Source organism: Apium graveolens, chromosome 9 (assembly GCF_009905375.1).
Source record: "Apium graveolens cultivar Ventura chromosome 9, ASM990537v1, whole genome shotgun sequence".
Classification (NCBI taxonomy): domain Eukaryota; kingdom Viridiplantae; phylum Streptophyta; class Magnoliopsida; order Apiales; family Apiaceae; genus Apium; species Apium graveolens.
The window spans coordinates 76,503,187-76,647,365 of NC_133655.1; the positions used below are offsets into that span (position 1 = coordinate 76,503,187).

Consider the following 144,179-nt stretch of genomic DNA (forward strand, 5'->3'; position numbering starts at 1 on the left):
ATAAACCAGCTGAAGTTAACATAGGCTTAATGACGAAGAAGCAGCTTATGTACAAGCTGAAAGAGATTAAGAATATAAACAAGGTAAAGCCACCTAGGAAAAATAGGAATGGAAAGGAAGGTGTGAATAAAAGCAATAATTATATGCCTGTTCCTAATGCTCCTAGAAAGAAATGCTATAACTGTGGAAATTCTAACCATCTGGCTTCTTTTTGCAGGAAGAATAAGAATATAAACTCCTTACCTTCTAAGTCAGGAGTTAAGAGTCAGTCTGTTATGTTTATGCCACAAAATCCTTGTTTTCATTATGGTAGTTTATGGCATTCCATTTATACTTGTAAGGAATATCATAGTTTGTACTATGATTATTATCAAATAAAACCTTTTTTAAAGAAAGTTAACATTATTCCTTTTAGTGTAAGTTCTGATGCAAAGTCTAATACTGTAAATTCTGATAAGAAAAATGTTAATATAAACTCTGATGTTAAATCTGATGCAAATGTTAACAAACTTAATAAGGCCAAAGGATCCAAGCAAATCTGGGTCCTTAAAACTAATCATTAGTGGTCTTTGTGATTGCAGGGTAACATGAAAAACATCCTAGTTATGGACAGTGGATGTTCAGGACATATGACCGGAAATAAAGCCCTGCTATCAGACTTTATGGAGAAAGCTGGACCAGGAGTTTCTTATGGAGATGACAACATGGGAAAAACTCTGGGATATGGCAATATCAATCTTGGGAATGTCATCATTGAAAAAGTAGCTCTAGTCTCAGGACTTAAACATAATCGGCTAAGTGTTAGTCAAATCTGTGACAGAGGTTATCATGTGGATATCTTTGAAGAACATTAAATCTAGAGGCAAAGTTGTTCTGAAGGGATACAGGCATGGTAACATTTATGAAGCCAAGCTTTCAACAAGTTCTGATGGTTCTGCAATCTATCTGTTAAGTAGAGCATCAATTGAAGAAAGCTGGGATTGACACAAGAAACTCTCTTATTTAAATTTTAACAATATAAATGAACTAGTCAAGAAAGATCTTGTGAGAGGACTGCCAAAATTAGTATTTGCTCCTGATGGCCTTTGTGATTCATGTCAAAAGGCAAAACAAAGAAAATCTTCATTCAAGTGCAAGACTGAATCTACAATTCTTGAGCCTTATCACCTACTACATGTTGATCTATTTGGTCGAGTGAATGTCATGTCTATTGCAAAGAAAAAATATGCTATGGTCATAGTAGACGAGTTTACCAGATACACATGGGTGTATTTCTTGCACACAAAAAGTGAAACTGCATCTATCTTGATTGAGCATGTCAAACAACTGGATAAATTGGTCAAAGACTCTATGAAAATAATAAGAAGTGATAATGGCACTGAGTTCAAGAATTTGATTATGGAAGAGTTCTGCGAAGACCATGGAATAAAGCAGGAATTCTATGCTCATGGAACTCCACAACAAAATGGAGTTGGTGAAAGAAAGAATAGAACTCTTATTGAAGTTGCACGAACTATGCTTGATGAAGCAAAGTTACCAACCTACTTTTGGGCTGAAGCTGTGCAGACTCCTTGTTTTACTCAGAATGCAACACTTATCAACAAGCATGGAAAGACACCATATGAGATGGTGAAGAAAAAGAAGCCAAATTTAAAGTACTTTCATGTATTTGGATGCAAGTTTTTTTTTCTTAAGACTCATCCTGAACAGCTATCCAAATTTGATCTAAAAGCTTATGAAGGAATTTTTGTTGGATATCCACTTTCCACTAAAGCCTTCAGAGTCTACAATTTAAGAACAAGGGTTGTCATGGAATCTATCAATGTCTCTTTTGATGATAAGAAGATTACTGGACTTGAAGATTTCAATGATCATGATCAGCTGAGATTTGAGAATGAAGCTTTAAATTCTGATTCTGTAAATTCTGATAGTCTAAATCCTGATACTGCAAACTCTGATGGGTTAAACTCTGATGTTATTGAAATTGTGGTGACTACGCCAAAGGAAAATGCACCTGTGCAGAGGGAGCATATTGAAGATCAAACCACATCTCAAGAAGCATCAGAACCTAGAACAGGCTCTTCAAGTTCTGATTCATCAAGTTCTGATGGGCCAAGTTCTGATAATTCTGGAAACTCAAATTCTGATTCATCAAGTTCTGATGGGCCAAGTTCTGATAATTCTGGAAACTCAAATTCTGAAGGATCCAACACAGAGAGCATGATTTCAGGGGGAGCATCAGAAAATGTTGATAGAGACAGCATGGATCATATGGGGGAGTATCCAGTTCTAGAGATAATCTTCCATCTGCAAGGAAGTGGACTAAAGCACATCAGCATTAGGTACCATTTCATAAGGAAACATGTGATGGAAGGTACAGTGGAATTGCATTTTGTTCCAACAGATCAACAACTAGCAGATCTCTTCACAAAACCACTGTGTGAAGCTACTTTTACAAGATTGGTAAATGAACTTGGAATGGTTTCAGGTTCTTTCTCTAAATCTGTTTAGTTTATGTTCTGATACATCAGACTTTATGATCAATATTTACAGATATTACTCTTTTTATGTAATCTATGCTTTAATTGAAATTTACCTAAGTGCTGATTGTTGTCTGATGTGAATTTCTAAACTCTGAAAGTGATATGAATGTTTCTATGACTATTCAATCCAATGAGGATAACTGTGCTAGATGCTGACCTAGTAGTCTCTAATATACTAAAGATCCCATGTTTGAAGTAATTGTTTATGTGGAAATCTTTTAACACAAGCAAATTCTGATATTGAGCTTTGTTAGGTTTACTTTGTGTATCTTATTACTAAGTCAAAAACTAGAATCATGCTTCTTATCTGTTAAGTTCTGATGTTGGTAAATCTCATGGATGTACTAAGTGCTGATAAGCCTCACTTATCAAAAGAAAATGTAAAGAAAAGAAATAAATATCAGGTACTCCTTTGAGATCTAGAGAAAAATGTATGTGGAAGGGAAGACCCAAGTGCATTGTTGGTATTAAGTAATATGCATTAGAAAAGCAAAATAAAATTTTCTTGGTGACTTTTCACATTCTCTGATTACTGGAGAAATACTCTGATAATAGCATAAATTCTGATAAGCAGTCGTGACTCACATACACTGAGAAGCCACTGTAAAAAGGAATTTCAAAAGATGCATAAAATGAGCACAAAACAGTTGAGGTGGACTCATGCATGAACTCATTCTATAGTAGACTTCAGACAAATGACAGATTTTGAGCAAAGTTCTTAGTTATGCCTTATTTCTAAGATGTACTGAAGTGAATCAGACTTTACTCTTTGTTTGATATTTAGCTTAATGCACACACTTACACTCCATATAAATGATGAAAATTACTGTGGTGATCAATGTTATTTTAGATGAACAGTTTAAGTGTCAGTTGCATAAATTCTGAGGACAAGTTCCGATGGAAATTCTGATGATTAAGTTCTGTTGAAACCATATCAGTATTTGTGTGAAGAATTACAAAAATAAACATTCACTTTTTGAGTAAAGGAGCCATATTCTGATGACTTTTAAATTCTGATAATAATCAAGTCCTGATGCTGACGTGGCATTATTTATTTCCTTGATTTATTTTAGATCAATACTTTAACGGTTATATTTTATCAGAATATTGGTTTAAGTGAGATAAAGACAGTAATAATCATTTGTTTAGTGGGAACAATTTTTTTTTGAAAAACTGCATGTGCATAGTAATCATTACTTATTTCCCGTGCCTATTAACTTTTATCTTAACTGCTGCATGGCTGACAGGTGTAACGTCTGTTCCACTTCTCAATAACTGCTGTCAAGTGGAGTGTATAAGTAAAAGAGATAAAAGATTTTAAAATCTTTTATTTACATTTCTTTCTAACCTCTCTCTCTTTTCTTTTAGTCTCTCTCTGACGGTTTTCTATACAGACATTTTATCAAACACCTTTCAGGCACTCTTCTTTCTCACTTATTTCTCAATGGCACCCAAGGATATAATCTTTAATGGAGCAAAGTTCGTCCCCAACAACTATGCTGCCATTCTCACTAAGAGTGAAGCTCCTTCGGAACTTCATTTTATACAGGATTTCTTATCTCATAGTGAAATTGGGTTCGCTTTGACACAACCATCCTATTTATCTGGAACTCAAGTTCTGAAGTTTTGGCGTACAGGATTTTATGATGATGGTGGTAAGAATGGAACACCAAGCATTGTGTTTACAGTAGGGGAGGTTGAGTACGTTGTTACTCCATCGACAGTTCGAAAAGCGTTACATCTACCTGAAAAATGCGAGTTTAGTTCTGCTGTTGAAGAGCCTCTACTACAACAAATGATGGCTAATCTTGGGTATGAACAGAGTTTGGCTAAGTTGGGTCAACTCAAACGTCCATATATTCGAAATGAATGGAGCTTCTTCTTCGATTGCATCACGAAGACGTTTGCCAACAAGTGCTCAAATTTTGATGCCATTCCTATTCCGACACAATAAATTGGGTATGCACTCCTAAACCTGTCTCATTTTGATTATGCAAAGACTGCGTTATGTTTTATAGGAGATAGAATGAAAGAGGACATGAATGTAGTTTACTTTGCTAGGTTCTGTTAGTTAATTTACAGCTACTGTACATCAAATGAACCACAACCAGCAAGTGAACAAATAGAACCTTTTAGGTTAGCTAAGAGGGCTTTTACTGATCTGTTAACTCTGACAACAAGAAGGGAGTTTTGAGACCCCTTAGAATTCCTTTATCAGTAAAGCAAGTTCTGGTAAATGCTGATTATGATACCTATTCATGGCTATATCCTGATGTCCAACCCACCAACACACAACAGCCATCAGAACCAACCATCACCCAAACACAACAATCACAAACATCAGCACATACCAATCAACCATCAGCACCTACAGTTAAGCCTTCTTCTTCTAGAGCAAAGAGGACAAAGACTGTACCTCAGACACAATAAAAGAGAAGGAAGATGATTCTGAGAGATGAATCTGATGATGAGGCACAGGTTCAACCATCGATACCTGTTGCTAAAGTAGCTGATGAAGTGTCTCCTCAGAAAACAAAGGAAACTGGGAGTTCTAGGCCCCTCAAAAGGCTTAGAAAGATAAATTCCGATGACAAAGCTCCTAAAGTCTCTCCACCCTTGAAGAGATTGAAGAAATAAAGAGCTAACAGGGACATAGATGAGTCAGATTCAGAGGATGTGGAAGCAGCAGCTAAGGAAGGGGATCAGGAATCTCTGATCCCAAAGGAGCCAATTGTGATTGAATCCCTTCCATTTCTACACCCAGATTTTGCTGAAGCCTCTGAATCTACACCTCCACTGTCGCCAATTCAAGTTGAAGAAACTGCTCAAGACAGAGTGCCTACATCTCCTGTGTCTCCTATTAATGATCTATTACATATAGATGCACCAGGTACAAGTGCTGAAATAGATATTAACAACTTGAATGTGCCTGAGGTTCTGTACTTGGAAGCTCCAACCATTCCTCAACATAATCCACTAACAACACCAATTTTCGATGCTGATTTCAATGCAAATATTCCAACAACACCTCTTCTGAATCTAGATGATGAAGATCAGATATTAGGTGAGCATCATAATTTGGATGTTGATCAGAATTTACTGCCAGATCAGCACTTAGAGGATGATTTTGAAACCTCTATAGCCTCACATACTATCATTTTATCAGAGGATGCTGATTCTGCAGACTCTGTAAGTTCTGATGCTGCAAATGTTGAAAATACTGGTGAAGCTGCTACAAATGTAAATGCTGATGCAGCTGGTCCTTCAGGACATGCACATTTATAAACAGTTGATAAAGCTGAATTGATTAAAAAGTTTGTGAGAGAGGATGCGCCAGTACCTTGGAGTGAAACTAATAGAGGAAGGGAATGGATCAAGGAGTGGAATAAAGTTGATTTTGTTCCTACTGCAAATATTCTTGCTGAGCACCTGGCTAAAGCTGATGAGATGCTGGTGAATGATGACTTCAAAGCACAGCTCAGAGTTACTGCATTGAGTACCAGGAACCTTCAAGGTCAACACTCAATAACCCATGCCAAGGTGAACAAAATTCAAGAAACACTGATTCAACAAGACATGAACTTTAAACTGGATAAAAATAGATTTTTTAAGCCTGCCTTTAATAGAGTTGAGGCCATTGAGAAAGCTAAGGAGAAACAGCAAGCTCAGATTGATGAAGTACTAAAGAATCAAACTTCTCAACAAGTTCAACTAAATGAAATCCAATCTTAAGTGGAATTACTTCTCTCTCTCCTATTACCTGATGATGCCAAAAAGGGGGAGAAAGTGATTAAGTCCAAATGCTCTACTGATTTAGCACTGAAGAAAAAGGATGATGGAGATGATAACCAGGGAAACTCTGAAAAGGGTAGAGGTTATGGTCAAGGCAAAGGCTCTTCATCTAGGAAAGCAGGAACTTCTACACAAAGATCAAGATCTGATGCTGATAGAAGAATAAGTTCTGATAAGCAAGTTCTGACTAAGCCTGATGTTCTGATACAGGGTGAAAGTCAAGAATCATAGAAGTTTATGCAGACGCTGAAGTTCAAGGGGAAGGAAACAACAGTCTACTATCAAGACCCCAAGTTACAGAAGTTGGATGAAGAAATTTCAAAAAGACTATTTCTTAAAGACAATTCAGGAATGGACCTTGAAAGTCTGAAGGAAGAAGAAGCCAGACTTAAAGCAGAAAATGTCAAATCCAAGTCTAAAGCTTCTATTACTGCAAAGAAACCTCCAAAGCCTAAGGGCATTATGATTAAAGAGAAGACAAACTCTGAGGCAACCAAAATTGAATCCAAAGCCAAATCACAAGTATAGGTAGATCTAAGGTTCAAGGGCAAAGCTAAAGTTGATGAACCTGTAAAGATATATATGCCAATCATGGATCTGGAAGCAAAATCTGATGAAGATACTAGTCTGATTTTGAAAAAGAAGAATATTCAAACAACCTCTGACAGAGCTCATGTTGTTCAAGATCAGGACTTAGTAAATTCTGATATTACAATGAAGCAAGCAACCTCTGACAGAGCTCAAGTTGGCTTGATATCAGAAGATAAAGGAAAGGAAACCTCTGACATTGCTCATATTAAACCTTCAAAAATTCTACTACTTGGGTTTACTAAAGCTCAACAATCTACTCAATCTTTGAAGACTACATCAAGTGGTTTTGAAGCAAGAGTTATTCGAGGGAAGGAAGCTAGAGACAAATCAAGATTGGGTAGTTCTAAAGAAAAGAGAGTAAATAATACTACCTCATATCCAACTTCTTTGAGTGAACCAGGAGTAGGAACAACTCCTGAAAGATTGAATCAACTGGAGTCTGTACAAATGGTCTACCACTCCGGTGCTAAAAGAAGATATCATGCTAAACTTCATGATAGATGGGAGGGTATTCCAGATAAGAAAGGATGCTATTCGTTTGAAGTACTTTGAAGAATTACAACATGTGCTATTTCTACTTCAAGTGAAAAATAGATCAATATGTGGTGCTGCCAGTTACTTAAAATCTGATATTCAAAGGTAGAAGAAACTTTACTCTGTAAAGTCTGACAGACCATACTATCCTAAGTACAGAGCTCACAATGGTGATATAGTTGAGATGAAGCCTAATACCGCCAAAATCACTACATTTCTTGGTATTAAGGGACTTAAATTCAATCTAGAGTCTGATAAAGCCTATGTCATCAGACTGGATCATGAGATAAGGAAAACAAAAATAAATGATCTCAGGGCTGCTATCTTTCAGACAGGGGAAGATACAGTTGAACTTAAAGATGCAAAAAGGAGGATGCAGAATGAACTTGAATATGCTGAGAGGAGTTTGTTAAAGAACTATCTCAGAACAACTCCTGACATTAGAGAGATCACACACTGAAGCCAAGTCAAGAACTACAGCTAATAAATTTTGAAGGATATACAGGTTAAAGCTGATATCAGACTTTAAGGATGGTAAAAGCTCTAAAGACTATGAGTTGTAGTTATTTAATCAAATTCTCATATGCATTTGTACTTAATGTTTTTGACATCATCAAATATCTATTGAACTTGTATATTATGTTAATTTATAAGTTGGGGGAGATTTTTAGATATATTTGTGATGTCATGTCTAATAATGATTTGTGTTTAGTTTTCAGATCTTGACTAACAGGACAAATCACGACTTAACTGGAAATCAGTACTTATACTGAAGTCAGAACTTAAGATATCAGAACTAAAGTTATCAGAACTTAAGATATCAGAAGATATTTATCAGGAGATAATATCAGGACTTAAGAAGACTTTTAGATAAGGAAGGCGGCTGATTGAAGGAAAGAAGATTAAGACAAACACAAGAAGAGATATGCATGGAGAAGAATTCTATGAAGAATAGAAGACTTGGAGAGCGTTATTCTCTGACAATCAATCCATTCCTAAAGTAACATCAAATTCTTTCAACTTAAAAGGTATTAAGTTGGCATACTAATGATGTCCTGCTATCTTAATGCCACACCTCGGACACACACGATCAACGAGAACTTGGTTCTTATTAGCTAGTTCTATCATTAACGTTTGTTCTAAAAATTCAACTTCACAATGTAGTTTATCGACAAAATATTTAGAAATAAATGATCTTGTAGCTCCAGAATTAATTAAAACTTTAGCGTCTATGGAGTTGACTGGAAGCGTACCTGCAACCACGTCGAAACTCTGAACAACATCCTTCATAGTCATATTGAATGTTCTGGCCTTCGGCTAGTTCTTAGCTGGTGATCCTTCAATCCTTGGCACACCCTGAGTTGATGGTCCTGCAATCTTTGGCACCTTTATTCCTTGAGCTTGCTCTTTACATTTGTTAGCATAATGTCCTATCTTCCCCTATCAGAAACATGTAACTTTTGGAATCTGATTACGGTACTCATATGCATGATGTCCTTTTATATTATATTTGTAACAAACATAATTAGCTTTGCAAACCCCAAAGTGCCTTATACCACAAAATTTGCAGTCTGGCATTGGTGGACGATTGGACCTCTGCTAATTTGGATTCTCAAAACGGTTTCCTTATCCTCCATTTCCTGATTCTGGTTTTCTGAATCCCACATTTTTGTTACCTTGAAACTCTGGCCTTTTGTTAAAACGACCCTGGAAATAACCCTGCTGTTAACCTCCTTCTGAGGTTTTTTATTTTCCTTTTCTTCCCGTCCCTTTCTCTTTGAGACGTGTCACTCCTACTTTCAATCACCATTGCTTTCTGAAGCACAGCCACATATGAAGTCAGTTCAAACATGGACACTCTATTCTGAATCCAAAATTTTAACCCTTGTTCAGATCTCCTTTCTCTCTTTTCATCTTTGTCAACTTGATCTGGCACAAACCTCGCCAATTCAGTAAACTTGGCCTCATATTTCGCGACAGTAAGATCACCCTGTGTCAGACTCAAGAACTTGATCTCCATTTAATTCTTCATATACCTCGGGAAGCACTTCTCCAAAAATAGCTCTTTAAACCTTTCTCAAGTCACAAACTCACCTCCTTCCAACGCTGGCTTAGATTCCCACCAATAGTTCGCCTCATCCTTCAGAAAGTAACTGGAAAACATGGTATTATGCTAAACTCCTGCTCCGACTAAGTTAAAAGCTTTCTCAATTTCTTTAAGCCATGCATCAGCTTTCACTGGGTAAGCACTTCCCTTAAACTCAGGTGGATTCACAGCTTGAAAATTCTTAAAAGTCACCGCAGGTGGAGCTGCTGGTTGTTGCTGCAGATGTTGTTGTTTTTGCTGCATAAGATGCAACACATGTTGCTGCATCAGTCCCAACATCTAGACAATCACTGATCTGTACGACTTTTAGTATGATCCTATCCTGACTTACTCTTCTTCTTTCATTCCATTATTCTGGTAAGAAAACAAGAAACTTAAATAATAATCTGTCAAGCATGGTGTCAAATATGTAGCAATCCTTTAGCATGTCAAAATTTTCATGCATGAACTTCCTTCCAAAATTATTATAAACTTGCTAGCATATTAACACATGAGAAATGATTATCACATAATCTTGTTGACTATCTCAGAGAATAATAACACAAAGAAAAATGACAAGGAATTATCAAAATCTTCCAACTCTTTTTCAACAATCTCCAATAAAAGCAACAAATGGTGGATAGGGTTGCAACACAACCTTCCAACCTCTTTCATCACTTCTTACTAACCTCGGGAACTCAATAACAACAAAACAACGACACAAAAGTTTAATGCTGAATTCCAAAACAAGAAACAAGAACAACTAAACTATAGGCCAGACCAACCCCCAATCTCAACTCGATAAGAGCTAAACCACACACGCTTATCTTATATGTTCTCCATATGACTTACTTAAGACAACACCTAGGCCTGTTTTAGTGACCATAACCTGAAGCTCTAATGCCAACCTGTAATGCCCTCAAAACCGGGGTCTAGATTTGGGATTCACTAACCGATAAACAATACTATAATATGCACATCGGAATAAAAAAATAAATATGACCCCTTGCATGCAACTGGATCGATCACAGGTTATAGTATAGAATAGGCACTACTACAAACCAAATGTTATTACAACCCATAAGTCTATTTAGTTTTACAGACTATTTAGATTTTATTACAAACTTCCAGACTAGTCGAGCGTCCCAAAACAGTCTACCTGGATAGCACACCCAAAATTATTTACAAGCACACGACTCCTGAAAAAACTTGGGACTCAGGTCTGCTCTAGCTTAGCTGAAAGATCAGAATAATAAACAAGTATGCGCGAAAAGAATGCTCAGCAAGCGGTATAAAACTTATGATTGAATAACAACAACAATATCTGAGTAAAACCAAAAGCTAATTTAAGCTTTAATATTTAAGCGACATTTTTAATAAAACGCAATTATGCACTATGTTATTCCTGATGATCAGTCACGAAATAGCACTGGTATCCCGTGGCCATGCTGTAAAAATAGGTATCTGTATCCCGCAGCCACACCGTACCTATACGATATCCAAAAAGGCATACATTCGCCTTGCAAGATATTTCACTTTCGTATAATAGCTCGCGCTAGACTGTGCCTCGACCACTTACGCTAACCATTAACCAATTCACAAAAAAATTTTGATTAAAGGAGTCGTATCAATGACATCCTTATCAAATTAACTCCCTATTTCACATGGTCCGGAGTAACCGAAACGACTGATGGCGAAATAACTAGAACAAATAGTTATTCACTAATCTCATCACAAAGTTTCACTGTATAGAGTATATCGGGATAGTATAATTATTCACTAACTATCAAGTAACATATTTGTTCTAGCAGAATGATTACTAGAATAAAAAGGATTTCAATAATCCACTGATTGTTCGTATCTAATGAACTACGAGAATATTTATAAACATTTCTAATATTTTGAATATGTACAACAATAAACTATTCTTGAATTAGAATAATATAGAGATACTTGCATCTGTTATAAGGATAAATAAAGCAATTCACTATTATGAGTTTAGAATAGGGGAGAAAACTTGCATGGTATGCTCAATACTCTTCACTATAACCTCGGATTAAAACTGATGGCTACCAACTCAGTCTAACACCTGACTTCGCTCCTTGCTACTCGATTCTATAAACAAAAGTACTATTTCAATTAATAAAATAAAACTCAATCGACGTAACTATACGTCTCGACGTGTACCCGATCATTTATATCTAATCATGGCATTTTAAAACTGTAAACAGATAGCATGCGGATCACATAGCACGTAATTATGTGATTCATATAACAAGTAAATACATAATTCATGTAACACATAAGTCACATCGTCAAAAGATAGGACTCGGTACTTCTAATATTGAAATCGGGTCAAAAATAATATTTATCGATCAATTATCGACTTGAAACGGCTTGCAAAATAAACAACCTTTCGATATAAAAGGATTTATGTCTCAAAATTATTTTTATTGAAAGCGAAATATTTTTCTGAGTCTAGATACATTCGTTTCGTATTAAATGGATGAACGGTCTATTTATTACGAATAAAATAAGAATTAATTAATTAATAATAATATTAATTAATTATTAAATACTCAAATATAATTTTTAAAAGCTCAAAAAAATAATTTTTTAGAAATTATTTGTATTATTATAAATAAATATATTTTATTTAACTATTTATAAATTAAATTAATTAATTAATCAATTAATCAATTAATTAGATTCATAAAAAAATAATTTAAATAAATTATAAATAAATAAATCAAATTTGTTTTTTTGAAAATATAAAAGAAAATAATTTTTGGAATTAAATAATTCAGTTAATAATTTAAAATAATTAACCGAATTAAATTTTGAAATAAAAGCTATTTTTTAAAATTTAAAATAGGATTTTTGATTTATTTTTTTTATAAAAATAAATCACAAACAGAATTTTGAGTTCAGTTCACAAATAATTTTGGATCAAACAGAAGGGTTGGGGAAGATCACCGGATTCTGGCCGGGACTAGACCGGAATCTGGGTTCGTTCCCAAAAATCGGCGAGTTCTCCGTCTCCGGTGACTCCCGATCGGGCTAAAACGGAACGCACAACCCCTTCAATTAACATACATAACTATAATAGCAGCCAACCAATCGACTAACTTTTCCAGCCAAAACTCCATTAAAACCGGTGGAATCGAGCTCCAACTCCGGCGAAACCCAATTATGCTCAATCCTTAACCAATCTTTGTGTTTTATACATGAAAATAAATCTCTAATTACATACACCATGTTCATGTAATCAAAATCAACACCCAACATTTCTTGTAATCAAGAAAATCGAAAATTAAAGACTATAAAACCTTTGAACTTTACTTCATCGATTTGTACACAAACAATTACATAAATTGTATAAATCAACTCCATGAGTCATTTTAAAGCCATTTATAACCTCAAAAACAATTACCAATGGCCAGAAATCAAGAAGCCAAATTCAACTCAAGAATACCAAAATTCGATTCTCTAAAATAATTACCCTCGATTGATGAAAGTGGTATCAACAAAAAGAGGACAATTCAAGCTTCAATTTGGTTACCAGAGCACCAACAACCAATTCCTAGAACTCCCAAAATCTTTGAATTTTTGTGAAGAACAAGATTTCACCCCCAAATTCTGTTTTTGTTTTTCTAAATTATTTGATAAAAATGAATAAAAAATAAGATTTTCAGGCTTTTTATATTTTTGGAAAAATATATACCTCAAAATCAATTATGGGTGTTTTAATCTCTTAATTAAAATAATTAGCCTAAAAAATAATAATAATGGAGAATAATTTTTAATCGAATAAATATAAAATTTATGCCAAAATTCCAAAAAAATTATGAATAATCCAAAAATGCCAAAATATGGATATTTAAAATACGTATGATTTTATAAAAATAAAAATATTAATTTTATGATTTTGACGTCCCGGTGGGATCCCGGTATGTGTATTTTTTAGAAACTGAAATATTTTCTAAATTAATAGAAAACCCCGAAAACATATATAATACATGCAAACGAACATAAAATAAGATAAAACGAGTACCTCGATAAAAATGCAAATAAACTTGCGTCCAGATCGCGGGTTCTTTCATATGATTGCATTTTAAACACGTAACAAATAATAGAAAAATTTTTTGGTCCTTACGGGACCACCGATATCAACTACCGCGTGTCATATCATAGCAATGAAAATTTTAAACTTTTATAAACACATAATATTCATTTATTTAACAAAAAATATTTACATAATTTTCCCAGTTATTACATAATCTCATTCATATGAGAAAATGATTGTGTTGATACCAGTACCCTAATACATTGATTACCTTTGTCATTAACCTAACCTTTCTCAGATATTGTTCATCCGAATTATTTTGACAACCTTTTTCCGTTTATAATAGCTATGCTTTCTTAAAACCCTTACATCGATAAAGCTTTGTTTTACATACATTGTTAATACTTATGCTTACCCTTGATCCCACTTTAGCTTACGTTCCTTTCTTATACCTTCACTTACCCTATTTGAATTACTGAAATTAAACTAAGAATAATTTTTGACTTGAAAGAGTCCAAAAGATTTCAAAGGTCGATAATTTTTTTAAAATAAAATTGAGTTTTAGAAATACAGTGATTTTTCCAATATAAAGGTTTCACTGGAATCCTAAAGATTGGATCGAAGCGTAAGAGGATAGCGGAGCTAGTCCAACTATACATGAGACTAGCGGGGCTAGTCCGATATTAAAGGCATATATAGTTCCTTAGGTATCTAATGATCGGAATGGAGGTCAATACGGGCTGATCACCCGTATTATGTTTAAAGGATGGATAATCCGATCAAACATTACTTATTTTATAAAAAACTAAAAAAAAATAAAGATTATATTTGTGCCTTAAGCACTATTCTATATATCATTATGAGTTGATTTTCAAAAGTGATCTTGAGATTTTTCAGATTTTGACAGAAACCTATTTATAAAAGATCTATTCAACCAAATTACTTGAGCCTCCTAGAACCATAATCTTGAACCTTTAAACCCTAAACTAGAGATTTAATTTTATCACTGTTGAGTTACTTCCAGGTTTTAATACTTAGAATTGTACTTATAGTAACTTACTGGGCATTTTAGATCACATTGTTTTGTGTTGATCTAACCTTTGCAGTTAAGAAAGAAGATTGTCAGACTTAGGCGCACTGCTCGTAAGAGTGTGTATAACGGTCCCTTCCTTACCATTAGGTTTTATGTGCCAGATCAGGTAGAAACTTGGTGTGAGAAATCGTTGGTAAATTTTGGTAATGTAAACTTTTGTGTTCAGATGTGAACATTGTAATCGTAGATGATGAAAAATGTGAACTTGATGATAAAGAAGTAATGAGAAACTAAAAATATGTACATTGTATTGAGTTTATTGAATTACAAGTATTAGTTGCAGAAAAGAGAACTATAACTATTCTTATATATACTAGAACTAGCAGCATTAGTTACAAGAGATGTAATTAGCTTATATTGACTTTCTATTTCTAATCGCTGACTTTCTATATACTATAAGTTAATCTTGACTTCACACTAAGTGATGTGATCACCAATCCCAACACCCCCTTCAAGTTGGAGGGTGAAGTAGGCACACCCAACTTGCCAAGCAAATATTAATGCTGATATCCTGGTAAAGACTTGGTACAAATATCAGCAAACTGATCTTGTGAAGGTGCTTAAGACAAGGAAATGAACCCAGAAGCTAGCTTTATGCAAACAAAATGACAATCTAGTTCTATGTGTTTTGTACACTCGTAATATACTATATTCTTAGCTATGTAGATTGCTTCTTCATTAATACATTTAACAGATATAGGAGTGATGGCAGGGACCTCAAGTTCATGTAATAATCTGGACAACCAAGCTAACTCTAAAGTTATTCTTCATAAAGATCTATATTTTGCTTCAGCAGATGATAAAGAAATGGTAGTTGCTTCTTTTATTTCCAGGATATAAGACTATAACCAAGTAAAATAACAAATCCACTCACAAACTTTGTAGAATTTCGACAAGCTACCCAGTCAGCATCACGATAAGCCTCCAAACTAAATGATGACTTCTATGTAAATAACAACCCTTGTCCTGGGTCATTTATTAGATATCTCAGTACATGAATTGTAGCATCCTAGTGAGGTGTTCTTGGTTTTCACATGAACTGACTGAGATGTTGGACACAGAAGGATAAATCAGGACGGGTGTTAGTGAAAAAATTCAATTTTCCCACTAGCTTTCGATAATGAGAAGCATCAGACAACAAATCACCATAACCAGGAAGTAATTTGACAGTGGAATCTAAAGGTGTGATAACAGGTTTAGCTTTTTGGAAATTAAATTCTTTTAATAAATCCAATATAAGCTTCCATTGAGAAATAACCATACCATTGGGAACTTTAGTGAACTCCAGACCCAGAAAATAATGAAGTTTCCCAAGGTCTTTTATCTTAAATACCGAATGCAGATAAGCCTTGATGGCAAAAATTTCCATTTTATCATTACCAACAACGGGGATATCATCAACATACATGACCAAGTAAACTACCAACTCACCATTTTTCTTATAGAAAAGAGAAGAATCATTATCAAAAATTGTATATCCTCTGGTGATTAAGGTTGCTTTTTGTTGTGCAAGACATGCATGTACATAACAAGAGTAAGTCACTTTGACAACCCTAAGAATCAGTTGTAGGGTAATATTATTATATTTTGTATTTATATTTCTTGAGTTCGTAAAAATGCTAAGGAGATTAGAATGAAAGATTTTTCTATGAATAGCCATCAAACTAAGGAATAAACTCTAGAAGAAGATCAATCTTGATCATGCCTCAGAGAGAAGTATAGAAGCTTGGAGTTGAATAATATTATTCCTGGAAAAATGTTCTAAGTCAGATATCGACAAGTCACAGATCAAGGAATTTAGAGATGTATGTCGAGAAGTCTAAAATGACTTGTAGAGAAATCCAAAGAGATATCAACAAGTCAATCTACTTGTAGAGAACTAGAGATATCGACAAGTCAAAATCTACTTATAGAGAATTGGAGATATGGATTACTCAAAATCTACTTGTAGAGAACTGGAGATATCGACAAGTCAAAAGTCTGTGTAGAGAACTGGAGATATCGACAAGTCAATCTACTTGTAGAGAATTGGAGATCTTGACAAGTCAAAAATCTATGTAGAGAACTGGAGATATCGACAAGCCAATCTACTTGTAGAGAATAGGAGATCTCGATAAGTCATAATACTTATCAAAAAATAGAGATATCGATAAGTTATTTTACTTATAAATATGTGACTTCTCTACACAGTAAAAGAGATCTCGATAGCAACTTCAAAATTCAGAATACAGACAACTTGAAGATCCAAGATTATCAGTTAACAAACAATTTTATCACTGAATTGGAAAGACTACAAATGTAGATGGAAGATTGCAAGATCAAGGGCCAAGATGAACTGGAAAAAGGAGGTTCACTGACCTAGTAGATTCTACACAGATATGCTATACTAGATATATAAATAGACAAATGAGCTTTTCAAATTGAGTTAGTCTATTTTAGTGCAAGTTCTGTAAACTGTGCATGTTGATCTATAAAACATGTCACGGGTACTTTGTTTAGATAAAACAAAATAGATATAAAAAATCTTGTATTTTCTCGAGAGAAGTAGTTGAGTTCTTATTTTCAAGAACACAAATTTATAGTTAAACAAATTTGATCTAATGCAAATCAAGTGAGTTTTTGATAAATTACTTGTATCTTTATATTTAGTCTTTTATCACTGCAAATTCAACTCTAGCTTTTAAGTTCCAAAAACCACAAACACTCTCAAATAATCAAGAAAAATAACAAAACACATTCACCCCCTCTGTGTTGCACTTCATACCTAACAAGTGGTATTAGGGCAAAATCTGAAAGTAAACATATTAGATCTTGAAAGATTCCAATAATGTGTGACAATACTAGTGCAATATCTATTGTTTCTAATCCAGTTAATCATTCTAAAACTAAGCATATTGATGTAAGGTACCATTTTATCAGAGAAAATGCTGCAAATGGTAGTATTTAGCTTGTTTGTGTTCCAACAAAAAAACAGTTAGCTGGCATTTTTACTAAACTTTTGGATGAAGTAACATTCACTAGACTTGTAAGTTAAATTGGTATGTTAAATTCTTCATCCTAAAGGTAAGAACTCAGCTAACACGTTGCAGTAGATTAATTCTTAATATATCAAAATTAATTTAATTTAATATGGAATTAACTGGAATATGATATATATATATATATTAGAATTCTCTATATATTTATTTCTCAAAAATAAATCTAACTTGGAATTTTCTAATTCTAAGAAAAACTGTCCAAATATGAGTTCACGTTATTAATATGTGAAATTGATATAAGACAAGTTCAAGAAAGAGCAAAAGTATGTAGGAAACTGAGTTCTCGATAAGTCTAAGTGACTTGGCGATAAGTCTTTAAATGACTTCTCGATAGAGTTCTAGATAAGTCTTTTTCATGACTTCTCGATAGACTCTCGATAATTCCTTTCATGACTTCTCGACAAGCATTTTAGATATCTCAATATACTTATTGATATGGAGTTCTCTACAGTTCAAATTTTAGACTACTCGAAAACTCAGAATTGAAACAATTTAATTCAATAAATTATTTTAGTAAAATACTTTTGATATAAAATCAATTCTAATTTTATGTTGAATTCTTCAATACAAATAAGAAAAATTTAGCCAAAAAGGGACAAACTGGGTATTTGTACAACATCTCGATAAGTCCATATCTAGTTCTCGATAAGAGTGAAAAGTGACATCTTACATGAGATCTCTATAATTCATGTGACTTCTCTACAAGTATTTTCAACCGTTCATTCTTCTCTTATCGATAAGTCACATCTCTACCCTATAAATACCCAGACATCTCGATATAACCCCTCTTCACACTTTCGAGATCTCAATTGACCTATACACTGTGATTTTTCACCACTCTCAAACTTTACAAGCTTTCTCTATTTCAAAAACTCTTACCCCTAAAACCCAATCTCTCTAATTCCTGCTAACAACGTAGAGCCGTCATCCCCAAGCATGGAACCAACTACCTTATATTTGTTGACCCAAATCAGGCACCATAAAACTTCAAGTATTTTGTGAAGTTTATAGCTGACTCATATCTATCAGGAGCACTAACAACCAACCCAGTGCTTTACTTGGATGTTCTTAATGATTTTTGGAACACTGCAGTCATTCATACCAACATCAATGACAATCAAACAGTTTCCATGGTGGTTAATTGCACAATAAGAGGTGTAGCTATTGAGTTCAATGCAAATGATAACAACAAGGGTCAGAGCAGCTCCTTCTTGTACTGACAATATGGTTGAAGTACCTACCATTTGGGAATTGGATGAATTTATGGATTTCATCAATTATAGTGAGAAGATTGACTTAGCCAGACTGAATAAGAAGTGTCTGAGAAGGGAGTGGTCTTTTGTCTTTGACTCCATTGTCTTGGAATTAACATGCAGAATGACTGTCTATGACAATATCTCAAGTGTAGTCCAGAAGTTGGTGTACTCAATGGCCTACAACAAGCATCTAGATGTTGGAAGCTTAATAATTGAGGAGCTAAGCACCAGGATCACCATGCCCTTGGTAAGTAGAGGTAAGGAATTTTTGTTCCCAAGGTTTATAATGTCTACTTTAAATCATAAAGTGCATGACATACACTTGCTTGAAGGCATAGATGTTAATCAAATAGGCATTTTCAAACAAGTGTCCAAAATTCTATTTGGATCACTAAATGCAAAGAATTTGGTAAAGGTAAGTCTAAGACTCACTGACTTTATATTGGAGAAATTTAGAACTTACTCTTACCCAATGACTGACATGAGAAGCAGGGCTAGAACTAGTACAGCTATGACCTCTAGTCATGTAGAAGAACCTAAACAGGATAACCCACAGGGGACTACCACAGCTGAAGCCCTTTCTTCTCAAACATTAGCAAGCAGCAAATCAACTCCTCCATCCTTTCCAAAGGGTGGAGCCATTAAAATGAAGAGAAAATAACTAACCCTAAATGTCATTTCTGAGAGTTAGGAGAGTGAAAAAATTCAAGTGAGGAAGTGAGTCACCCGGTCAATAAACCAAGGAAGCAAAAGAAGATAGAGCTGACCACTCACATGACGACCTCTGCATCTTCTCAAAAAGATGCAGTTATAAATACGATAATTAAACAGACCCTGGCGACATCTTCTCAACAAGATGCCACTATTGAATCAAGTATCCTCCCGAGTGCAATTTGTAAAGAGTCTGTACTCCCTCTTGAGCACTCTCAAGAGGTTCAAAGAAGTAATTTGGCTGGCACACACCTGAGTGAGAACACATCACTTAAAACTCCCTCTTTTAATCATGAGAGTTGCCAACACTCAACACTAATATCATGTTAGTCTCTAACAATGAAACAAGAATGACAGAAGGGGGGTTGAATGGAATTCTTGAAACTTTTTCAAAAACAGAAAGTGTTCTAACTTAAATATATATATATCAGTGTGAATTGATTTGCAGAATGCGGAATAATAACTTGAAATGAATCAAAACACAAGTAATTAAAAACACAGGTGTTTAAAAACTTTCTGGTGGATTTCATTGTATCCACCAGAGATATATAATATATATCAAGAGAACTCTGTGTAGCAATTAGCTCACAGCTGCTTACAAATTTTAACAAGTAAAATTACAGAGAAATGCTAAGAATCCAGCTTACAAATGTTTCTCTCTTGGTTGCTTAGTTAGTTGTTCTATTTGCTACTTCTTGGTTTATATATCACCAAGATTACAAAGTAATAAGACAGGATAATAAAACAAAAACTATCAAGTCTAATACTATGCTACTTCATTACTCTTTCCCAGCATCTTTGAATATCTTCATAATAGTCTGGAAATGGAAATGCTTCTTCGTTCTCTAAAACCCAGTTGAATAGGCTTCCACATTCTATTTGCATACACTCGACGCATGTGACTGTGTTGTCACTGTCAACAGATGTTTGAATTCTTTATCCGTCGGGTTCATGATCATCCGTCGAGTTTATGATCATCCATCGGGTTGTCTTGTTGATCATCCGTCGAATGGCATTGTTGTTTATCCACCGGATAACAATCTGGCACTTGACTTCATTTTATTTATGCAGAATTACAAGACATCATCTATGTACAATTAATCAACCTATTCTGCATATCTAGTTAAAGTCAACATGACTTGAGTACTACTTACAGAATCTAAACAATGTGTATGCAGAAATGTGCTACAGACTGGTTATTACATAAGCTACTCACTTGATGGATAATAAATCATCATCCGTCGAGACTATATTGAGTCATCCATCGGGACTATAATCCTTATCCGTCGAGTGCTACATTTTTCACTAAGTAAAATCTACCAAGGTGTTTTGTTAATGAAATCATCAAGTACACAACATATTCACAACAATCGCCCCCAATTTATGTCTACTGGAATTATAGCCATAAATTAAGAGAAACTTGATTATAACAAAACACCCTAAAAATACAACTTTGAAAGTAAGTAGATAAAACTGCAAAGTGCTCCATTTAACAAAATGTACAAAGTTTAGCTCACAGTCATTTTCAAGGTGCTCCTCTAGCCTGAGCAGATATATCTAGTTCCTTGAAGGTCTGGATCTCTTTCCAAGCTTTTTGTTGTTTTCTTCTATCTGATTTTGGAGCTATCTGTGGAATTCCAGTTCATCAGATTCTCAGAGATTTAGTTTTTCTTGCATCTCCAAAAGAGTCTCATTGCTAGAGATGCTCAATTGGTCTTCTAATCTGAAAAATCTCCTAACTCCTTTACCATCTATGAACTCCATCAGCCAGTAGGGCCTTAAATGCACTCTTCTCCCTGTGTAAGGAATAATTAGAGTCTTCGGGAGTGCATCTTTAGATCTAATACTGATAAGTGGCATTTTATACCACTTAGAACGTCTTATAATAGCTTAAATTAGTGTCTTGAAATCAAGTATTTTATAGTGTTTGTGCATTTCAGGGTATTAGTTGCATTTTGGGGGAGAATTCATCAATAATAAGCCTTGGCATATGTTCAGCATTGCAAGTGGGAAGGTAGGAGCAGATTACAGCGAAGAAACGGAGCAAAACAGACCATTTTTCCAGAAGGGGTCTGAGCGCCCGCTCAGCTATGCTGAGCGGCCGCGCAGGGTCATAAATTCAGAATAATTATTTTAGACTTCTATTTCTGTTTGGCTTCCAACTTCTGAGTAATCTGGGTTTTATGGGACTCCTATATAAGTAGATTTTAGAGACGTTTCACGAAGGTTGGATCGTAGTATTAATCGAAGAGCGAAGGAGATAAGGAAGAAGACCGTTTTAGCATACCGCAACGAAGAGGAAGCATATTTTCTGTGATTCTTTATTTCTTTGTAACGTTGGATGCTAGTTTTCTTTACTTTGAACCTATTTACTCTTGTGACGTACTCTGGTTTAATATAAGTAGTTTTAATTATTATTCTCTTGTGTTTATTTATCATGCTTTCATATGAACCCATGATGACGATGAGTGCTATCATGGGCTAATCGTGATCATGGGGTCGTAATGGATTTACTATGGAATTCTTTAGTTAGTTGTTTAATACCTTAGTGTGTGATGATTGTATGATATCTAGTATTGGTTGTGCTTATTCATCTTATGTGCGTCGCGGACATATAAGATAGGGTGTTAATCTCTTGTGAAGCGATGGTGGATCTTGAGATTTAGAACTTACCATGCTAGCATAGGTTCATGTACGAGTATGCATGATTAGTGGGTAACTCTAACCATTTTATTCGTCCTGTGTAATCAAAAGGAATAACTTGTTCCTTAAATCGTTATGTTGTCAATTTCTGTAGACATATAGGGACTCAACATAATTGATGCATATTCAACTTCTATCTTAATTGTGGATGTTTGGTAGAATGGTATTAGTACAATGAAAGTTGGCTTTTATCAGTTTCATGTTATTCGATTAATATCATCACTGTTGCATGCTAAGGGTAATAACAATGACTATTGAAGGAAGTAGCAATGAAGTTGTGATCTCATGAGTGTTTTAATATTGTTAATTCGAAGTGTTAATTAAGTGCTTAATTGTAGTAGTTAATTGTAGTTAATAATTAGTTAATCAATTCTAAGTGTTATTGTCTTACAATTGAGAAGTAATCATACATTGGTGAGTGAGTTTAATTGAACATAATTACTCTGAGTCTCTGTGGGAACGAACTAGAAAGTATTCTATATTACTTGCGAACGCGTATACTTGCGTGTATTATTAGCGCGTGATTTCGCCCTAACAAGTTTTTGGCGCCGTTGCCGGGGACTCGGCGTATTTGTTTAGTTTATGTACTTACCATCATTGGTCATTAGGACTCAGTGATTAAGATGTGTTACTAATTGTTTCCGGTTGTGTTTCAGGTACTTTAGCGAGCGTTTATGCAAACTCGTTCTCGTACTCGTAAGAGGACTTTAGATACAGCTGAGGAGACAGACGAAGTTCTTGATATTCCGGAGAAGATAGATTTTGAAGATTCGGATTCAGGAAGTGAGCAGAAAGAGCCAGTAATCATGGGTGATCGTATTGTTCCGGCAGATCCAGCTCTTATGGACTTTTCTCGGCCTAAAATTGATGACATTCAGTCTAGCATCATGCACCCGGCTATTGAGGCCAATAACTTTGAAATCAAGATGGGCACTATTCAGATGCTGCAGAATTCTGTTTCTTTCGGAGGTGCTGCGACTGAAGACCCCAACATGCACATAAGGAATTTTGTCGAGATCTGCAGTACTTTCAAATATAATGGTGTGACTGATGAGGCTATCAAGCTGAGGCTTTTCCCATTATCTCTGAGGGATAAAGCTAAGGACTGGTTACATTCCGAACCAGCTGGGTCCATCACTACTTGGCAAGATCTTGCGCAAAAGTTTCTGGTGAAGTTTTATCCAATGGCAAAGACTGCTGCTATGAGGAGTGCTTTTACTCAGTTTGTGCAGCAACCTACAGAATCTATGTGCGAAGCTTGGGAGCGCTACAAGGAGATGTTGAGAAAGTGTCCACATCATGGAATGCCCGATTGGATGGTGATCACTTATTTTTATAATGGTTTGGGGGCCCAATCTCGGCCCATGCTCGATGCAGCAGCTGGAGGCGCCTTGTGGGCCAAAAGCTATACTGAGGCTTATAATCTTATTGTGACTATGGCTGCAAATGAGCATCGAAACCCAACTCAAAGGATGATACCTGGGAAGGTAGCAGGTATTCTGGAAGTCGATGTAGCCACCGCTATTGCAGCGCAGCTCCAAGCGCTGTCTTTGAAGGTCGATTCTCTAGCCACCTATGGAGTCAATCAGATAGCTATGGTCTGTGAGCTCTGTGGAGGTTCTCATGCTACGAATCAGTGTTCTCTTGTTAACGAATCTGTTCAGTATGTGAATAATTATCAGCGACAACAGCAGCCTGTGCCAGCCACTTATCATCCTAACAATAGAAATCATCCAAATTTCAGCTGGAGTGATAATCAGAATGCTATTCAGCAACCATATCAGCAAGGCGTAAGTAAGCAGTTCAATCCACCTGGATTTCAGCAACCATAGCATTATGCTCAAAGGCAATCATATCCTCAACAGGGAGGTGAAGCTGCACCCACTAGTGCTGATTTTGAGGAACTTAAGCTGTTGTGCAAGAGTCAGGCGGTGTCGATCAAGACCTTGTAAAATCAAATTGGTCAAATAGCCAATGTAGTGCTCAATTGTCAACCTGGCACACTTCCCAGTGACACTGAAGTTCCAGGCAGGAAGGAAGCTAAAGAGCAAGTCAAGGCTATTACCTTAAGGTCTGGAAAAGTTGCTGATGCTGAAAAAGTAAAAGAAGGAGAAGCTGAAGTTGGAGATGAAGAAGCTAAGCAAAAGGAGAAAGTGGCGGAACCAAGGAAGATTATTGTTGAACACACTCTGCCTGAGGGTAATACAGGGGAGAAACAGCTCTATCCTCCACCACCTTTCCCTAAGAGATTGCAACAACAAAAGCTGGATAAGCTGTTCGGTAAGTTTCTGGAGGTGTTCAAGAAACTTTACATCAATATACCTTTCGTTGAGGCTCTGGAGCAAATGCCTAGTTATGTGAGGTTTATGAAGAGTATTCTTTCAAGGAAGGTGAAATTGGATGACCTTGAGACCGTTGCTCTAACGGAAGAATGCAGTGTTGTGATGCAGCAAAAGTTACCTCCAAAGCTGAAAGATCCAGGTAGCTTCACCATTCCTTGCACCATTGGCAAGTTGTCTTTTGATAAGTTCCTTTATGATTTGGGAGCAAGCATCAATCTGATGCCGTTTTCGATCTTTAAAAAGTTGGATTTGCCTTATCCAAAGCCCACATACATGTCTCTACAATTGGCTGATCGTTCTATTACTTACCCAAGAAGCATAGTGGAGGATGTGCTAGTCAAGGTGGATAAGCTCTTCTTTCCTGCAAACTTTGTTATTCTGGATTTTGAGGAAGATAAGAAGATTCCCATAATCTTGGGAAGACCTTTCTTGGCTACTGGCCGTACCTTGATAGATGTGCAGAAAGGTGAACTTACTATGAGGGTGCAGGATCAGGATGTGACATTCAATGTATTCAAAGCAATAAAATTCCCTACAGAAGATGAGGAGTGCTTAAAAGTGGATTTGATTGATTCTGCGGTTACTTCAGAACTCGATCATATGCTACTGTCTGATGCATTAGAGAAGGCCTTAGTGGGGGATTTTGACAGTGATGATGAGGATGGCAAAGAGCAATTACAATATCTTAATGCTTCTCCCTGGAGGCGAAAGCTAGACATGCCGTTTGAATCTCTCGGTACTTCTGACCTCAAAAATACAGAAGGAAAGCTCAAACCATCAATTGAGGAAGCACCTACCTTGGAGCTTAAGCCATTGCCTGAACACTTGAGGTATACTTTTTTAGGTGATGCATCTACTTTACCTGTTATTATTGCATCTGACCTTTCAGGTAGTGAGGAGGATAAGCTCTTAAGGATTTTGAGAGAATTCAAATCGGCTATCAGATGGACTATATCAAACATCAAGGGGATCAACCCTTCCTATTGCATGCATAAGATTCTGCTAGAGGAGGGTAGTAAGCCGACTGTTGAACAACAGCGCATACTTAATCCTATCATGAAAGAAGTGGTGAAGAAAGAAATTCTGAAGTGGCTGGATGCAGGAATCATTTATCCTATTTCTGACAGTTCTTGGGTCAGCCCCGTGCAATGTGTACCTAAGAAAGGAGGTATCACTGTGGTAACAAATGAGAAGAACGAGCTCATCCCCACTCGAACAGTCACAGGATGGAGAGTATGCATGGATTATCGAAATTTGAACAAGGCCACGAGGAAGGATCACTTCCCTCTTCCGTTTATTGATCAGATGTTTGACAGGTTGGCTGGTCATGAGTACTATTTTCTTCTGGATGGCTACTCGGGATATAATCAGATTTGTATTGCACCTGAGGATTAAGAAAAGACTACCTTCACTTGTCCATTTGGCACGTTTGTTTTTCGCAGAGTTTCGTTTGGGTTATGTGGCGCACCGACCACTTTTCAGAGATGTATGATGGCTATATTCTGCGACATGATTGGAAATAATGTCGAGGTGTTCATGGACGACTTCGACGTCTTTATACATTCGTATGATGAATGTTTGAATAATCTTCGTGCCGTATTCAAAAGGTGTGTGGAAACTAATTTGGTGCTCAATTGGGGAAAATGTCATTTTATGGTGCGTGAAGGCATTATTCTTGGGCATAAGGTCTCTAGCAAGGGTCTTGAGGTGGACAAAGCCAAGGTGGGAGTCATTGAAAATCTTCCACCACCTATTTCTGTGAAAGGAATCCGTAGTTTTCTTGGTCATGCGGGTTTTTATCGGCGTTTCATCAAGGACTTTTCGAAGATATCTAAGCCGTTGTGCAACTTGCTTGAGAAGGATGTGCCTTTCAAATTTGATGATGAATGTTTGACGGCATTCGAGACTCTTAAGAAGAGTTTGATCACTGCACCAGTTATTACAGCACCGGATTGGACAGAGCCTTTTGAGATGATGTGTGATGTGAGTGATTATGCGGTGGGCGCAGTTCTTGGGCAGCGTAAGAATAATCTCTTCCATGTGGTCTACTATGCTAGCAAGACCTTAAATGAGTCCCAAATGAACTACACCACTACTGAGAAGGAGCTCTTGGCTATAGTCTTCGGTTTCAAAAAATTTCGATCTTATCTGCTTGGGACAAAAGTGACAGTATTCACTGATCATGCGGCCATTCGCTATTTGGTTTCCAAGAAGGATTCGAAGCCGAGACTTATTCGTTGGGTGCTCTTGCTACATGAATTTGAGTTAGAGATCAAGGATAAAAAAGGTACTGAGAATCAAGTAGCTGACTATCTCTCTAGATTGGAGAATCCCCAGTCTACTTCACATGATAAGACATTGATCAACGAATCTTTTCCGGATGAGCAGTTGTTCGCAGTGCAGGAGGAAGAGCCATGGTTCGCAGATATTGTGAATTATCTTGTCAGCAATATAATGCCTCCTCATTTGACCACAACTCAGAAGAAGAAGTTTCTGCATGAGGTGAAGTGGTATATGTGGGATGAACCGTATCTGTTTAGATAGGGAGCTGACCAGATTATCAGGAGATGTATCCCATTCTGTGAGACGGGGGGGGGATATTACGAGACTGCCACTCTACAGTTTATGGTGGACACTATGGTGGTGAGAAGACGACAGCTCGTATTCTGCAAGCATGTTTTTTCTGGCCTACTTTGTTTAAGGATGCTCATCAGTTTGTTTTAAGGTGTGATCGTTGCCAAAGAGTGGGAAATCTTACGAGAAAGGATGAGATGCCGTTAAATGTGATGCTTGAAGTCGAGGTCTTTGATGTTTGGGAAATCGATTTCATGGGGCCTTTTGTCTCGTCTTGCAATAATCAGTACATCTTGCTGGCAGTCGATTATGTCTCAAAATGGGTAGAAGTCAAAGCTCTACCAACAAATGATGCAAAGGCAGTGTTGAATTTTCTTCATAAGCAGATTTTCACAAGGTTTGAAATGCCACGAGTAATCATAAGTGATAAAGGGTCGCATTTCTGCAACTGTAAGTTCACTTCTATGATGCAGCGTTGCAATGTGAATCATCGAGTTGCTACTGCCTATCATCCGCAAATAAATGGTCAAGCGAAAGTATCTAACAGAGAGATCAAATGCATCTTAGAGAAGGTTGTTTGTCCGTTGAGGAAGGATTGGTCTTTAAAGCTCGATGAAGCTGTTTGGGCTTACAGAACAGCATACAAAACTCCACTTGGTATTGCCCCGTTTCAACTTGTGTATGGTAAGGGATGTCATTTACCTGTGGAGCTTGAGCATAAGGCCTATTGGGCGTTGAAGAAGTTGAACCTGGATCTAGATGCAGCTGGAAAGAAGCACTACTATGGGGACACGGCAAACCGGGAAGTGGTTAGTGCCGTTTTATTGTCAACTTGAGTAAGGTACGCAACGTCAAGCTAATGACGAAAAAGAAGCGCTTCGTGGGAGGCACCCATGATTTGTTGTTACAGGAACCCTTAGAAGTTAATAACCTATCCAAAACCATAAAAAAATCAGAAAAATGGATCCTGAAAAAAAAAAATCCAGAAGCCCCCTGAGCGCCCGCTCAGGGGCCGACTGGGAGAAATTTTTTTATGTTCAATAAAAAACCAAAAAAATCAGAAAAATAAAAACACAAAACATAGCCCATAAACCCACGACCTATTTCCCCATTATCCCATGATTTTAACCCTTAACCCCACTCCTAATCAAATTCTACCCTAATCCATACCCTATATATACATACACCTATCCCATATATCTCCCATACACTTTCAACACTTAAACTCTCTCCCAAACACAAAAACACAAATCTCAAGCACTTTTACTCAGTTTCGATGGCACCCAAGAGAGCAAGGACTATCGATAGCAGCAGCACTGCCCCTACTGCTGATTCCTCGAGGGGTACTGCTGCGAGGCCTTGTTTGAATGATAGGGTTGCTGAGGAGGAGTACACTAGGCTTTTGGGGAAGCCAATTTTGAAGGAGAGGGGATTTTTGCCATCAAGGAGGGATGGTGAGTTGTTACCTATGATTGCTGAGAAGGGGTGGATAGCTTTTTGTGATTCACCTGAAGCAGTGCCGATGAGCGTGGTTTGCGAATTCTGTGCGAATGCGAAGGCCGAGAAGAATGGGTATTCTGTGGTCCGGGGGATGACGGTGGATTATAACCCTGCGGAGATACGCCGTGTGATTGGGCAGAGACAGAGGAAACCCACGGAGGAGAACTGGAACGAGAAGACTGTTGAGGATTTTGACTTGGATTTGATTTGTGCTACTCTCTGTAGGCCGGGCACAGTTTGGACCTTCAAGACTAAAATTAATGAGTATCGTCACTTTTCGGCGATCGCCATGAATAGGTATGCCCGTGCATGGAATGCTTTTATTTGTGCTAATATTTTGCCTACTTCGCATGCACATGAGGTCACAGTTGAGAGAGCGCAGTTGTTGTGGGGAATTTTGAATAAGGAGTACTATGTGGACCTTGGTGAGTTCATCTACCAAGGAATTCTGAAGTTTTTGAGGGGAGCTAAACATGAACATCCCTTATACATCTATGATTACCAAGCTTTGCCGAGCGGTGGGAGTTCAGTGGTCATCTCATGAGCAGTTGCAGTTATCGGCCGCTCCTATTGATTTCGGGACTCTGCATGCGATGCAGGAGTGGACCGGTGGTGAGCCCGAGGAATATTGGCTGGGTTATCGTCTTTCAGGAGGGCGTCCAGCATGAGGTGCTACCATGGCGAGGCCAAGGCGTGATGAGGCTGGTTCTTCTAGAGCTCAGGAGGGTGCTGGGATGGCTGATGCTCAGTATAGGAGGCTGTCACAGAGGATGGATGCTATGTACGAGACGCAGAGCAGGTTTGCTCAGGAGCTCACCCTTGCACCAGGGACTGCTTTTCGAGGCCTTGGAGCTGACATCCAGTGGCCAGTTTTTGGTGAGGACTCTGCATATCCGCCTCCTGATACACCACCCTCTGAGGGTGATGATGATGATGATCTCTCCGAGTAGGTATACCCTGTGTTCCTTTCTACTACCTTCATTGAGGACAGTGAAGATTTTAAGTTTGGGGGTGGTAGTTAAGGAATATTTTGTGTGTGTGTCATATAGCTGCATATTCATGATAGTTTAGTTTATATAATTACATAATTTATGTCATATAGTTTTCTTTTTTATTATTTATAGCTTTATTTATCTGACATGTAGCTCATGCATTTACCATGATCCCTTTTGCGCTGATTTACCAATTGATTCGTGATATTGATGCGAGTGTAGGTTGATATGCATGCTAGAAACACTTGTATTTTCAATAAGTCTTAGAGAATGCTTAAGGACTAGATTGTTGTTATGGTTTGATGGTTTTCGAGGTTAATCTATTTATTATGCTCAAAATTTTATAATAGGTTCTTAGTGATAAAAGGCATGAAAAGAAAAAATAGAGTAAAAAATGGAATTCGATGCTAATTGTGGCTAGGCGTCAATTGGCTAGTAGCCGGCTCGTATATTTATGCGAGTAGTCTAGGGTTGAGCAAGATGGAGCGAAACGCACTTGCTCAGAAATTTTGAAAAAAAAGAAAGAAAAAGAAAAAAAAAGAAAAGAAAAGAAAAAATAAAAAGTTAATGCATAATTGATCACGATTGGGCTCTTTGGTATTCGATTTATTAAGTTCTTAGGGGACTTTGTGCCTAGTGACCTAAGGCTTTTATAGTCTGGGATCCGCTAACCTAACGCTCGCTACATGGATGCCATTGTATAAGTCTTTTGTGGACCTCACTCATTGCACGGTCAAATAAGCATTGTTGTTATAAATAAAAGCATGATTCCGTAATAAGCTCCAGGAGTCTTGAAGTGTTATAAGTCACTTTGTGCCTAGAATTTTTATTCTTTGTATAATCATGCGATTGCCTTGATGATAGTTGAGTCATGATAATTAATCTAGTTCCGAAGCATATCTGTTAGGCATCTGCACACACCACATTTCTGACTGTATGTTAGTTTGTATGATTCAATTGATCTTTATTCGCCTAATTGCATTTGTTGAGATGTCGTGAGTTGGTTGGTTGGTCGTAGTAAGGGGGATCGCTGCATTTCATATAGATTGTATTCATGCATGTTTTTATTTTGTTTTTGAGTCTGTAACGCTTGAGGACAAGCATCGATTTAAGTTTGGGGGTGTGATAAGTGGCATTTTATACCACTTAGAACGTCTTATAATAGCTTAAATTGGTGTCTTGAAATCAAGTATTTTGTGTATTTGATGCGTTTTTCTAGTGTTTGTGCATTTTAGGGTATTAGTTGCATTTCGGGGGAGAATTCATCAATAATAAGCCTTGACATATGTTCAGCATTGCAAGTGGGAAGGTAAGAGCAGATTACATTGAAGAAACGGAGCAAAACAGACCATTTTTCCAGAAGGGGTCTGAGCGCCCGCTCAGCTATGCTGAGCGGCCGCGCAGGAAGCTGAGTGGCCGCTCAGCATTTCAGACTTCTATTTCTGTTTGGCTTCCAACTTCTGAGTAATTTGGGTTTTATGGGACTCCTATATAAGTAAATTTCAGAGACGTTTCACGAAGGTTGGATCGTAGTATTAATCGAAGAGCGAATGAGATAAGGAAGAAGACCGTTTTAGCACACTGCAATGAAGAGGAAGCATATTTTCTGTGATTCTTTATTTCGTTGTAACATTGGATGCTAGTTTTCTTTACTTTGAACCTATTTACTCTTGTGACGTACTCTGGTTTAATATAAATAGTTTTAATTATTATTCTCTTGTGTTTATTTATCATGCTTTCATATGAACCCATGATGACGATGAGTGCTATCATGGGCTAATCGTGATCATGGGGTCGTAACGGATTTACTATGGAATTCTTTAGTTAGTTGTTTAATACCTTAGTGTGTGATGATTGTATGATATCTAGTATTGGTTGTGCTTATTCATCTTATGTGCGTCGCGGACATATAAGATAGGGTGTTAATCTCTTGTGAAGCGATGGTGGATCTTGAGATTTAGAACTTACCATGCTAGCATAGGTTCATGTACGAGTATGCATGATTAGTGGGTAACTCTAACCATTTTATTCGCCCTGTGTAATCAAAAGGAATAACTTGTTCCTTAAATCGTTATGTTGTCAATTTCTGTAGACATATAGGGACTCAATATAATTGATGCATATTCAACTTCTATCTTAATTGTGGATGTTTGGTAGAATGGTATTAGTACAATGAAAGTTGGCTTTTATCAGTTTCATGTTATTCGATTAATATCATCACTGTTGCATGCTAAGGGTAATAACAATGACTATTGAAGGAAGTAGTAATGAAGTTGTGATCTCATGAATGTTTTAATATTGTTAATTCGAAGTATTAATTAAGTGCTTAATTGTAGTAGTTAATTGTAGTTAATAATTAGTTAATCAATTCTAAGTGTTATTGTCTTAAAATTGAGAAGTAATCATACATTGGTGAGTGAGTTTAATTGAACATAATTAGTCTGAGTCTCTGTGGGAACGAACTAGAAAGTATTCTATATTACTTGTGAACGCGTATACTTGTGTGTATTATTAGCGCGTGATTTCGCCCTAACAAATACTCCTCAATTCTTCAATCTTCTTTAGAACCAGTCTTTTTGCAGTTACATTAAACCCAAAGTTCTTCTTAAAAGATGAATAAACCTTTATCAGTACAGCTTGGCTTTCTTGAAGGATCCTGTGAAGTGGCCATTGAATCTACTTTCCTCCCTTGTACTTGAAAACTAACCTTTCAGGTAGATTTCTGTATGCATCAATCCCTCTCAGTTCTTCTAGTTCATCTAGATAGAGATTTAGATCAGAGAATTCCTTGATGTCACACAAGTACATGTAATCTCCCTTGTTGACTTTGGATTGAGATTTTACTAGAAATTTGGATTTGAGAGGTGACAACTTCACTTTCTTGACTGCTCTTGACTTTGTTCTCTTTGGCTTATTGAGGATTGGCAGATTGAAGTCAGGAATTGGTAGGCTCTCCCAATCTATTGGTTCATCCCTAGGCACAATAGGTTCACCATAAATGTTCCTGTAAGGATTCACCACCTTGATGTCTGCAAATACCATAGAGGGTTTTGATGCTTGAGTTGTAGTTGGAGTGGATTCCTTGGGAAACTAATCCTCCAATTCCTTGCCAACAAAGTTCAATTTCCTTTTGGTTCTTTTGGCCAATTCCTTGTATCTTTAAGATTTCTTCTGTTGTGGTTCAGCTTGCTTCTTTGGATCTTGAGATTCAGTGATTTCAGATGGCTGAGCAGGAATTTGTTGTGTTGGTTTCACAGCTTGTAGCTTGGCCAAGATAACAGCTTGATATTTCTTTTGTTTAGCCTTTTTAGCATCTAGAATAGCTTGCTTCTTTTCCTGCTTTAATCTTTCCTTTTCTTCTCTCTTTGCTTGAGCAAATTGAGGATGTCCAGCCACCACACAAATTTCTTTCCCATTCCTGAAAACTTTAGCAATCCTCCTTTTTAAAGCTGAATCAGCTGGATCCTTGTAGAAGGCAATTGATCTTGACAGAAGCTTCTTCTCCTCAGGCTTAGGTGTCTCATACACTGTATCCAAAGGGTTCTTTAATGATGATTTTGAATAGTTCACCCTTGGCTTCAGAATTATTTCAGCCTTGGGAGATTTGATGCAGGATGGCTGTCCCCTTTCCAAATAGTTCATGCTCATTTCATTCACAGAGATTTGTCTGACTTGAGAGTGATGAATGGCTGACTTTTCTGGCTTCTTTACTAGCCCAAACTTCTTCTGAATGTCCTCATCAATCTTCTCCCAGTTGATTGGCTTTAGTTGCTCCTTTTTAGCTGCTCTTAAATTGGTTGCTGCTTCATTGATCAGATCAATACTGTCTGTAACTGGTGGCTTGATGAAAGCAATTATAGGCACAATTACTTTACTGATTTGAATGTTAAGCTGTTTCTCCCCCTCACTTGGTCCTTTCTCCCCCTTTTTGTTATCATCAAGTTGAGTAGAGGAGGAGGTTTGAGCAACCACCAGTTTCTGAAGCAAGTCTGTATGTTGGGCTTGATGCAGATGAATGGCTGTTAGAGATGCTTCCATAGCTGACATTCTTGTATCCAAGGCATCAATCTTTGTGGTAAGATCAGAATTTTTCCTAAGTTATCTCTTGATGTCAAGCATTTTAGCTTCTGGAAGCTTAGAGTCCATCTTGTCAGAAATAGCCTTTTTCATCTCATCAATATCACCCTTGATGGTGTTGACATCTCTAGCATGTTGGAAGCCTTGAATCTGTTATAGTTGCAGAGAAGCAAGATGTGCTTGAAGGAGCTTCTTGGAGTTGGCATTTGTAGTGGTTTGAAGAGCTGAATTTATCTGATTTATGAGTTGGATCAGGGTTGTCTTAAAGTAGTGTTCATCACAATGTTTTGAAAATGCCCATGATGGCATGCCTGATCTTGAACTGGAACTTACTTCTCCCCTATGTCCAATGGTTCTTCTTCACTATCTTCACCTTCATCCCCAAAGAAATCTGCTGAACCACCAGTCTCATAATCAACATCACCAGCTGTAGAGGGAAAAGCTGTGATGGCATCCTTAGCTCTTAGTATTGACTGAGTGGTATGCACCAAATTGAGCATCCTTTCTGCATTGTCATTTCCCTGTTCAGCTAGAAGTTGATAAGCTAGAACAGGGTGAGTAAATGCCTCAGCATCAAGGGAGGTGGAGTCTATAACAGCTTGAGGTTGCTGAGATAGTCCCTCCATGTCTGCATCCTGGACATTCATTGGCTCACTAGCAATGACATCCATCCTTATAGCTCCTGTACCTGCATTTCTCTCTTGTTCTCTCTTTTGTTGCATCAGGGTCTCACCCTGGCTCCCCACCCTCACACCCTCACCTTCACCATCTAAGTTGGGACTCTTCTCACTCTCTTTTGCCAATCCTGAAGAAATGGATTGCATATTTTCACTCTTTTCCTCTCTTTTTTCCTAGGAGCAACCCAGACTCTCACTCATAACACTCTCTTCCCTCAATCCTAAGAGTGACTGTACAACCACTAAGTCTTCTGCACTAGAGATAATGGATGAAATTTGAAGTTGTGCAGAGACACCCGATGGATGAGGAATATCCATCGGGTTAGTAGTTTGACTATCCGACGGATAAATGATGTTAAGCGTATCCGTCGGGATACAATCACTACTCGATGGATGAGCAATATCCATCGAGAGAGTAGAAATGAATGAACTTGGAATTGAAACTATTGTGGACTCTGTGCTGATTGATGAGATTTTGGGCACATATGTTTCAACAGTTACTGAAAGAATTGGCAAGTGAGTCAACAAATCATCCAAAAGATGATGCTCACTTGCACTAAATTTTGGCTTCCCCAACAAAGTTAAGAAGGGGAATCAGGAATTGATGTGTTGATCATATCAACATCCAGAGAGTTTGTAGGAGAATTTGGTACTTGAGGTGCTTCTATAACTAATGATTTTGGTTGTGACCACATATTTATTAGAGCCACATCAAGCTGAATTTGTGAAGGTGCAGTGACTGTGTCTTTAGCACCAGTTTACACAGTGTGTGAGCCTTGTGCATCCCCAAGAGTTTTTGATTTCTTCTTCCTGGCATAAGTTTGGGGTGAGCTAGTGTCCCTTACCCTTTTGGCTTGTGCTCTTGGTTGAGAGCTTTGTTCAATAGTTACATACTTTTGGGAGGATGCAACTAGAAATTAGCTTTTGTCCTTATTAATCACTGCAGTTTGTTAGGAAACTGCAGTGTGGCTAGGGTGGAAACCTCTCAACTCTCCATCCTTATTCTTAGGGTTTCTTTTATGTTCACCCTGTCCCTCACCTACCTTACCCACCTTCATACTCCCCTCTTTGGTTTTGGTGGATTTTGCAACTGGCATATTTTGAGAGATACTAGAGGGGGCTTTCTTTGACTTGGATTTAGAAATTTTGGATTTGGCAGCTTGGGTAGGCAACTGTTGGGTCATTGACACAGTTGTCATAGCTACACTAGAATTCAAAGAAATTTGTGAGGTTGGAATAGTAGAGACAGATGAACTTACTTTAGTTACCTGAGGTGCTTCCATTACAAGAAAATAGAAGAGTGGCACCTCTCGATGATGATTTGCCCTGTTCAAATCTGTAATAATTCTTCTCTCTTGAACCCAACAATCTATTTTGTTGTTTGGTTTCTCAAGTATAATTTCCTCAGAGAGGTGGTTAGCTAACATCATGAAAAATCTAGCATAATAAACATTTTTACTTCTTTTATTTAACTCTCCTAATTTAAGTCCCAACTCAAACAAAACAAGATCACTAAAATTAAAAAACTTATCTGTAACTAGCTTGTAAAGCATGTTAAACATGGAAATATTGACAGAATCAAAATTACTGATTTTACCAGAAAAGACCTTGGTCACTACATCACACATGAAACTCCATTCCTTCCTAAGACCCAATCTCCTAATATCACTTAACTTAGAAGTAGAGAGAGCATAGCTCATGGAATTAAGCATAGTAACTATATCAGTGTCTGTGTGTGGTGAGGTCACAGTATTATCAGGAATCTTGAAACATGCTTTGATAACATCACTATTAATATAGAATTCCTTACCTTTAATGGTGAGTGTGATGGTCTTATCTATGAAGTTGTATGATGCAGTAGTCCACATCTCTTCAACAACCTCACAGAAGATGGTGGGTGATTCTAGCATTGCATAGCTGAGTTTGCAGTTCTTCACAAAATCCATCATTTTGTGGTAGTCACTTGAATGTTGAATGCCCTTGTTTACTAGAGCCGTGAAGTTGTTCTTCTCATAGATGTATCCAGTTTGTGACATGATTTTGACTACCGGTGCCATTGTTAGAGAGTGGAAATTGCAGAGATAGAGATGCTGATTGCTTTTTAGAAAAAGAGAATTTAGAGCAGATGATTTGAGAATGATAAAAGAAAAGCAATGAAAATGAAATATGCTTTTATACTATCTAAAAATAACTGTCAAAAATAATAAAGTAAAATAAAGTAACCAATGAAAATTGCCTAAAATAGCCGTTTAAAAATAAACTGTAAAAATTCCATCAATTATCTGTCGTGTTATTCTTACAAACTGTAAGTATACTCGATGGATACTGTTTCAAGAAATTAACGGCTAAGATTAAGACAACTCGACGGATGAGGATAAACTATTATCCGTCGAGTTATAAAATATTCCAGAAAAATAATTGATTTTTATTTACAAACAGTATCCCGACGGATGATCAAACTCGATGGATAAAGATCATTCGTCGAGATGTAAATTTTGACTTAGCCAAAATTCCATCTAAGACCAAAACAAAAATCAATTAAATTTTTGGCTGCATAACAACTTGCAAATTATCTGAAAAGATTTAAGAATAATTTAGCATACCTAACTCACTTACCAACCTTGAAAAGGTGGATTCATCCAGTGGCTTAGTAAATATATCTGCAAGCTGTTTTTCACTTGGAACAAAATGTAATTCTACAGTACCATTCATTACATGTTCCCTTATGAAGTGTTACTTGATGTCTATGTGCTTTGTTCTTGAATGTTGCAGTGGATTTTCAGTGATGGAAATTGCACTTGTGTTATCACAGAAAATGGGAATTCTTTCAACTTGCAGACCATAGTCTAGCAATTGATTTTTCATCCTCAAAATATGTGCACATCAACTACCAGCAACAATATATTCAGCTTCAGCTGTAGAAGTAGAAACTGAATTTTGCTTTTTACTGAACCAGGACACAAGCTTGTTTCCTAGAAATTGACAAGTTCCTGTGGTACTTTTTCTATCAATTCTGCAACCTGCATAATCTGCATCTGAATAACCAGTTAGATCAAAACCAGAATCTCTAGGGTACCAAATGCCAAGTTTTGGTGTTCCCTTGAGATATCTGAAAATTCTCTTAATAGCTACTAAGTGAGATTCTCTAGGATCAACCTAAAATCTAGCACACAAACATGTAGCAAACATTATATATGGCCTACTAGTTGTTAAGTATAGAAGTGAGCCAACCATGCCCCTATAACTCGAAATATCCACAGACTTTTTAGTAGTGTTTAATTCAAGCTTAGTTGCAGTGGTCATGGGGGTTTTTGCAGATGTGCAATCCATTAGATCAAACTTCTTTAAAAGATCAAAAATGTATTTAGTTTGACTAATGAATATTCCATCACTAACTTGCTTAACTTGTAAACCAAGAAAGTAAGTTAGTTCTCCCATCATATTCATTTCATACTTACTCTACATCAATTTGGCAAACTTTTTGCAAAATTTTTCATCTGTAGAGTCAAAAATAATGTCATCTACATAAATTTGAACAAGTATACTAGAGCCATTAACATTTCTAAAGAATAAAGTTTTATCTACAGTACCTCTTGTGAAGTGATTTTCCAAAAGGAACTTTGATAAAGTGTCATACCAGGCTCTAGGTGCTTGTTTCAGTCCATAAAGTGCTTTCAAAAGATAGTATGCATATTCTGGAAAATTTGGATCTTCAAAACCAGGAGGTTGACTGACATAGACTTCCTTCTCCAAATCTCCATTTATAAAGGCACTTTTGACATCCATTTTATAGACTTTGAAATTGGCATGGGCTGCATAGGCTAAGAAAATTATGATGGCTTCAAGTCTTGCAACAGGAGAAAATGTTTCATCAAAATCTATTCCTTCTTGTTGACAATAGCCCTTAGCAACCAATCTAGCTTTGTTCCTGACTACTATGCCATTTTCATCCATCTTGTTTCTGAATACCCATTTGGTGTCAATTAGATTCTTTCCTCTAGGCTTAGGCACCAGCTTCCACACCTTAATCCTCTCAAATTGGTTTAGCTCCTCCTGCATAGCTAAAATCCAATTAGGATCCAACAAAGCTTCTTCTACCTTCTTTGGTTCTTCCTTAGAAAAAAAGCTGCTGTATAGCATTCTTCTTGAGTTGCTCTCCTTATTTGAACTCTAGCAGATACATCACCAATGATGAGCTCAAAGGGGTGATCTTTTGTCCATTTTCTTTGTTGAGGTAGATTAGCTCTAGATGAAGAGGCCTCATTGTTGTCCTGATGTGTGATTAAGTTTTGATTATTAGAAACTCCCCCTGAGTTAATGGATCTTTGATTTGAGAAGGGAGAGCTTTCTATAGGTGATCTATTCTGACTTCCAGCTTCTTTTGATGACCCGACGGATGGTGAATTTTGAGCACCGACGGATGAGGCTGGTTGTCTCCCGACGGATGAGGCTGGTTGTCTCCCGACGGATAAGGCAGATTGTCTCCCGACGGATGAAGCATTTTGCAACTCGACAGATGTTGAATTTTGTGCTTCATTGGTAGTGGATTTTTCTGCATTATCCTTTGACACTGTTTCTTGATCACTTTTATCATCACTGTCATCACTAACCATCTCCACATTATCAAATTTGAGGCTCTCATGGTAATCTCCATCTTGCAGTCCTTCAATCTTTTTATCATCAAACACAACATGTATTGATTCCACAACAATGTTGGTTCTGAGATTGTAGACTCTATATACTTTACCGACAGCATATCCAACAAAAATTCCTTCATCTGCTTTAGCATCAAATTTCCCATTCTGATCAGTTTGATTTCTCAAGATATAGCATTTGCAGCCAAATACATGAAGAAAATTTAGAGTTGGCTTCTTGTTCTTGAACAATTGATAAAAAGTCATGCATCTTGCTTGATTAACCAGAGAAATATTCTGAGTGTAGCATGCAGTATTTATAACTTCAGCCCAGAAATATGTTGGTAATTTAGATTCTTCAAGCATTGTCCTTGCACTCTCAATAAGTGATCTGTTTTTCCTTTCTACTACTCCATTTTGTTGTGGAGTTCTTGCTGCTGAAAACTCATGCAAAATTCCATTTTCTTCACAAAATGCTCTCATGACAGAATTCTTGAACTCCGTTCCATTGTCACTCCTGATTCTTCTAACTTTGAAATCAGGATGATTGTTGACTTGCCTTATGTGATTGATGATAATTTCACTAGCCTCATCTTTAGACTATAGGAAATATGTCCAAGAGAACTTTGAGAAATCATTTACAATTACTAGGCAAAATATTTTCCTTGAGATGGACAACACATTGACTGATCCAAACAAATCCATGTGTAGCAGTTGCAAAGGTTCTTCAATTGTTGAATCAAGCTTCTTCCTGAATGATGCTTTGATCTGCTTTCCTTTTTGGCAAGCATCACACAATCCATCCTTAGAAAACTCCACTAGAGGAATGCCTCTAACCAGTTCTTTCTTTACTAGTTCATTCATGGTCTTGAAGTTTAGGTGGGATAGCTTCCTGTGCCATAGCCAACTTTCATCCTGACTTGCTTTGCTGAGAAGACAAGTAACAGATTCTACATTTGATGAGTTGAAGTCAGCTAGGTACATATTTCCTTTTCTCACACCAGTGAGAACCACTTTGTTGCTCCTTTTGTTAGTCACAACACAGGCTTCTAAGTTGAAGGTTACTGAGTTGCCTTTATCACAAAGCTGGCTGATACTCAACAAATTGTGCTTGAGACCATCCACTAAGGCAACCTCCTCAATGATGACATTGTCTTTTGAAATCAAGCCATATCCCACAGTATAACCCTTGCTGTCATCTCCAAATATAATACTTGAGCCAGCTCTCTCCTTGAACTCTGTGAGCAGGGTAGAATCACCAGTAATGTGTCTTGAACAACCACTATCCAAGTACCATAGATTCTTTCTGTTTCCCTACACACATCAAAATCAAATCAAGTTAATTTTGGTACCCGAGTTTCCTTGGGTCCGGCCTTGTTAGCTTTTTTTCTGTTTCTTTGGCTTTATCTCATTTGACTTAGGGATTTCAGATTCATCCTTAGTCATTTGAGTTGGGCCTTTGAAACCATTCATTGCAACAGAATTATCATGCATATTTTGATTAACAGGAAATGGCATGCTATTAGTAAACATGTTATTCCAGTAAGGCATGCTAAATGGCATTCGTGGCATACTAAATGCAGCATAATAAGGATTAGGTGCAAATGGCATATTAGCAAACTGTGCATTCATATTCTGTGTAGACATAGCATTCATAGGCATAGAAGGCATGGCATTCATGTTGGGAAAATGAGGTGACACGGATATGGAAGTAGGCATGGCAGTTTTGCAATTAACAGACAAATGATTTATACTACCACACTTGACACAGATTTTTCTAGGAGCATATTTATCAGGTGTGTAGTTGTGCTTATTAATTCCTACTTTACCATTTCTATTATTTTTCTTTTTAGCCTCTGTTTTAACCTCAATCTTTTCAAGTAAGTCCCTCAATTGCTTGATAGTCATATGACCAACATTAGCCTTCTTATCCTTCTTCACTTGACTAGATTCTCTTGGAACAAAATTCCTGAAAACTGATCCATATTTCTCATTTAACTTGACAAGCTTGGCTTTACTCACAGGCTTGGTCACAGTCGACAGATGAGGATTCATATCACTCGACGAATAATACTTTTTGTTATCCGATAGATGACCCTCATCTTCCGTCGAGTCTACATCTGTTAGCAATCTTTCCACCAAATTGGATTCCAGCTTCTCCTTGTTCTTCTTTCAGGCTGCATCACAAAAGGACTCAATCCCTTGAACTTTGGTGATTTGAGCATGAACATCTCTAGATGTTTTCCATGCCTTAATCACCTCATATTCTCGTTCAAGCTGCTTCTTCAAAATCTCTTCTTTCTTCAAGGACTCAGTTAATTCATCCTTAGCAATGTTACACTCAATTCTTAATTTTTCAAATTCAATGAACTGAGACTCTAGCAAATTATTCCTCTCACTTAAAAACATATTATTTTCTTTGATTTTAGTATTTTCCTTAGTAAGAGACTTAAGTGTAACACGCAAATGATATAATTCTATAGACATGTCATTTATTGCATCATTACAGTCAGCTTTAGACAAATGTGAAAGGTTAGTGGTGATTACCTGATTGCTTGAAGAACTTGTCTCTGTTTTATCATATTTGGCCATTAGGGCTAGATTGACATAGCTGACATCTTCATCTTCATCTAGACCATCTGCTGCCCAGTCATTTTCTTGTGTAATGAAAGCCCTTTCCATTTGTTTGAGCAACTCAAAGTTTACTATTTATAATCCATAGGCTCAAACTTCTTTTTGTTGGAATATGACTTTCTACACTCATTGGCAAAGTGCCCTGCCAAGCCACATTTGAAACACTTGAATTTTGATTTATCCACCATGTTTCTATTTGGCTTAGCTGCTCCAATGTTCTTCTTGAACTTGAGCTTGGCAAATTATTTGGAAAGAAATGCTAGATGTTCATCAATATCTTCCATGTCATCTTGGCTTAAAGAATCTTTATTTTCTGCTATCAGCCCCTTGCCCTTATTTTCACAGACCTTTGAAGTTGATTCAACAGCTTCCATCTTCATCTCCTTCTCTTTCTCCAACTCAGCAACTAGTGCAATGGACCCTCCTTTCTTCTTTTTTCTCTCCATCCTCTCATCTTGCTCTATTTCAAGCTCATAAGTCTTCAGGATGCCATACAGTCTCTCCAAAGTAAACTCCTTATAATCTTGAGAGTTTCTCAATGAGACTGTCATTGGTTTCCATTCCTTTGGAAGAGATCGAAAGAACTTCATATTGGAGTCTTTTGTCTGATAGACCCTTCCATGCAACTTCAGAGCATTTAGTAGTTTTTGAAACCTACTAAATATATCAGTGAGAGACTCACTTTCTTCACTATGAAAATGCTCATATTGCTGAATTAGTAGTTGCATCTTGTTTTCTCTAACTTGCTCAGTGCCATCACATATAATCTGTATAGTATCCCAAACATCCTTGGCAGTTTTGCAGTTGATGATGTTGTCAAACATGTCACCATCAACTCCATTGAACATGATATTCATGGCCTTCTTATCTTCTCTGACTTGTTCAATATCAGGGTCAGACCATTCATACATTGGCTTGGGAACAAATGGCTCATTTCCAGTTGCAGCTCTCATTGGAACATGAGGGCCTCTTTCTATGCAATCTACATAGGCCTCATCTTGAGAAAGTAAATGAAGATGCATCTTTACCTTCCAATGATGGTAATTATCTTTGTCCAGAAAAGGAATCTTGACTTCAACATCCTTCTTGTTCATCTTGATGTTTTGTTGTGATCTTTAAACTCTTTGTTTATCAAGAGTTTGCTCTTATACCAATTGTTAGTCCCTAACAATGCAACAAGAATTACAGAAGGGGGGTTGAATAGAATTCTTGAAACTTTTTAAAAAATAGAAAGTGTTCTAACTTAAATATATATATCAGTGTAAATTGATTTGCAGAATACGAAATAATAACTTGAAATGAATCAAAACACAAGTAATTAAAAACACGGGTCTTTAAAACCTTTCTGGTGGATTTGAATGTATCCACCAGAGATATATAATATATATCAAGAGAACTCTGTATAGCAATTAGCTCACAGCTGCTTACAAATTTTAACAACTAAGATTGCATAGAAATGCTAAGAATTCAGCTTACAAATGTTTCTCTCTTGGTTGCTTAGTTAGTTGTTCTATTTGCTACTTATTGGTTTATATATCACCAAGATTACAAAGTAATAAGACAGGATAATAAAACAAAAACTTTCAAGTCTAATACTATGCTACTTCATTACTCTTTCCCAGCATCTTTGAATATCTTCATAATAGCATGGAAATGACAATGCTTCTTTGTTCTCTAAAACCCAGTTGAATAGGCTTCCACATTCCATTTGCATACACTCGACGCATGTGACTGTGTTGTCACTATCAACAGATGTTTGAATTCTTTATCCGTCGGGTTCATGATCATCCGTCGAGTTCATGATCATCCGTCGGGTTGTCTTGTTGATCATCCGTCGAATGGCATTGTTGTTTATCCGTCGGGTAGCAATCTGGCACTTGACTTCATTTCATTTATGCAGAATTACAAGACATCATCTATGTACAATTAATTAACCTATTCTGCATATCTAGTTAAAGTCAACATGACTTGAGTACTACTTACAGAATCTAAAAAATGTGTATGCAGAAATGTGCTACAAACTTATTGTTACATAAGCAACTCACTCGATGGATAATAAATCATCATCCGTCGGGACTATATTGAGTCATCCGTCGGGACTATAATCCTTATCCGTCGAGTGCTACATTTTTCACTAAGTAAAATCTACCAAGGTGTTTTGTTAATGAAATCATCAAGTACACAACATATTCACAACATATCACAAATCTTATCTCCCACATTTCTTCTTCATACAATGAAGAGCTCGAATCCACTTCTTAAGCTCTGCCACAATTAAGTGACACAGTTATTGAAACTATGGTCACCACTCAGAATCAACCTTTAGATGGTGAGAGGCTACATGTTGAGGTAGACCTTGATGACACCATCACAAATACAGGGGTTTCATCAGTTTTACTGAAGACCCTGTGGTTCATGTTTCTAATGCACCTTCATGTGCACAACACTCTTCACAGACTGCAAGGTTTAAGGGTAGTACACTCGAAGGAATATGATTGATAAGATATGTAGCAATCATGATAGCCTCTCCCCAAAGATATTTAGGGACATGCATTGTTAGCATAAGAGACCGTGCTACCTGTTGTTAGAGACCAATTTTCCTTCCGGTCACCCCATTTTGTTGAGAGGTTTTCACACTTGTAGTTTAATGAATAGTACCCCATGTATCCAAATAAGATGTAAATGGACAATCATATTCGGTACCATTATCGCTTCAAAGGATTTTAACAGAGGCATTAAATTGTGTTTGTATCATGTGATGAAAAGATTTAAAATATTCTAATACACTTTTGTGTTTAAGAAGATAAACCCAAGTAAGTCGAGAATGACAATTAATGAAAAGAACAAACCACCTACAAAACCATCATGTGTAGGATATCGAAATAGATCCCAAACATCAGTATGAATAGTAGAAAAAGGAATAGAACTTCTTTTTATTTCTAGATGGATAATGTGACTTTTATGTTTGGCCAATTAACATGGTTCAAAGAAAAATTATTCTTTAGAACATTGCTTTGTTAAATTAGGAAATAAATGTGTTAAAATACACAAAGATGGATGACCTAACCCTCTATGACATTGATACAAAGACTCCAAAAAAATACTAGATTTGGATGACACCTAGTAAGTTGTTAAAAGAGAAGTAGGAGTTCCTTCCATGACATGGGCTCATCCACCAATTTACCACTGCCAAAAACCTTGCCTGTTTCCAGATGCCGGAAGACACAGTGAGAAGGGAAAAAAGTTACTGAACAATTAAGATTTTCAGTAATATGATGAACTGATAATAAGTTTGCAGTTAAAGAAGGAACATGCAAAACATATAATAATGGTATGATAATGAGAGACAAAGAGAAGTGCCTTGTACATGAACATGTACAAGAGCTCCATTAGCAACAAAAACATTGCATGTTTCACTGCGATATGATTCTAGGAAACTAGAATTTCCAGTCATATGTGTTGATGCTCCAGAATCAATAATCCATAATGTACGACATTTATCGGAGATTAAGTGACAAGATATACCTGCATGGCAGAATGAGTTGTAGATGGAGTGGTGTTCAGTTGAGACATCATTTGATGGAAAGCGTTTAGTTTTGAAACAGTTATTGTCCCTGTAGGAGACTCGCATTTTGTCACTGTATGATGAGCATTAAAAGGAATGCCTTTTTCCTGTGCCCCTAACCGAGCCTCTGCCAAATGAGACACCTCGATAATTTCCTCGGGTGCGTCCTCCTCATCCCCGGATTCTGAGATGAGGGTGCAAGATAAAACAGTTCTCACGAGAATGGTACATCTTGTTACAGTAGTCACATTAAGGGATAGATTTTTCACCCATTAAAGCCACTGGAACTTGTTCTAGTTTTTCTGCCTCAAGATGTTGAATACTTCCCGTTAAAAGTGCAGATCCATTAGATAAAATCGTTGGAGTCATACTTTGCTTTCGACTTTCCTCCAAACGGACACGTCCATATGCATCCTCTACGGTAGGAAAATGAATCTGTCCGATAAGTTAATTTTTAATTGAATCATGCTCATCTAGCATCCCATCAATAAATTTCATCACTCTTTCTTCTATCATCATTTTTTAATATTTTTCCTGATCTTCAGCATATTTTCAATCAAATATAGTGTAATGTCCTGACTCACTCCGTAATGATGTAAGCTATGAATAATACTGAGCCAGTGTTCGATCTCCTTATACCAATGCCCATATCTTTTGGTTCACCACGAATCACTTAGCTATATTCCCGGAGAAAGAATAAGTCCGGATGAGAGAATTTCACACCTATTCAGTTGTATCAATAAAAGTATAGCTCTTGCGAATGTGTACCTCCATAGAGTTAAACAGCCATGAACAAACCATGGCATTTTCAGAATCCCAATCATCAAAATCTGCATCGCTCTCCTTAGGTTGCTTGGTTTTACCATTAAACTATTTTATTAATTTATGGGATTTGAGTGCCATCGTGCAATTTTATGACCATTCGAGAAAAAAAATTCTGTCAAATTTAGGACTCACATAAGGAGTACTATAAAATCCAGATTTAATGCTACTTGTAGCAGTGCTCAGAATCAAGCCTTGACTTGACTAAATGACCCAAGTTAGTATATGTATATATTCATATACATACGTTAGTGATTACTTATATGTTTCTAAAAAATATTTATATATATTTTTGGTTCTCCAACACGAAAATAATAGACACAGCATATGTATATTACTCAAGCAGCTACAAGGATAAACAACAACAACGACAATATAGTAGCAGTAAGATATAGCCAGTTTTAAACCTAACATAAGGAGGATAAACTAAAATTTATCAGATTCAAGAGAAAGTACCACGAATAGATTCTGAACGAAGAGACGAGCAAGAAGCCTAGAAAGAGTATCGCCAGAAAATGAACAGGCTTTTCCCATGCGCCGGCGCGTGTTATGTAGCAGCAGCGCGTACAGAGGCGTGTGATTGTGCGTCGGAGGACTTTTCAGGCCAGAAGTGAATTGGTAAGATGCCTTTCAATAATCTTTTATATGGTGTATTTGTATTTCGGTTTTGATTTTTTTTTATTTTTCCGATTTCTCAGTAAAACGGAATTAGGTTCTCTGTTTTCTTAAAAACTTGGAGGCCCAATTGAGATTTCTGATGAACTCTCTCTTCCTAAATTAAAGCCTGCTTTGATATCATGTTAGAATGGTAGACCTGGCAATGTTTTGTGTCGTGTACAAACGTTTCGTGTACTTTCGTGTTTTTGTGTACAAAACCTTAAACCCGAATCCGACCCAGATTTGCATTCATTTACCAATTTAGTGACACTAACTCGGAACTAATATATTCATGTTTACCCGCTTTAGTACACTAAAGTACACGAATTGTATACGAAAAAAATTAATTTTTAAAAAATACAATAGTTAATTAAATGGTGAAGTTCTCACTCACGTCGTCAATGAACAATAATATATTTTTAGTATTTACAATTATATATATTCTATTTAGAATTGGTAAAATCCATATTGGTATTTAGTATATATATGTATATTATATATTTTTAAAAATTTAACTATTTATTTATTTCGTGTACTTTCGTTCCGTGTCGTGTACATATATCGAAAACCCAAATCTGACATTAATTATATTTGTGTTTTTTCGTGTTCGTGTACTTTCGTGTTCTAAGAATGGTAATATATATGTGATATTAATAGATAGTGTATGGTAGTGTATGTAAGTAGAAAGAGTAAAGAGTACAGGGAAAGGCTGTATAGATTATATGTATATATATATATATATATTATTTATTACAATGAAGGAGGCTGCTCCTTATAGGGAGTAAAACATAGTCCCCAAGTTTGTAATAATAAACCCTATCAAATGACATAAGCACGTTGACCTTGTAATGCTTACATCATCTTAACAATTTCTTTTTTTTTGAAAAAAAAATCAGAATTAATTCAATAATGAAAAACCATACGGCATCTACAAGAACAATCGAGTCGAACAAATATAAAACAGATCATATCGCTGATTAATTTAGTCTTTATGAAGACACAATCAAGCGATTTGTTGAAATTGATATATACACATGTATCGCCTTCACCAAAACCAGTTTGAGCTATCGATCGTAATTGCAATCCCGTATAAATCTTTATCACTGAATCAAACCTCTGAAAATCCGGCAGATCTAACGTCCTGGACATCGAATCACACCAAAATACACCAAAAACACACCAAGCTCTCACAAGGAGAGAATAAACAAAACCCAAATAAATTGGGAACAAATCTCACCCAACAAAGATTTTATCAAACAAAAATACAATCTTGAACGATAAAAATCCTTACCCGAGGAGGAGTATTATTGAAAAATACGAACAAAGCAAGAAAAATAGATGATTTGGGGCTTTCCACCAGTGAAAACCGATGGAAGCCCCGAACGGCGGCTAGAAAAAAGAGAGACTGAGAGAGCTTTTTTTAGGGTTTGAGGAGGCTTTAATGTAGCCTTCTTCATCTTAACAATTTCTAATCGTTGACTTTCGATATATTAAAAGTTAATATTGAATTCACACTAATTGATGCGATCATCAATCCTAATAGATACAACTAAATTATATGGCAATTTCAAGTCAGAAATTGTAATTTTTAAATTATAAAGAGGGTTGTAATAATATTTAACTTTCTAGTTGATAGTTGTAATTTTTTCTCATACTTTATATAGTATCGGTCCTTCTAACTTTTCGGGGTTATTATATTATTTATTATTCTATGATTTGATTATTATAAAATTGTCATGAGTCCTCATTTCTAACCCGAGTTTGAGGGCGTCACAGTACTATTTTGTGTTGATTTAATTTTTTGAGCAAATTAATCCAACTTGATTTGAAAATCAAAAACTATATATATTTACTTAGATTTTTGAAAAATTAAAATTAGAAAATATATTTGAAAATAATTTAAATATATACTCATAATTTTCAATAAAAAAATTAAATAATTTGGTCATTGAAAAATTAAATGAGTAAAATTGTATAAGCACATTTGCACAACGGAAAACATAACTGTGATCCTTGGTGGATAAATTACTCGAACTCTTTCAGCTCTGTGTTGGGAAATCAACTTAACTAAGTTAAACTAGGCCTATTATAGCTATATACAGATGGAGATTAATTGCACAAATAGCTCCATTAAATATTTGCTCTGTTCTATAAGTTTGGTCACGCCGCGATGCATAGGCGCCTCTTATTCAGCTATATACTCTGCTGTATGTAATTCCAGAATGTGGATCCCTATGGACATCTTGTTGGACCATGAATGACTTTTTCTATATTTAGTTTATGTTGCTTTTTTATCGATGTCAAAAAATTTATTGAGCAGGGATAGATACTGGAAAACCGATTTTTAAGTTGTCACTAAATTCAAAAAACTTACTAACGGATTACTAAATTACACTTAACTTTCAATTCAGCTATTGAACATTAAAAAATTTACACACACATTAAATCATCTTTGATTTTAACGAAATTCGTTAACTTTTTTTAGCTTTTGTTACTTTTTGGCAAAAAATTCAATTAGTTGTTTTCGTTTCTTGTTCTCAATATATCAGTTAAATTTTTTTAATTTTTTTTCCTAATGTTAATTTTTTTTCTAAATATATTCATTAGTGTTTTTTTATAAATATAGCAATTGGTTTTTATCCTAAATAAATACGTTGATTTTTTGCTTAAAATGGTTAGTTTTTTGTTAAATTAATCAATTTGTTTGCTTTTTTAAGTACTTATTTTTTTAAAAAATTACTTATAAATTTATAAAGTTTTTGAAATTATTGTTTCTATGCAATTTATAAAATTTATAAATTGTAGAATTTAAGAAATTTGAATAAACTTCCATTCATTCTGTTAGTGTATGTTAACGGCAGTTAACTAAATACAAGTTTTTATCAGTTTAATGAGTTGATAGCAAACTTTTCGAGTCTAGTTACCTAAATACATGTTTTATTAGTAGTTTAATTATATTTTAACCTATTAACCCGTTACTTGACATATATTAATTTACGCGAAAGCATATATTAATTCGCGTGAAAGCAGGTCAAATCTTATTATTAAGAAAGTTGTCGACTATACATGTTATATATAAGTATTTGAGAAAGGATTCAGGATATATAACATTTTCTGCTTTTAATTTCTGAGTGCTTAGTATTACCGAGGAAGAAGTAAAAATGTAGAGAGAGAAAAAAAATCTAATTTCAGATTATTATTTGTTTGGTTCTTGCAAAAGTTCAATCTGCATCTTAGCCAAAATTCAAATTGAACCAAAAAATTTATCGATTAAAAGTTTCCAGACAGCCAACAGTATATTAATTCCGTCTCCTCGATCCATACACTAATTATACAGCCTATAAAATGATCTTACATAAATAAAGAATTTAAGATATCTAGAAATCTGAATTGATTACTATATAAACCAATTAAACAAACCACTCAGCATGAGCATGAGGTACTGCTACAATATGAAAAATGAGAGTTTAAATAGTACTACTCCTCACACCTTCTTTTGGTTCTTGCTACTGAAAATAAACAATCATTGCAACATTTTTTTGTTGTATAATAGAAAACGAATGGGGAAAAGGCCACCAGAAAGAAAACCTACATTCACGAAGATTCTATTTCAAGATTCCTCGAAGAAGCTGGTAATAAAATAGTGCACACAATATTTCAAAACTCACTTAATTTTGTATTAAAATCAAGTTAGTGTTTTGCTACAAATCCTGGGTTCTTTGTAAGTAAAGAACTCAGTTTCTTCCTTGAGAGAGTTACTTGAAAAACTAGATCTGTTTGATACTTCTTTTAAAAGCAAAGGACCAGTGTTTACTTTATAGATTAGTAAACACAGGTTTACACAGCATGTAATAAGATTTACCAAACCCTACTATAAGTTATCTCTAAAGCTTTCCATTTCTGGCTTAGTGAATCCTTGCATATCTTGTAGATCTGTGACTTTCCTTTGTCACTTAATCTTGGCCTTTGATCTTGTACTCTTCAAGCTGCTTTTGTAGACTTTTCAATCTGAGTGATTAGATCGTTTATTGATTGATAATCTTGAATATTTAACTTGTCTGCATTTTGTACTTGAGCTTCATTTCGAGATATTCAGTTGTTGTTATAGAGAACTGACATCTCGATAAGTATAATGACTTACCGAGATCTCTTAGTTCTCTACAAGTGTTTTGACTTTTCGAGGTCTCCAAGTTCTCTATAAGTGAATTTGGCTTGTCGAGATCTCTGAGTGCTCGATAGGTAACTTTAACTTGTCGAGAGCTCTAAGTTCTCTATAAGTGAACTTTGCTTGTCGAGGTCTCCAAATCTCCTCATGTAGAAATAACTTGTCAATATCTCTAATCTTCACATCTTCATTTGCTTTGTCGATATCTCGTAGTTCTCTATCTGCAGAAATGACTTGTCGATATCTCCAATCTTCATATCTTCATTTGACTTGTCGATATTTCTGGGACTTCTCGATAGGCCAATTTGGACTTCTCGATAAGTCATTCTGGAGTTCTCGAATGACTTCTCTATATGACTTGATCTGTGACTAGTAGATATCTTGACTTAGAACATTTTTCCCAAAACAGATTTATTCAACTTCAAGCTTCTTCACAATTTCTCTGAGGCACGATCTTCTTGATCTTCTTCAAAAGTTTATTCTTAGGCTTGAGAGTGTTTACAGAAAATTACTCCAGTCTAATCTTTGACATTATTACAGACTCAAGTAATACAGTACAAAATACAAATTTTGATTACCATACAACTGATTTTTAGGGCTGTCAATTTGACTTAGTCTTGTTATGATACAAGCATGTCTTACACACCAGAAAAAATTAGAGGAACGTTATGATTCTCCCAATGGTACTCAAATGTTTGCTTTTCACAAAGAATTATCTGAAGTTTCTCAAGGGAATATGAACATTTCTGACTATTTTACTAAGTTGAAGATTGTTATACAAAGAAGACTAAGTCAAATTGACATCCCTAAGTAAGTTGTATGATAATCTAAGTTTTCACTTTGTATTGTATCACTTAAGTCTGTAAAAATGTGAATAGATTAAACTGGAGTATTTTTCTGTAAACAGTCTCAAGCCTAAGAATAAACTTTGAAAGAAGATCATGAAGATCATGCCTCAAAGACATTGTGAAGAAGCTTGGAGTTGAATAAATATGTTTTGAGAAAAACATTCTAAGTCAAGAAATCTACAAGTCACAGATTAAGTCTTATAGAGAAGTCATTTGAGAACTCTAGAATGACTTATCGAGAAGTCAAGAAACAGCTTATAGAGAAGTCTCAGAGATATCGACAAGCCAAATTGAAGATATGAAGATTGAAGATATCGACAAGTCATTTCTGCATTAGAGAACTTAAAGATATCGATAAGCCAAAATGAAGATATGAAGATTAGAGATATCGACAAGTTAATTCTACATGCAAAGACTTGGAGACCTCGACAAATCAAGCTCATTCGAGAACTCAGAGATCTCGATAAGTCAAGTTCATATTCGAGAACTCAGAGATCTCGATAAGTCAAGATTCACATTCGAGAACTCAGAGATTTCGATAAGTCAAAACACTTGTAGAGAACTAAGTCTTTATACTTATCGAGATGTTAGTTCTCTATAGTTCAAACTGGAGATCTCGATGTAAAACTCAAAGTACAAAATGCAGACAAGTTAAAGATCCAATATTATCAATCAACAAACAAATCAATTACTGATTTGAAAAGTCTACAAAAAGCAGCTTGAAGAGTACAAGATCAAAGGCCAAGATTAAATGACAAAGTAAAGTCACCGACATGCACGATTTGCAAAGATACACTAAGCCAGAAATAGAAAGTTTTAGTTAACTTAAAGTAGGGTTTAGTATATGTTATTGCATGCTGTGTAAAACCTGTGTTTACTGTTCTATAAAGTAAACACTTGATGCTTTGTTTTAGTGGTAACAAATAGATCTAAAAAATCTTGTAACTCTCTCGAGAAAGAAGCTGAGTTCTTTATCAACAAAGAACCCATAAATTTGTAGTAAGATATACTTGATGTTAATATAAATTAAGTGATTTTTGAAGATAGTTTGTTAATGTGCATATCTTATTATTTCTGTTAAACCACTTTATCTCTACAAGTTAGATTACTTTGTTCACCACATCCATAATAGTGTAAAAAGCTTAAAGATAATCCAAAACACATTCACCCCCATGTGTTGTATTCATTACCTAACAAGTGGTATCAGAGCAAAATCTGAAAGCAAATAGATTAAAGAACTTGGAAGAATGAATAAACAGAAACTCGGCAGTATCAAAATCCCTACCTTTGACATATCTAATTACACACTATGAAAAAGAAAATGATATCGTTCATAAGGATGGCCATCCCATTATATATTCAGATCCTCAAGAATGGGCCTTTCACTCCCATGGTAAAAGTTGAGGAATCTACAGATAGATACATGGTCATTCCAGCACATTATGCTCCTAAATATCCTTCAGAATAGACTGAACCTGAAAAAGAAAAAGTCTCTCTTGATAGTGGCTTGAATCTGATTTTAATAGAGTCACTTGACAATGTAATGTACAATAACATTGTCAACTGTGACACAGCCAAACATATTTGGAAGAAGATAGAGATCATGTGTGAAGGAACCGAGGAAGTTAGGTCAAACATAAGGAGGATTCTGGTTTCTCAATATGATGGGTTTATGGCTAAACCAAAAGAAGGAATTACTGAAGTTTTTGAGAGGTTCAATAAATTGATAAATGACTTGCAGCTACATGATAAATATTATGAAGCTGAGGAGGTTAACCTAAAGTTCCTGCTAGCTCTTCCTGACCATATTAAACAGAAAATATCAGCTATTAGAGAAGGAAGAGATTTAAGCAGAATGACTTTGGAAGTTCTAAATGGAATCTTGAAAAATTATGAACTTGCAATGCTGCAAAGAAAGTCATTGAAAGCACATCATGGACATGTTTTTGATGGTTCCAGTGCTTTGATTGTGAATGACAGAGAAGAAAGTGAAGATGAGCAAGAAGATCAAGTTCCAGCTATTCAAGCTATAGAACAAAAGAACAAAGGACCTCAGAAGCAAGTTGTATTGGAACTGGAGGAAAATGAATATTATACCTTGGATGAGCTAGATGAAATGGATTAATCCATGGCTTACTTGGCTTGGAAATTTTTCAACATAAGAGTCAAGAAGCCAAGGTTTTTCAAACGTAATGGACGATCTTCTAATAACAATAATTGGAAACCAAAAGCTCAGTACAATTCAGCTAGAAAAGGTGGCTATAAAACAGGATCTGTGGACAGATCAAAGATAAGGTGCTTCAATTGTGAAGAGTTGGGTCACTTTATTACTGAATACAGAAAGCCCAAAATGGTGAGGAATGATAAAGCTTACTTGGAATTGGAAGCAAAGTATGAAGCTCTCTTGAAGAAATAGTATGGAAAAACCTATATTACAGAAGGAAAGAGTTGGGATGACACTGATAATGATGATGAGGATGAAGAAGTTGGAAAATATGCACTAATGGCTTTTGAGCATGAAGAAGCATCCACTTCAAAATCAAAGGTACCAACTCTAACCACTATTGATATAAATGCTAGTCAATATAAGGAGATTGTGGAAAAGATGAATGTAGAGATGTTCCATATACACACTAGAGTGGTAGCAGCTATTGATGAAGTCAGTAGGCTAACAAAAGCCAATGAGAAACTTGAGAGTGAGAAGGAAAATTTGGATCTACTGTTTGTGGAGCTTGAGTCAGTCAAGTAAGAAAATGAATATCTGAAAAACAACCTCAATTGTGCTGCTAAAATTGAAGTTGTGTTGAGGGAGAAGCTGGAAAAGAATGAAGTAAAGTTGAAGTCTTTCAGGAATGCATCTGAGTTGGTTGGTCAGTTTCATGAGAAGAACAAGCCATGTGCTAACATAGCTATTTGTCTTGATTATGATGCCTTGAATAGCAACAAGAAAGTTGTAGGTGGTAAAGAAAAAGCAGCTAAAAATGAAGATGTCCCAGCTATGCTAAGAAAGGTTGGTTCATCTATGTTCAAGGCATCTGAATTAGACTTCAGTGAAGAAGAGTTGATCATAAATCAATAAATTGCTAATGAAGATAATGAAAAGAAAAATATAGAAACGACTCAAACTTCCAAAGTTGAAAAGAAGCCCATGGTCAACCAAGATTTCAAGACACATGTCAAGGAAGTAAAGACTGAAGATGCAAGAAAGAAGAAGAAGAATAGAAATGGGAAAATTTGGATAAACAAAAGCAACGACTTTGCATTTATTGTAGATGCTCCAAGGAAGCATTGTCAAAAATGTGGCTCAGTAAATCATCTAACTCACCTTTGTAAAAAGGTTGTTAGCAAGCAAGTAGAAGGAGCATGCAAGTACAATGAAGCAAATGCAAATGGTCCCTACTCATTCTGTGATAAGTTTGATTGCATCCCTTGCAACTTGAAAGTGATGAAAAGTTTCCACAAGTTGAGAGTAGCCCTTAAAGAAGTAAAAATTGGGTCTATATTAAAAAGGAAAAAATGCACAACAGTCAATGAACACTATTCTTTCTGAAATAACTCATTCTGTTAACAAGAAGAAAGTACTCAACATTGTTTGGGTTGCTAAACACACTTAATCATCATTGTGTGCAGGACAAAAAGAAGAAAATCATATGCATCATAGACAGTGGATGTTCAAGACATATGACAGGTGATATGGCCCTGCTATCACAGTTTGAGGAGAAGGCTGGGCCATTAGTGACTTTTAGAGACAACAACAAAGGTTTTATAATGCGATATGGCAAATTGAATTCTGAAAATATTTTCATTGAAGATGTAGCACTGGTAGCTGGTCTTAAAGTGAATCTCCTTCGTGTTAGTCAATTTGCAGACAAAGGATTCAAAGTCTCATTTGACCAAGGAAAATGCATTTTTATCAGCAAAAAGACTAGTGAAGTTGCTCTGAAAGGAGCAAGGAAAAAAAGCTTATTTGTTACAGATTTGGACTCAGCAAATGAGAATGGAATTTGTTGCTTCTACACCAAGGCATCTGTAGATGAAAGCAAACTATGGCATAAGAAACTATCTCACTTGAATTTCAAGGCAATCAATACTCTAGTCAAAAAGGAGTTGGTGAGAGACATGCATAATCTAGAGTTTACCCAAGATGAAGTCTGTGATACCTGTCAAAACGGAAAAATGAAAAGATCAAGTCACAAGAGTAAAATTATGAATTCTATAAGTGCACCTTTGTAACTTATTCACATGGACTTATTTGGACCAGTTAATGTCCTGTCAATTTCAAGAAAGAGATATGCACTGGTGATGGTGGATGACTACTCAAGATACACATGAGTAGAATTTATGCACTCCAAAGATGAGATTCCACATATCATACTTGAGCACATCAAGAAGATTGAGAAGCAGGATGAAGATCAGAATTGTGTGAAAAGATTGAGGAGTGATAATGGAACAGAATTCAGGAATGCAACCTTAACTAAATTCTGCAAAGACAAGGGCATTGTTCAAGAATTCTCAGCTGCTAGAACACCTCAGCAAAATGGGGTAGTTAAGAGAAAGAATAGAGCACTAGTAGAGGCTGCTAGAATAATGCTGCAAGATGCAAAGTTGCCAACAAGTTTTTGGGAAGAAGTTGTGAACACTGCATGCTACACTCAAAATAGATATCTCATTAACAAGGTTCTTGGCAAGTTACCCTACTCAATCTTATCTAAAAGAAAGCCTACTGTGAAACATCTTTATGTGTTTGAAAGCAAGTGCTATGCTTTGAAGGACAACTCTGAATATGTGGAAAAATTTGACTCTAAAGTTTTTTAGGCAATTTTTCTTGGATATTCTTTAGAAAGAACTGCATATAATGTCTATGTTATTGAACTATAGAAGATTATGGAAAGCACATATGTTACTTTTGATAATGACAAATGTCCAGGCTTGGAATGCCTTAGTGAAAATGAAGTTGAAGCCCTAAAGTTTGAAAATCTCAACATTGATAGTGATTCTGATGATGAAGCTGAAGTCAACACAAACCACATAATTGATGAAGAGTCTACTGATCAAGTGAATCATGAGAATGGAAGCTCATCTCAAACAACTGAATTTGATAGCACAAACTCAGGGGGAAAAAGAGAAGAAAACTATGGAAATCATACCAATAATGAAGAAGAAGCATAAAACACAAGTTAGCAAACTCACACAGGGAAATGGGATAGAAGTCACAATGCATATGCAATTATTGGTGATCCCAATCCTGGAGTGAGGACTAGTAGCGCAACTACAAATGAATGTCTTCATGCATGTTTTCTTTCACAAGTTGAGCCAAAGAAAACTGAAGAAGCTCTACTTGATCCTGATTGAATATTTGCTATGCAAGAGGAGCTAAGTCAGTTTGAAAGGAACAAAGTTTGGAAATTGGTTCCTGCACCAAAGAACAGGAGTATAATTGGAACAAAGTGGGTGTTCAGGAACAAAATAGATGAGAATGGAATTGTTATCAGAAATAAAGCAAGGTTGGTTACAAAAGGCTACTCACAGGAGGAAGGAAATGATTATGATGAGACCTTTGCTCTAGTTGCAAGACTTGAAATAATGAGGATCTTTCTTACATTTGCTGTACAATCCAATATCAAGGTGTATCAAATGGATGTAAATAGTGCATTCCTTAATGGTGAGTTGGAAGAAGAAGTTTATGTGCAACAACCACCTGGTTTTGAAGATCCAGAATTTCCAAATTTTTTATACAAGTTACTCAAGGCTCTCTATGGACTAAAACAAGCACCTGGAGCTTTGTATGACACGCTGTCAGAATTTTTAATCAAACATGGATTCACTAGAGGAACAATAGACATGACTCTCTTCTACAAGAAGCATGGTGATGATATGATCCTAGTTCAGATTTATGTGGATGATATTATCTTTGGTTCTATAAATGAAAAGCTTTGTCAAAGATTCACCAAGCTTATACAGAGTGAATATGAAATAAGTATAATGGGGGAATTGAGTTACTTTCCTGGACTTCAAGTCAGTCAAAGAAGTGATGGAATCTTCATCATCCAAACCAAGTATGTCAAGGATTTATTGAAAAAGTTTGATAAGGTTGATTGTTCACCTGCATCTACACCTATGTTTACAACTACAAAGTTGGATAAAGATAGAAAGGGCAAGAGTGTAGACATCTCAAGTTATAGAAGAATGATTAGATCTTTGTTGTACTTAACTGCTAGTAGACCAGACATCATGTTTGCTACATGTCTGTGTGCAAGATTTCAAGCCAATCCAAAGGAATCACATTTGATGGCTGTAAATAGGATTTTCAAATACTTGAAGGGGACTCCAAACTTGAGATTATGGTACCATAAGGGAACTGGTTTTAAACTATTGGATACACATATGCAGATTTTGCTGGATGCAGGGTTGACAAAAAAAGCACTAGTGGAAGCTTTCAGTTCCTTGGACAAAGACTTATATCCTGGTATAGCAAGAAACAACAGTCCATGTCAACTTCCACAGCTGAGGCTGAATACATAGCTGATGGAAGTTGTTGTCTCAAGTGCTTTGGATTAGAAATCAGCTAATGGATTATGGCCTAGTGTTACACAAAATCCCAATTATGTGTGACAATACTAGTGTTATATCTATTGTGGCTAATCTAGTTAATCATTCTAGAACAAAGCACATTGATGTAAGGTACCATTTTATCAGAGAACATGCTGCAAACGGTACCATTGAGCTCATTTTTGTTCCAACGGAAAAATAACTAGCTGACATTTTTACTAAACCTTTGGATGAAGCAACTGTCACTAGACTTGTAGGTGAAATTGGAATGTTAAATTCTTCATCCTAAGACAAGAACTCAGCTAATATTTTACAGAAAATTAGTTTCTAGTTAATAAAAATTAATTTCATTTAATTGGAAATTGAATGGAATATCAATTATAAATATTTCAGATATATCTGTATATTTGTTTTTCAAAATTCAAAATTTAGCTTGGAATTTTTCAAATTCTAAGAAAACTGTCTAAATGTTGATTTGCATTTTCAATACGTAAAATTAGCACAAGGCAAAATCAAAGTAATCAAAATAATAGAGAACCGAGTTCTCAATAAGTTTAGTTGAATTATCGACAAGTCATTTAAGACTTCTCGAGTGAGTTCTCGATAAGTCAATTTTCTGACTTCTCGAGGGACTTCTCAATAGGCTTCATTATGACTTATCGATAAGTCATTGTAGAGTTCTCTATAAGTGTTAACTTACAGAGTTCTCTACAAGTACAATTTTAGACTTATAAATAACTCAGAACTGGGATAATTTAATTTAATAAATTATTTTAGTAAAATACTTTGACAAAATCATTCTTATTTTATTTTGATTTATTCAAATAAATTGGAAACAATTCAGTCCATTTTGGACAAACTGGGTATTTATTTGACATCTCGATAAATCTTTTTCTAGTTCTCGTTAAGACTCAGAAATATAACTTATCGATATGTATTTATTTTCTCTAATATGACTTCTCGATAAACAAATTCCAAACATTTATTTTGAGTTCTCGACAAGTCATTTACCTTTTACTATAAATACCCAGACATCTTGACATACACATCCTTACGCCTTCGAGATCTCTAAGTGGCCTAATTTTCAAATCCAAACCTATATCTCTCGTTTCAAGCTTTTTCTCTCTCATTTTTTTTACATATTCTTTCTTACTCAACAACAATTGCACTCAATAATGTTAGATCTTTTATCCCCAAGAATGGAACTAACTACCTTGTTTTTATATATGTTAATCAGGCCCCTGATTCTTTCAAGGGGTTTGTCAAGTTTTTGTCTGAATCATATCTTGGAGATGCTTTAACTGCTAACCCAATCATGTACTTGGATGTCCTGCATGAGTTCTGGACAACGGCTGTAGTAAGGACAGTTATGCATGACAACTATGTATCTATGGTGGTGACTTGCTCAATTTGAGGCCAACAAATTCAGTTCAATGAGTTAGATGCGAATGTAGCTTTGGGTCTTCCAACTGAAAATCTGATGGAGATGCCAACACAGGATGAGCTAGCTGAGTTCATGGATTTCATTAACAATGGTGGAAGAATCAACCTAGCAAGTCTGAACAGAACAAATCGGAGGAGAGAATGGTTCTTCTTGTTTGATTCTATAGTGAGGGCCTTCACCTGAAGAAAGACAGGGTATGACAACATATCAAGTGTGGTGCAGAAGCTGCTGTTCTCCATAGCCCACAATAGACACTTAAATGTTGGTCTATTGATCCTGAAAGAACTTGCCATCAAGCTCACAATGCCCCTAGTTGTCAGAGGTAAGGAAATTTTCTTTCCTAGATTTATTATGTCTACTTTATATCATAAAGTATCAGACATACATTTGCTTAATGGTATAGACAACACAAAAATAGGAAATTGTAAGCAAGTGTCCAAAATTATATTTGGCTCACTTACTGTAAAGAACAAGGTAACTGTAAGCCTAAAAATCACTCCATTCATGATGGAGAGGTTTAAGACTTACCCTTACCCCATGCCTGGCATGAGGTCAAATGTTGAATCTAGTACAGCTATGGCTCATGTCTCTGTGGAAGTACAAACACAGGACAACCAACATGGGCCTTCCCAAGCTGAGACCACTTCTTCTGTACCACTAGAAGCTAGGAAGCCAACCACTTTATCCTGTCAAAAGGGGGAAATGAGTAAAAAGAAGAGAAAGCAGGAAAAATTGATAATCATTAATGAGAGTGGTGAGGAACAAATGGAAACTGAGTCACCCTTGGTCAAAAAGAAACCAAAGAAGGATAAAAACTTTGAGTTGACCACTCAAGCCACCTCTGCATCCTCCCAAAAGGATGTAGTTGTAAAACAGGGACAAGAACAGACTCTAGGGGCAACCTCTCAATAGGGTGTCTCTATTGAAAACAGCACTCTCCCTAGTGCACCCTGTAAAGAGCCTACACAACCATCACTTGAAAAAATTCAAGTGTATAAAAGAAGACATAAGGATGGCACACACAAGGAGATCACATCACTTTAAGATCCCTCTTCTACTCGGGGGGAGCTTCTAACACTCTAATCTGAGATTCAAAACTTGATTTCTAAAATTTCTTCATCTCACAGTCAAACACCTGAATCCAATCCTCAAGTATTTCCAACCTCAAGTAACATGGTTCAAGAAACTGTTCTCACCACCCAGACACCACATCTAGATGGGGAGAGGCTACTAGCTGGGGTAGACCTTGATGAAACCATCACAAACATGGGGGATCCATCAGTTCTTACTAAAGACCCCATGGTAATTACAGATGCACCTTTATGCGTAAATCAACCTTCATAGGCTTTAAGGTTTGAGGGTAGTACTCCTGAGGGGGAGCTATCTAAATCTTCTCCAATTAAATTGGAGGTTCCTGTTACAGAAACAACTCCCCTCACAACTCTAGCTGAAATTGCATTCACAATTGAAGTTAGGAGTATAATTGTCAATGATCTTGCTATAGGGGAGGCAAGTTAGGACATTCAAGTGCAAGCTCACTGTAAAATGAGCAAGGGTTTGAGGCTAGAGTACATGATAGTAACCTAGCTAACTCCCCTCCAATTCAAGTGGAGGTTCCCACAGTAAGTGAGGAACAATAAATTGTCAAAACCACAGAGCAATCTGTAAGTCAAACTGTGACCTTATTCACAAATGGTTCTAATCCTTCAAATCAACCTTCTACTTCTCAACCAAAAAAACACCTCATCTCTCAATGGTTACAAGCAGCTGAAGCTCAACCAACAATTGTTGATGATCTTCTAGTTGATCAGTTGTCCGGACTTGCTCAAATCTCTCAACAGCTGCTAACTTCAGATATGTCTAACCAGGATTATCAAGCCATAATGCTCACATATCAGACAGAGGTCCAAGAACAACAAGCTAATATTGTTAATAAAGCTGAACAAGATGGCAACTGTGATGATTGGTTGAACAAGGACTACAGTCTTGATATAGAAGCTGTTTTGGACAAATTCAGGGAAGATTATTTGATCATACTGGGAAGCAATGAAAAGACCTTAACTCCTGAAGAAGTCTATGATGCAGTTAATGAGGTTCACAAGGCTCAACTCAAAGATTTTCACCTGTTTGGTAAAGCATTAGAAATAAAATTGTCTGGTCATGAAGACAGGGTTTGGAAGCTGGTAAGAGAGAAAATGGATGAGATCATTCCTTCTCAAGTCACAATTACCTCTAAATTCCAACATTTTTCTGATCAAATAGCCAGAGTTGATTTGACTACTGTAGAAAAGGATGTCAAAAATCTCATACAATCCTTCATAGCTTTGCATGAAGTGGTTCAACATCACATATTCAACTTCAATAATACAAAATCCAAATTGAATCAGCTTCATCAAAGTAGGTATAAGCCTTCTGCTTTGCTTATGAAAGGAATCAAGCAAACTGTCCAAGACAACTTTGGTGCCTCTCTTCCCTCAAGTTCTCAACAACCTGCTTCAACATCCACAAATTTACAAATTCAAGCTCTTCAAGAACAAGTTTCCACTTTGCAGTCCTCCAATGACTCACTCACAGCTCAAGTACAAGCTCTCACTACTATGGTGCAGAGTCAATAGGCAGACATTCAGACCTTGGTGGACTCCCACAAGCATCTACAAATGCAAATGGCTTTGGGAGCTATCATGGGAAAGCTTAACATTCCATTGCCTGCACTTTCTGAGTTTGTGAGGCCAAAAATACCAAATCCCCTACTCATGCTTGTTCCCAAGACTAAGGGGGAGATAAAAGCTAGGATTCAACAATCTGGGGATGCTGTTAAATCTACGGAGCCTAGAAAATTGATATCTACTACTAAGACTGGTCAAAGCTCTTCAAAAGCTCAAATCTCTAAAGATGTTGGAAAGGAAAGACTTCTAAAAGCTGTAGAAGGACCCTGTCAAGATCAAGAATTTAATGAACTTCTAGCAGGCTTGAGGGTGTCTGTTTGTCCACAACAACTACATCACTTACAAAAGAGCATTGGCCAACAACATCAACTTCGTTAGAGTGGTGATTGTCAAAGTTGATAACTTTCTAGAAAAGAGGATTGTAGCTAATGTGAATGACAGTGGACTGGACAGATATCTACAGGTGTCGCTCTCCAATATTCAGAAATTGAGAGCATCTGAGCTGGATGTAGTGATTGACAAGGTACATGTAGTCATTCCAGAGGACACACAATTGATATATGAACTCAAGAAGGCTCAGATAGATGCTTTTCCTGAAGCCTATCTCTATCCAAGCAAAGGTCTGTCCTACATCTGTTCTCAGTCCAAGAAATACAAGCTCTTCATTGTTCCTAAGAATTGTGTAAGAGGTAATATGAGCCTGATTATGACACTTCAATCTGATCTAAAACGCAAAAAGCACAAGAAAATTAAAGATGAATAAATGATCAGAATCCTTGAAAGGTACCTTGTGAATGTTGTAACCATGTTCCCAAACGTACAATATAATTTAAAGGATGACAAGGATGATGATGAGCCGAAGCAAGATAATCAAGAACCTTCTGGCTCAAATCCAAGTCAATCCTCTAGAGCAACTGGTAGCAAAGAAAAGAAGCAGGATGAGAATAAAGGGGATGAGAAGAAGAAAGGGGATGAAAGAAAGAAGAAGAGAAAGGAAGATGGCTCGGAACCACAACAACAAACCATAAATATCTAAATCAACCAAGCTCAACCTACTAAGCCAACTAACTCAAACACCAAACCACCTCAAACCTCAAAACCTAAATTCTTGTACAAACAAACTGCTAACAAACTTCTGAAAATACCCATCACCTCAAACCAAACATCTTTAAAGAAAATCTCAAACCTACCTTATGTTAAGCCACCAACTAAACTTCATTACAAATATGTTGAGAGAAAACCAAAAAAAATGCAAGTTACTGAGAGGTCCATCCGGAACTTTTTTAATCAAAGTGATTTTCTACCTCTAAACTGGCGCATCTCAGATGAAGACTACTTTCAACAATTAGCTGAAGAAATGGTCAGACTTTGGATTGTATCATTAAGGGAAGTAAGAATCTACTATCAGGATGGAACCTTCACATTTCTTAGCAAAAGCTTAATGGACACATTTTCACCCACAAAGATCAAAAGTGTGATAAGCTCACTGAAGGATAAGGATTCTGCAACCAAGGCATGAAGATCTGTTTTGGCTGAATGGTTGGTAGAAAGGGAAGAAGAAAGAGCAAGAAACAAGGCTGAAAGTGAGGAGATGAAAAGAAAGCATGTTGAGGAGATATACATACATATATATATATATATATATATATATATAAAGATCTGAAGATCTCAAGGCAAAGGGGATGAGTAGAGTTACCAATGATGGACAATTCCTAAACATCAAGGCTGGCAGATTCTCAAGAATAAGAGTTAGTTTCTTGGACAGTTATCCATTAGCCGATAAACACAAACTTGTAGAAGCTCTAAGAGGGACACATACCATAGAGGAACTGGAAGTTCTTGTAAATTTAAAGGACCTCATTATAAAAGAAACAGGAGATGAGAAATTTGAGTAATGAATGTATCTGTCAAACTCAAGAAATTCTTTATGTATAAATGTTGTACTTCTATCAATTTATATGTAAAGTTTAATTGTTCATTGTAGTTTGGAGCTAGTCTTGTTACTAGGCATGAATTTGTGATAAGTAATTTTCTCACGAATTGGGAGAGATTGTTGTACAAAGACATGCCTGTACTATAACAAGACTAATTCAAATTGACAGCCCTAAGTAAGTTGTATGATAATCTAAGTTTGTACTTTGTATTGTATCACTTAAGTGTGTAAAAATGTGAATAGATTAAACTGGAGTATTTTTCTGTAAATAGTCTCAAGCCTAAGAATAAACTCTGAAAGAAGATCATGAAGATCATGCCTCAGAGACATTGTGAAGAAGTTTGGAGTTGAATGAATCTGTTTTGAGAAAAACATTCTAAGTCAAGAAATCTACAAGTCACAGATTAAGTCTTATAGAGAAGTCATTCGAGAACTCCAGAATGACTTATCGAGAAGTCAAGAAACAGATTATAGAGAAGTCTCAGAGATATCGACAAGCCAAAATGAAGATATGAATATTGAAAATATCGACAAGTCATTTCTGCATTAGAGAACTCAAAGTTCTCGATAAAAAAATGAAGATATGAAGATTAGAGATATCGAAAAGTTAATTCTACATGCAAAGACTTGGAGACCTCGACAAGCCAAGCTCATTCGAGAACTCAGAGATCTCGATAAGTCAAGTTCATATTCGACAACTCAGAGATCTCGATAAGTCAAGATTCACATTCGAGAACTCAGAGATTTTGATAAGTCAAAACACTTGTAAAGAACTAAAAGATCTCGATAAGTCATTATACTTATCGAGATGTCAGTTCTCTATAGTTCAAACTGAAAATTTCGATATAAAACTCAAAGTATAAAATGCAGATAAGTTAAAGATCCAAGATTATCCATCAACAAACAAATCAATTACTGATTTGGAAAGTCTACAAAAAGCAGCTTGAAGAGTACAAGATCAAAGGCTAAGATTAACTGACAAAGTAAAGTCACAGACATGTACTATTTGCAAAGATAAACTAAGCCAGAAATAGAAAATTTTAGTTAACATAAATTAGGGTTTAGTACATGTTATTGCATGCTGTGTAAAACCTGTGTTTACTGTTCTATAAAGTAAGCACTGGATGCTTTGTTTTAATGGTAACAAATAGATCTAAAAAATCTTGTAACTCTCTCAAGAAAGAAGCTGAGTTATTTATCAACAAAGAACCCAGAAATTTGTAGCAAGACATACTTGATTTTAATATAAAATTAAGTGAGTTTTGAAGATGGTGTGTTAATGTGCATGTCTTATTATTCCTGTTAAAATACTTTATCTCTACAAGTTAGATTACTTTGTACACCACATCCATAACAGTGTAAAAAGCTTAAAGATAATCCAAAATACATTCACCCCCCCTCTGTGTAGTATTCATTACCTAAAAAAGATGTTGTGGGATGATGTTGATTCTCTATCCCCCGACTTGTTTGCACTTGTGGCTACGCATGTGGTGCATCAACCAAACTCTTCAATTTCAACAAGTCCTAAGGGTGATACAATTTCTCATGGATTTGAATGATTCATATACTATTTTGCATGGTTATATCTTAATGAAGACGCCATTGCCAAAACTGAGTCAAGTCTACAGCATACTTCTCCAAGAGGAAACACTGAGGGAAATTCACTCAAGAGTACAGTTCATTGTTGATTCTGCTTCACTTTATGTGAACTCTTTCAGACCACCAAGTTCTCAGTATACCAAGAGAACTGGTTTTGGTCCAAAACAGGCTAATCTCACTTGTAATTACTATAATAAAATTGGGCACACTATGGATAAGTGTTACAAGCTACACGGTTTTCCTGTAGACTTCAAGTTTACAAAGCCCAAGAGGGTTGTCCAAGCTGCTCAGGCTGAAGTTTCTTCATCAGACACTGACTCTACTGCTAAGACTCCTGCTGCAAACCCAAGCATCACACCTGAGATGTGCTCTCAGCTCATGTCTATGCTAAATAATTCTCAGCAATTAGTCACCACACCATCATCTACTAACTTTGTTGGTAACATAAATCTCTCCACAAATTGCTTTTCAGATTCAAATAATATTACTCATGTGGCGCCCTCCAAACCCGGGTCAAAAGTTTGGGGTCCACACACACACCTTAATTATAACCTGCTTATAACAATAATAAAGATAATAATAATATATGCAGTGACCCTACTTACCAACCACCACGGACCGCAACAGGTTAAAGTATGCACACAAGCCAAACACACTAATATATTACAAACCGTTCAAATCCCAACTATTTCAAACTCAAACTGAGTATTAAACATTATTACAAACTTTTACAAACTTAAATTATTCCAAAAGAAGTCTACTAGCTCCGCTTTCTCAACCTGAACCCCTAGCTCTCGCGCTGGACTGGGGATCCTCTTTACCAATTGGTTCCTTTTTAACTGGAAAGAATATAAACAACATCGCACAAATGAGCTAACTAGCTCAGCAAGTCACAATGATAAAACTGAGAATAATGATCATCAGATGAATATGGTTATGATATCAAGTGAACAATGGATTATGATTTAGAATTGGATATTATACTTTTAATTTAAAAACCAAGGTTAGGCTGCTGATCAGTCACGCACTAACCCCGAGCAAGGCACACATCATTGCTCTAACTACTGGATCCAAGGCTCACATTGGCCTAACTTGACCATTATATGGTCTGACCACGAATCTGGTCCACAATTTTATAAAAACAATCCAATTCTAACATAATAACAGAATATGCAATAATAAACAATAACCGAAATCATTAACAACAATAAATGTTTAACAATGAAAGGGTTTCAATCCTTGTAAGGATCAATAAGGCAATTTAAAAGCTTGGATGCTGGGTAATGAAAGAATTGGATAACAAAGGAATCAACGTTTCAGGGTTTCAAGGATTTGGTCTTTCCAAGTATAAGATACCATGGTTTGAGTATATAATAGTTCATTTCAGTGTTTGGTATTTAGTTTGTATGTATTTGTGGAGTAGTATCGTAGATTTGTGGTTCTTGTTTGGGTATACAATAATCAATGGATTAGAAAGAATATGATTCATGGCTCAAAAATAATAACTGAAATCAGGATTTAGGTTTCTGTGCTTCAAAGCACTTGCAATATCACAGGATTATCAAGTACTACAATATCTCGAGAAAGTTTAGAACACTTGCCTGATATTAGCTTACTACACTGCACTCGTTTCCAATCACAACCGTCTTACTCTTCAACTATCTGTTTCCCTTTCTTACGTCTTGCCTCTTCTGCTCACATATCATAAGCATCTATCAATAATTTACTCATGGAATTCTATTCAACACATACTTCTATCTACCATTCGTTTTACCCAAATCCGATTAACGGATTGTAAGTTATGCAATAATCAAGTAAACACCGAATATATAGACCGATAGTCAATTAACAAGTCACATATAGCACATAATACATCACGTAATCAATGATATATTATTTATAAAGAAGTCTCGGGTCATAAATAGGCTTTCTGGTATTTAAAATGATTTTTAAAACATTTTTCGAAATTAAAACGGGTCGTTGGATCAATTTCGGGTTAATAAACAGGGTTCGGTTGGCCCATTCTGGCTCCGAAATAATTTTAGAATAATTCTCGAGCCTTGGAAATAATTTAGAATAATATTTTAAAGCTCGAAACTATTTTTCAGAATTTTTAAATCATTTTTAAATAATTAAATCTAATTAAATAATTAATTAAAATCAATTAATAATTAAATCTAATTAAATAATTAGAATGCCCAGTAGGCCTTATGCTCAAGCTCCGCCGGTAGATGACATCCCTTACCGTACACCAACTGAAACGGTGACATCCCAAGTGGAGTTTTGTATGCTGTTCTGTAAGCCCAAACAGCTTCATCGAGCTTTAAAGACCAATCCTTCCTTGACGGACAAACAACCTTCTCTAGAATACGCTTTATCTCTCTGTTAGACACTTCCGCTTGACCATTTGTTTGCGGATGATAGGCAGTAGCTACTCGATGATTCACATTATAACGCTGCATCATAGAAGTGAACTTACGGTTGCAAAAATGCGATCCTTCATCACTTATGATTACCCGAGGTGTTCCAAACCTTGTGAAAATTTGCTTATGAAGAAAATTTAGCACTGCCTTTGCATCATTTATCGGTAAAGCTTTAACTTCGACCCATTTTGAGACATAATCGACTGCCAGCAAGATGTACTGATTATTGCAAGACGCGATAAAAGGCCCCATGAAATCGATTCCCCACACATCAAAGACCTCGACTTCAAGCATCACATTTAATGGCATCTCATCCTTCCTTGACAAATTTCCCACTCTTTGGCAACGGTCACACCTTAAAACAAACTGATGAGCATCCTTGAACAAAGTAGGCCAGAAAAAACCTGTTTGCAGAATACGAGCTGCCGTCTTCTCACCTCCATAGTGTCCACCATAAACCGTGGAATGGCAGTCTCGTAATATCCCCTCCGTCTCACAGAACGGGATACATCTCCTGATGATCTGGTCAGCTCCCTGTCTAAACAAATATGGTTCATCCCACATATACCACTTCACCTCATGCAGAAACTTCTTCTTTTGGGCGGATGTTAAATTAGGAGGCATTATGTTGCTGACGAGATAGTTTACAATATCTGCAAACCATGGTTCTTCCTCCTGAATTGCAAATAACTGCTCATCCGGAAAAGATTCATTGATTAACGTCCTATCTTGTGAAGTAGAATCGGGATTCTCCAACCTAGAGAGATGGTCAGCTACTTGATTCTCAGTACCTTTTCTATCTTTGATCTCTAACTCAAATTCCTGAAGTAAAAGCACCCAACGAATGAGTCTCGGCTTCGAATCCTTCTTGGAAACTAGATAGCGAATAGCTGCATGATCAGTGAATACTGTTACTTTCGTACCAAGTAGATACGATCGAAATTTCTCAAAACCAAAGACTATAGCCAAAAGCTCCTTCTCAGTAGTGGTGTAGTTCAATTGGGCACCATTTAAAGTCTTACTCGCATAGTAGACCACATGGAAGAGATTTTTCTTGCGCTGTCCCAGAACTGCACCTACCGCATAATCACTCGCATCACACATCATCTCAAACGGTTCTGTCCAATCTGGTGCTGTAATAACTGGTGCAGTGATCAAACTCTTCTTAAGAGTCTCGAATGTTGTCAAACATTCATCATCAAATTTGAACGGCACATCTTTCTTAAGCAAATTGCACAACGGCTTAGATATCTTTGAAAAGTCCTTGATGAATCGCCGATAAAAACCCGCATGACCAAGAAAACTACGGATTCCTTTCACAGAATTAGGTGGGGGAAGATTTTCAATGACTCCCACCTTGGCCATGTCCACCTCCAGACCCTTGCTAGAGACCTTATGCCCAAGGATAATGCCTTCACGCACCATAAAATGACATTTCTCCCAATTAAGCACCAAATTAGTTTCCACGCATCTTTTGAGTACGGCGCGCAGATTATTCAAACATTCATCATATGAGTGTCCAAAGACGGAGAAGTCATCCATGAACACTTCGACGTTATTTCCAATCATGTCAGAGAATATAGCCATCATACATCTCTGAAAAGTGGCCGGGGCGCCACATAACCCAAACGAAACTCTGCGAAAAGCAAATGTGCCAAATGGACAAGTGAAGGTAGTCTTTTCCTGATCCTCTGGTGCAATACAAATCTGATTATACCCGGAATAACCATCCAGAAGACAAAAATACTCATGACCCGCCAATCTGTCAAGCATTTGATCAATAAATGGAAGGGGGAAGTGATCCTTCCTTGTGGCTTTGTTCAATTTTCTATAATCCATGCATACTCTCCATCCTGTAACTGTTCGAGTAGGGATGAGCTCATTCTTTTCATTTGCGACCACAGTGATACCTCCCTTCTTAGGTACACATTGTACGGGGCTCACCCACGAGCTGTCAGAAATAGGATAAATGATGCCTGCATCTAGCCATTTCAGAATTTCTTTCTTCACCACCTCCTTCATGATGGGATTCAGTCTTCGCTGCTGTTCCACAGTTGGCTTACTACCTTCCTCTAGCAGAATTTTATGCATACAATATGAAGGACTTATCCCCTTGATGTCTGCTATGGTCCATCCTATAGCCGATTTGAATTCTCTCAAAATCCTTAAGAGCTTGTCTTCCTCACTACCTGAAAGGTCAGATGAAATAATAACAGGTAACGTAGATGAATCACCTAAAAAAGCATACCTCAAGTGTTCAGGTAATGGTTTGAGCTCCAAGGTAGGTGCTTCCTCTATTGATGGTTTGAGCTTCCCTTCAGCATTCTTAAGGTCAGAAGTACCAAGAGATTCAAATGGTATATCCAGCTTTCGCTTCCATGGAGAAGCGTTCAGATATTGTAATTGCTCGTTGCTATCTTCATCATCGCTGTCAAAATCCCCCACTAAGGCCTTTTCCAATGCATCAGACATTAGCATGTGATCGAGTTCCGAAGTAACCGCAGTATCAATCACATCCACTTTTAAGCACTCCTCATCTTCTGTAGGGAATTTCATTGCCTTGAATACATTGAAGGTCACATCCTGATCTTGGACCCGCATAGTAAGTTCACCTTTTTGCACATCTATCAAGGTACGGCTAGTAGCCAAGAAAGGCCTTCCCAAGATTATGGGAATCTTCTTATCTTCCTCAAAATCCAGAATAACAAAATCTGCTGGAAAGAAGAGCTTATCCACCTTGACGAGCACATCCTCAACTATGCCCCTTGGGTAAGTAATGGAACGGTCAGCCAATTGTAGCGACATGTATGTGGGTTTTGGATCAGGCAGATCCAGCTTTTTAAAGATCGACAACGGCATCAGATTAATGCTTGCTCCCAAATCACAAAGGCACTTGTCAAAAGTTAGATTGCCAATGGTGCAAGGAATGGTGAAGCTTCCTGGATCTTTCAGTTTTGGTGGTAACTTTTGCTGCAGAACAGCGCTGCATTCTTCTGTGAGAGCAACGGTTTCAAGGTCATCCAGTTTCACCTTCCTTGAAAGAATAGTCTTCATAAACTTCGCATAACTAGGCATTTGTTCCAGAGCCTCAGCGAAAGGTATATTGATGTGAAGTTTCTTGAACACCTCCAGAAATTTCCCGAACTGTCTATCCAGCTTTTGTTGCTGCAATCTCTTAGGAAAAGGTGGTGGAGGATAGAGCTATTTCTCCCCTGTATTAGCCTCAGGCAGAGTGTGTTCAACAGTAGTCTTCCTTGGTTCCGCCGCTTTCTCCTTTTGCTTAGATTCTTCATCTCTAACTTCAGCTTCGACTTCCTTTGCCTTTTCAGCATCAGCCACTTTTCCAGACCTTAAGGTAATAGCCTTGACTTGCTCTTTAGCTTCCTTCCTGCCTGGTACTTCCTTGTCACTGGGAAGAGTGCCAGGTTGACGATTAAGCACTGCATTGGCTAATTGACCGATTTGATTTTCCAAGGTCTTGATAGAAACCGCCTGACTCTTGCACAACAGCTTAAGTTCCTCCAAATCAGCACTAGTGGGTGCAGCTGTACTTCCCTGTTGAGGATATGATTGCCTTGTAGCATACTGCTGTGGTTGCTGGAATCCAGGTGGGTTAAACTGTTTACTCACTCCTTGCTGATATGGTGGCTGAATAGCATTCTGATTATTCCCCCAACTGAAATTTGGATGATTTCTGTTATTAGGATGATAGGTCGCTGGCACAGGCTGCTGTTGTCGCTGATAATTATTCACATACTGAACAGATTCGTTGACAAGAGAACATTGATCCGTAGTATGAGAACCTGCACAAAGCTCACAAACCATAGCTATTTGATTAACTCCATACGTAGCCAGAGAATCAACCTTCATTGATAGCGCTTGGAGATGGGCTGCAATAGCGGTGGCTGCATCAACTTCCAGAATACCTGCTACCTTGCCTGACGTCATCCTCTGAGTTGGGTTTTGATGCTCATTTGCAGCCATCGTCTCTATAAGATTATACGCCTCAGTATAGCTTTTAGCCCATAAGGCTCCTCCAGCTGCTGCATCGAGCATGGGCCGAGATTGGGCCCCCAAACCAATATAGAAACCAGTGATCACCATCCAATCCGGCATTCCATGATGTGGACATTTTCTCAACATTTCCTTGTAGCGTTCCCAAGCCTCGCACATAGATTCTGTAGGTTGCTGCGCAAACTGAGTAAGAGCACTCCTCATAGCAGCAGTCTTTGCCATTGAATAAAACTTTACCAGAAACTTTTGTGCAAGATCTTGCCACGTAGTGATGGACCCAGCTGGTTCAGAATGTAACCAGTCTTTAGCCTTATCCCTCAGTGAGAATGGGAAAAGCCTCAACTTGATAGCCTCATCAGTCACGCCATTATACTTAAAAGTGCTGCAGATCTCGACAAAATTCCTTATGTGCATGTTGGGGTCTTCAGTTGCCGCTCCTCCAAAAGAAACAGAATTCTGCACCATCTGAATAGTGCCCGGCTTGATTTCAAAGGTGTTAGCTTGAATAGCCGGATGAAGGATGCTTGACTGAATGTCATCAATTTTAGGCCGAGAAAAATCCATAAGAGCTGGATCAGCTTGAACAATACGATCTTCCATGTTTACTGGTTCTTTCTGCTCAGTTTCTGAATCCGAATCCTCAAAATCTAACTTCTCCGGAATATCAAGAACTTCGTCTGTCTCCTCAGCTGTATCTAAAGTCCTCTTGCGAGCACGAGAACGAGTTTGCATAAACGCTTGCTAAAGTACCTGAAACACAACCGAAAAGAGTAAGTAACTACTATGTCCTAATCACTGAGTCCTAATGACCAATGATGGTAAGCACATAAACTAAACAAATACGCCGAGTCCCCTGCAGCGGCGCCAAAAACTTGTTAGGGCGAAAACACGCGCTAATATTCACGCAAGTATACGCGTTCGCAAGTAATATAGAATACTTTCTAGTTCGTTCCCTCAGAGACTCAGACTAAATAATTGTCTAATTAAACTCACTCACCAATGTATGATTACTTCTCAATGTTAAGATAATAACACTTAAAATTATTGATTAAATATTAACTATAATTAACTACTTAATTAACCACTTAACTAACACTTCAATTTATCAATAATAAAACACTCATGAGATCACAACTTCATTATTACTTCCTTCTATAGCCATTGTTATTACCTTTAGCATGTGACAGTGATGATATTAATCGAATAACACAAAACTGATAAAAGCCAACTTTCATTGTACTAATACCATTCTACCAAGCATCCACAATTAAGATAGAAGTTGAATAGTCATCAATTATGTTGAGTTCCTATATGTCTACAGAAATTGACAACACAACGATTTAAGCACAAGTTATTCCTTTTTTGATTACATAGGGCAAATAAAACTGTTAGAGTTACCCACTAATCATGCTCAACGTACATGAACCTATGCTAGCATGGCAAGTTCTAAATCTCAAGATCCACCGTCGCTTCACAAGAGATTAACACCCTATCTTATATGTTCGCGACGCACATAAGACGAATACGCACAACCAATACTAGATATCATGCAATCATCACACACTAAAGTATTAAACAATTAACTAAAGAATTCCATAATAAATCCGTTGCAACCCCATGATCACGATTAGCCCATAATAGAACTTATCGCCATCATGGGTTCATATGAAATCATGACAAACAAACACAAGAAAATAATAACTAAACTAATTATATTAAAACAGAGTACGTCACAAGAGTAAATAAGTCAAAGCAAGAAAACTAGCATCCAACGTTACAACGAAACAAGAATCACAAGAAAATATGCTTCCTCTTCGTTGCGGTGTGCTAAATCGGTCTTCTTCCTTATCTCCTTCGCTTCTTGCGTAAAACACAATCTAAAACATAATCCCCTTAATAATCTCTGTGAAAACGTCTCAAATCTACCTATATAATAGTCCCATAAAACTCAGATTACATAGAAGTTGGAAGCCAAACAGAAGTAGAAGTCTAAAATAATTTATCTTTTTCCCCGACCCTGCGCGGCCGCTCAGCATAGCTGCGCGGGCGCGCAGGTTGCTGCGCGGCCGCTCAGCATTGTTGCGCGGGCGCGCAGGCCTCTACTGGAAAAAATCCAGGTTTGCTCCGTTTCTTCGCCGTAATCTGCCCATTCCTTTCCTCTCGCAATGGTGAACACATGCCAAGGCTTATTCGTGATGATTCCTCCCCCGAAATGCAACTAATACCCTGAAATGCATAAACACTAGAAAAACGCATCAAATACACAAAATACTTGATTTCAAGACACCAATTTAAGCCATTTTAAGACGTTCTAAGTGGTATAAAATGCCACTTATCAACCCCACGGGGATACGCTGGGTCTAATTACTCCTTTCTCTAATAGCTCTTGTAATTGTTTTGCTAATTCTTTCATCTCAACGGGCGCCATTCTATACGGGGCCTTGGATATTGGTTCGGTTCCAGGTGCTAAGTCGATTGCAAATTCTATTTCTCTATCTGGAGGAAGTCCTGGTAACTCGTCGGGAAATACGTCTGGAAATTCCATCACAACTGGAATATTTTCAAGTTTTGCTGGCTCCTGACTTCTGTCGATCATATATGCTATGAAATGCTCACATCCTTGTCGTAGTAACTTCTTGGCTTGAATCATCGTTAAGAACTTCTTTACCTGCTTCTGTCCCTTGAACGTTACTATTCTTTCGTCTGGCATTTTCACCATTACTTTCTTATTTTGACAATCTATCTGAGAATCATGCTTAGATAACCAATCCATCCCTAATATAAAGTCAAATTCTCCTAACTTAAACGGTATCAAATCTACACAAAATTTACTACCAGAAATCTCAATCTCATAATTCCCACAAACTTGGTTAACAGTTACACGTTCTTGATTTGCTAATTCCACCGTCATTATTTCATTTAAATACCCAACTGGACAATTTAACTTACTAACAAAATCTTGTGAAACAAAGATCGAGTTGCTCCCGAATCTATTAACACTTTGGCACATAAAGAATTCACATTAAGCGTACCTGCCACGACATCCGTATCCTGGATCGCATCCTTCACCGACATGTCAAAAACTCTAGCCCTCGGAGTCTCATTCACTGTTGGGGTAGATCCCATAATTCTTAATGCATTACTGGATGGGGCTGGTGTCTTGCAATCCCTGGCCATATGTCCTGGCTTCCCACATTTAAAGCATGTAAATCCAATGGCTGGAACCTTCACTGCTGGATTCCGGATAGGCTGATCCTTATTCGCTGGCTCTCTTGCCGGCTGATTTCGGCACTCCCTCGAGTAGTGCCCTTTCTGGTTGCATTTAAAACATACCACATTCAACTTGTTACAAACTCCTCCATGCTTCTTTCCACATACTTGACAATCTGGAAAAGTTAATCTCAACTGATTCGGCTGATTCACATTAGCTGGACGATTGCCCTGGCCTCCGTCTCCTGCATTTTGTCTCCTGAAATTAAAATTTCTCCCTGGCTGAAACTTGCCCTTCTTAAAATTTGGAAACTTCCCTGTTTGTGACTGACCCTCACTTCCCTCAACTTTCCTTTTCTTGCTTTCCTTTTCTTTCTGGAACATTTCACTCTCTGTCTCTGCGATCATAGCTTTCTGTACAACCCCGACATAGGTATCCAATTCAAAAATAGCTACCTTCCCTCTGATCCATGGCTTCAAGCCTTGCTGGAATCTCTTAGCTTTCTTTCTATTAGTATCAACATACGACGGCACATACCTTGACAATTCCTCAAACTTCCCCTCATAATCTGTTACCGACATGTTCCCTTGCTTTAATTCTAAAAACTTCAGCTCCATTTGATCCTGAACAAACTGAGGAAAATACTTTTCTAAAAACAATTCCTTAAACCTTTCCCAAGTAATAACATCTGTGCTTTCCAATGTCTTCACCATCTCCCACCAATAGGTGGCCTCATTCTTCAGATAGTAACTTGCAAATTCAACATCCTGCTCCTCTTTCACTTTTACCAAGGCAAATGCCTTCTCTATTTCCTTTAACCACACATTTGCTTCAATTGGCTCTAAGGAACCCTTGAATTCTGGTGGGTTTACTGCCAGAAAAGTTTTGAAAGTTACTTGGGGATTGGTCTGTCTCTGCTGTTGTTGTGCCAGGTGAACTGTTTGTTGGGCCAAGATTTGAAGAATCTGGGCTATTGCTGGGTCCATGGGTCCTGGGTTCACATTCTGGTTTATATCATTTTGGTTGTTATTGTTGTTGTTGTTGTTGGTTTCTTCATTCTGGGTGTTGGTGCGGGTATTTCTTCTGGGAGGCATTTTCTATAAAGAATCAATCAATTTATTTAGCTTTTGAATCAAATCTTTGTATAAAAGAAAAGTTTTGTAAAATAGAAATATCTCTTTTTGAAAACAGTTGTAACTAAGTAAATTGCATGCTTCTTTATAGAATATAAACAGTTATGGAAAACAGGGTACATGGTATCACAGGGTATACTGGTGCAATAAATAAGGTAAAGTAAAACAGGTGCGATAAAGTAAATGACAGTGTTGGAAAGGAAAAGGTACTGATATATAGATCAAAAGTTTTAGGTAGTACAAGCGTAAAGACGCTTCAAAAGTAAAAGCAAAAAGGGTACAACAACCTACTCACTAGTCAGCATCGCTAGTCTATAAATACAACTCAAAAGTCTACTGATACACACTACACATTACTGTCCATACTACATAACCATAACAACACTGCTCAGCATCTCCATCTCAAAATCTCTGGCTCATGGTAAATCTGGACCTCCTATTTCCTCAAGCTCCTCTAGAACCCACTTAGCCCACTCCACTAGAAAATCAGGGGTGATGTCCTCATGTTTAGCCTCAGCAATCCTCACAGCAGCTGCTCTACGAAACGCCTGAAGCCTCTCCCTAAGTCGCCTCTCACCACTCCCCATCTCTCTAGTACGCATGATATGCAATAACTCCTGGATCTGACCCTGTAGGAATCGCTGCTCCATAAGGCAAGCCTCAAACTGATGATATGGGACATGATAGGAAGAGAACTGGAAAGGTACTCCTGTGACTGAATGACTAGTAAAGCCTGAATCAGCAGGTGGGGGTCCTCTGACAGGTGGCCTCATGCCTGGAGGTGGAATAGCCTGCAATGGTACGGGCTGCAACACCGGTGGAGGTAGAATAGCCAATGCTGGTGGAATCACAGGACGTGGATCCGATGCTGGTGCTCCAACTGAAGGCTCTGAGTGATCAGCTGATACGGGAATAAAAGAGTCGGCCATCTCTGCTATCTGAAATCATATCGTAATATAAGAATCTCATACCACGACGCAAGCTATACTAATACCGGTTATACCATAACACTCAACCTCTCAACGTTCTATCATCCTATACCTTACTTCTAATCCTATCCCTCTACCCATTCTCGTCAACCTAGGCTTGTGTCAGTGACTTATAACCTGTACCTCTGATACCAAACCTATGGCGCCCTCCAAACCCGGGTCAGAAGTTTGGGGTCCACACACACACCTTAATTATAACCTGCTTATAACAATAATAAAGATAATAATAATGTATGCAGTGACCCTACTTACCAACCACCACGGACCGCAACAGGTTAAAGTATGCATACAAGCCAAACACACTAATATATTACAAACCGTTCAAATCCCAACTATTTCAAACTCAAACTGAGTATTAAATATTATTACAAACTTTTACAAACTTAAATTATTCCAAAAGAAGCCTACTAGCTCCGCTTTCTCAACCTGAACCCCTAGCTCTCGCGCTGGACTGGGGATCCTCTTTACCAATTGGTTCCTTTTTAACTGGAAAGAATATAAACAACATCGCACAAATGAGCTAACTAGCTCAGCAAGTCACAATGACAAAACTGAGAATAATGATCATCAGATGAATATGGTTATGATATCAAGTGAACAATGGATTATGATTTAGAATTGGATATTATACTTTTAATTTAAAAACCAAGGTTAGGCTGCTGATCAGTCATGCACTAACCCCGAGCAAGGCACACAACATTGCTCTAACTACTGGATCAAAGGCTCACATTGGCCTAACTTGACCATTATATGGTCTGACCACGAATCTGGTCCACAATTTTATAAAAACAATCCAATTCTAACATAATAACAGAATATGCAATAATAAACAATAACCGAAATCATTAACAACAATAAATGTTTAACAATGAAAGGGTTTCAATCCTTGTAAGGATCAATAAGGCAATTTAAAAGCTTGGATGCTGGGTAATGAAAGAATTGGATAACAAAGGAATCAACATTTCAAGGTTTCAAGGATTTGGTCTTTCCAAGTATAAGATACAATGGTTTGAGTATATAATAGTTCATTTCAGTGTTTGGTATTTAGTTTGTATGTATTTGTGGAGTAGTATCGTAGATTTGTGGTTCTTGTTTGGGTATACAATAATCAATGGATTAGAAAGAATATGATTCATGGCTCAAGAATAATACCTGAAATCAGGATTTAGGTTTCTGTGCTTCAAAGCACTTGCAATATCACAGGATTATCAAGTACTACAATATCTCGAGAAAGTTCAGAACACTTGTCTGATATTAGCTTACTACACTGCACTCGTTTCCAATCACAACCGTCTTACTCTTCAACTATCTGTTTCCCTTTCTTACGTCTTGCCTCTTCTGCTCACAAATCATAAACATCTATCAATAATTTACTCATGGACTTCTATTCAACACATACTTCTATCTACCCTTCGTTTTACCCAAATCCGATTAACGGATTGAAAGTTATGCAATAATCAAGTAAACACCGAATATATAGACCGATAGTCAATTAACAAGTCACATATAGCACATAATACATCACGTAATCAATGATATATTATTTATAAAGAAGTCTCGGGTCATAAATAGGCTTTCTGGTATTTAAAATGTTTTTTAAAACATTTTTCGAAATTAAAACGGGTCGTTGGATCAATTTCGGGTTAATAAACAGGGTTCGGTTGGCCCATTCTGGCTCCGAAATAATTTTAGAATAATTCTCGAGCCTTGGAAATAATTAAGAATAATATTTTAAAGCTCGAAACTATTTTTCAGAATTTTTAAATCATTTTTAAATAATTAAATCTAATTAAATAATTAATTAAAATCAATTAATAATTAATTAAATTAATTAATCAATTAATTTTCGAATTAATTGACCAATTAATCAATTATAAATTAACTGAAATTAATTAACTAATTAATTTAGATTTATTTGTGAATTAAAAATAATTTTCAGAATTAAAATAATAATTTTTAGAATTTTCAGAATTTAAAAATGAATTTTTATAATAAAAATAAATAGGAAATATGATTTTTAAACATTTTATAAACAGGAATCCTAAATTTGCAAAGTCTGGAAACTTCAGGGACCTAACTGCATCGTTTTCAAAAGTTGGGGTACTAAACTGTAATTTTCCAGCCCTTCGCTGGAAAACAGTCGGGTTCGCCGGAGAACACGTTCCCGGCGTCCTCACCACACCAACACCTCCAGATCACATCTACACAACACCAGGAACACAACCATGCAATCAATTCATCCTAACAATCCCTGAGTTGGCCGGAATTTGGCCGTGAAGTTTTCTAGTTTCCGGCGAACATCGGAAAACTTCAAAACACAACTCCCTTCTCTACGGACCTCGTTGGTTCATGAAACTTATACGACTAGATTGCAAATTTCACAGAGAATACAACCCACTATAACACAACATCAATCTATCACATAATAAGAAACCCCCAAATTTCAATTAAGAACATTCATACGGGTTATAAACCCTAATTTTGAAATTCGAAAATCAAACTCAAATTTTAACATGTTATTGAACTCCAAATCAGACGTATGACATATGAAAATCATCAGGAAAACAAGCTCTACAACATGCAATCATCAAATCATACAAACAATCATTCGAACAAAAATTCATATTTTTAATAAAATAAATTCGAAAATAAATAAATTTTTAGAAAAATAACCTTGATTTCTGCAGTGAAACAAAGCTCAGAATCTGATAGAACACTTCAAATCCTTCGTTTTGGTTACTCAAGCTTTGAAAACAGAGATCGGTAACGCCTTCATTTTGCTGTTTGATTCTTAGAACAGTTTATGTAATTAGGGCTTTTCTCTGAAAATTATATAATTATCTGTCTGCAAATGATTTTGATACGAAATAAAATACGGTAAAAGGCTATTTATAATTACGGAAAATTAGAATCCCGTTGGATCATTCCGAATATAAAACGGTACGTTTATTTGTAAAAACTGATCCAAACGGTATCGGTTTTCGGGATAATTATCCAAATCAGTACAATTTGTACTGCGGTCTTGGTCTCAGCACCTGGTTACACGTATTACGAAGTGATAATTGGGATAGTTTAATAAAAAGCTCCCGTTTATCGAAAATACGGGTTTTATTGATTTACCGAAACGAATATTGTATCGAAAATGTTGCGCCGGGACCCGCGCAGGACAAACCGTACGCCGGATCGAAAAAGTCGAAACATGGAATATGCTCGGAATATTACAATTAGGTTAGGTAGAAGTTCTCGAAAGAGTTTCGGGTTCCAAAAACGTAATAACGGGTGACATCGGTTGGTTCCCATTTTTATAAAATAGATTTTAATTACCCGGAAAAAGATTTTAGAAATTTCATATGATTCTTATAAATCCATAAACCAACATAAAAATAATTAGGAAGAAATGACAATTATCTATATTTTATTTTGGACATATAAAAATTAAAATACTCAATTAATATTATTTTTGAATATTCAAGTACAGATAACACTTAACAATTAGCTCACAGAATAGATACTGAACACACATAATAATTATATAATAGCAAAAATAATTACACGATATATCCCGGATATTACAACTCGGATTTTGGAGAGTGGGGCTAGCGACCATATATGTTTTAATAAAAACTTATTCTCCAACTTCACACACTTACCAAATACACTTAGTGTCTCACTTCCCACTAGTCACACAATCAAAATCACTCATGGGGGAACAGTTCCCATTTCATCAGATATTACATTGCATAATGTATTATATGTTCCCCATTTCAAACTTAATTTGCTTTCTGTTACTAAATTGGTACAACAAATGAATTATGTTATAAGCTTCACTCATGATCTTTGTCTTATGCAGGGCACTTCTCTGAGGAAGCCATTGGTTATTGGTAAAACTCAGAGAGGCCTCTATCTCTTGCATCATCATCAGTTCTTTTATTCTTCCATAAACCAAGATGTGTCTTTTACAAATAATTTTAATTCTTCTATTTGTAATGTCACTGCCAATACCTGGAAGCTTAGACTAGGTCACTTGCCTGTGTCAAAACTCAAGATTCTTTCTTTATGTACCAATGTTAACATTCCTTGTGAATTCAGTAGTTGCGATGTATGTGCCAAATCTAGAAAAAGTCGACTTCCATTCCTCACAGTCAAATTCACTCTGAGGTATGTTTTTATCTAATACATGTCGATATTTGGGGACCATATCCAATCAAGACATATAATAAATTCAGTTATTTCCTCACTATTGTAGACGATTTTTCTAGGGCAACATGGAGTCATCTTCCCAGTGCTAAAAGTAATGCATTTTATTTCATAAAATACTTCATTGATATGGTTGCTACACAGTTTAATACCCACGTTAAAGTTGTTCGAACTGATAACGTATTAGAACTTGGCCTTAGTCATAGTGCTACTCAATTTTTTTTAGATAAAGGAATACTCCATCAAACCTCTTGTGTTCACACTCCATAACAAAACGGTGTTGTGGAGAGGAAGCACAAACACTTACTTGAAATCTCACGAGCTCTTCTATTTAGTCTAATCTTCCTAAGCAATACTGATGTGATTGTGTTTTAAGCTCCACCTATCTTATCAATCATTTTTCATCCAAAGTTCTAAATGGCTCTACACCTTATGAGATCTTATTTGGTATCAAACCATCTTATACCCATTTAAAACCATTTGGATATTTGGCTCATGTTTCCGTTCCAAAGGTTAACAAGGACAAGTTGTCACCTCGTGCATTTACATGTGTATTTTTATGCTATCCCTATGGGAAAAAGGCCTACAAGTTTCTAACATGGATAACCATTCGTTTTTTACTTCTCGAGATGCAAAGTTTTATGAAAGCATTTTTCCTTTTGTTCACAATACAAATTCATCAACATTTATTCCTACTCTAGTAGCTGATGATGTTACAGATTCAATTCTACTATTTTTTCCTTCACAAACACAAGTTCCAAATGACCAAGTTCCTGATTCTGTGTCAATTCCACCAGTTCTCAGGAAATCTACTCGCTTCGAAAAAATTCTGTTTTATTTACAGGACTATACACATTCTTTGAAGGACACACATTGTACCTCTTCATGTTGTTCTTATACTCTGACTTCCTTTTGTTCTTCATCTTCTCTTTCAGTCACCCTACCCATATCTATTGTGCAATTCCAATGTTAAACTTACCTCCATCTGAGCCATCCACTTATGAAATTGCTGCTCAGTTTCTAGAATGGAGACAGGTCATAGCAACTGAGTTCTCTGCTCTAGAGGAAAATAATACATTGTCTCTGCTCTAGAGGCAAATAATACCTGGTCTCTGATTCGAACATGGGGCATAGTAAAAGTAGGAATTTTGGAAATTCTTATAAATGCTGAAAATTATACCCTCAAACTTTCAGTTTTCAGCAGTACCAGTTAAGTATTTTGAATGTTACTCACAAGCATTTAAAATATTAAATTATAATACATTTTATAAATTTGGGTTGTGGATTAAGCAAGTCTAATACAAGTCACTTTCGGAAAAATATGTAGGGAAGAGCGAAAAATGGCAAACCAAAGCAAAGCCTTCTAAGACTTTTGAAGCACACTTTGGGCAGGCTCTAACATCAGCGAACTAGTTTTCTTCACTGTCAAAGTATCCATCCTGGCCATGTGTTATACATTTCACTTACTTGCGAGAAGGAAATCTGGTATGATTAGATAATGATTTTTTGAATTCAGATTTATTTATTGGGTTCTTTGTATTTTAAAATAATATAGGATATATCATATATGCTGAATAGATTGATCTTACAAATTCTGATGATATGTCGTAGACCACCGTATCAAAGTACTGATTCAAAGATTTCAATGAATGGTGCAGTATGTTCCTTCAACTTTTGTTAAGCAAATGAAAGCGAGAGAGGGTGCTAAAAATGTGAAACTTCAATGCTGGGGCGAAGAGAGTGGGATGATGTGCTCAACGCCTATGGAAACTTTATATTGTATGATTGTTGGTAGTCTTGTTTATCTCACTGTTACTTGTCCGGATATTGCACATGTTGTTCATATAGTTAGTCAATTTGTCACTTTTCCTACTACCGTACATTGGGCTGTAGTTCTTCGCATTCTCAGGTATCTTAGTGGGACTCAGTTTCAGAGTATTTTATTTCCTTCTAACTCATCTTTAGAGTTGCGTGCTTATAGTGATGTTGATTGGGTTGGTGATCCCGAGGATCGTAAATTCACTGCTGGTTTTTATATTTTTCTTGGTAATTCTCTTATTTCATGGAAGAGTAAAAAACATGATGTTGTTTCGAGATCGTCTTCAGAAGCCGAGTATCGTGTCATGGCTTCCACTACTTGTGAGATTGTTTAATTACGTTGCTTACTTGCAGATTTGGGTGTTAGCCTTCCTAGTTCCACCCCATTATATTGTGATAATAAGAGTGCAATTCGTATAGCACGTAATTCGGTATTTCATGAGCGCACTAAAAATACTGAGATTTATTGTCATCTTACTCGCCATCATTTGCTGCAAGGCACTATCTCATTGTCTTTTGTTTCTTCTTCGCTTCAAATTGCTGATATTTTTACAAAGGCTCACTCTATTTCGCGATTTCGTTTCTTGTCTGACAAACTCCCAATGCTCATTGCTGCAACATCGCGAGTTTGAGGGGGATGTTAGAATATATATATATATATATATATATATATATATATATATATATATTAGGGTATTTTCGGTATTTAGTTTATATTAATTTTTTATATAAGTTCGTACATGTATTATAAATTCTGTATGGATTGTAATAAAGTTTTACGTTCTTAGAGCAACTCCAAAAACTTAGCTATTTGGAGTCCTAAACTACAATATAAGGAATAAGAGAAAAAAAAGCTACTCCAACAGTATTCTAGTAATTTCTTAAATCACTAAGATCCGATGAGATCTTGTTCCAATTCCCTATCTTTAGCTAACGTCTCTCCTTTCCTAACTTTTATTTTATAATAAATATTTGAATGAAGTACTTTTCTCTTTCTTCATTTTTTGTAATAATGATACTTTTTAATGATAAAATATTATATAAAAAATGGATATAGGAAATTATGAGTGAGCGGAAAATCACACAAACCGCCCGCACCGCACCAATCCGCACCGCAAAACGCGGTTTTTAATTTTTGTGGTGCGGTTGTGATTTGAATTTTTAATAAACTACGCGATGCGATGCAAGTTGTGATTTTAAATTTATGAAAGGTGGTTCAGACCGCACCGCACCGCAATATTTAATATGTTATATATAGTGAACTCATTTAATAGAACTTAAGTGCTGTATTTTTCTACCTTTGGTTACTTGCTCTCGTACAGGGAAATCGGTGGCTTGGGAAAATGATTACTCTGCTGCATTAGCTACCAAAAATATAAAACATTTAGACTTGCAGTTAACCATTGTTGTGCACTAATTATTTTTTAACCAGTTGTAAAAATAATAACTTAGACTTTTGGTTAGAATAATTATGACTTATAATTTATAAGTTATTTTTATTTTGTAATGGAATTCCTAAAAAAGTTAAACTTTATGGTATGTAATTCCTAATTTGTATTATTGAAGAATATTGGCGACTTTGTGTTATATTATTCGGAAATTTGTTTAAATTTAAGTTTTGTATTTTATTTAAATTTAAGTTTTGTATTTTATTTAAAATTTTTGAACTTGTAATATGTAAGCCGCAGTGAACCCCACCACATCACACCGCATTTTCGTGGTGTGGTTTATGCGATTTTTGAGGGTACGCGGTGCTGGTGCGGTTTGAAAATTTGATCAAACCGCATGCGCGGTTTGGTTTTCAGTTTGAGGAAAAAACCACACCGTCCGTACTGCACTCACCCCTATAGGGAATGTTGTTGGAGATGAGAAAATATATTGATGTTTTAAGTTATTAGAATCCAATATTTTATATTAAATTTAGGTAATGAACTAAGAAGCTGTGCGAGATGCTTTACAACATAATGGTTGGTCTGATTTTGCAAAAGAGAACTCTCTGCAAATTGGCGACGCTTGTGTCTTGGAGATCATCAACAAAGAAGACGCTCTGATCAGAGTTATAATTTTTAAATGCACTACTTAAGTTAAATCTGTACGGAGAAATATAACATTAGTTCCTGGTTGATCATTTCTTAACCCTCAAAAACGGAGAGATACCTTTTCATATGGAGATGAACTGAAAATTATTTATTTGGAATTTAATTTTGTGACTCGTCATTCTATGTCTACGTCTATTTTGTCTCTATATTAATTTGAAAATTACTGTAGAATAACATAACAAAAAATAAAATAAAACCTCAAGCAAGTTAAGACAACTAACAATAAATTAAGAAAGGTGATAATAAGTATAGCCAGGGGAGGATCTAGTAAGGAGTATCGGGGACACGTGTTCCCCATAAAATTAAATTTTATATTTTTTCATCATTAATTTTTTTTTAAAATATATGAAAGTGCCCCCTCAAAATTCAAAAATATAATGGGATTTTCTCAAAATTTGTCCGATATTCCTTAAAATAAAATTTCTGGATCCGCCCTGAGTATAGTAAACTGTAACATCGTTGGAAGAGCCTTTTGTGTTGGGGAACCAACGAAGTAAGGTAGTAAATGAAGCTAGCTGTAAGCTTATAACTGTGCATTAACCGTGTGAAAAGAAAAAAGGTCCAGATAAGTTCAAGAATGTCTTAAAAACTTGTCTTAACTTAAAATTTGAGACACTTTGGATAAAAAGTAAAAAGGTGCTCCAACAATGTCCTCGTGGTGTCTTAAAATAATAGGACATTCATCATGTGCCTCATTTTTAAGCCATCACTAATCATGTCCTATCTCATTTAATTCAATTAAAAAATTATGTTCCTCATTTTTTATACATCTCTTTCTTCTCATCATTTACTTTCCCTCCTTATTATAATTTAAATATATTATTATTTTAATTATAAGACACAAATATAAGGCATATTGTTGGAGTTGATATATAATAAAATTGTCTTAAATTACTAGGACACAATATTTTATTATATTTATATGGCATTTACTAGCACATTCTTGGACTTGCTTTTAGTTGGCAGCTTCTTTTAGGTCTTGCTCCTGCAATACTATGAATATATTGTTATTGTAACAAACTTTACTTGGGGAGATGAGAAAGTATGGGAAGAAGGCCACCGGCAAGAAAACCTTCATTTGTGAAGATTCTAGTCAATGATTTCTCCAGGAACCTGGTGCATTTCATTTTCACCTTTCCATTATCCTCTCAAATTGATATACTCATTCTACATAGACATGCATCTCCTATTTATTTTGTCAAGTGACATGCATCTCCTATTTAGTACTCCTTGCATTTTCTTACCTTGTTAATTTTTTATCATTTAAACAGTTGATACCACCGAAGTTTGTTAGGCTTCATCGCGGAACATTGGCTAGAAAATGTGTACTACGGCCAACTGGTACACTAGATTCGTGGCGTGTAAGAACAAAACAGATCAACAATTCTTTGTATTTCAAGAAAGGTTGGGAAAAGTTTGCACAGCATTATTCTTTAGGACTTGGTGACTTGTTCGTTTTTAGGTACGCTAAAGATTGCGAGTTTGATGTGGACATGTTTGATAAGTCTTGCTGTTTGAAGGTACCTGTTACATCCCAAAATGTCAGGTCTCAGAGTGACACTACTGCGATATTACCCAGTAAGATTATTAATTTAGATAAGCTTTCATACTATCACTATATATACCAATGCACATAAACTCAGACTAACACATTATATGCCTTCTGATCTGATGCAGGCCCAGAGAAGAAAGTCAATTATAAAACACAATTAGGTCTTGAAGCAGCAGAAGAGTTCATGGCAAGATCGGAGTATCCTACATTCAATAGGATTATGCAATTGGCTTACGTGAGAGTTCGTGGATATATGGTTAGGCTTGCAGCTTCAGTTAATATGGAGTTTAAGAGAATAAATATTGTAATTCATATATAATTATTAATGTAGTATGTAGAGATGGACAATGTTTGTATTGACCTTGACATTAAGTATAACGTGTATTTTTTTTGTTAATGCAGGCTCTAAAACCAAAATTTGCAAACATGCATTTGAAAAAAGGCACAAAGAAAGTAAATATTGAGGTCTCTGGTAAGACATGGGCCGTTGGGTTACTGAAAGATCACAATACATATAGGTTGACTTTATTTTGGGGTTACTTGGCAAAGGAACACTCTCTTAAAGCGGGTGATGTCTGCGTTTTTGAACTTATCAACGCTAAAGATTTTACCCTCAAACTTTCAATTTTCAGTGGCACCTATGGAGTACTTTAACTGTTACATGGTTTTGAACATATTTGATTTACTAATATGACTGCCCTAGTTTGGAATCTGCTATTGTATCAGCTTTTTTAATTTTGGTTGTGAATTAACCATGTCTAGTAGTAATAGCTTTTGGAAAAAATTTTAGGGGAGGAAATAACTTGTTAAACTAAAGCAAGATCAGGCAAGGCTCTTGAAGCGCAGTCTAGCCAGGCACTTGAAGCAGCGAAAAAATGTTCATCACTGTCAAAGTACCCTTCCTGCCCATGTGTTATGCATTGGGCTTACATGAAAGCAAGATATCTGGTAAGATCATATACTGATTTTTGTAGTGAGATTCTTGAATGCAGAGCTAACCAAAATTGCTGGCCAGTGAATTCTGCTCTCCCTTACTAAAATAATAGGATATCTCAAACACATTATTGGTGAATATTTATTTAAAAGTTAAGCCCAGACCACAAATTTAGCATCGATAATAGACTGATCTTAAAAATTGATGGTGTGTAAAGATCTAAGATAATTTTCTTGCATTTTTGCAGCATGTTCCTTAATATTTTGTTAAGCAAATGAATGTGACATAGGGTGTCAACTGTGAAACAATCTGCGATTAATATATACAACTAAAACAGTGTGTGCGAATAACAGTGTGCGAGTATAACTGTGTAAACCAGAAAAGTAAACAAAAGAGATAAGGATATGAGAGGGTTCTCGAGTCCAGTTGAAAGGAACTGTCTCCTTAAAGCTATTTCGCCTCTCACCGTATGTGCGAGCCGACAGCCTCCTAGGATAAAACGAGAAGACGGTGTCATTATACAAACGGCATCTTCGGTGAGCTAGAACAGAGAAAGAAACTATCACCGACGAGAGAGAGAAGAATAGGGTTTGTGTTTAGACACGGCTGTGTTTTCTAAGTGTATAAAACCCCGAAACCCTATAGCGAAAATATATAGGCTTAGAGAAACGTGTGCACTACTTCTCTTATTTAATTAAACGCGTTAATTAAATTTAATTCGAGAGTCAACTATTATCCATAATTGAATCGAATTATAACTGTCAAATCAATTCATATTCGTATTTATAAAATAAATACTGAATAATGAATATTTATTTAAGAGCCCAAGCCCAGTGGAAAATTAGCAAAACTAGTCCGTGATTATTCGGGCCAATTTTCTGCTACATTCGTGTCCGCAAGTCGCACACGCGGGCAAGCCCGAAGGCTTCGCAAGCCTCGGATTACCCCTCGAAATCCCACAATTTGCACCCCCCTACGCGCGCACGTTGGAGATGGAGCAACACCTTACTAACACTTTTAAACACTACTAGAGTGTTGTGCTATATAAAGCAATGGAAACCCCTTTTCCATTTCAATGTGGGATACAAGTTTTCACATCTACAATTCCACCTTCAAGGGACCAACTTTGAATGATCGTATCTCATTCATCCCTTAACCATTTTGAGTGTTTCAAAGTGCCTCCAAAAGCCCTCACGGAGGAGAACATACTCCAAGCGACACCCACTCAAGAACGGCTCAAAATGACTTGACAACATCACATTCATCATTTCTTTCAGAGTGTGATTCTTCCTTTCAGCCACACCATTTGACTGAGGGGAGTATGGTGCAGTGACCTCATGGATTATACCATGTTGTGAACAGAATTCCCCAAATGGTTCAACATATTCACCTCCACGATCACTTCGTATCGTTTTGATTTTCTCAGTTTGTTGTATCTCAACTTCTTCTTAATAGATTTTAAATTTATCTATAGCTTCGTCTTTGCTTTTCAACAAATATACATAGCAGTATTTTGTACATTCATCAATGAATGTAATAAAATACTTGTTTCCTCCTCTTGTTGGAGCGAATTTTAAATCACATATGTCGCTATGTATTAGGTCTAGCACTTTGGTGTTCCTTTCCACACGTTTAAATGATGATCTCGTTAATTTTGCCTCAACACAAGTCTCACACTTATGTTTTGAATCAATAGTAAGTTTTGGTATGTATTCTTTTGCACTTAAACATCGTAAAGTGTCATAATTTACATGTCCTAATCTAGCATGCCATAAATTAGGAGACTCAAGCAAGTAAGCAGAAGAATTCTTCATTTCATTTTCGTCCTTAACGGACATTACATTGAGCTTAAAAAGCCCATCAGTTAAATAACCCTTGCCTACAAACATACCACTCTTAGATAAAATAACTTTATCTGACTCTATTACAATGCGAAAGCCATGCTTATTCAACAGAGAACCAAACACAAGGTTCTTGCGAATATCAGGCACATAAAGTACATTCTTCAAAGTTAGATTCTTCCCAGAGGTCATCTTCAGGATCACCGTGCCTTCACCCTCAATGGTAGAAGTTGCTGAATTCCCAATGTAGAGCTTATCACCAGCATCGAAAGCTTTGAGGCTGGAGAAAACCGCCTTGTCTGAGCAAACATGCCTAGTAGCACCAGTATCAATCCACCATTCACGTGGATTAGAACCGACCAGGTTCACTTCAGAGACCGTAGCACAGAGGTCTATGTCACCCATCTCCTTGGAGATATTCTCCACCATGTTTGCTTCTTTCTTCTTGTTGGGCTTCTTGGGCTTCTTGCAGTCAGAAGACCAATGACCAACTTTATCACAGTTGTAGCACTTCCCTTGAAATTTCGACTTTGAAATCCCTCCCTTGGGTGCCAGCTTTGCCCCTTTACCAGAATTAGTCTTCTTGGGCTTGGAGCTTTGAGCATGCTCCACCATGTTTGCCTTCTCAATGGCAACGTTAACTTTCTTCTTGGACCCTATGTTGTCTTCTTCAATACGAAGTCTAACAATAAGATCCTCCATAGACATCTCCTTTCGCTTGTGCTTAAGGTAGTTCTTGAAATCTTTCCATCCAAGTGGAAGCTTTTCAATAACAGCAGCGACTTGGAAAGATTCACTTACGACCATTCCCTCAGCATGAATGATCACCTGTAGTTCCTGCACCTGACTGACCACAGACTTCGAGTCTGCCATCTTATAATCAAGAAAGCGGCCAACAATCCACTTCTTTGCCCCAGCGTCCTCGGTTTTATACTTATGGTCAAGTGACTCCCATAAGACCTTAGCTGTTGGATTCGCGTTGTATACGTTATACAACGAGTCAGACAAACAATTTAACACATAGTTTCGACAGATGTAGTCGGAGTGCTTCCAAGCATCAGCAGCATACACAGTCTGCATGTTACTCTCAGCAGTGAGCAACGGTGGTTCTTCCTTAAGGAAGCGATCCATATGCAACGTGGTCAGATAAAAGTGCATCTTTTGTTGCCAACGTTTGAAGTTCATTCCGTTGAACTTCTCAGGTTTTTCAGCATGTGCAGCAGGCACATTTGGCATAACAGGTGCAGCAGGCACCACAGGTGGAACAGATGGCACGTGCGTCTGTACTACAGGTATATGCACACCAGTAGGCACCACAGGTAACATCGGAGGAGTGAATTCTGACGATATCTGTCCAAGAGGAATACTAAACTTTCCAATGACAGTGTGTCCCACAAGCACATGTCCAACAGGCGTTTGACCCCCATCAAATCGTACGATCTGTGCGTTAGGGTTAATCGGCTGCTGGTGAACCCCATCAGATCCAATGATCTGTGCGTTAGGATCAGTCGTCATGTTCATCGGATCGTTCACAGTTTGGTTCTCCATCGATCTGTTACTCAACAAAACAAGCAAATAGAGATGTATCAGTCACATATGTATAAAATAAATAGCTTTAAGATTGTGAAACAATCTGCGATTAATACATACAACTAAAACAGTGTGTGCGAATAACAGTGTGCGAGTATAACTGTGTAAACCAGAAAAGTAAACGAAATAAATAAGGATATGAGAGGATTCTCGAGTCCAGTTGAAAGGAAGTGTCTCCTTAAAGCTATTTCACCTCTCACCGTATGTGCGAGCCGACAGCCTCCCAGGATAAAACGAGAAGACGGTGTCGTTGTACAAACGGCACCTTCGGCGAGCTAGAACAGAGCAAGAAACTATCACTGACGAGAGAGAGAAGAATAGGGTTTGTGTTTAGACACGGCTGTGTTTTCTAAGTGTATAAAACCCTAAACCCTATAGCGAAAATATATAGGCTTAGAGAAACGTGTGCACTATTTCTCCTATTTAATTAAACGTGTTAATTAAATTTAATTCGAGAGTCAATTATTATCCGTAATTGAATCGAATTATAAGTGTCAAATCAATTCATATTCGTATTTATGAAATAAATACTGAATAATGAATATTTATTTAAGAGCCCAAGCCCAGTGGAAAATTAGCAAAACTAGTCCATGATTATTCGGGCCAATTTTCTTCTACATTCGTGTCCGCACGTCGCACACGCGGGCAAGCCCGAAGGCTTCGCAAGCCTCGGATTACCCCTCGAAATCCCACAATTTGCACCCCCCTGCGCGCGCACGTAGGAGATGGAGCAACACCTTACTAACACTTTTAAACACTACTAGAGTGTTGTGCTATATAAAGCAATGGAAACCCCTTTTCCATTTCAATGTGGGATACAAGTTTTCACATCTACAATTACACCTTCAAGGGACCAACTTTGAATGATCGTATCTCATTCATCCCTTAACCATTTTGAGTGTTTCAAAGTGCCTCGGAAAGCCCTCACGGAGGAGAACATACTCCAAGCGACACCCACTCAAGAACGACTCAAAATGACTTGACAATGTGGGGCTCAATACCCACATTTTCCAACACCAACAAAGTGGAACTTCAGTTTCGGGGCAAAGAGTGAGATGCTGTAATAAACATTCTTTGTAACTCTTCCATGATGGATAAAAGCTGGGCTTCCTTTGCAGAGCAAAACGCTCTTCATATTGGTGATGCTTATATCTTTGAGCTGATCAATAGAGAAGATGCTCTCATCAGAGTTACAAATGCAGTAATTAATCGATGTATGCAGACCATGTTCTTTTTAAAGGATGCCTCATTGTACTTGGCAGGTTATTTTAAGAAAAATCAAGGGTACTGTTACTCACATTAGGATTTTATCCTGAATAACTATAGACATGCTTTAAGATCACTTGTTGCATTGTCTTTTTTATGGGAATGTGCAATTTCTGAGCTCCCATGAATGAATAATAGATTTAGTATTGAAAACGAGTGTAGCTTGAAATATACTGACATTCTGACGAGCAGTTTCAGTTTCAAATTGTGCGGTTAGTTAATGAAAATAATCGAACAAACTAAACTAACTTATTCAGATAATTGCCAGTCAGGTCCAACAAAAATCAAGAAATAAGCAAACAAGTTCAAATCAACAGCCAAGCATCAGCACTAAAAAGGTGTTGGAAATAATAATTCAAAATTATTTGAATTGTTTTTTGGATTAATTTTGATGAGGTTTTTAAAATAGTGTTTGAATAATTATTAGATAATATATTATTTGAAATTCTAGATTAGATGTTAGTGAGAGATGTTAGTGGGATAAGGTTAGTTATTTGTTATGTGTTTTTGTTAAATGTGTATCTTATATAAAGAATGTTTACATAGTATTTTAATGTATGGCATCTGATAATAAAATTATATTTTGTTTTTAGTTTACCCTTTTAGAATACTAAGTGGAGAGAAGGGCTCCAATGGTGATGGGAAGTACATCACTGGTCAATAGGAGAGAAGTGCTCCTTGAACAAAAGTGGAGAGAAGGACTCCAATAGTGATGGGAAGTACATCACTGGTCAATAGGAGGCAAGTGCTTCCTGAAGAAAAGTGGAGAGAAGGGCTCCAATGGTGATGGGAAGTACATCACTGGTCAATAGGTGAGAAGTGCTCCTTGAAGAAATTAGGGAGACAAGTGCTACTTGAAGAAATTATGAAGAGAAGTAATCAACAACAATGGTGGTGGTGATGACAAGTACATCACAAGGAAGAAAATTTTGAATTAAAAGGGAGTGTTGGAAATAATAATTCAAAATTATTTGAATTGTTTTTTGGATTAATTTTGATGAGGTTTTTAGAAATAGTGTTTGAATAATTATTAGATAATGTATTATTTGAAATTCTAGATTAGATGTTAGTGGGAGATGTTAGTGGGATAATGTTAGCTATTTGTTAGGTGTTTTTATTAAATGTGTAGCATATATAAAGAAGGCTTACATAGTATTTTAATGTATGGCATCTGATAATAAAATTATGTTTTGTTTTTAGTTTACCCTTTTAGAATATTTCTATCAATTATCATTTATTTATAAAAATCTAACAAAGGGGTCACTGTTGTATTTTTTGTTTATTGAAAGTTAAGCCTTGACAACTTATTTATTTTCCCCTAGCTCAAAGCAATTTTTAGTTTTAACTAAAATTAAAATTTCATTTGGCAATTTACAAGAAGCTATGATCATTAAAGACAATTAGGTCACTCAATTTGTTCGCTGCCCCAAATGATCAGAGCTATAAATGTTAGCTCTGCTGTATCAGTTGGGCAGTCACAAATTTATGTCAACTTTTCTATACCAAGTGAATACTAAGAGCATATGCACCCACAAAGTTCATTGATTCATCAATTCATGGATTTAATTGATGGAGTTGATTTCTGTTCACGGTGAATCAACTATTTTTGTTGATTTTTATGCACCCATGAAACTCCATCAATTCATCGATTACTATTCATCAAATAAATAATTTAAATTTTTATCATAATTTAAGTCCATCTCCATTATTTAATGGCCCCACAAATAATATCCAATAATAGTTTGTTATCTAATTTTAGATTTTTGATAAGGTTGTGGATAAATTTAAATTTTTGATAAGATTTTCGTTGAATCACGTAATGACACGTGTCTTGATCAAAATTGGAGATAGAAAAATTGTCCATAAATAATACTATGATCTTCGGAGTATAGTATCTCAAAATTATTATAATTTGTTGTCAAAATGAATGCATTGAAAAGATTGTTGAAGCAGAGGCAACAACACAGTCAAGAAGAGTCTGAAATCTTAAATACCATGGTCACCGAAGCGGCAATAGTGATGGACTTCATCGACACTTCAGATGAACCACAAGGATGCGGCTCACAGCGTGGTAAATCTCCCAATCATCAAAGACAAAGGCTATCGAGGGGAAAAAATCTCATGGAAGATTACTTCGTTGATCGTCCAATATTCAGTGAAGACGACTTCCGTTGGCTAGTATCCATTGTCATGATCTTTCTTTTAAACCACTTCTTCGTATTCGGAGTCATTGGGCTAGTATCCATTGTCATGATCTTTGTTTGAATTCTTCAATAGCAATTCCTTTTGCCAATCTTGCTTCTTTTCGTTCTTCTAGAGCATCAAGTCTTGCCTGTCTCGCTTCCTTTCATTTTTCAAGTTCTAATATCTCCCTCGACATTTGAAGGGTTTCCTCGTCTCTTTGGATGTTGGCCTCCACAAGCTGTTTTTGGTTACATTGCATATTATTGAAAATTATTATAGACATCTCATCTTTTTTAGTCATACCTTGTTTTCCTTTCTTTTTGGCTTGCTTTGACGCTTTCACGCCCATGGGTCTAACCGGACTAGAAGGACCTTCAGTTTCTCGATTAGACTCCGGAGTCGTGAAACCTTCTTCATCAACGAAATCATCATTATTCAGATTAATTGGTGATTCCATTTGTGTTGGAAAGTTTCGTTGAAACGGAGGAGAAGTGGTGGGAACGTCTACAAATTGTGGATGTGTTGCAACTGCTTCATAACAATCCCATTTATCAAATATTTTATTCATGTCCTTGAAATATAATCCTTGAGCTTGAGTTATCTAAATAAAATGATAAATTATACATATTAAGTTATCATACGAATAATATATAACATATCAAAATAAAAAATAAAAAATCTTACCTCATCCACCAAATTGGTTCCGCTTGTACTATGTCTACTAACTTGATTCTTGGCACAATGCCATTTTTTAGTGCTTTCTTCAATGGTGTCCAATGTGAATCAAGAGCAACTTTTGAACGAGGTTCGGTAAGAGGATTTTCGGGAGTGCCACACCAATTTTTTGCATAATCCTCATGAATTCGCCCCCATAAATTATTCTTGTTTGAATATCGACCTGTGATCGGATCAACGGATTGTCGAGCCCACGAAACACATAATTGTAATTTTTCGGAAGGAAGCCATTAGTACCCGTTATATATTTATCTATGTATTTAGAAAATAAAATATGAGATTGAGAAGTTAAGAATGTGGGTACTATAAAATTTTGTGTAAGAAATGAACCCAAAAGAAATCAGTATTTATAAATAGAAATGTGACCGTTTATTACATAACCGTTACTGATATATAGCCGTTGTATAGACGTTGTGAAAACTGTTGGCCAATTCAATGTACAAATTATGTGGTCCCGTCAATTGCTGTCGGTCAACCACTACGTCAATTATTAAAGTTTTGGTTGATGAATCAACGCTCCTTTGAAAATTGATGGCTTCGAAATAGCAGCGCTGCATGTGCTTCTCTGCCTGATCCATCAGAAAACCTGCCGAATCAACTAAAAAAAGGAGTGCGGTGCATATGCTCTGAGGGCAACTCCAAGAGTGACCATGCTTTTTGGCCTAAATCTTGGCCTAAATTTGGGCCGAGACAACTCTCTATTCCAACAGTTTGGTATAAATTTTGGTCCAAATTCATATATTAATATTTTATTCTTTCAAATATTAATATATTGTTATTTTAATGTATTGATATTAATTCACATACATATTAATTCAATTGGACGCCAAACGAATAAGATCATTTTAATTTCAAACTTAATAAATTTATTAAATTAATGTATTGATATTAATTCACATATATATTAATTCAATTGGACGCCAAACGAATAAGATCATTTTAATTTCAAACTTAATAAATTTATTAAATTAGAAAAACATTACACTTAAACAAGAAAACGAAGAAAAAAACAATATTTAATTAACTAAAAGAAAAATAACAAAGATTAAACTACTCTGAATTAGTATATTGTTCCCACAAATGCTCGATTAGTGCATCTCGAAGAGTAATATGAGCTTCTTTATTATTTATTTTTCGACATCGTCCAAGAAATTGTTGAAATCGAGCATTTTCATCATTTTCGTTCATCTCAACTTCTTGATCTGAAATTTCGACCGACTCTTGAATTGGAGCACTCAAATCACGTTCATCTTCAATTATCAAGAAATAATTTATTTGATTAAATCAATGTTTAAGTTCATATTATGCTTTTGTATAAGTTGTATTTGTAATTATTTTTTATCAAGTGTAATCTTTATTTTATTTTTAATATATTATTAATTTGAATTAAAATAATTCATGGTGTTTAATATTTTTTTTAAATAACTATTATATATATAAGTGAAAATTAAGAAATATAATTAAAAACTACTTAATACATATATATAATAACATTCAATCAACAAATTAACAAATACATAAAACATAAAAAATTAATATTTTATTATTAAAAAGATTTAGGCCGGTGAATAGTGTCTGTCTAAGCCTAAATTGAAACGGGGTAATAAACCATTGTTAGGTAGATTTGGACCGAAATCGGTCCAAATTTGGGCCGATAGGCCACTCTTGAGATGGCCTAATTCAGAACTCTCTTTGTTTCTTGAGTTCATGTCAACCAGTTCACTAGGAAATTAGTTCGGTTTGGATTTTATATTTTTGACAATAGTTAAGTCTGAACCCTCACCTCCCCCTGCAGCCATCAAAACATTGAATATCTTTTGGTACAAAAGTTCAGACAATCTTTGCTAAAATAGAAACCAAGCAGGTGAACTCAGCATAAGTATGAAGTAAAAACATTTTTGCTATATAGCTATAAGCTGTTGCAATTTTTCTGGGGAAAAATAAAAGAGGGCTTGGCTGCCGCTTCCTTTGGTTCCTCCTCTAACTATATAGGTATAAGCTGTTGCAAAAAGTCTCTCTTGCAGATATATATAAGAATGGGAAGGTCACCGGAAAAAACACCTTCATTTATGAAGATTATGTTAGAAGATTCTTCCAAGAAGCTGGTGCATCTCATTTTCACCTTTCTATTATTATTCTTTAACTTCACACACACAAACGCTCTGTACTGTGCATTTCTTATCTAGTACTTGCAACTTCTTGTCTCGTTAGTAGTTAATCTAGTTTCACTTTAACAGATGATACCACCCAAGTTTGTCAGGCTTCATCGCGGAACATTGGATAGAAAATGTATACTAAGGCCAACTGGTACACAAGATTCGTGGCCTGTAGGGACAAAACAGATCAACAAATTATTGTATTTCAAGAAAGGTTGGGAAAAGTTTGTGCAACATCATTGTTTAAGATTTGGTGACTTGCTAGTTTTTCGATACGCTCAAGATCACGAGTTTTATGTTGACATGTTTGATAAGTCCTGCTGCAATAAGGAACCTGTTACCTCTCGAAATGTTGGGTCACAGAAGGAAACTACTCCTATACTACCCAGTAAGATCATTAATTTATACATCTATGTTTTCGATTAATTAACACTAGCACACACACATAATATGCATTTTGATCTGATGCAGACCAAGGAAAGAAGGCCGATCTTATAACACTAGCTATTGACCCAGCAGAAGAGTTTATGGCAAGCTCAGAGTTTCCTGCATTCAGCAAGATTGTGAAGTCGGCTTACATGAAATTTGGTGTTTATATGGTGAGGTTCGCACCATCAGCTAATCATATTGATTTGAAGAGAATAAATACTTTATACTACTCTCTAAATTATAACAATAGTGGTACATTAGATTGATCACACTCTGCTTAAGATTCGATTCGATTGTAACAATAACATATGTATATTAATGCAGCCTGTAGATCGAGTTTTTGCAAAAAAGTTTTTGATAGACAGCACAAGAGAAGTGAAGATTGAGGTGTCAGGTAAGACATGGAGCGTTGGACTAGCGCTAGCCGGAGGCTTTTCGTGTAGGCTGAGTAGAGGCTGGGCTTCCTTGGCAACGGAAAACACTCTTAAAGCGGGTGATGTATGCGTTTTCCAACTTATCGATACTGAAGATTTTACCCTCAAACTTTCAATTTTCAGCAGCACCAGTTAAGTGTTTCAACTGTTATCCACAAGGTTTGGAACGTATTTGATGTAGTAGTGCATGGCTAGGGCTCGAATTGAATTCGAGCTATTAATTAGTAATACCTTTTTGCTTGAATGACATCCCTACTTGGGCAGGCACTTTTAAACGTGTTTAATGTGCAGGGTCTGATAAGGCTGTTGAAGCACACTTTAGCCAGGAAGTTGAAGCACATCCTAGCCAGGCTGCTATTGAATCAGCAAACAGATTTTTGTCACAGTCAAAGTATCCTTCCTATTCAAGTGTATTATCAAGGTGAAACTTGAGTGCGGGGGCAAAGAGTGGGATGCTGAGTTGAATACCTATGGTGTGACTAGCAATATAAATAATGGGTGATCTGTTTTTGCAAAGGAGAAGTCTCTGCAAATTGGTGACGCTTGTGCCTTGGAGCTGATCAACCGAAAAGATGGTCTGATCAGAGTTACAATTTTTAAATGAAGCAAGAGCCATATGCACATCATCACATATTTGTGATTGAACACACTTTATGATTTGGACTTGATCTCCCGAGTAAATTATGTGCTCTATGTCTTGAATCAATTATGTCTACTATTTGAGGCGGGGTTTGTGTTTTTATCAACATGAATGAATATGTACTGAATCGGGTATTTTGGATTCCTGTATATGTTGTGTTTGTGTCCGTTACCTATTTTACAAATAGATATTAGTACTAAATTTTCAAACTTAAAATAGTACTAGTAACATCAGTTCAAAGATAATTCTAGGCTTTCCCTGAGAGAGACAAGTACCACAATTTACCATAGATATTATAGTTGTGCAGCAGAACTTGATCAGCTACATTTTTATATAAAGCAAGGCCCTATCCTATGGCAACCCCATCTAAATTCAACTCGGGGCTTTTCCAGACATTGATCGATGGGCTTAAACTATAACTTACAAAAGCAGCTTCGATGGTGATTCAACTGATACGATCATTGAAGAAGACACCAATCAGGAGAGGACAAGTGGAGCTGAGTTGGCAGTGGAGGGATCCCAACTACCACAAATCATAGCTCAGTCACTCTAATTTTATTTATCATTTCTCATTTGTGTAATAGTGGGTAAGGTCTGACTATATATGCCAAAATATGTACTGCATGGGACAGCTTATGAATTACATTGTCTTTTCTTTCCTATTCTCTCTCTACATTTCATTCACAGATCTGTAATATTGTTCATTCTCTCGAGACAGCTCTTCTTTTCATGGCTTGTCTCCTGATTTGAACTGGATTTCACCTTCATTCTTATTGTTAGAATCTGGTAGTTCCATTATATATATATATATTATAATAAGCATCATTGGTATCAGAGCTCAGTCGATTCTCGGCCAAAAATGGTGGTTTCTAGGACAAACAAAAGCGCAGACGGAGATGACCCAGCGATTGACTCTCATCGTCTCGAAATGATTCTCAAAACCTTGCTGGATGAACAAAGTGCTCGGCTCAGCACAACTTATCAGGCTCAAGGTGCAACGATTGCTGAAAATGCCAAAGCCATATCAGATCTTAATGAGATGATAGTGGGTGTCTCTATACAGCTTAACAACCTCATGGGGGATAAAGGCAAAGGTGTTGATGACTTCAATCTCACCGGAACGTCGTCTGATTCTCACCATCGAAGCACTTCAACCAAAACCCCATACTCCCACTATTCTGCTCGCCTCACAAAGATAGATTTTCCCAGATTCGACGGAACATAGTTGAAATCATGGTTATATAAATGTGTACAGTTCTTTGAGTTGGATGGAGTGAATGACCCAGAAAGGGTGAAGTTGGCAGCCATTCATATGGAAGGGAAGGCTCTTCTCTGGCACCAGACTTACATCAAAAGGCTGGGGTGTGTGTTGCCTTCATGGACTCAGTATGTCCAAGATATAACAGCCAGGTTTAGGGAACTCTATGACGATCCTATGGCAGATCTAAAAGCTTTGAGCCAGAAAGGAACAGTGCAAGATTACCACGACAGCTTCGATGCATTAGCAAGCCGGCTCAATCTTCCTGAAGAATATTTACTCAGTTGCTATGTGGGGGGCCTAGAGGAAGAAATACAACTAGCTGTCAGGATGTTTAATCCCAGGTCGGTACAACAGGCTCTATGCCTAGCCAAGCTTCAAGAGGCCAGTGTAAAAGCAAGAAAAGCTAAAACCTTACCAAAAGCTGCTCTTCTTCCCACCCCATCAACACCCAGAAACCCTATGAACTCTAACATATTTTTGAAACCCAACACCTACCACAAAATCCCAAACACAAACACCCAAAACCCTACCCAAAACCCCACTCGAAAAACACTCACCTCAGATGAATTTAATGAAAAACGTGCAAAGGGCATTTGCTTTTGGTGCGATGCAAAGTATGAACCAGGTCACCGATGCAGGGGAAAGAAACCACGCCTGTATCATATAGAAGTAGAGGAGACAGATGATGTCGAAGAGGCTGAAACAGTAGTTGAGCAGGTGGCTGAGAATGCTGAAGAGTTGCAGTGTGCCCAGATTTCAGTACAAGCTATGGAGGGTATAAATGCATTTCAAACGATGCGAGTCGAAGGGCATCATGGGAAAAAGAACCTCCAGCTACTATTAGACACGGGTAGCACACATAACTTCATTGATTCGACAAAGGCACTAAAAATGGACTGCAAAATCGAGGAGATACCACCAATGTGGGTGAAAGTCGCAGATGGAGGTCAGCTGAAATGCCACACTATGATCAGGGGATTTACATGGAAAATGCAGGGGGTTGAATTTTCTAGCAGATGTGATTCTATTACCCTTGTGTGGAAGCAATTTGGTGTTGGGAATACAGTGGTTCTCTTCACTTGGACCCGTACTTTGGGATTTTAAAAATCTGGCAATGGAGTTTCAATATGGTGAAAGAAAGGTCAAGTTGAGAGGGGCTACAGGCAAGAAACTCAAAGGGCTACAATCAGCAAAACTCAACAAACTGATCTCTCATAATGGGGAGATTTCAATGCTGCAGTTGATTCCTAAGGATGCCTATCTCAAAACAGGTATACCGAGTAACTCAAACCCTTCTTTAACTGCTTTACTTGACTCATATGATACTGTGTTTCAAGACCCCGTATCCTTGCCTCCCGTGAGACCTGGAATTGATCACCAGATTCCCCTAAAGGAAGGGACAAACCCGATCAATTTACGCCCTTATAGATACCCAGCCTTTCAAAAGAATGTCATAGAAGAAATGATTGAAGAACTGTTGGCACAGGGGGTAATTCGACCGAACAACAGCCCGTTTGCAGCTCCGGTAGTCTTGATGAAGAAAAAGGATGGGAGGTGGCGAATGTGTATCGATTATAGGAACCTTAATAAGGCCACTATAAAAGATAAATTCCCCATCCCTATCATTGAGTAATTACTGGACAAGCTTAAAGGCACTAGGTTCTTCTCCAAAATTGATCTAAAATCGGGTTATCATCAAATTCGTATGGATCCATTGGACATTCAAAAAACGGCCTTCAAGACCCATTTCGGCCACTTTGAATATTTAGTAATGCCATTCGGCCTTACTAATGCTCCCTCAACATTCCAATCCTTGATGAACTCGATTTTTAAACCATTGTTAAGAAGGTGTGTCTTGGTCTTCTTTGATGATATATTGGTGTATAGCCCAAGTTGGGAGGCTCACCTTGAACACCTTAACGAAGTGCTGAGGTTGATGCAGTTGAACAGCCTCCATGCAAATCTAAAGAAGTGCTCCTTTGGCACGACGCAGATCCATTATCTTGGCCACATCATTTCTGAGAAGGGGGTAGAAACAGAGCCCGATAAGGTCAAGAGCATCTTGGAATGGCCCAAACCTGCCAATTTAAAACAGCTGAGGGGTTTTTTGGGGTTAACTGGTTACTATCGCAGGTTTATCAAAAACTATGGCACGATTTGCAGACCCCTGACACAGTTACTTAAGAAAGATACCTTCCACTGGGGTGAAGCAGCCAGTGCGGCGTTCGAGCAATTGAAAGTGACTATGACGACTCCACCAGTCCTGGCACTTCCTGACTTTAACAAGTCGTTTATTATTGAGACAGACGCCTCGGGACAAGGCATGGGCGCAGTCCTTATGCAAAGGGGGCATCCAATAGCATTTGTAAGCAAAGCATTTTCGGAGAAAACTATGCAACTCTCAGCCTACGAACGAGAATTAATGGCAGTGGTTTTAGCCGTCAAAAAGTGGCAACATTATTTGATGTCAAATCCCTTCACCATCAAGACTAACCAGCAGAGCTTGAAGTACATACTGGAGAGCAAATTGAACACGCCATTTCAGCAAAAATGGCTTTCAAAACTTGCCGGATTTGATTATGTGATCGAATACAAAAGTGGGGTGGAAAATAAGGTAGCTGATGCCTTGTCTCGCACTCCCAGCTCACAAGTGTTTGCAATTATGATGACAGACATTCACTCGTCATTATTGGAAGAGATACAGGGCACCTGGCAGAACGACCCCAATATCCAGCAGCTACTAGTGTCCCTGCAATCAACACCAGCTGCAAACTCAAAGTACACATGGAACGGTAGCCAACTGAGGAGAAATGGTAGGCTGGTGATTGGCAACAGCAGCATAGTGAAGCAAAAAATATTGGAATGGATGCATAATTCGAAAGAGGGAGGCCACTCAGGTGTTGAGGCTACCTACAGGAAGGCCAAAACATTATTTTACTGGAGGGGTTTAAAAAGAGCAGTTGCAAATCATGTGAGCCAATATGCAATTTGCCAGAAATGTAAGTATGATCATGCAGCATATCCCGGCCTCCTCCAGCCACTTCCAATACCCAACACCATTTGGGAAGCCATCACTATGGACTTCATAGAAGGACTACCAAAATCTCGGGGCAAAGAGGTGATCCTTGTAATCATTGATCGATTGAGCAAGTATGCTCATTTCATTCCATTGGCCCATCCCTATACAGCTCTCCAAGTAGCTCAGGTCTTTCTCGACAATGTCTACAAATTACACGGCTTTCCGGCTACAATTGTAACCGACAGGGATAAGGTGTTTGTTAGTCAATTCTGGAGGGAATTTATCAAATTGCAAGGTGTTAGGCACAATCTCTCCACAGCGTACCACCCTCAAACCGATGGCCAATCAGAAGTTCTCAATAGGTGCTTGGAATCTTATCTTCGCCGTATGTACTTCGAGAACCCCAAGGAATGGGCGAGTTGGCTACCTCTAGCTGAATTTTGGTATAACACTACTTATCATACCGCCACGAAAATGACTCCGTTTGAAGTGGTATATGGGCAACCACCACCAATCCATAGGCCTTACATCTCAGGGTCGTGCCTAGTTGAAACTGTGGACAGAAGCTTGCAACAAAGGGAGAAAACATTGGCAATGCTGAAGGAGAATTTGCACAAGGCCCAGAACAGAATGGTACAGTTGGCCAACCGAAAGCGATCCGAAAGAGAATTTGAAGTCAATGATTGGGTCTATTAGAAGCTCAAACCATATCGACAACAATCAGTTGAAAATTGAGGACATCCTAAACTAGCAGCCAAGTACTATGGCCCCTACCAAATCATAAAGAAAATTGGCAAGGTTGCATACAAATTGAAGTTACCAGCTACGGCAAAGATTCACCCAACCTTTCACGTATCACTGCTAAAACAACATCAGGGTCCCATACCCGTTCAGGAAGCAGCAACACCACCTCAGTGGTGTGATGAATCTACTGTTATTAAGTTCCCAGCTGCAGTGGTGGACATCCGGACTGTCAAGAAACAAAATCATGCTGAGGTGCAATGGCTAGTCCAGTGGGAGCAGTCAACAAGGGAGGAAACAACATGGGAAAGTGCTAAAACAATCATGCAACATTTTCCACACTTTGATCCTTGGGGTCAAGGATCCATTCGAGGAGGGAGTATTGATACGATCATTGAAGAAGATACCAATCAGGAGAGGACAAGTGGAGCTGAGTTGGCAGTGGAGGGATCCCAACTACCACAAATCATAGCTCAGTCACTCTAATTTTATTTATCATTTCTCATTTGTGTAATAGTGGGCAAGGTCTGACTATATATGCCAAAATATGTACTGCATGGGACAACTTATGAATTACATTGTCTTTTCTTTCATATACTTATCGTTATTATTTTGAAATCAAAATTCATTTTTTGGTGTTAAAATTGAATTTATACTCCAATTTATAATTTTTAAATACCACCAAATATATTTATACAAAACCTAACTAATCTTCAAATGCACAATTATATTTGACGCTATCACTCATTTATCCATTTTCATCATTTTTCCACTTCCAATATTAGGTATTAATTTTGGGAACCTTTTACTTGATTTTATATTTAGCGTCATGTTACATTATTTTGCATTTATAATTGGCACCCTATTGAAATGATTATTTTTAATGAAAACCCTAAAACATCTAATTTAGCCTAATTTAGCCCCACCATTAAATTAAACTTGTTGGGAATATCTTTCTTCTACTTGTAAGAATCACAGTAAAAGATCATATAACACAATTAATAAGTCAATCTTTTCATTCACCAGACAAAAGATCCTTGCCATGAATGTTTGCTCTGCTATATAAGTTGCGTAGTTGTACATTTATGTCACCAAGGAGTGGTTGCAGCTTCTCATGGAACTCTCTTTAATGTACAATGGAGCTCTCTTTGATTCATTTAGCAAACAAAATGAAAAATACGGGTGTTCTAAAAATCGGTGTAGACGCGGCTTAGGCGCTAGGAGGTGATAAAACGACCCGACTCGGACCTAGACGGTGATTTAGGCGTTTTTTCAAAAAATCGGGTCAAAATCGGGATTAGGCGGACTAGGCGGTTAAAAATCAGTCCTAGGCGGTCTAGGCGGAAAATAATTAAAAAAATATTTTTTTTACGTTTTTATAAATTTTATTCATTAATTTCATAATTTCACACAATACCATTCTAATTTCTTTTTCCAAACAAATATATGACAGATTGATCATTATATAATTATAAAAATTAAAAATAATATTTATATTTTTCCGATTAATGTTCTGATTAATCGGTCCGATTAATCTCCGACTTGCAGATTAATCCCTCGAATGTACCCTCACCGTCCTGACACGCCTAGCGATTTCTGGAACACTGAAAAATACTACTATCTTTGGTCTCTATCCGAATAACCGAACTAAAATTCATGAAACTGAGATCCGATCCGAGATCCAGATCATAAAATCTGATAATTGTCCGAAAACCGATATAAACCGATCCGAAAAATATCCGAACCAAAATTTAACCGAAAATAATCTGAAATACAAAATTCGATTATAACTTGGAACCAGTTAAAACCGAATAATATATTACCCGAACCGAATATGACCCGAAATAAGCAAAATTTATACTTTAAACAATTTTATGTTTATGATAACATATTTTTTTATCATATTCTTTTGTAAAAGTACAGAATATTATATTAAAAATACTAAATTAAATAAAAAGATATTTTTTAAATCTCAAAATTTGAAAAAATAAATAAGTTAAGATCCGAAATATCCGAACCGAATTTAATCCGAACATAATTTTGTCCGATCTTAATCCAAATTTTATCCGATTTTAATCCGAATTAGACCCCAACCGAATCACATCGATTCGATCCGAATGATTTTCAAATATATCATAATCCGACAGTAGATCCGATCCGAATTTAAACCGATCCAAAACCGAACTGATTATCCGAATTGTCAGGTCCAATCTAAATATTATATTCAAAATCTGAACTGAATTTAGTTTTCATGGTATTTTCTATTTTTGACAAAAGATGGTCCCGTCTGGTCTCACCTCACTACAAGTGCAATGTGCATTGTCCATCACATCAGACACAAAACCAAATTTCTTTGCTATATATATAAGCTTGTGATTATTCTTGGGAAAGAAGAGAAGGTTTAGTTGCAGCTTATTTTAGTTCTTGCTCCTACAAGCAACAACTATATATAAGCTATAGCAACAAATTACTTCTCCTGCAAACATAGATAAGAATGGGAAGAAGACCACCAGCAAGAAAACCTTCATTTATGAAAATTCTAGTCAAAGATTTCTCCACGAAGCTGGTGCATGTCATTTTCACCTTTCTATTAGTCTTGAACTACACAAACACACACACACACTAAACCTGTACATGCATTCCTGATTTGTTAATTTGCAGTTTCTTGTCTCCTAAATTTTGTTAATATTCTCTTAAGCAGATGATACCACCCCAGTTTGTTAAGCTTCATCGCGGAACTTTGGCTAGAAGATGCACACTAAGGCCTAGTGGTACAGCTGATTCATGGCGTGTAAGAACCAAACTAATGAACAATTTATTGTATTTCAAGAAAGGCTGGAAAAAGTTTGCACAACATCATTCTTTAGGATTTGGTGACTTGTTAGTTTTTCGACATGCTCAAGACTGCGAGTTTCATGTTGACATATTTGATAAGTCTTGCTGTTGTAAGGATCCTGTTACCTCCCAAAATGTTGAGTCTCAGAAGGACAATGATTCCATACTAACTAGTAGTAAGATTATTAATTTATACTCCCCGTGTTTTCGATACATGATCATTTACTATTACTAAACAAACAATGTGTGTGCATGCTTACACACTGACACATAGTATGGATTTTGATCAAAAGCAGGCCTAGAGAAGAACCTCGATCCCAAAACACCAGCTCTTGAAGCAGCAGAAGATTTCATGGCAAGCTCAGAGTTTCCTACATTCAATAGAATCATGCAACCATCTTACGTGGGACTTCATCATGGATATATGGTGAGGCTTGCACCACAGCTAATAATATTGATTTGGAGAGAATAACATGCTTTATACTACTCTGTTTTAGTATATTATTGGAATGATAATGTTTGTGTGGCCAATAAATATATATATATATTTATATGTTAACGCAGCTTATAAAACCAGATTTTGCAAAATTGCATATAAAAGATCGCACAAGGGAAGTAAAGATCGAGATATCGGGTAAGACATGGACCGTAAGGCTACGGAAACATGGAAGTAGTCATAATTTGAGTGCATGCTGGACTCAGTTGGCAAGGGAAAATGCTCTTAAAGTGGGGGATGTATGCGTTTTTGAACTTATCAATGCCAAAGATCATACCCTCAAACTTTCAATTTTCAGGAGTACCAGTTAAGTATTTGAATAGTTAGTTACCTTCAAGGGTTTTAAGTATATTTGATTCTGTAGTGCATGTCTTGGCCTGGGAATCGATTCAAGCATTTGTTTAGTCGAATGACAGCCCTAGCTTTGCAGGCGCTTCACTTCTTTTAAACTCGGTTGTGAATTAAACAAGTCACTTTTGAAAAATATGCAGTGAAGATAAAAACGGGGCGTAGTAAAGCAAGGTCTGGGAAGGGTCTTAAAGCACAGTCTAGCAAGGCTCTTACATCAGCAAACGAATTCTCGTCACTGTCAAAGTATCCTTCCTGCCCCTGTCTTGTGCATTTCACTTACTTGCGAGGAGGATATCTGGTAAGATCATATACTGGCTTGCTTGCTTCCTCATTATTGAAAACCATGGAATCGAACAAGAACGTATTAGTTTGATCAAACAAATTGTGATGCTGTGTTATGGACAACCATAGTTTGATAAGCAAAAATAAATAAAATTGATTCAAATATTTCGATGAACAATGCAGCAAGTTCCTTCAGCTTTTGTTAAGCAAATGAAGGTGACAGCAGGTGCTAAAAAGGTGAAACTTGAGTGCGGGGGAAAAGAGTGGAACGCTTTGCTCAGTAGCCATGGTAGCCATAGAAGATTATCTCATGGGTGGTCTGCTTTAGCAAAGCACAACTCTCTGCAAATTGGCGACGCTTGTGTTCTAGAGCTTATTCATACAAACGATGCTGTGATCAAAATTACAGTTTTTAAGAGCCATGTGCAACACAGATGATGTCTTTGTAGATGTATGTACTTAATTAAGCATCCCTTTTGCCTTTTGACTTATTAGCAAAACCAGAATGATATCTTTCATATGGTACAATTAGTAACACTTGTGTCATGGAGCTGATCAATAGAGAAGATGCTGTGATCAGAGTTAGAAATTATATAAGAGCCAGGTGCTATATTTCTCTCATGTTTTGACGTGTGGATCAGTTATGTCCAATGTTGCAGGCGGGGTTTGTGTTTTATCAACTTCTAGCTAGTGTGTAATATATGTGGTGTGTTTTGTCTCGGTTCATCTATTCCTATTTCAAACATATTATAATTAGTACTACTAATTTCATATATCTTGCTTCTTTACTTGAGCATGCTTAAATTCAAACCTCCAGGAAGCTAACTCAAAACTTAAAAACTGAAAGCAAATTTTTGTTCTAGAAAATTACAGACTAGTGTTCCCAAAAATGAAAAAATAATTCAAATTTTAATATCTAACTCTCTCTCTGTAGTTGATCGGATCTTCTAATATAATTACAGCGTCATGACAGCTGGTACCCTCAAATCAATTGCATACACTGCATAAAAATTGTTATCTGGATTTGGCATTTTTTATAAAATCTCCCTGCATCACATAAAATTATAAACAAAAAGTTGCCATACTAGAAAAAGATCTGGCAAGGCTCTTGAAGCACATTCTAGCCAGGCTCTTGAAGCAGCTTACAAGTTTTCGTCACTGTCAACATATCCTTCCTATGCACTTCTCTTATGTGCGAAAGACTTTTCTGGTATGATCATATAGTTCTAAATTTTAGCTTGATCATTATAAAAAATAATGGATTTATCAAACACATGAACAGTTTTGAAATGTTGAGCCTCGGACTACAAGTTTTGACAATGATAATAGTGTGATTCAACAATTAATGCTTATAAGTTGTACTATGTGCTATGGACAATCATAATTTCATAATTTAAGATGATTAAAAGTCTAATCTAAGATTTTGACGAATTGTGAGCAGTATGTTCCTTCAACTTTTGTGAAGCAACTGAAGTCGAGAGCACACACAATCAAGGCGAAACTGCAGTCCGGGAAAAAGAGTGGGATGCAGTCGTCAGTACCTATGGTTATGGTATCTCTAGCAAATTAAATTATGGTTGGTATACTTTTGCCTGGGAAAACTCTCTACAAATTGGTGACCGCTTGTGTCTTGGAGCTGCTCAGTACAAAAGATGCTTTGATCCGAGTTACAATTTTCAAATGCACTAATTAAGAGCCGAAAGCAGGTCAGCTAACACACTCAACTAACCTTCCCTTTGATGCAGAGGAAAATGCCCCTAGATTAAGAGACCTTTCCTATCTCTCTCATATTTTGATTAGCATTGAAGGCGGGGTTTGTGTTTATTTAACTTATTTTTTATTCCGTTATATGTTCTGTGTTTGTCCGTTTATCTATTTTACACATGTTCGTACTAATTTTACAAATCCTGCTTGTTCTTTTTTTGAACTAAAGATCTTGCTTGTTTAGTTAAGCATGCTTAAATTCACCAAGTCACCGTCCTCTCATTTAAAAGCAAATTCAAGTGTTCTAGTAAAAAATTACAGGCTTTCCCTAAGGAACAAGAACCGCAACTCACAAACTGATATCATAACCCACAGGTCTAATACAAATTTTATAGTTAGTTTTTATGCAGAATAGTCACAAAAGATAAATAAATTTTAAAAGCACAACAGCTGGGAAGCTTATTTGCCACGTTACTGACCATCCGAGAGAGGCTTCCCAGCCAAGAAGAAATATGCGGTTAGCCAATACAAGATGCTAATTAGTTTATTGCGCAAATAGCATTTAAACCTTGATAAAATGAATATGATCTGCCAAGAAAGAATTCTAAAAAAGAAAAAAATTTAAAGCTCTCTTCTGGATAATAGAATAGAATTAATTTATTTGGGGGGGTTTTTCGGCTTATATATATTTTTTGGGGTGGGGTGTGGCAAACTGCGGAGTCATTGGAAGGAGCTTTATCTAGAAGATGTGAAGTATTATATTGATAATATAGTGAAATGGTAAGAGTCCTTACTTTCCACCAGCAACAAGCCCTTCTGCAGCTTTTTCCAAGAAAGCTTGAACTCTTTGGCTTCCTTTGGAGCAAGTCCCACATATTCAAGGGCCGCAACCTACGAAGACAGAAAGCAAAACTCTAACTAATAACTATGAAGATGATGCAAAGCAGAAAACATTTTCAAGTTTACATTAATTGAGCCCAAAAAAGAACCTGATATCCAGCCCTAAATACGAATTTCTTTTAGACCGTGATAGTCTTTTATTGGAAATTTAATATAGATAGATGTATCAATACGGATCACACCATGTTTTTCGTTATAAAACGTCCAAGTGCTGTTAAGCGGAAACTACTAAATGATAAATGACTTGTATCCAGTGGCAAGCACCAAGGCAGGGGTGAGCCAATGGTAAGATCTTTTTCCCATATGACCTTAATAAAGGGATAGCAAGTTTCAGAGCAAATTCTATATAATCAAATCACATTAACAAAAGAAATAACTTAAAACAAATGCTACTCACTTCAAAATCTGCTTGTTTCAAAGCTTCAATGCATTGCGTAGTCAGCCTGATGTCAGGGAGGCCATCACCAAGCTCAATTTCAGCCTGTCATTGAAGATTTAAAATCAATAAATGTTTTAGACATTGTTAAAACTTAGGCAAAGTCTTTATACAGTTTTACTGGAACCTTGATTCTTTGGTGTTCTTCGTTATTGGGATCAAAGGAATCAGTCATGCACCACTCATATGCAGCGAAACATTGACCAGGCTTCAATACTCTATAAATCTCTTTGTAGCATCCAAGCTTCAGGTCAAAATATTCAAGGCAAGTCATAAAAAAGAAGAGGGAGAAATTACAATTTTCACACAAAAAACTAGGTACTGATCAAATATTCCAACCAGAAATATTTAACTATCTATGAGCAGTTGACCATATATTTTAATTTTAATTACCGCATCAGGGGCATGACAGGTAGCCACGATTGCGTAGACTGCATCAAAATTGTTATTTGGAAATGGCATTTTCATGAAATCCCCCTGCAGCACATCAAATTTAAATTAATCAAATGAAAAAAAAATATTAACATGAACAAATATTATACAAAATACCAACCTTCACAAAATCACATGTCTGGTCTACTTCTGCCATGCGGTTTAATTTCTGCACATTAAAAGGAGTAAAAAGAGAAATGGATTATCTTCTGCTTAATATACAGAAAAGTGCTACCGAAGCATTGGTGTTGTACTATGAACTCTCGTAACATTACCTTTCCCCTTGTTATCTGATATTCATTGTTATTCAGCCCTGTAACTGAGGTGGAGCTGCCAAGCATCACAGACCAGATCAGAGAGAGTTACATATATACTGATTAATTAATTAAATATATAACGCAACAATACAAGAGTCAACAAGTTATATAATATTATAGTAAATCAATGAGATTATAAACTATTAGATAATTGGCAATATTACAAACAGAGGAAAATGTTATTTTCATGAGTGAGTACTAAATAACTTGTTATATTAATTAAGTTGTTAAAAGACTTGGTACAAAAAAAATTGTTGTGGAAAGACATTCAAAGAAGCATCCATGCACATAGCCACAAAGCAATATAACAGACCGATGAACATACATCTTACAATATCTGTGTCCAAAAAATTCACAGCAAAAAAACAACAAATTACCTTGTTTGCAACAACACTTTACACTTATAACTGAATTATGGGGATAACAGTATCGAGCAGAAATGAACAGGCAAGGGAGCCTAAACTTATCAAGCAATAATAGATGAAAACATAGTAAATTTGAATCACCACCAACCTAAATCGAGCTACTTCCCTCAGTGGTCCGCAAATCCTGCATCCTACATCCAGAACCTGCAGGTGACGCAGAAGGCCAACTTACAAACTAAAATTATAAACAACAATACATTGTGGACAAGGGATGGTATAGCGGAAGAACACAGCAACTGATTGTTACCTAAAGGATGTGATTCAGGATAGATATAAAATATCTCAGATTATTACAATTAACTTCTATATAAGAAAAACAATGTGGTCACTAATATTTTATTTCCGCCAAATTCAAAGCTGTGTAGAATTTTATTTTCTCTCATCTAATTTGCTTAATATATGTGAAGTGCATTTAGGATACTCTCTGGAGCACAAAAGGATTTTTTTTTAAAATTTATTGACCGGCATCTATGTTATGGTTGCAGTATATAGTTAAGCAAGTCGAGAGACCTTCTGCCCAGGTTTAAGGTCCAGCTGTAGAGCAAGGAAATGTTCATGCCTCTTAATGCTTTCTCGAAGAGATTCTGTTTTCCATCTGCGAACACATTAATCATTTGTAAGTTCTATGGAGCTGCTGCAAGATAACATGATGTGGATCGCACCACAAAGAAACAAAAATAAGAAGAAAAGGGATAAGAGAAGAAGATGATATTTCAAAAGAACACGATCATTCCAGAAACGTGAACTTTGAATCTCAAATTGCTTAGATCAATCCAGAAACTAAGTAATTCGAATCTAACCTTCAAAACAATCCAGTAATTGAAGTTTAGAGAAAAGAAAAACTACTCATAGTTAATCTCAAAACACAAGTTTTATATCATCCATTGTCTCTCTTAAAAGATTACATGAGAAGGGTATTTATAGGCTTAGACAATAACCCAAACCCAATAGGATTCCGAGAGAAATTCAATATCAGCTTGAATTAGCCAATATCTGAATCCTTCCAGGAAACAAATTTAAAAACCAAATCCGAATAAAAAAGACAAAAACCAAATCCAAATAGGAAAATAAAATCCTAAGTGCTTAAAACAAGAAAAACCCTTTCAAGTGAAAGGTAAAAACTTGCAAGCAAAATTCGAATTAATAATTATATAATAATCAGCTACTTGTCCAACTTCATGCATCGCTCCTTTATTCCCTGTTGTCCAAGTAAGCTGCATAACCCATGTTTGCATCCTCTCCAATTGAACATCACCACAAGTACGCATAACCAAATCCAAATTAACATATTCATTCCTTGATCCTCATCATTCTCCTCTCCTTTGAAGAAAACTCGTCCTCGAGTTCTAAAGTATTTAAGAATAAGCACATAACGAGGTGATTTCTCGTAGAACTTGAAAGCCTTAAATTTCAATTCCATCAGCAATATCTTTGGAAGTAAACTTGAAAGAATAAGATAGTTTGATGAGATAGGTGAATTCAACAAGTTCTCTACCCCCAGAAAATCATTATGTTCCACGATGATGATGTTGTTTTCCTTGTACACAACCTCTTTAGTTTGGAACATATCCTCGAGTACCTTTTTCTCTTCAACCATGTCACGACACACAAGTTTAAGTGATATATCTATTTGATTTTCTTCAACAACCAAGAATTTATCATCAAGTGACTGTCTTTCTTCATGCTTCTCTACCATAGCTTCTTTTGTAACTGGTTCATCCTTTTCTTCCAAACTTGATGTAGTCGCCACATGTAACACATGATAATCAGCAACAAGATCCGCGACATTCTCCACACTGACAAAGTCTTCTTCTTTAGTTTCTTCTGAAAGAGTAAACTCGTGAAGGGATGACTTCAATTTCTCGTCATGTTGAAAAGATTCAAATTCCAAAGCAAGATTGCATACATCATTAAACGAGATATATGGACTTGATTTAACCTTTCGATAAATAGGCAAATTCAATCCACGAATAAATCTTCCAATTTTAATTGTTTCCGTCTCCTCCAAGTCACAAATAAGGCGCAATCTATAAAATTCAGAAGTATACTCAAAAACACTCATAGTACCTTGAGAGAGGGATGTCATCTTCATTATACATTCGAATTTATAATGCAAAGGAATATATTTTGCACGAAGTTTTTTCTTCAGAGATGTCCAAGTCATAATCTTTTCTTTTCCAGATCTAACTCTTTTTATGTTTAGATTATCAAACCACAAGTCTGCTTTCTTTGTAAGTTTAAGCGCTGCAATCTTGAATATTCTCATCTCAGTCCAACCTGTATAAGCAGAAATCTTGTCGACTTGTGTAACCCATTCAACAAAATCATCTATGTTACCCAAACCTGTAAAGTAACCAAGATCTATACCAGGATCATAGACTTCATCACTATCTTTCACCTTAATTAAAATTTTATCCCATGCATCAAACCTCGATTCCGTTGAATTAACAAGCTTTTGAGTACGTTTATCAATCTCATCCAATTTTCCAAGTAATTTTCTGAGCAATTCATCCGTAGCCATAAGAAAAATCTGAAAAAAAAAATTTGGTGAACAGTGCCCGTGAACAGTGCCGATGAATAGTGCCCGTGAACAGTAAACCGTGAACAGTATTTTTGTGAACAGTACCCCCGTGAACAGTACTCGTGAACAGTACTCGCGAATAGTATTTTTTTTATATATATATATTTTTTTTTTTGAAACCTAGATCTCTCAACAATTAAGAAATTGGAGAAAAAACCTTGGCTCTGATACCAAATTGATGTGGATCGCACCACAAAGAAACAAAAATAAGAAGAAAAGGGATAAGAGAAGAAGAGGATATTTCAAAAGAACACGATCAATCCAGAAACGTGAACTTTGAATCTCAAATTGCTTAGATCAATCCAGAAACTAAGTAATTCGAATCTAACCTTCAAAACAATCCAGTAATTGAAGTTTAGAGAAAAGAAAAACTACTCATAGTTAATCTCAAAACACAAGTTTTATATCATCCATTGTCTCCCTTAAAAGATTACATGAGAAGGGTATTTATAGGCTTAGACAGAAATTCAATATCAGCTTGAATTAGCCAATATCTGAATCCTTCCAGGAAACAAATTTAAAAACCAAATCCGAATAGAAAAAAGACAAAAACCAAATCCAAATAGGAAAATAAAATCCTAAGTGCTTAAAACAAGAAAAACCCTTTCAAGTGAAAGGTAAAAACTTGCAAGCAAAATTCGAATTAATAATTATATAATAATCAGCTACTTGTCCAACTTCATGCATCGCTCCTTTATTCCCTGTTGTCCAAGTAAGCTGCATAACCCATGTTTGCATCCTCTCCAATTGAACATCACCACAAGTACGTATAATCAAATCCAAATTAACATATTCATTCCTTGATCCTCATCAATAACTAATCTGGTATGACATGTTCGTTTACACACATCAGTATACACAGTAAAATTGTTCGAGGAATTTGAAAGTAAAACGAGAGAGAGTGAAACTCACCTGGGTGCAAAATGAAATGATTCTCCCCAGCCATATTCCTAGAAGCTTGTGACAAGATCGTAGTATTTGTTTACCTGCAGCGCATGAAAGTTTTATAAGAATTTATATGAAAAAATAACCTTAACACATATATCATGTTATAGGGCTGGCTGGTCTATAGTTGTGAAATTACGGGCAGTTCACAATGTATTTTTTTAATAATATAGTTCAAGAAATGTGGCAGTTGACCTAAAAAGGTAAACTCAACATATTTGAAGTCAAGTTTGGATGATCAAGTCAAAGTTACATTATCTGAATAACATTTGCACAAATATGACAATAACTTATGCATAAATAATAATGGTAGAGAGTAATAATATAATTGATATCAGAATCAATATATATGTAGGGAAAGCATTTACCATGTCAGTGTAGTTTTCTTTTCTTGCTTTTTCTTCACCTCCAAAAGAAACATGATACTTTTCATACCTGATGTATTGAGAACAATTATAATAAGAAAACATTAAAGAACAACAAAACTGAAAGGAAACTGAAAATAGAAAAAAAAATGTAAGGCCAATAAGAAAACAGCACTAATGTACAGCAGCAAAATTCTGTAGATGATTCATTTAATGACACGCTTTAAAGTATCTAGAATACTCTGAAGAAATTGCAGTATACAAAGGCCTACGTGGAAAAGGAAGCTATCATAATAAGGTCATAGACATCTTTTTTTGCTTTTGATAAATTCATAGAAATATGATTACTAGAGCAACCATTCAAATTTAAACACTTTTAACCGCCATGTCTTGCAGGGAACCTGATAAAATAAAAACCTTAAAACGTCTGTGTAACAGCCTAGCCAGAATAAACATATTCCTCGGTGATTGTTTATAATAATATTAGCACTAACGAAAATTTCAAGAAGTACAGCTCGGGAAAATGGTGAAAATCTTGTCCTCCCTCCGTTTCTATTTATATGGCGTATGACTTTATGGCACACATCAAAGTGCTTCGATTACATAGTTAGATTTATTTTGTAAATTATAATAATAATTACATTTTTTATTGAGAATTTTTTTTGTAAAAAATAACATTTTTTCTATTTATCAGAAAGAAATGGAGCTTCTTCTTCGACTGCATCACTAAAGCCTTCGGGAATAAATGTTCCAACTTTGATGTCATTCCTATAATGAGTCAGCACATCGGGTATGCTATCATTAACCAAACTCATTTTGATTTTGCAAATGCTATGATAGGTTTTATTGGGGATAGGATGATAGAAGATAGGAATGTTGTCTACTTTGCTAGATTTTGTCAGCTTATATATAATTTCTGTTGTGCTGATGAACCCCAATCTACCACTGACTTAACTCCACCTTTCAAAATTGCAAAACGAGCCTTTAATGACTTGGTAAATGCTGACCTTAAGAAAAAGGTGGTTAGACCTTTACAGATTCCTCAGTCTGTAAAACAGATCTTGGTAAATGCTGATCCTCAAACCTATAGATCTGTTTATCCTGATGTATAACCCACCACCACAACCCAAACACCACAGCAACCATCAGAACATACCACTCATACATCTATACCTCAACCTTCCCTCAGAACATATCTCAAATCATATCTCTCAACTTCACAGACAGCTCAACCTTCATCCTCAGCACCTACTGTGAAGCCTTCATCTTCCAAGCCCAAGAGGACAAAGACTGTTTCTCAAACACCACAGAAGAGAAGGAGGATTGTTCTGAGAGATGAGTCTGATAGTGAGAAACAGTTTTCTCCATCCGAACCTGTTGTTAAAGAAGCTGAGAAAGTTCCTTCTCAGAAGGATTCTGGAATTGGGGGATCTAGGCTTCTCAAAAGACTTAGAAGAATGACTTATGTTGAACCTCCCAAGGAATCCCCATCTTCAAAGAGATACAAGAAACAGAGAGCTAAAAGGCCAGTTTCAGATGATGAGGAAGCAACAGCTAAGGAAGGAGATCAGGAATCTCTGATCTCACAAGAACCAGAATCTGCTGAAGCCACTGCTTCTCCATTGACTCCAACTCATGAAGCTGCTACAGAAAAGGCCAACACACCATCTGTGTCTCCTGTACATAAGACTGTATCTCCTGTTGATCCAGGCACAAGTGCTGAAATTGATATTCAGAATCTGGTTGTGCCTGAGGTACTTTACTTAGAAGCTCCAACGACAATTAATCCATCAACAACACTTGTTACTGATGCTACTCAAACTCCAGAATTATCTACTACACCTTCTCTGCATCTAGATATTGATGATCAGAATATAGGTGAGCATCAGGATATGGATGTTGATCAGAACTTGGAACCAGATCAGCACTTAGAGGATGATGCTGAAGCCTCAATTGCTTCTCATACTGTTGTTTTATCAGAAGATGTTGACTCTGTAAGTTCTGATGCTGTAAATGCTGATGATTCTGGTGATACTGGTGATGCTGCTCCAAATACAGATGCTGATGAAGCAGGTCCTTCAGGACATGCACCTCAGCAAACTGTTCACAAAAGTGAACTAGTAAAGAAGTTTGTTATAAGAGAAGCACCAGTGCCTTGGAGTGAAACTCATGCAGGACAGGAGTGGACTAAGGAATGGAACTCAGTTATCTGTGTTCCATCTGCAAAGACTCTTGCTGAGCACTTGACAAAAGCTGATGAGATGTTAATTAATGATGATTTCAAAACACAGCTTCGAGTCACTGCATTGAAAACTAAAAATCTGCAAGGTCTCCATTCAACTACTCATGCAGAGTTACATAAAATTCAGGAAGAAATAATCAAGCAAGAACAAGTTCAGAAAAATTGACAAGAAAAAATTCTTCCAACCTACCTTTGACAGAGTTGCTTATATTGAGAAGACCCAAGAGAAACAACAATCTCAGATTGATGATATTTTGAAAAATCAAGCTTCTCAGCAATCTCAACTTGATGAAATCCAAGCTTCAGTGGAATTGCTTGTCTCTCTTATGTTACCTGCTGATGCCAAAAAGGGGGAGAAAGTAATTACGTCCAAATGCAAAACTGATAAGACACTGAAGGGGAAGGATGATGAAAAAGATGACCAGGGAAACTTTGAAATGGGTGGAGGTCATAGTCAAGGTAGAGGTTTCTCATCAAGAAAAGCTAAAATCACAAGTCACAGGACAAGTTCTGATGCTGGAAAAAGAATTACTTCTGCTACTGGTAAAAGGATAAGTTCTGATGAACTTTTGGATCTTGATGAAGAAATGTCAAGACAGTTATTTCTTAAGGAAAATCCAGGAATGGACTTGGAGAGTCTGATGGAAGAAGAAACTAGACTTAAATCAGAAAAAGTCAAATCTAAATATGAAGCTTCTGGTAAAAAGAAACTTCCAAAACTCACAGGCATTGTGATAAAACAAAGGACAAATTCTGAAGCAACCAAAGCTAAATCATAACTGCAGATAGATCCAAGGTCCAAGGGCAAAGAGAAAGTTGGTGAACCTATCAAGGTTTATGTGCCTCCTGTGAATGAAGAAATTACTGATGAAGATGCTGATCTTGCTCTGACTTCAAGAAAAGTTTCTAAGACAACCTCTGACATGGCTCAAGTTGTTCAGAGTCAAGAGATAGTTAGTTCTGATATCTCAAAGAAGCAAGTAACCTCTGACATAGCTCAAGTTAACTTGATATCAGAAGATAAATCAAAGGAAACCTCTGATGTTGCTCATGTTAAACCTTCAAAGATACTCCTACCAGGATTCACCAAAGCCAAACAGACTCAACCTTTGAAGACCGCTGCAAGTGGTTTTGAAGCAAGAGTGGTTACTGGAAAGGAAGCAAGAGAAAACTGGATTGGGAAGTGCTGATGAAAGAAGAATACAGAGATCACAAGGGTGATATTGTTGAGATGAAGCCCAATTCTGCTAAGATTATAACTACCTTTCTGGGTTACAGGGCTTTGGAATTCAATCTTGAGTCTGACAAGGCGTATTTGATCAGACTGGATCAGGGCATAAGGAAAGCTAGAATTAATGATCTCAGGGATGCAATCTTTCAAATTGGTGAAGATTCTGCAGAACTTAAAGATGCTAAAAGGAGGAAGGTTGATGAACTTAGATATGCTGAGAGATGTTTGTTGAAGAACTATCTCAGAACAACTCCTGACATCAGAGAGATCAGAAGATGAAGCCAAGTCAAGATCTACAACTACTTAAATTCTGATATGGATACAGACTGAAGTTGTTATCTGAAGTTAAAGATTGGTAAAGTTTTAAGGACTGTAAGTTGTAGTTATCTAGTCAAATTCTCATGCATTTGTACTTAATGTTTTTGACATCATCAAATATTTGTTAAACTTGTATATTTTGCTAATTTACAAGTTGGGGGAGATTGTTAGATATATTTGATAATGTCATGGCTAATGTGATTTATGTTTAGTTTTCAGATCTTACTTAAACAGGATAAATCAGTACTTACTGGAAGTTAGGACTTAAGGATATTAGTACTTATATTATCAGGAGATAATTATCAGAAGATGGATATCAGAACTTAAGTACTAAAGGACGTTCAGATAATGAAGACAACTGGTTAAAGGAAAGAAGATCGAGACAAACATAAGAAGAGATATGCATGAAGATGGAATTCTATGAAGAATAGAATACTTGGAAGAAAAGATATCTGATTGATATATTTTAGGAAGCAGAATTATATTTCATATCAATTAGCGATTATCTTGTAACTGTGTAGTATATAAACACATACATACGGTTTACACTATAAGTGTTATCACAATCGAGAAGATTATTCATTGTAACCCTAACAGCTCTCGTGATATTTGTTCATCACTGAGAGAGAACAGTTCCATACTGTAACAGAGTTTATTGTCTTAATAAAGTTTATTTTTTGTTACGTGAGTTATTAAAGTTCGATTTGATTGTGCTATACACTGTATTCATCCCCTCTATTATGTGTGTGTGACCTAACACAGGATATAACACCTTGATAGGCCGATATGTGCCTTGGGTACCTTTTGTTTAGTTGGATATGCTTCAGCATACAGGTGTTGCTCCGCGGCTGATCACCGGCGGCAACACACCGTCGTTCGAGGATTCCAATCCCAAAATAAAATATATATGTAATTGTTGTTTATTATCAAATATATATCAGTTTTCGATACTGTTCAGGTATTGTGGTTTGGTTTTGGTCATCAGATATATTATTGTTGTTGTTCTAAATTATAATCTATATACTTCTTGTTGAGCATTTCTTTCGCTCATACTTGTTTCATATCCTGATTCTTTCAACTAGGCCAGGGCAAGCTTGAGTTCCAGATCTGACCAGAGGTTGTGTGCTTGTAGATAGTTTAGTGTGTTTTCCAGGTAGACAGTTGGGATGCTGAGCTAGTCTAGAGATTTGTAATAAATTTTGAATAAGTTGTAAAACTAATTAGACTTATGGTTTGATCACAGTTGGTTTGTATTAGTGTCTGTTTCATACTATAACTTGTAATCGATCCAGTTGCATGCAAGGGGTCATATTTATTATATTATTCCGCTGTGATTATTTTATTATGGTTTATTGGCTAGTGACCCCGAAATCTTGACCCCGGGTTTGGAGGGCGTCACAATTAAACTGCATAAACATCTATCTATGTTATTCCTTAACAATACAACAAGAATTACAGAAGGGGTGTTGAATGTAATTCTGGATCCTTTTTAAAATTTAAAGAATGTTCTAATTTGATAAATATAATAGTGTTTGATTAGCAATGGTGTGGAATAAAAGAGTGATAGAAATCAAAATACTAAGTAATAAAAACACAAGCTTTTAAAACTTTTCGGTGGATTTGAAAGTATCCACCAGAGATATATAAATATCAATTGAGAACCCTGTGAAGCTTTGAATAGCTCACAGCTGCTTTACAAGTTTGAACAAACAAAACTATAGAGAAATGCTTACATAATACAGCTTGATCTGTTTCTCTGAAAATAAGCTTGCTTCGTTAATTATTCTACTTGCTACACTTGGTTTATATATCACCAAGTTACATGATAATAAGACAAGATAATAAAATAAAATTTATCTAGTCTAAAATCATGCTACTTCATTACTCTTTCCAATATCTTCGACTATCTTCACAGTAGCATGGAAATGGTAATGCTTCTTTGTTCTCAAATTCCTGCTTAACAAGCTGCCATATTCCTTTTGCAAACACCCAACGAATGTGACTGTGTTGTCACTGTCGACAACTATTTGAATTTGATCATCCGTCGGGACTATGTTTGTCATCCGTCGGGAGCTATGTTGATCATCCGTCGGGAGTCTTATAGATCATCCGTCGGGAGTCTATCTGCCACTTGACTCTATTTCACTTATATAAAATTACAAGACATCTCATATTTATAATTAGTCAACCTATTCTACATATCAATCTAGTAGTCAACATGACTTAGAGAACCCTACACAATCTACTTGAAAAAAATATGTTATTTGCATAAATATGCTACATAACTTATTTGTTACATAAGCTACTCACTCGATGGATGTTAATCTATCATCCGTCGGGACTGTAAAGTTCATCTGTCAGGACTATATTAGATCATCCGTCAAGTGCTACAAAATTCACTAAGTTAAATCTACTAAGGTATTTTGTTTAACTTATCATCAAGTTCACAACATATTCCTAACAATCTCCCCCAATTTATGTCTATTGGAATTGTAGCCATAAATTAAGAGAAACTTGCTGATAACAAAACAACCAAAAAAAATACAGATTAAAAAGTAGTAGATAAAACTGATAAGTGTTGTAAATTTTTTTAAAAATTAAACAAAGCGAAGTGTACAAAGAGTTCTCACAATCATTATCAAGGTGTTCCTCTAGTCTGAGCAGATAATTCTATTTCCTTGATTGTCTGGATTTCTTCCCAAACTTCCTGTTGTTTTCCTTTATTTGATTCTGGAGTTGTCTGTGGAATTCAAGTTCATCAGCTTCAGATAGATCCAACATTTCTTGTATTTCCAATAGAGTCTCGTTGCTAGAGATACTCAATTGGTCATCCAGTTTGAAGAATCTTCTAACTCCCTTATCATCCATAAATTCCATCAGCCAATAAGGCCTCAAATGCACTCTATTTCCTGTGAAGGGAATTGATAGAGTTTTTGGAAGTGCATCTTTGGCTTTATTACTCTTTAGCTCTTCAATCTTCTTTAGAACCAATCTCCTTGCAGTCATATTAAATCCAAAGTTCTTTTTGAAAGATGAGTAGATCTTTATTAGTACAGAACATCTTTCTTCTAGAAACCTGTGAAGAGGCCATGTGATTTCTTACCCTGCCTTGTACTTAAACACCAATCTTTCAGGAAGATGTCTGTGAACATCAATTCATCCAAGTAGAGATTTAAATCTGAAAACTCCTTGATATCACAGATATATAAAAGATCTTCCTTGTTGACTGTAGATTTAGATTTGGTTAAGGTCTTGGTTCTGAGAGTTACAGGCTTGCTTTTCTTGGTTGCTCTTATATTTATTTGCTTTGGCTTGTTCAAGTTAGGTAAATTTAGTTCAGGAATTGGCAAACTATCCCTGTCCATTGGCTCATCCTTTGGAATTATAGGCTCATCATGAAAATTATTAGTTGGATCCACCATGAATTCTTCATGTACCACTGAGGGCTTGGATGTTTGAGTTGAAGTTGTAGACTTTTTGGGAATGTAGTCTTCCATTTCCTCATCACTAAAGTCCAATTTTCTTTTGGAATGGAGCTTGTATCTGAATCTTCTTTTTTGATGTGGTTCATGATGCATTTTATGATCTTGAGGTTCAGTAATCACAGATGGTTGTGCAGAAATCTCAGTTGTAGTCTTCACAGCTTGAATTTTGGCCAAGATAGCAGCTTGCTCCTTCTTTTGTTTGAGCTTCTTAGCATCTAAGGTAGCCTGCTTCTTTTCTTGCCTGATTCTTTCCTTCTCTTCCTTCTTAGCTTCTACAAACTGAGGGTGTCCAGCCACCACACAGATTTCCTTACCATTTCTGTAGATTTTGGCAATCCTTCTTTTAAGTACTGAATCAATTGGATCTTTGAAAAATGCAATTGACCTAGCCAACAGCTTCTTCTCATCTGGCCTAGGTGTCTCAAACACAAGATCCATAGGATTTTTGTCTGAGAACTTTGAGTAGTTTCTTTTAGGCTTCAAGGCCAGATTTGCCTTTGGAGATTTGATGCAAGAAGTTTGGCCTTTTTCCAAGTTGCCTAGACTCATTTCATGCACTGAGATGTGTTTGACTTGAGAATGGTGATGAAAGGTCTTGTCTGGCTTCTGTAGCTGACCAAATTTCTACTGAATAGCTTCATCAATCTTCTTCTATTTCTCATCTAGTTCCTTCTCAACAGCTGCAACATCAAGCATCTTGGAATTTGCCTTTGACTCAAGTTTAGCAGCTGCTATTTGGATCAGATCAATGTTGTCCAATACTGGTGGCTTTGGCAAAGTAATTTCTAAAAAAATTACTTGATTGATTTGAACATTTACCACATGCTCCCCCTCACTGGTTGGTTCTGCTTGATTGACTTGGATTGTTGAATCTTTCTCCCCCTTTTTGTTATCATCAAGTAGAGTGGAGGTAGAAGTTTGTGCAGCCACCATCTTTTGCAGCAACTGAGTTTGCTGAGCTTGATATAGCTGGATACCTGTGAGAGATGCTTTTATTGCAGTTAGCCTTGCATCCAGGGAATCCACTTTAGTAACAAGATCAGAATTATTCCTTAGCTATCTTTTAATGTCAAGCATTGTTGCATCTGGAAGTTTAGCATCCAATCTTTCAGAGGTATCCTTCTTTACTTGGTCAATCTTAGTTTTAATAGAAGTGACATCCGAATTGTGTTGAAGAGCTTGGATTTGATATAATTATAGAGAGTTGAGATGTGCCTGTAAGAGCTTCCTGGTGCTAGCATTTGTAGTGGATTGAAGAGCATTATGTGTCTCTTAAATTTGATGTATGAGAGATGTCTTGAAGTGTTGAACATCGCATTCCTTGGAAAATGCCCAGGAAGACAGGCCAGATCTGGAGCTGGGGCCTTTTTCTCCCCCTATGTTTATTGATCCTCCTTCATCATCATCTTCATCTCTAAATAACTCTTCAGACCCACCAGCTTCATAGTCAATGTCATCACCAGCTGTAGAAGGCATGGAGGTGATAGCATCATTGGCTCTCTGCATGGATTCAGTTGTATGGACTAAGTTGAGCATCTTTTCTACAGCCACATTGCCCTGTTCAGCTAGAACTTGATATGCTGACACAGGGTGAGTAAATGCCTCAGCTTCAAAAGAAACAGAGTCTAAAACAGCTTGATATTCTTACTGAATTAGCTGTTTCTTGTCAGCTTCATTGACATCCATTAACTCACTTATAATTGGCTCTTCCCATTCAGATGTACCTGTTTTTCTCTTAATTTCTCTCTGTTTTTGCATCAAGCGCTCCCTTTGGCTTCTCACCCTCACCTTCACCATCTAAGGTGGGACTCCCCTTACTCACTTTTGTCAGACCTGAAGAAATGGTCTGCATTGGTTCACTCCTTTCCTCTCCTTTTCCCTGGAAGCAACCCAACCTCTCACTCAATTCACTCCATGCCCTCAGTCCTAAGAGTGATTGTACTACTACTAGTTCATCTGTATTTGTGACAATTTTTGGGATTTGAAGTTGTGTAAAGAGTACCGACGGATGAGGAACATGTATCAGGATAGTAGTTAGGCTAGCCGACGGATGACTGCTGTTAGGCATATCCGTCAGGATACAATCACTACTCGACGGATGAACAATATCCACCGGGATAGAAGAAATGAATAAGTTTGGAGTGGAGACTATTGTAGACTCTGTGCAGATTGATGAAAATATAGGCACGGATGTCTCAATAGACTCAGAAAGAATTGGCAAGTGAGCCAACAAAACATCTAAAAGATGATGCTCACTTGCTTGAATTTTTGGCTTCTCCAATAAAGTTAAAGATGGAGAATTTGGAAGTGATGTATGAATCATGTCTACATCCAGTGAGTGTGTGGGTGAATTTGGTGTTTCAGGTACTTCAATTATTAATGATTTTGGATGTGACTCAACATTTATTGGAGTCATATCAAGCTGACTTTGAGATGGTGCAGTGACTGAGTCTTTAGCTCCAGTTTGCACTGTGTATGTTCCCTGTGCATCCCCAAGGGTTTTAGATCTTTTTTCCTGGCATAAGTTTATGGTGAACTTCTGTCCCTTACCCTCTTGGCCTGTGCTCCTGGTTGGGAGCTTGTTTTAATAGTAACATCCTTTTGGGAGGATGAAACTAGAGTTGTGCTGATTTCCTTATTAACAACCACAGCTTGTTGGGAAACTATGGTGTGGCTAGGCTTGGGTACAGTAATCTCACCAGCCTTATCCTTAGGGTTTCTTTGATTTTCACCCTGTCCCTCACCTAACTCACTCTCCTTCACACTCCCCTCTTTGTGTTTGATAGTTTTTACAACTGGTTTCTTTTGAGAGAAACCATAGCGGGCTTTCTTAGCTTTCGATTTTGAAAGTATTTTTTTGGTAGCTTGTGTGGCGCCCTCCAAACCTAGGTCAAAAGTTTGGGGTCCACACACACATACATCTTATTTATAACCTGCTTAGAGCAATAATAAAGATAATAATAATATGCAGTGACCCTACTTACCAAGTACCACGGATCGCAACAGGTTAAAGTATGCACACAAGCCAAACACACACACTTATATTAAAAATGCCCAAATCCCAACTATTCAAACTTACAACTGAATATTAAACATCATTATAAACTTAAACTATCCCAAAAGATGTCAGCTAGCTTAACTCGATCAACCTGGACCCCTAGCTCTCGCACAGGATTGGGAATCCTCGCTACCAACAGGTTCCTTCTTAACTGGAAAAAAACATAAACAACATCGCACAAATGAGCTAACTAGCTCAGCAAGTCACATTGACAAGACTGAGAATAATGATCATCAAGTGAAAAGAGTTAAGTTATCAAGTGAACAACGATTAATGATTTAGAATTGGATATTATATTTTCATTTTAAAAACCAAGGTTAGGTTGCTGATCAGTCATGCACTAACCCCGAGCAAGGCACACAGCTCTGCTCTAATTATTGGATATGAGGCACACATTGGCCTAATTTGACCACCAATCTGGTCTGACCACGAATCTGGTCCACAATTTTATAAAACAATCCAATTCTATCACAATAATAGAATAAATAATGTAAAGCAATAAACAGAATCATAAACAATACTGGATTTCCAATCATGAGAGGGTTTCAATCTTCACAAGGAAACAATATGGGAATTTCAACGAATGGCTATCAGGTGGTGAAAGAATGGGATAACAAGAGAATCAAAGTTTCAAGGTTATAAGGATTTGGTCTTTCAAAGCATAAGGTACAATGGTTTGAATCTATAAGCAATCTTGATTCAGTGTTCGGTATTTAGTTTGTATGTATTTGTGGAGTAGTATCGTATATCTGTGGTTCGTAGTTGGGTATTCAATAATCAATGGTTCAGAAAGAATAAGGTTTGAGGTTCAAAGATCAATAACTGGAATCAAGGTTTAGGGTTCAGTGCTTCAAAGCACTTGCAATATAAAACAGGACTATCAATTATCTACAATATATCTCGAGAAAGTTCAGAACAATTTCCTGGTATTAGCTTGCTATACTTCACTAACTTTCGATCAAAATCTCTTATTCCTCGACTACTTGCTTCCCTTTCCTACGCCTTGCCTCTTTTGCTCACATATCATAAGTATCTATTAATACTCAACTCATATGATTCTATTTGGTATACATTTCTATCTACCCTTCGTTTTACCCAAATCCGACTAATGGATTGAAGGTTATGCCAAAAACAAGTAAACACTGAATATATAGACCGACAGTCAAACAAACAAGTCACATATAACATATAGCACGTCAAACAATCAATGAAATTTCATTTATAAGGAAGTCTCGGGTCATAAACAGTCTTTCGGGTATTTAATACGATTTTTAAAACATTTTTCAGAATTTAAACGGGCCGTTGGATAAATTTTAAAGCAATAAACATGGTACGATTGGCCAAATCTGGCTTCAAAATACTTTTATAATAATTATAGAGCCTTGAGAATAATTTAAAATAATATTTTAAAACTCAAAACTATTTTTCGAAATTTTTAAATCAATAATAAATAATTAAATCTAATTAAATAATTAATTAAAATCAATTATTAATTAATTAAATCAATTAATCAATTAATTTTTCAAATTAATTGACCAATTAACTAATTAATTATTAACTAAAATTAATTAACTAATTAATTCAGATTTATTTTAGAATTAAAAATAATTTTTGGAACTAAAATAATAATTTTTGGAATTTTATTAATTAAAAACGAATTTTTATAATTAAAATAAAGAGGAAATATGATTTTTAAACATTTTTAGAACAGGAATCCAAAATATGCAAACTCTGGAAACCTGGGGGACTAAACTGTTTCTTCCCCAAAAGTCCAGGGGCCTGTTTGCAATTTTGCAAACCCCCGCCGTCGACTCGCCGGAATGTGGCCGGAGAACACGATTCCGGCCACCTCAGGCCATTAAACTCTCCAGAATCGAAGTACAGATCACCAGGAACATGTACATATAATCAAAACACATAACCCATTACAGGATTGGCCGGGAAATGAAGAACACTGACAAACTTTCAAAAGACAACTCCGTTCAAACCAGGAATCGTCTGATAACATACTATACATGAATCGATTACAAATTTCAAGGGGAACAAAACCCACTATCTCTCAACATCTGATAATCCCTAAATAAGAAACCCCCAAATTCAATCAAGAACATTCAAACGAATTATAAACCCTAATTTCTAATTTCGAAAATCAAACTCAATTTTGAACATGTTATTGAACTCCAAATCAGTCATATGACATATCAAAATCATCAGGATGACAAGCTCTACAACATGCAAGCATCAAATCATTCAGAAAATCATCCGAACAAAAATTCATAATTTTAATCAAAATAATTCGAAATTAAATAAAAATATATAAAATCAACCTTTGATTCTGCAGTTCTGAAACTTGGATAATCTGATAGTACTCCTCAAACCCTTCGTTTTGATTACCAGAGATTTCCAAACGGATATCAATAACACCTTGATTTTGCAGTTTGATTCTTGAAAGGTTTATATGAATATAAATATTTTCTCTGGAAAATTTTGTAAATACTGTTTGCAAATGATTTTCGGTACGAAACAAAATACGGTAAAGGCTATTTATAATTATGGAAAATTAGTATCCCGTTGGATCATTCCGGATATAAAATAGTACGTTTATTTATTAAAACGGATCCAAATAGTACCGATTTTCGGGATAATTATCCAAATCAGTACAATTTGTAATGCGTTCTTGGTCTCGGCGCCTAGTTACACGTATTACGAGGTGATAATTGTAATAGTTTAATAAAAGGATCCCGTTTATCGAAAATACGAGTTTTATTGATTTACCGAAATGAATTTTGTATCGAAAATATTGCGCCGGGACCCGCACAGGACAAACCGTACGTCCGATCGAAAAAGTCGAAACATGGAAAATGCTCGGAATATTGCAATTAGGTTAGGTAGGAGTTCTCGGAAGAGTTTCGGGTTATAAGAACATAAAAACGGGCTAAGTCGGCTGGTTCCCGATTATATAAAATAGTTTATAATTACTCGAAAAAAAATAATTATAAAATCCATATATTTCCTATAAAATCATAAATCAACATAAAAATAAATAGGAAGATATGAAAATTATCCATATTTTATTTTGGACATATAAAAATTAAAATAATCAATTTATATTATTTTTAAACATCCAAACACATATACCACTTAACAAATAATTCACAGAATAAATACTGAACATTCATAATATTTATTTATTAGCAAAAATAATTACACGATATATCTCAGATATTACAGCTTGGGTAGGCATCTGTTGGGTCATTAACATAGATGCCATAGCTCCACTTGAAGGCAAAGAAATTTATGAGGTTGGAAGAGCAGAGACAATGGTGCTTACCTCACTTACCTAAGGTCCCCCCATGATTGGAAAATAGAAGAGGGGCACCTCTTTGTGGTGACTTGCTCTGTTGAGATCTGCAATGATTCTCCTTTCTTGAACCCAATAATTCAGTTTGTTGGTTGGGTTCTCAACAACAATATTCTCAATAAAATGGTTAGCAAGCATCATAAACAATCTAGCATAATAGACACTTTTACCTCTCTTATTAAGTTACCCTAACTTATAACCTAACTCAAACATGATCATGTCACTGAAGTTAAAGTACTTATCAGTAACTAGCATATAAAGCACAATGTTAACAGAATCAAAATTACTCACTTTACCAGAAAATACCTTAGTTACCACATCACACAGATAGCTCCATTCATTTCTAAGACCTAGCCTCCTAATCTCACTTAACTGAGAAGTAGAAAGTGCATAGCCCATAGAATTAAGCATGTTAACTAAATTAGCATCTGTGTGTGGAACTGTAGTAGTGTTATCTAGAATTTTAAGCATGCTTTGATAATGTCACTATTAATGCAGAACTGCTTACCTTTAAGAGTGAAAGTTATGGTCTTGTCAGAAGATTAGTACACATCAGTTGTCCATATCTCCTCCACAACCTCACAGTTTATTGTGGGTGATTCCAGCATAGCATAACTGAGTTTACAGCCCTTCATAAAGTCCATCATTTTGTGAAAATCTCCAGATTGTGGAATCTCCTTGTTCACAAGAGCTATGAAGTTATTCTTTTCATAGATGAATCCAGACTGGGACATGATTTTGACTACTCGTGCCATTGTTAAAGTATATGGAAATTTGCAGAGAGAGTATTTGTTTTGGAGAAGAAAGGAGTTAGAGCAATTGATTTGAGAATGATAAAAGAATAGAATAAAAATGAATTCTGCTGTTATACAATCTCAGAAATAAACTGTCAAAAATAATAAAGTGAAATAAAGTAACCAATCAAAATAGCCCAAAATATCCGTTTAAAATAAATAAACTGTCAAAATTATGTCAATTATCCGTCGTGTAATACTTACAAACTGTAAGTATACCCGACGGATAATGTTTAGAGTTTTAACGACTAAGATTGAGACAATTCGACGGATGAGAATAAAACAATTATCCGTCGGGTTATAAAATAAACCAGAAAAGTAATTGATATTTATTAATAAATACTATTCCGACCGATGATCAAACTCGATGCATAATGAGCATCCGTCGGGATGTAAATTTTGACTTAGCCAAAATTTCATCCAAAACAGAAAAATCAATTAAGTTTCTGGCTGCATAATAACTTGCAAAAATATCTGAAATGATTCAAGAATAATTAAGCATACCTAACTCACTTACCAACCTTGAAAAGGTGGATTCATCAAGTAGCTTGGTAAAGAAATCTACAAGTTGCTTTTCACTTGGAACAAAATGAAGTTCCATAGTACCATTCATCACATGTTCCCTAATGAAGTGGTACTTGATGTCTATGTGATTTGTTCTTGAATGCTGTATTGGATTTTCAGTGATGGCAATTGCACTTGTGTTATCACAGAAAATTGGAATTCTGTCCATTTGTAGACTATAGTCTAACAATTGGTTTTTCATCCATAAAATATGCGCACAGCAACTACCAGCAGCAATATATTCAGTTTCAACTGTAGAAGTAGAAATTGAATTTTGCTTTTTACTAAACCAGGACACAAGCTTGTTCCCTAGAAATTGACAGGTTCCTGTTGTACTTTTTCTGTCTATTTTACAACCTGCATAATCTGCATCTGAATAACCAGTTAGATCAAAACTAGAATCTCTAGGGTACCAAATGCCATGTTTTGGTGTACCCTTGAGATATCTGAAAATTCGCCTTATAGCTACTAAGTGAGATTCTCTAGGATCAGCCTGAAATCTAGCACAAAGACAAGTGGCAAACATTCTATTTTTCCTACTAGCTGTTAAGTACAGAAGTGAGCCAACCATGCCCCTATAGCTTGAAATATCCATAGACTTTTCAGTAGTGTTTAATTCAAGTTTAGTTGTAGTTGCCATTGGAGTTTTTGTAGATATGTAATCCATTAGATCAAACTTCTTTAAAAGATCATAAATATATTTAGTTTGACTAATGAATATTCCATCACTAACTTGCTTAACTTGTAAACCAAGAAAGTAAGTTATTTCTCCCATCATGCTCATTTCATACTTACTTTGCATCAATTTGGCAAACTTTTTGCAAAGTTTTTCATCTGTAGAGCCAAATATAATATCATCTACATAAATTTGAACAAGTATACTAGAGCCATTAACATTTTTCAAGAATAAAGTTTTATCAACAGTACCTCTTGTGAAGTGATTTTCCAAAAGAAACTTTGATAAAGTGTCATACCAGGCTCTAGGTGCTTGCTTCAATCCATAAAGTGCTTTCAAAAGATAGTAGACATATTCTGGAAAATTTATATCTTCAAAACCAGGAGGCTGACTGACATAGACTTCCTCCTCCAAATCTCCATTCAGAAAGGCACTTTTGACATCCATTTGATAGACCTTGAAATTGGCATGGGCTGTATAGGCTAAGAAAATTCTGATGGCTTCAAGTCTTGCAACAGGAGCAAAAGTTTCATCAAAATCTATTCCTTCTTATTGGCAGTAGCCCTTAGCAACCAATCTAGCTTTGTTTCTGACCAATATGCCATTTTCATCCATCTTGTTTCTGAATACCCACTTGGTATCAATTGGATTCTTTCCTTTAGGTTTGGGTACCACCTTCCATACCTTATTCTTTTCAAATTGGTTTAGCTCCTCCTGCATAGCTAAAATCTAATCAGGATCCAACAAAGCTTCTTCTACCTTCTTTGGTTCTTCCATAAAAAGGAAGCTGTTATATAGACATTCTTCTTGAGTTGCTTTCCTTGTTTGAACTCTAGAAGATGCATCACCAATGATGAGCTCAAAAGGGTGATCTTTAGTCCATTTTCTTTTTTTGAGGTAGGTTAGCTCTAGATGAAGAGGCCTCATTGTTGTCTTGATATGTGACTGAGTTTTGATTATGAGAAACTCCCCCTGAATTTGTGAATCTTTGATTTGAGAAAGGGGTACATTCTGTAGGTGATCTATTTTGACTCTCAATTTCTCTCATTGTTCCGAAGGATGATGCACTTTGTATCTCGACGGATGAAGCTGATTGTCTCCCGACGGATGAAGCTGATTGTCTCCCGACGGATAAGGCAGATTGTCTCCCGACGGATGAAGCATTTTGTAACTCGACAGATGTTGAATTATTTGCTTCATTAGTTGTAGAATTTTCTGCATTATCCTTAGTCACTGTTTCTTGATCACTTTCATCATCACTTTCATCACTAACCATCTCCACATTATCAAACTTGAGGCTTTCATGGAAATCTCAATCTTGCAGTCCTTCAATCTTTTTATCATCAAAGACAACATGTACTGATTCCATAACAATGTTGGTTCTTAGATTGTAGACTCTATATGCTTTTCCCACAGCATATCCAACAAAAATTCCTTCATCTGCTTTAGCATCAAACTTTTCATGTTGATCAGTTTGATTCCTTAAGATATAACATTTGCAGCCAAAGACATGAAGAAAATTTAGATTTGGCTTCCTATTCTTGAACAATTGGTAGGGTGTTATGCACTTTGCTTGATTAACCAAAGAGATATTCTGAGTGTAGCAGGAAGTATTCAAAGCTTCAGCCCAAAAATATGTTGGTAACTTTAATTCTTCAAGCATTGTCCTTGCAACTTCAATAAGAGATCTATTCTTCCTTTCCACTACTCCAATTTGTTGTGGAGTTCTTGCTGCAGAAAACTCATGCATAATCCCATTCTCTTCACAAAATGATCTCATCACAGAATTCTTGAACTCAATTCCATTATCACTCCTGATTCTTCTTACTTTAAAGTCAGGATGATTGTTGACTTGCCTTATGTGATTGATGATGATTTCACTAGCTCCATCTTTGGACTTTAGAAAATATGTCCAAGAGAACTTTGAGAAATCATCCACAATTACTAGGCAAAATCTTTTTTTGAGATGGACAACACATTGACTGGTCCAAACAAATCCATGTGCAACAATTGCAATGGTTCTTCAATTATTGAATCAAGCTTCTTTCTGAATAATGCTTTGATCTGCTTTCCTTTCTGGCAGGCATCATACAATCCATCCTTAGTAAACTCCACTTGAGGAATACCTCTAACCAGTTCTTTCTTGACAAGTTCATTCATGGTCTTGAAGTTTAGATGGGACAGTTTCTTATGCCATAGCCAACTTTCATCTTGACTTGCTTTACTGATAAGACAACTTACTGATTCTGCATTTGATGAGTTAACGTCAGCTAAGTATACATTTACATTTCTCACTCCAGTGAGAACGACCTTGTTGCTCTTTTTGTTTATCACAATACAGGCTTCTGAATTGAAAGTAACTGAGTTGCCCTTATTACAAAGCTGGATGATACTCAACAAATTATGCTTGAGACCATCCACTAGGGCAACCTCTTCAATGATGACAATATCTTTTGAAATCAAGCCATATCCCACAGTATAACCTTTGATGTCATCTCCAAAAGTAATACTTGGGCCAGCTCTTTCCTTGAACTCATTAAGCAGGGTAGAATCTCCAGTCATGTGCCTTGAGCAACCACTATCCAGATACCAAATATTCTTTTTGTTTCCCCGCACACATCAAAATCAAATCAAGCTGATTTTGGTACCCAAGTTTCCTTGGGTCCTGCCTTGTTAGCTTTCTTCTTTGGTTTCTTAGGTTTGATCTCATTTGACATGAGAATTTCTGATTAATCCTTAGTCATTTGAGTTGGACCTTTGAAACCAGTCATTAGAACATAATTATCATGCATATTTTGATTAACAGGAAAAGGCATGCTATTTGCAAATATGTTATTCCAGTAAGGCATGCTAAATAGCATTTGAGGCATATTAAATGCAGGATAATAAAGATTAGGTGCAAATGGCATATTAGCAAATTGTGGATTCATATCCTGAGTAGACATAGCATTCATAGGCATGGTAGGTATGGCAGTCATGTTGGGAAAAGAAGAGGATGCAGACGTGGAAGTAGGCATAACAAGTTTGCAATTAACAGACAAGTGATTAACACTACCACACTTAACACAGATTTTTCTTGGTGCATATTTATCAGGTGTGTAGTTGTTATGTTAGTTAATTCCTACTTTCCCATTTTATTATTTTTCTTTTTAGTTTCTGTTTTAACCTCAATCTTTTCTAATCTGTCATTCAATTGCTTGATAGACAGATGACCAACATTAAGTTTCTTTTCCTCCCTGACTTGACTTGATTCTCCTGGAATAAAGTTTTTAGAAACTGATTTATATTTCTCATTCAACTTAGCTAGCTTAACTTTGCTAATTGGTTTACTCACAACCGACGGATGTGGCTTCTTGTCACTCGACGGATAATCCTTTTGATTATCCGACGGATGATTTTCATCATCCGTCGAGTCCATATCTGTAAACAATCCTTCAACCAAATTGGACTCAAGCTTCTCTTTACTCTTCTTCCAGGATACATCACAAAAAGACTCAATACCTTAAACTTTAGTGATTTGAGCATGAACATCTCTAGATGATTTCCATGCCTTAATCACTTCCTGTTCTTGTTCAAGCTACTTCTTTAAAATCTCTTCTTTCTTCAAGGACTCAGTTAATTCATCCTTAGCAATCTTACACTCAATTCTCAATTTCTCAAATTCAATAAACTGAGACTCTAGCACATTATTCCTCTCACTTAAAAACAAATTATTTTCTTTAATTATAGCATTTTCCTTAGTGAGGGACTTAAGTGTAACACGCGGGTGATATAATTCTGTGGACATGTCATTTATTGCATCAATACACTCAGCTTTAGATAAATGTGCTAGGTTAGTGGTGATTACCTGATTGCTTAAAGAACTTGTTTCTGTTTCATCAGATTTGGCCATTAGGGCTAGATTAACATAGCTTGTTTCTTCATCTTCATCCAATTCATCTGCAGCCCAGTCATTCTCCAATATGATGAAAGCCCTTTCCTTTTGTTTGAGCAACTCAAAGTATTTCTATTTATAATCAACAGGCTCAAACTTATTTTTGCTGGAATCATACTTTCTACATTCACTAGCAAAATGACCGACCAAGCCACATTTGAAACACTTGAATTTTGACTTATCAACCATGTTTCTGTTTGGCTTAGCTGCTCCAAAATTCTTCTTGAATTTGAGCTTATAAAATCTTCTGGATAAGAATGCTAGATGTTCATCAATATCATCCATGTCATCTTGGCTCAATTGATCTTCATTTTCAGCTATCAGCCCTTTACCCTTGCTTTCACAAACCTTTGATGTAGACTCAACAACTTCTACCTTAATCTCTTTCTCCTTCTCTAACTCAGCAACCAGTGATATGGACCCTCCTTTCTTCCTTCCTTTCTTTATCCTTTCATCTTGCTCTATTTCAAGCTCATAAGTTTTCCGGATGCCATACAGTCTCTCCAAGGTGAACTCCTTGTAATCCTGTGAATTTCTCAATGAGACTGTCATTGGATTCCACTCCTTTGGAAGAGATCTAAGGAACTTGAGGTTAGATTCTTTTGTTTGATAGACTCTTCGCATTTAGTAGCTTTTGAAATCTACTAAATATATCAGTGACAGACTCACTTTCTTCACAATGGAAATGCTCATATTGCTGAATCAGTAGCTGCATCTTGTTCTCCCTTACTTGCTCAGTACCATCACAAATAATTTGTATTGTGTCCCAAACCTCTTTGGCTATTTTACAATTAATGATGTTATCAAACATATCACCATCAACTCCATTGAATAATATATTCATGGCCTTCTTATCCTTCCTCACTTGCTCAATATCATGGTATGACCATTCATGCCTAGGTTTTGGAACTGATGGCTCATTGCCAGTTGCAGCTCTCATTGGTACATGAGGACCTCTCTCTATGCAATCCACATAGGCCTCATCTTGGGAAAGAAGATGTAGGTGCATCTTCACCTTCCAGTGGTGATAATTGTCTTTGTCCAGAAATGGGATCTTCACTCCAACATCCTTTTTGTTCATCTTGTTGTTTGTTGTGATCTTTATACTCTTTGTTCTTCAAGATCTTGCTCTGATACCAATTATTAATCCCTAACAATACAACAAGAATTACAGAAGGGGGGTCGAATGTAATTCTGGCTCCTTTTTAAAACTTAAAGAATGTTCTAACTTGATAAATATAACAGTGTTTGATTAGCAATGGTGCGGAATAAAAGAGTGATAGAAATCAAAACACTAAGTAATAAAAACACAAGTTTTTAAAACTTTCTAGTGGATTTGAAAGTATCCACCATATATATATATATATATATCAATTGAGAACCCTATAAAGCTTTGAATAGCTCACAGCTGTTTTACAAGTTTGAACAAACAAAACTACAGAGAAATGCTTATAAAATACAGCTTGATATGTTTCTCTGAAAATAAGCTTGCTTCGTTAATTGTTCTACTTGCTACACTTGGTTTATATATTACCAAGTTACATGACAATAAAACAAGACAATAAAACAAAATTTATCTAGTCTAAAATCATGCTGCTTCATTACTCTTTCCAATATCTTTGACTGTCTTCACAATAGCATAGAAATGGTAATGCTTCTATGTTGATCATCTGTCGGGAGTCTTGTAGATCATCCGTCGGGAGTCTATCTGCCACTCGACTCTATTTCACTTATACAGAATTACAAGATATCTCATATTTACAATTAGTCAACCTATTCTGCATATCAATCTAGTAGTCAACATGACTTGAAGAACCCTACACAATCTACTTGACTAAAACATGTTATTTGCAGAAATATGCTACATAACTTATTTGTTACATAAGCTACTCACTCGATGGATGTTAATCTATCATCCTTGGGGACTGTAAAGTTCATCCTTTGGGATTATATTAGATCATCTGTCAAGTGCTACAAAATTCACTAAGTTAAATCTACTAAGGTGTTTTGTTTAACTTATCATCAAGTTCACAACATATTCCTAACAATCTACTTTAAATATTGGATGGAAAGACATATGATACATATTCTGCTTATTCTGTTAGACCGAATGTGATGACTGAATCAAATATGAACTTCGTGCAAGCCATTTTATGGTCAATAACCTATTAGTGCGACATAAAATTCCAAGATTATCATTTGTGCACTTCAGTCAGGTAATTTTTCTTTTAATGCAAGCCATTTCTTTTGGTGATATTCCTTTCATACCTCTATTATTTGTGTTTGCATTCCTTTTTGGGATCATCTTTCTAACCTTGTTTCGGTTCTTGCCCGAGTTGTTTTTGGATGCTCTGATCATAAGAGTGTTGGAGGTAGTATTCTATTTTAGGATATAACTTCTACAATACACGTTCATTAATATTGAATTATTTTTAAAGACTAGCATGTTTGTTGTGTATAACAACTTTTACATAATGTAAATGTAAGGTTGATGAGTAAATTATATAGTTTTATGAGAACGTATAACCAAGGATTTGTTTGTTCATTCTGCAAGCATTTCTCATGTTTTTGTCTCAGCAACCTGGTATATACAAGTTACTTATTTCTCTTAAATGATGTGGAAAAGATAATATGTTGTGAGAATCATAAATAAAATTATGTGTATCTTTGATTTGTGACTCCTATAACTACCTACTTATTTGACATGTATAAATTGATTTATCATTAGGTAGGATCTTACTACCATCTAATGCAATTTTTTTATATTTAGCAATATTAGAAGTTCCTAACTATACTTTCTGGAATTCGGTGTCAAAGCTACTGTTATCCTATTATGTCCATAGTCTGTTGTGTGAACTTTATCTCCCAAATAATTGAGATATAATCATCAAAAGTTTTAACAAAATATTCTGTGGGAATCTAATAAAATAGAAAGCGTGGGGTCTTTTATTAATCGTTGGTTAGTTAATATAATGAAAACCCTGGTGCGTGATATAATCATTTAGTATTTAGTAATTGGTAGTCCGTATAAGTCTGAATTGTCATATTCATCATACATACTTAATAATTTTCTGCAAGTATATACAAGTATGTACTCTTCTTTATAATTTTTTGGTCTGAATATACTAAGGTGGATTCAGAATGATCATATTATATCGTATATAATTATGTAAAATTTTCATTCTCATACTTATTACTTTTCAAAGTTACCTATTAATTCTTATCGTTTCTCACATTGATGATATACATTACAAGTTCTTCAGTTTTTATGTGCATTTTATCTCCTCTTCATTTGTATATCATGTTTTCATGTTCCTGAACATTTTTTTATGCATCTAACTTTCTATACACTTTCTTTCCTTCTACCTCCCTTCCGGCCAACTAACCACAATGTTATTTTACTTTCAGGTACTTCATGTCTGGCCATTCTCCAAGAAGATGTTCATACTGCTATGCTTGTCCTCATAAGTAAGACAAGGTTGTATATTTTAAGTTATGATTTTGCTATGTCAGAAGTTTTTCGATGCTTAAGTTACTAGCCCTAAATTATAGGGCATAAGACAAGATTGAAAAGTTGTCTTGATCCCCCACCTTTCTTATAGGTCGAAATATTTATCCCTTAACTCCCTATCAAGTTGTTGTTCCTGCCTTACAGGTCAGACTAGATGAGCTGTTGAATAATAGCTACTGAGGCCGTGTGCACAATCTTGCGGTGGTGTCAGGAAGGCCTCACACATTTTATAGTTGTGCGGAGGACGGTTTTTTCCGCATGTAGGTTATGTTGAGAAATTTGGTTGTCAGTTTTTGTCACATGCATTTTAATTATTGTGTACCTTTACAATGTAATCGTGTAACGAAGGTTTTTTGTTGTCCCTCTTAACGGATAACAACAAGAAATCAGTGGGAAACTAAGGTTGAACGCCATTGTAATTGATGATTCGAGAATCCTAACTTATTTGCCCTAGGCGGGTCTAACGAATATGTGCGTGTACATAATCAGGAAATACCAGCGGATGCATAAGTCCTATAGCCCTTGATACATTTAGTCCCAGTGACCTGATTAAAAGTCATCATATTCACATCACCTGATTTTTCCCTTGAATGATATTCGTTTCAAGTTTATCAATCTGATTGATTGCAACTATATATTTATACTTATGGCCTAAAAATCCAACAAACATATGTACACCTCAGGAATAAATGATTTTTTTAGAACGAGCTTAAACTACCTAGGAAAGTGGTGCATTTAAGAAGGACTTAAACATAGGTTTAAGAAGAACTTAAACATAGTTTAAGTATCACAGGAAAATATTCTTGCATTCTTGCAGAACAGAGTTCCAAGTTCCAACCTCGGTGCAGTGCAGTTGGGAAATTGTAATTTTTTTATCAATATTAGAAACTTTAATTGCTGCAAAAATAGTAATTGTTTTATTTTTTTTTATCCCAATATTGTTTTCCATAAGCATTTTTAAGTTTAGTAAGTAGTCTGTGTAATTTAAAATTTGAACTCCAATGTAATTTGAAAATTTTCAAAGTCAATAATTTTACATATAAATGTGTTAAAGTTCTAATTATTATTTTTTCCATCACTTTTAATATCAATGTTTTTAATTTTTTTATCAAAAGATTGAGATAAAAATATTCATGAAATTTTAAAGTAATTTTGATATTAAAATTTAAAAGTGTATATATATAATAAATGTAAAGATATAACTTGGAAAAATATTATAATTGGATCAATTTAGATATATACATATATCGAGAGTTATGATAATTAGCGCTAACTATATATGACATAATGATATTACCATTTGAATATTAATAATTTTCAATGCTATCCTACTACTTATTACATACTAATTACATAGAGTATTCATGAAATTATACGAATAAATTATATTATCACAACCCATTTTATTATAATTAAATTTAGTAAATTAAATGAACAAATTTTTTGTACTTTAATGGATTTTATAAAGACTGTTTTAAAAAAAGGTTATATTGTTGCAGATGTGTAATAAAAATATGACCATTTTTTGTTTCTAAACACAAAATCATTTAATATTGCGACATTAATTTTCATATAACGCAATAAAGCATTGTGTAATGACATCGAGTACTAATAAACTACATAATTTATATAAGTATATAATTATTACTAGCTTAAAAGAGCTATTTAAAAAGAATAATATTATCAACTGAAAAATATAGTTATTGATATTTCTATCTCTATTTACAAAAAATAATAATAATTTACCTAAAAGTTAAATTTTAGTTTGGATCAGTAGTATACGAAATATGTTGATATTAATTTTGTTTTATCCGTATCAAAAAATTACATTATTGTGTGTATATATGATTTGTATAAATTAGTCTAATTACATTTTTATTTTTGATTTTATTTCATTTTAATTCAATTGTATAATTTTTATTTTTGCCCGAATCAATAGTATATATTATTTTATTTTAAGTCGATTTAATAGTACAATTACTTTTAGCCGGATCAATAATTTTTTTTTATCTTAGCTCGAGGCACAACACACCAGTCAAATAACTAATTATATTAATTTGTTTTAACCCGGATGAAAGGTGTATATTAATAGCATATATTTATAGTATATATATTATAGATAGAAAGAATGCCCAAAATACACCACTTTTCATCTTCAACTGCCCAAAATGCCCAGATGCGCGCGAACCGCCCAAAATACCCACGAAATACGCATTTCAGGGATGCGTAGTCAACCTTTCAAATTTTAATAAAGAATGTGCGTGCATGACATGCGTATTCACCTTTTAATTTAAGAAGAATACGCATGTTCAACATGCGTATTCACTAATATAAAAAAAGTGAATGTGCATTTTGAACATGCGTATTCTTTATAAAAATTTGAAATGTTGAATACGCATCCCCCACATGCGTATTCAGTGGGTATTTTGGGCGCACAGTACCGCCAGTTGGCATTGTGGGCATTTCTCCCCAAATGGTGGGTAATTTTAGTTTTTCACCTGATATATATCAATATAACAGATATTATAATATCTATTTTATAGTTTTATGTAAAATTAAACTAAATTGGTGTTATAATAAAGGTTATTTTAATTTCATTTAAAAAAATAATTTAAAAAATAAGTTGACTTCAATATCAATTAAAATAATATAGTTTTAAATGTAAATTAGAATTTAAATTGATATCAATTGAAATATTTAGACTTCGATATAAATTAGAATTTAAATCGGTAGAAGAAGTTGACTTTAGTCAAAATAAATTATAATTATAATTGACATATAAGATCAACAAATTGTTATGCCGGTACGTGACTAAAATTTTACATAAAAATCTCTTAAGCTTAATATAAAGGTGTCATGTTGAGTCTAATATAAAAAAAAATAATTTACCATTACTTTTTGAATATTAAATATTTCATTTATAAACTTTATGTTAATAAAACAGTTATATTTCAAATGAATAATTACAACATAATACTTTAACAAAAAAATATCACATTTTTATTTTATTATTTTATTTAAAAAAATATCATGTTCTAGAACAAAGTTTTTAATTTTTAAAAATGCATTAAATATAATAAATAATTTTTTAAAAATTTAATTTTTTTTTCAAAAATAACATATATAATAGCCTATCTTTTGTTTTTGATTAAAATTGTTTGATTTTTTCTTTTCAAAATAATCTGTACGAAAATCAAGTATTAAAGTAATAATCATTGAACTTAATTAATGAAAGAATATAAAAATAAAATATTATATAGTAAAATTAGGTAATTTGATCAGTATCATCATTATTTTTAAGTTAATAAAAATTAATAAAAGATTGTTATAACTTTCATTAATATTGTATTATTTTATATCCTTTGTAATACTTTTGGTTATAAATATGCGGCGGCGTCGAAAATGAAGCTGAACAATAATCGATTAATATATTATTTTAATTTTAATTCTATTTCAAAATTATTGTATATCATCTTTTATACCTTTTTAGTTGCATAATACGAGGCATCGCCGAAAATGAAGCCGAGAAAGATTCAGTTAATATCTTATTTTGATTTTATTCAAATTTAAAATAATGGTATATCGACTATTGGTATAAGTGTGTCATTCAGTTTTACTAATGTTACAAAAATCTGGTGCTTCTAATCCTAACTTGAAAGAATTAATTGTCAATATTAACGAGGTTGTAGTTGATGTTATATATAGAATTGAAAAGATAATGAAGTTTAGTTTGTTACAAAATTTACGTCTCATGAATTAAATCATTGTACAATAAGATAAAGTTGTTTTAGTATAAATGTGTCAATTAGTTCTACTAATGTTACAAAATTCTGATGCTTTTAATCCCAACTTGAAAGAATTAACTGCCATGATTTACGAGATTGTAGTTGATGTTATATATACCATTAGAAAGATAATGAAGTACAGTTTTTAAAAAATTTACTTCTCATAAATTGAATCATTGTACAATGAGATAAAGTTGTTTCAGTAAAAGTGTGTCAATCAATTATACTAATATTACAAAATTATGATGCTTCTTATCCCAACTTGAAAGAATTAATTATTAATATCTACGAGGTTGTAGTTAATGTTATATATATTATTGGAAATATAATGAAGTGTAGTTTGTTAAAAATTTACGTCTCATGAATTGAATCAGTGTACAATGAGATAAAGCTA

The 144,179-nt window shown here is 36.0% G+C and overlaps 2 protein-coding genes, 2 non-coding genes and 1 pseudogene across 4 annotated transcripts; 3 read left to right on the plus strand and 2 right to left on the minus strand.

The window, feature by feature from the left end:
* Positions 1 to 23,612: 23,612 nt before the first annotated feature.
* On the minus strand, positions 23,613 to 23,719 carry LOC141687599 (small nucleolar RNA R71). Its single transcript, XR_012561091.1, has one exon. It is a non-coding gene; the product is annotated as a small nucleolar RNA R71 (small nucleolar RNA).
* A 48,909-nt stretch (positions 23,720 to 72,628) lies between these two features.
* On the plus strand, positions 72,629 to 72,735 carry LOC141687825 (small nucleolar RNA R71). Its single transcript, XR_012561306.1, has one exon. It is a non-coding gene; the product is annotated as a small nucleolar RNA R71 (small nucleolar RNA).
* Positions 72,736 to 97,907: 25,172 nt separating this feature from the next.
* Positions 97,908 to 100,296, plus strand: LOC141686918 (B3 domain-containing protein REM5-like). The gene is made up of 5 exons (XM_074492018.1): positions 97,908 to 98,182; positions 98,315 to 98,621; positions 98,705 to 98,832; positions 98,987 to 99,227; positions 99,388 to 100,296. The coding sequence occupies exons 1-5, from the start codon at positions 98,114 to 98,116 to the stop codon at positions 99,519 to 99,521; spliced, it is 879 nt and encodes a 292-aa protein (XP_074348119.1). The 5' UTR covers positions 97,908 to 98,113; the 3' UTR covers positions 99,522 to 100,296.
* Positions 100,297 to 107,177: 6,881 nt separating this feature from the next.
* On the plus strand, positions 107,178 to 109,319 carry LOC141682664 (B3 domain-containing protein Os03g0212300-like). The gene is made up of 6 exons (XM_074487368.1): positions 107,178 to 107,323; positions 107,459 to 107,768; positions 107,886 to 108,019; positions 108,157 to 108,394; positions 108,580 to 108,737; positions 108,905 to 109,319. The coding sequence occupies exons 1-6, from the start codon at positions 107,252 to 107,254 to the stop codon at positions 109,157 to 109,159; spliced, it is 1,167 nt and encodes a 388-aa protein (XP_074343469.1). The 5' UTR covers positions 107,178 to 107,251; the 3' UTR covers positions 109,160 to 109,319.
* A 331-nt stretch (positions 109,320 to 109,650) lies between these two features.
* On the minus strand, positions 109,651 to 116,993 carry LOC141684784 (cycloartenol-C-24-methyltransferase-like; annotated as a pseudogene).
* Positions 116,994 to 144,179: the final 27,186 nt, after the last annotated feature.

Excerpts from the sequence above, each read along its gene's own strand:
- LOC141686918 (XM_074492018.1), top strand. The coding sequence starts at position 98,114 with ATGGGAAGGTCACCGGAAAAAACACCTTCATTTATGAAGATTATGTTA. Across the intron at positions 98,183-98,314 it reads AAGATTCTTCCAAGAAGCTG|ATGATACCACCCAAGTTTGT; the intron begins GTGCATCTCATT and ends TCACTTTAACAG. Across the intron at positions 98,622-98,704 it reads AACTACTCCTATACTACCCA|ACCAAGGAAAGAAGGCCGAT; the intron begins GTAAGATCATTA and ends GATCTGATGCAG.
- LOC141682664 (XM_074487368.1), top strand. The coding sequence starts at position 107,252 with ATGGGAAGAAGACCACCAGCAAGAAAACCTTCATTTATGAAAATTCTA. Across the intron at positions 107,324-107,458 it reads AAGATTTCTCCACGAAGCTG|ATGATACCACCCCAGTTTGT; the intron begins GTGCATGTCATT and ends TCTCTTAAGCAG. Across the intron at positions 108,738-108,904 it reads ACTTGCGAGGAGGATATCTG|CAAGTTCCTTCAGCTTTTGT; the intron begins GTAAGATCATAT and ends TGAACAATGCAG.